The 128658-nt window shown below is 39.4% G+C and overlaps 5 protein-coding genes across 6 annotated transcripts in view; 4 read left to right on the top strand and 1 right to left on the bottom strand.

The window, feature by feature from the left end:
- Positions 1–7975: 7975 nt before the first annotated feature.
- On the bottom strand, positions 7976–22766 carry TMEM169 (transmembrane protein 169). The gene is made up of 3 exons (XM_066323013.1): positions 22709–22766; positions 10529–10967; positions 7976–9060 (listed from the first exon to the last, which is right to left on the bottom strand). Exons 2-3 carry the CDS (start codon positions 10830–10832, stop codon positions 8438–8440), a joined length of 927 nt encoding a protein of 308 aa, XP_066179110.1. The 5' UTR covers positions 10833–10967; positions 22709–22766; the 3' UTR covers positions 7976–8437.
- Positions 22767–22885: 119 nt separating this feature from the next.
- On the top strand, positions 22886–40137 carry PECR (peroxisomal trans-2-enoyl-CoA reductase). Its single transcript, XM_066323014.1, has 8 exons — positions 22886–23009; positions 26057–26190; positions 33579–33744; positions 34419–34500; positions 35687–35783; positions 37957–38067; positions 38648–38759; positions 38882–40137. Exons 1-8 carry the CDS (start codon positions 22892–22894, stop codon positions 38968–38970), a joined length of 909 nt encoding a protein of 302 aa, XP_066179111.1. The 5' UTR covers positions 22886–22891; the 3' UTR covers positions 38971–40137.
- Positions 40138–45955: 5818 nt separating this feature from the next.
- MAP3K2 (mitogen-activated protein kinase kinase kinase 2) lies at positions 45956–96758 on the top strand. 2 transcript variants are annotated; one of them, XM_066323015.1, is made up of 17 exons: positions 45956–46303; positions 62525–62594; positions 65008–65126; positions 66741–66781; positions 69241–69340; positions 71209–71322; positions 71921–72020; positions 72922–73052; positions 75112–75191; positions 77097–77164; positions 80143–80238; positions 82784–82990; positions 83729–83877; positions 85720–85851; positions 87019–87148; positions 88069–88246; positions 89956–96758. In XM_066323015.1, the coding sequence occupies exons 2-17, from the start codon at positions 62591–62593 to the stop codon at positions 90179–90181; spliced, it is 1875 nt and encodes a 624-aa protein (XP_066179112.1). In that variant the 5' UTR covers positions 45956–46303; positions 62525–62590; the 3' UTR covers positions 90182–96758. The 2 variants fall into 2 exon arrangements, with proteins under 2 accessions (XP_066179112.1, XP_066179113.1); XM_066323016.1 differs by having other exon boundaries at positions 80146–80238.
- A 282-nt stretch (positions 96759–97040) lies between these two features.
- On the top strand, positions 97041–116704 carry ERCC3 (ERCC excision repair 3, TFIIH core complex helicase subunit). Its single transcript, XM_066323017.1, has 15 exons — positions 97041–97114; positions 97200–97405; positions 98307–98543; positions 99188–99237; positions 100139–100274; positions 100474–100638; positions 101625–101829; positions 102809–103123; positions 104261–104445; positions 106906–107108; positions 110461–110557; positions 110742–110859; positions 111967–112085; positions 115292–115444; positions 115784–116704. Exons 1-15 carry the CDS (start codon positions 97096–97098, stop codon positions 115916–115918), a joined length of 2343 nt encoding a protein of 780 aa, XP_066179114.1. The 5' UTR covers positions 97041–97095; the 3' UTR covers positions 115919–116704.
- Positions 116705–123642: 6938 nt separating this feature from the next.
- The window catches only part of CYP27C1 (cytochrome P450 family 27 subfamily C member 1), an 18236-nt gene continuing 13220 nt past the window's right edge, over positions 123643–128658 (top strand). The window contains exons 1-2 of the mRNA XM_066323018.1: positions 123643–124064; positions 128450–128640. Coding sequence (XP_066179115.1) covers positions 123738–124064; positions 128450–128640 — 518 coding nt within the window. The 5' untranslated portion in view covers positions 123643–123737. The remainder of the gene's footprint in view (positions 124065–128449; positions 128641–128658) is intronic.

Raw genomic sequence — 128658 nt, forward strand, 5'->3', positions numbered from 1 at the left:
TTTATCAGCATTTATGTCACGTGCTATTGGAAAAAAAACCCTCAAAAGTATTTTTGAGAAGAATGTGTATGTTACAGTGGCATGTATTTTTGAGAGACTGCTTTGCACAATCTGTGAAGATGGGGCTTGACCATACTTTCAAATATAAGGACAAACCGAAGTCTGTATTTGATTCTCATTAAACATTCTCCCACGGCCCACTATATAAGCCTGGGAAGCCAGAGAAGGAGCAGCATGACCTCCTGAGGATGAGGAGTGTTCCAGATTGCATACCTACAAGGAACAGGAAGGGAGGGAAGAATTAGCTTTATCTTCATATATTAAAAAATTAGCATGACATAAATTCTTAGTATTTCCATTCCAATTTCACGGTGTGTAGACCTCTCTGGATGCATTTCTAAAGCAGAGAAAAAACACTGCAGTGGCCTTTTATCCCCGTTTTTCAGTTTAGCCGCTGGAGGGCAACGTGATCCCAGACACCAGGCAGAGGCAGCCCTGCAGCCTGCTGGAGTAGGGAGTATCACCCAGCAAGCACTGCCCAACTGCAGAGGAATTTCTGCACGAGTCCGGCAGAAATTAGGCAATAGCAGCAGCAAAAAAACATATGCTTTTACGTTTTAGGGAGGCAGATTTAAAAATTTCTTCTTATATCTAAAATCTGTGTTTCTGTTAAGGATTGCTTCACGAGTTCTAAATCCGTGGATTAGCCAAAGTATTTCTGCAGGCAGTGATGCAAGGGCCACTCAACCTGGTATCACAAGAGGTGAAATATTTCCTCCTGCTAAGTAACTGAAAAGCCCCAGACGTGTCTGCAGTGGAAACAACTCTGGCAGACTTTTCTGGATTAGTTGGTAAATCTGTTACAACTAATTATTTCTTTATTACATTTTACAGGACTGTCTGCCATGTAGAATCTGATTTTCTTTCAAATAAATAGAAAGAGTTGGGCTCAACTGAGCTCCTGGGTTCTTGCAGAAGACCAGAGAGACCACATCAGGTATATTTACCTTAGGGAAAGCAACAGCTCAGCAAAAGGGTAGCAAATAGTTTTTGGAAAAAAGTTAAAGCCAGTGTTTTATTAAGAGGTAGCAAGTACCTTGTGGTTGCTGCTGTTTGAGATGGGATTGTTGCAGAAGCAGAATCTCATCCATCTTGTTCCCCATGTGCCCTTTGTTTCGCAGCCTTTATCACACTGCTGCCTGTGCCGTGTCTTTGTTGGCAGCCATGAGCAATCCAGCTGTGTTTGCAGGCTCTGGAAAGCGCTTTCATGCAGCAGATTGTTCAGGACAAGCTAGCTGGGATAACTGAATGTGTGAAGGATTTGCTTAGCAGATGCACAAGGATAAGCCTTTAGTATCCTCCCTTTTACTTTCATCCTGCCCTCACGAGCATCGTGCATGTATGCATGCACACATGCACACGTGGGGCTAATAATCTAATTTAATCCTCACAGCACAGGATTTTGTTCCTTATCCATTCAGCTATGGGAAGGGATGAGGAGTCTTCAGCTGCCAAATGAGGCTCTTTCTCAGCTGAGAGGATCTCATTTTAAATTTCTGTTTGCCTGCACCTGGAAGCAGATTGAAATCAGACTGAAAGGATGAAATCTCATATCTTTTGAAAAATATTTGCTTTAATTGCACTTTCAAAATGGAGCATTGCAGCAGTGACGAGGGGATGTCATGTTCTAAATCTTTTAATTCTTATAAGTTTCCAGTTTGTACTGCTTTCAAGGACAAAGCAGCGATGTGAAGGAGGGAGCTTATATTCGAGAGGAAAGAAGGGATTAGGTTTGGTTTCTATTTGTGTAAATTGATGCTAACCCATTACACTAGCAGATATGTGACAGTGCCAGATGTAGAGGCAGGGGAAGAATAATTTCAAGTGTTCCCTATCAGTTATTTTATGCTGAAATTCCTTGGAAGAGAGCTATCAAGATGGACAATGATTTCTTCAGGTTTGTTTTTTTTTTTTTTGTACTAGACATTTAAGACAGACTTTAATTTTTTTATAACTTTCTATTGAAATAAATGGCAAATTTAGCCATCAAAACAGACTTGGTTTTAGGGTGGAACTAGAGCCTGAGAGCAATCCTGCTGTAATCATGGGGCTGGCTGAAGTCATCACCATGACATGAAACTTTTGCCTTGGAGCCTGTTTCAGTATTAGAGTCCATCACTCCAGCAGTATTTAATCGCATTAGAGAGAAGCCAGTGCTATAATCACTGTGAGTCACTGAAGGCAGCTCTACCAACACAGGTTTGGGGAGAATTGAGATACCATTTAGCAATGACACTATGTGTGCCTTGAGATGATACTGCTCATTATAGTAAATATTTCATTTTTTTCTTCGCAACATGTAGATACTACAAATTATTTCGGCTCTTTCTTAGGTCACAGAGGAGCTCATTTTAATAAATTAATGCAGGTTAAAATTGTTTGTGTTTATTAATTCTGCATGCCATTTTTGCATGGATAAAGTGTTAAGGAAAATCGCCATTATCATGGAGGGATATTCTAGTAATTGCCTGTAATTATAAGGACATCTCACTACAAATACATTTAAGTACATCATTAGAAACTGACACTTCCATACTTCAGAACAAGAATGTATTTTAGAAAGAAAGAATGAATAAAAGGCATGCTCTCTTTAAGCTGACTACCCCAGGAGCTGTTGGATTCATGCCCAGCACTGACACTATAAAAGGCATTCAGTTTATTTATGATATTTGGGGTGTTCAGATCACAACTGCAGGTTATTCAGATAATCAGGCTAGAATAAATTAAGCTATATTTGTGTTATATCCTAATGAGCCAGTTTGCTGGCATTTTGTAGTAGAAATAATTGATTCTTTTACCTTATCACTGTAGGAGCAGAAAGAATTTGGCATATATATGAAGATAGTCAAAGGCACCTTCAAATACATTGGTCTTAATATACATTACAGCTGCAGGAACTTGTAATGAGCCATGCTCTGGGGGAACATGTTGCCTGGGAGGTGAGGGGTTCATCCTATTTGGAGGCAGAACATACTATCAAAATCAGTAGTTATCCTTTTTTAACTTGTGAAGCTAAGTCTTCACCTGGAAGAAATGGCTGGGAAAAGGAGACCTAAGACAAGGAGATCACATCTAAGATTTGTGCCTTAAGGGGCTCCAGGCCAAATTCATCCATGGCATATCTAATTTCAACGGATGCAAACCACAATGGATTTTAGCTGCTGCACTCTGGGAGTAAGGTTTTATGTTTTAGCACACTAAAAGCAAGGGCATTTTTTTAACACAGGGAAAAATGCATGCTTGGCCTGACTCAGGCATTCTCTGTATTTTAATGCAGTCTGACAGACTTCAGCTACCGTGTAATGACATGAAATTAGGAGAACTGAAAGTTAATGGAATGGGTGACCGGGGTGGGGAGTACATGAGAGACCCTCAAGCCTTGTTTCTCTGGACTGCTTGTTTGCATGCAATCACACTTCACCTGTTATGTGGAAGGATGCTCTGGGGGCTTTTTGAACCCCCTGGTAATTTATCTGGACCTAACACACAACCACAAGCCCTCCCTCATCATTAAGCAACTGCCTGTTGGAAGAGAAATCATGCTTTAGTAGTTAAGACAAGCAAACACAATGTCTATTCTAATATTCTAATTCACCATATTAATTGAAAAGTTGTTTTCAAGTGGATTATAGCCGTCTGAATTTGATTCAACCTCTCTCACTCTTTTTTTTTTTCCAAAGTTCCCTTTTCCATTCAGGGAATAAATGTGCATGGACTAATATAAGGATGAAAACATATTAATACAACTGCCTCCACATTGCCAAGTGCTTGGAAAGAAGCAGGGAGGGCATTGATCTGAGCCTGAGACAAAAAGAGATTGCATAATTGTTGAGCCAAATTGTTTCCATCAGAGTGCAGAACTGTGGGCTGTGCACCCTTATTTTCTCTCTGTAATTGCTTCAGTGTGCAAGAGCACATTGGAGTAGCTTTCTTAGCTAGTGGTTGCAGCTTCCAAAAGGTACCCATGGGGGGGGTGGTTACAAGGATCCATGGTGCAAACTCTGATGATAACCTTACCAAGAAATTGCAGGATCCTAGCCTTAGGATTCAAAGCACTGGCTGGAGGGCCTAGAAGGGTGAATTTGAGGGACTTACTGTGAATAAAATCACATTCATGCTGTTATTGTTTCAGTCCTCAAAGAAACTGAATGGGGTGGGTAAGTCAGCAGGAAGAATTAGATCTCCTCTTGCCCTGGTGAGATACATGGTGCAGTCACACCGGTGTGCTTTGCCTGATGCAAAGATCCTCAATAGGAGTCTCTCACTGATAACCATTATCTTATAAAATTATTACCTCACACCGCAGGAAGTGAGAACTGCAAAGGCTAATGAGCTGATTGTCTGGGCCCACACCTCCATCTCACTCTGTCACACCAGAAAGCTGAGTGCCCTTCATTATATTCTTCACTGGGGGTGGGAGGTCCTCAATAAACATCTGCCACAAAAGGAATTCTGTTCCCTTGACCGTGTTTGCAGCAGGCATCAAACCAAAAGCATCTTCCTGCTATTTCCAGCTGTTGCACTTCCAGTTTGAGGGAATCACCTGCAGGTAGCTTTTTGGCTCAAAGAGCTGTTTTACTGAAGCCCACCTAGCTAACCCTCAGCTAGGAATTTGAGTTTTCTGAAGATCCATCTCTCCTTCTTAGAACAAAGAAGATTTCAAATAAGTGTTTTCCATGTGCCAGCAGGAGGGTAGGGTTGTAATAAAACTATGTGGAAAGATCCACAGGTGTCATTTAATTCTTAGATACCTTGAAGAACTGTACTGGTAGATTCTCCTTTGACTTACCAGACACATGCCTGAAGTACCCAGGAATTGTAAGAAATCTTCCCAGCACAGCTGTAAATAACAGCTCTAAGTCACAGACACACAAACCATGTTTGTAGAGTTAAAAGTACTTCCTGTTTTGGTATGGAAGTGTGTCCCCCCCGCCATAGATCCTTGTGGCTAAAGCTAAATAGATACCCTATGAGTAAAATTAAATCAAAAGTTTTCATTTGTGAGCTATGAAATAAAAGCAAATAACCCAGGCCCCAGAGATATATGACAATTATGGATAGGCACTGTTTAACAAGGAGTAGAACTTAAGACCCATTTCAGACACACTTTAAAGTGGATCTTCAAATATAATTAATTCTAATCAATTATCAGCATAGAATGACTGTGTCTGTCCCACAGCACTGATTTTAACAAAGTCAAGGAGAAGCATGAGAGCAACACTCCTGTAAAGCCACATATATCTTTATTCTCCACCCAGGCCAGCAAGGAAAAGGGAATGCAATTTAAAACAATCAGCAAACAGTATTTTTACTCAAAAAAATACCCAGACTAGAGCAGCCATAAACACACTCAACAATCAAAATAACTGGAACTCCCTACAGTCTGACAGTGGCACATAAGCAGAAATTACTTGTGAGTTTCTGAAAGCAGGGTAGAACAAGACAAAAACTTGTGCTTTTTTTCTTTTACAACGATTGATAATGATTAGATATTTTGCAACAGGCAAACTGCTACAGAGGATAATAGGCAAGAGGGAAAGCTATCCAGTTGTTTAGAGAAAAGTCTGAATTTAACTTTTACAAATAGCACCAGAACTAGTCCCAAGCACCAGAATTAACCCCAAGCTTAAAATAGCCCCCACCAAAATCAATGACAGAACACCTTGAATTTAGCAGGAGCCAATGCAAGCTTAGTTAAGTGTAAAGAAGTAGAAAACACATGATGGATTGTCCCAGAGTATCTCCCAAAATGTGACCTCCAAACCCAGAAGCACACCTGCCACTGCAGAGGGAGAGTACTATGTCTCCTCTGACACTCCTTTGTGCCTACTAGCAGTAAGAGGCACAGATTTGGTTTTGTCTCCACTCCAGCGGGCAGTTAGCAATCCTGAAAGCAAATCCTGCAGCTCAGCAGACATTTCACATGGATGTATTCTGTAATGAGCTGGTATTTATCATTCAAGCCCTCTGTAAGCTGAAGGCTCTTTGTGCTACTGACCCCAGCCTTTCGTCTAGCCTTGAACAGCTGCTCTTTGGCAGTGACAGATGAATTGGGTTTTCTCCCTCTGCAGCAATGCACACTTGCCAGCCATCCTTTCCCCAAACTTGTCTGCTGCATGTTGGGGCCAAGATACACAATCTACCCCTTTCATGCCTGCAGCGTCCCTTTAGGCAAAGCGTGAGAACACTTGCCAGTGGACCTTTCTTTTCCTTAATGCTTGTTAAGCATCACTTATTCCCACCCTCCAGCCATGTGGTAGCCTGCAATTTCCATGTGGAGCAGTATTAAGCAGAATGGCTGCGCTGGGTCACTACAGACTGCCAGCACTTGCATGGCTTATCCTCAGCATCTCCCATTAATTCAGAGGCTTATCAGCCTGCCTGATTGGAACAGGCCTGTGAAAGGCATTCCACTGCTTGAACCAGCCCTAGGCATATGTCAGCCCTTTGAATCCCACTAAACTACCTGACACTGTCTCGCAGGTTAGGGTCTATTTTTTTTTTTTCTGGAAGCTGCTTTCTCAGTTAAGTGTGGGGCCAAGACTGCTCTTGATACTTGGCTTGTGCATTATTCACTGTTAAGCCTTCAGCCAATGCTAAAAGGTTCCTTTGACTTCCCAGGGACCAAAGATGCAGCAGGAGCTACTTATTTCTCAGTGTCAGGGCTAGAGGATCAGATGGACTTGTTATACTTCACCAGTTCCCAGATGTTCTAACCAGGAAAGTCAGTGTAGTCTTGAGCTCAACCTTAAAATGCAACACAAAGCATTAGTTCCTGTGAAATCCAGCTTCTTAATGCTTCTTTTAACCATCCTAAAACGAGAGCAGTTCTCCCAACAGGGAGACTGAGGAAGTGAGACACCTACAGGAGTGACTGTGCAGCTGACAGACTGCTTGCCATGGCTTACCTACCTACACACACGCAAATGGTGAGCTCCTCTGCCTTGGGGCTCACAGACTTTCCAGCAGCACCAGCTGAACTGGAGAAAATTAACCATGTTTCAGATGTGTTACTCAGCCCGCATTAGAATCTGCTATGCCTCTTATTTTGCTCATCTTCTTAGGCCAAAATCCCAATAGTTGATTGAGAAAAAAGAACTTTTCTGCTAGTAATTTTATAAGGACACAATTAAAATTTCTCCAGCCTATGGCGGCCACCTCAGCCTGGTCAGGAAGCCCACTATGATGCCATGAAAAATCCAAAAAGGAGGGAAACCCATTACGAAAATGAGACACGAGGGGAGGAGGGTGTATGATCCATTGCTCTTCCATATAATTAAACAGGAAAAGGGATGAGGTGGGGAAGGCGACACAGATTTCCAGAGCTGAGACACAGATAGACATGAACTTCTGGACTCCTCCATTCAGAAAGGAGATGTCCAACAGCTCTTCCATAAGAGCAACTTTAAAACCAGAATAACTTGTTTCAGAGCCCTTTGCATCCCAAGCACCTTCAACTCCACCTCCCTAAATTCAGGTGCTGCAAGTCCACACCTGCATTGCAGTGAGATGTAAATAGATTGCCCCTTCCTTAGGGGCAGGCACCTCCTTAGAGCACGTGTTTCCTCCCTATTAATGTTTGCACTGCACACTGTCTATTACTCCTGTAAATGGTTCCTCCCTAGCAGTGCACATATCAAGAGATCCACTGCAGGTATGTTCCAAGCACCTATCTGAGCACCTGCAGCCACTTGAGGGTTCCTGGTGACAGCCTCATCAGGACCCCACACACTGCATTACAAAGCAAGCCCTGCTCTTCCATTTTGGAATGGGTTTTTTTCCAGTCAGTGTAGAACTTACTTGCTTTTGTTGGCAGCTATGCTGTCCTCTCCCATTATTCCAGTGGTCTGTGACACTGGACTCTGACAGTGTCAAAGCAGCCAGCCTGCCTAAGTTAGCTGCTCTTGCTGGAAAACTGCAGGAACATCACACATTTTGCAATTTAGCCTTCACCTCTGAATGGATTCCTATCTCTTGAAGTTTATCTCCTGAGCAGAGACTTCTTTTCACTATCATAGGTCACTACTATGTCCTATTGCTGAAAAGTAAAGTCTATATTGACAGAAATGGACTTTTCATAATGTATCTCTGCTACTACACAGCCAGAGCCCTGCAGATCTGGATTTTCTAATGATTTCTGGAAGCCATAATTAGCTACAACACATGACAAATCCTTGGAAAGCCATGCACCTCCCCACCCAGAGCATGTGAAGCTAGCATTCTTGCATTCTGTGACATTTAAAGAGGACTCTCAGCCCAATATTTTATTCATTAAGTTTGTGTTTAAATATAGATATATTTTTTTAAAAAAATCAGTGTGTTATTTTCTAGGTGAGAACACTCGCATATGACCAAAATAGTCATCCGGGGCAAAGGCTCAGACTGCTGAGGTCTCAACCCCCTGTGCAGAGCTCTTGCCAGAGAGACTACCTGAGATATTGTCAGAATCAAGCAGCTCAACAATGCTGTACGGAGAACAATCTTCCAAGCCCAGCTTGCTGCAGAGCCAGCCACAGAATCCTTTCTCCATATCCCTGACAGCGTGCCACCAGTACCCAAAGGACCATGCTACCTGGGCTACAGCTGAATACAGGCCTAGGGAGAAAGAAACAACCATAATTATAATTGGGTAGAAGATAATCAAAAAGGGACAAAAGGTGATTTTGTGCCAGAAGGTCCTCTCTTCATTGTACACCAAGAAGATGTTGTACCATGTAATGGTTCCATAATAGAATGAAACCACGAAGGACACTACAAAAATGATGGGGAGGCAGATGATGGTCCAGAGGACAATGTGGGGTCCTCTGTCTAACCCAACTTCACATTTCTTCTTCTTCTCAGGTAGATCTTCTTTAGGAGGTTCCTTTGATTTAGCCAGTTCTTGCAGCTCTTTATCTGTTAGTGTGACATGGATGTCCACCATCTGACCCTTCTTCTTTCCCCTGGTGATCGTTCCAGTCAAGGTGACATATCGGCTGTCTAAAGGCATGTTCCAGACACCTACAACACAGATAAACTCATCTACATCAGATTTATTTTCTGTACAAAGTATTTTCTGTAAGTCCTCAAATGCCCCAAAGATAATTAGATAGTGCATATGGAGTTACAGTTAAAACCAAATTTAAAAAGATGGAGGATGAGAAGAAATGCAGTATGAAGAAAATTACCACAGAATAAAATGGAAGAAGAGCTAATGAGGAAAAAGACAGGAATTCCAGATGATAGAAATCACAAGGGAGAAAACTCCAGTATCTCCACTAGGGACCATATGTGAAGGGAAAATGCTGCAAGAGTAGAGAAGTATGAGACAGAGTAACTCAATTGCAAATGGTATGCCTGTTTTCTCTGTTTGCATCATGGATTTATTCCTGAACAGCCTGGACACTTGGGTTTATTTAGTTAAATATCACTGAGACTCTTGCTTTGGAATAAGCACATCCACACATGGAATTATACCTGAATAGCTAATAGTTCACTTTACATTTGCATTGTATCTCAATCCAAATTAATTTTTGAAGTTTAGAAAAACTTAACAAACTGTCATAAAATTATCTTTGCATTTTAAGAGATGAGTAGAGGGACCCAACTGGACAGTGCTGTATATGTGTTAAAGTTACAAATGGACTGCCTTCGCTTTCAAGTGACACTGGTGTCAGATGGGCCATGCAGTGGTACTGGCCATAAACTCCTCTTTGGGGCTACAGTATATTTTATCCTGGTCTTAATTCTGACTAGCTTGGAAGAAGGTCTTCAGAAATTCTTAAAAAGAGGCTGAGCAGCTCAAAGTGCTCCACAAAAGTAGGAAGGTAGCAGGCAAATCATGAGGATACGGTGTGGAATCATGGGGGAATCTGGTGTATTTGGTAGACCAGGAGCATTTAAGCCCCTCTCAGCCTGCACTGCTGAGTCAGAAGAGTATTTAGCCACAGGACCTGCCTTCCACACTTCTTCCTTGCAAGGGTACCCAGGACAGATAGCAGAAGTGAAAGTGACTCAAAGATGCCCCATGATGACCTTGCCAAATAATCACCCTTCAAAGGGAAGCCGTGCTGGGTGCATGCAAACAGAAGGCAACAGCAAATCCTAGATAATGAGTTAAGTTCTCTATCAAAGATAGAACCACTAACTCCATCTGCTTCCATCCTTTCACTTAACAGGTAGGTTTTCAGGCATGGACAGTGGCTTAGAATGACATCGTTAGTTTAAAGCATGCACAGCACTGCAACCAGCACATCAACCCCAACCAGCACATACATTTAAAACTAAGACTGTAGCAACAACCAGACTTTGCAAAGAACTGCAAAATCAGCCTGTAATGCTTTCTGTTTCAGAGCATTTTCATGTATGAACTCAAGCTCTCCTTGCCTGAAGTCTTGGAGGGTTGGTCCCACAGTCACTTCCATTTGACTTTAGAGCATGATGGCATCAAAAAGGCTTATGGGAAGTGAGTGTTCTCAGGACTACGTACCATCTGTCATAGACTGACCCAGGAACTTGGAGCCTTCCTCAGAGCTCCTCTCCCCTCCTTCTTCATCCCCCTGTTCTTCTTCCACTTTATTGTCACTCTCCGACCGATACACTATTATTGACTCGGGGCGTGACTCTTTCTTCTTCTTTTTCCTCCGGTCCATAGTGGCTTCCCCATCAAAGGTGACAGTGGTTCCCACAGCCCTTCTCATTGTGCCACAGCGAGGGCTCTGGCCTCCAGACTTGCTGTCTTTCTGCACAGTGTCCTCCATCCCACTGCTGCTCTCAGTCACCTCACCTGGCATCTTGTTGCACCTGTTTCCAATCCAACAGCACCAATTCTGTACTTAGAAGTCATTGATTAACAATGGTCCCATGGATGCTTTGTTCTGTTAAGATGTCCCACTGCTGGTATCCAAACTACGCACTCCATTCCCAGCCTAAAATGAGAGACAAGGGTGAAAAAGTGTCTTTGTCTTAACAAGCAGAAAAGATTGGCAGAATTTTCCTAAAAAGGGTTACTTCCAACTGGTTTAAATGTCATCTGACGATCTCTATTACTGTCCTGAACATCAGCTCTCTTACATGGATATATGTTTTGTGGTATCTAATCTATCTTGATTCTTAGGGTCCAGTTTTCTGGACTGTAACAAACCAAAGCTACTGGAAAGAGCATTAACATTTATAAGAAGAGATTAAACATAGCCAGCTTACTGGATGAATTTAACATTCCTCTCCAATGCTGGAAACAAACAGAAGACAATAGTTTTGGCCCAAATGCATCAGAATAAAGGATTGAAACCATAGATGAAAAAGAAGTTGACCGATTTAAGGGACTGGCCTACACACGACTGCAACAAGAACACTGTGCTTGCCCAGCATTACAACAGCTATATTGGCGCCAGCCTTTCTTATTTTGAGAGTCTAATGATTTACCCCCCCTTTGCAAGGATATTGCAAAAATTAATCAAATTATGTCAAAACTAGTGTTGTTTCAAACTTTAACAATATGTAGTGTTGCCATACTTTAAAAATACAAAATATACAGTGAATTTAAAGCAAATTATTAAGATGACTTTGCTGGAGAGGGAACTGGGAACCACAGCAAATTCTTCTGACTGCACAGAGAAAACAGCACAAGTCTTCACAAATCTTTTTAACAAAAATAAATTTTTGCTCCTCATTCAAGCAAAGTTAACAGTGATATCAAGTGAAACTCTCATCCATGGGAAAGCTGCCCAAGTAAAAAACACATAATTAAACATGCATCGAGGCAGGCAAATCCTGCTCCATGAATATGGAAAAAGGATTAATGGTTCTCAGATTTCATAACATTTAAGGAAACTGACTGTGCCAAGCATTCATGAAGCATTTAGGTACAAATCTGAATACAATGAATAACATTTTAACAACTCGGAAGAGCTCTGTTGAACATTTACATGAACATTTGTATTTAAAAGAATGCATCTGACCAATAATTAAGCTTCTACCTAGTAACCAAGTCTTTCCTTTAACAGGAAACTAAGAAACACAGGTATCATAGTTTATAGCCTACATAATGCTGGGGAAATTGAATGGATGACAGAAAAAAACCTGAGCATTTTTAAATTCGGCAGTATGGTCCTGGTCTTCCCACAGATTTAAGATTTTGCTGGTATGTTTTGAAATTTTGTGCAGAACTTTAGATCAACTATTTATGCCTCCTACTCTCACACTTACACACACCACACCCACACCAAACTGGTAATTGTATCACTTTAACACCTAAGACTGTGCCTATTTGGCTCTATGGAGGCTTGAAGAATTCAACAACTCAGATTATTTTTGTGCATTAGAGAAAATAAATCTTCCCTAGTGATCAGAAGACACACAAAATGGACTTAAAAACCCCTCAAGATTCAGCATACCCCAGAAGCCAGACTACTTCTAAATCACTGGGCAGATAATATTTTTAGCTCTGCAGCATGGCTGGAAAGAGGCTGTTTTGATTGCCATCACACCTGCCATAAAATATGTATGCCTAACTTAGCAGACATACTGGAAAACAGAAATTCATGTAAGCTTTCATTTGTTGTCGTTGAGGTTTTTTTGGGTGTTTTTGTTTGGGTTGGTTTTGTGGGTTTTGTTGTTTTGGGGGGGGTTTTGTGGGTTTTTTTTGTTTCGAGGTTTTTTGGTGTTTTTTTTTTTGGTTTTGGTTTTTTTTTTTTTTTTTTTTTTTTTTGGTTGGGTTTTTTTAATGCTTTTAGGGTTAAATGGAAAGAATTTATGCTATGGAATAAACTGGCTCTTTGTAGTAAATTTATTCAGGAAGTACAATAGGTTCTAACATTTTTCTCTGAAAATCAGCCTTAAAACCTCATGTCTTGCATTTATAAAACTCCGAAATTACCTGATTTAACCTAATGAGTCAACAGTGAGATTCTGCTTCCAAAAGTGAGGAAAACAGGCCTGGAAACAGAGAAACCAAAAGCATCACTTCTGGAATAATCTACTAAAAGTCTGGAGACACAGAAGCTGATTAGATTCCCAAAGTTCCTGGCTGTAGTTCCATGTTCAGTCCCTACTGACTTGAGAAGGGGATGACTTACAAGTAACATTTAAAAATAACACAAAGCTACAGGCAAATATTTGCAGTTGGGTTTTTTGTTGCTTTTTTTTTTTTTTTTTTCTTAAAGTTGATCCAGCTGTGGCCTTACTTAAACTCACAGTGGATGATAAGCTAATGTTAGTTCTCAGTGTGATGCCAAAGCCCAAAAGACTATGTCAGCCTTGACTGTGCAAGGTGATGTCCCTTTTGAATCTCACAGATAGGCACTGGCAATTTGTGTCCTGCTTTTATGCTCACCAGGCAGGCAGAATGATGATTAATGACCAGAAGATGCCTATGATCCCCAAGTTATTTTGCTATGTCTGATGTTCCCATCCCACTATAGCAGTGTAACAGTGTGTCTTTTCGGAGTGCAGCTACAGCCTTTCTAAATCCCAGTCAGCCTCTCCGTAGAGAAACTGCTTGAGAAGTATTCAGGCAGCAATCAAGCTCACACAACCACATAGGTTACCAGGCTAGCTCAGCAGAGAGGCAGAAGACTCTCAGCCCCTAATCAAGTTCCAGCAAGCGTTTATTCCAGTGTACTGAAGGTGAATCCGGAGCCAAAGAGACAGAGAACGTGTTTTTTCTTATTTATATAAGGTCCCAGGTTCGTGGGTGGTACAAGGGGCAGGGCAGGGTGCAAGTGACCATAGGGAAGAGAGGAACAGGACACCAAGCCCCATAGCCAATGGGGAAAGGGAAAGGGGAAGCCATGGGGTGGGTGATAGACTTGTGAAACCCAGGGAGAAGATTGCACAATGTCTGCAAGAATCCATGGCGGAGAAGCTTTTTTACACCTGGGGTATCTTTAATCTTCACTTTTCCAGGGAAGGGCAGTTGAAAATTCCTTTAATGGCACGAGGGTCTCTGCATACCAGCTACTGCCTCTGTGAATTGCCACCAGGACTAGAAATACCTCCACAGCAGGGTAATCTGAGAGTGGCAGCTCAGTTTCTCCTCTTGCTGATAAAAGGAGAGGGAATGGGCAATGGGGGACAAGCCCCTAAGAAGCACTGTTGCTGTGGCTGAGTCAAAGCCCCTGGGATAAGGAAGTAAAGGAGCCCAGATTATTCTGTTTAAGGCACAAGAAAGTAAAATCTGATGTAGGAGATCCTTGTGACCCAGCAGAGGAGGATGCAGCAAGATAAAAAGCTGAAAGATGCAAATACAGGGCAGACGTTAGGTAGGTGTTTTAACAAAGTGGGTAGGTGTCCCTTGGTATAGATCACTGGGGGATAAAATGTCATGGGAAACTTCCAAATCTGGACTGGCTATCTTGGCAGAATTTTGGTCACCTGTACTTGATCAGAAGAGGGGAAGTCCTGTGGTTTGCAGGGAGCAAACCTGCAGGTTTAGGGAGCAGTGAGATTGAAGATTGCAAAATCCCTCTTGATCTTAAGCCTGTTCTCACAGTACATGTATATTTTTCTCTCATCTGTTTCCCAATGAAGCAGCTAGAATATCCCCTGCCAGCTGGTTCAGAACTTCTGAACACAACACTTCAGAATACCACCATCAGCCCTACATCCCACAGCAGTGCTGCTGAGTTGAACAGGTTCAAGCCTTAGTCCCATTTTTCCCGGGAATCTTTTCTCTGTAGTTGCAAACAAGAAGTGGGCTCTTGCAGAAATCACAGCAGTGTACAAAGAGCTTAATCTTCCTCACTTCCTTTTCTTTACAACTTCTAAGAATAAGACCAGCCCCCAGCACTACACAGCTGTCCACAGCATCAATTTCTTCAGCCACATCCCAAAATCTTCACCCTTTAAAAGCCTTGCTGTGGAGTTGAAACATTAAGAATTGCTGTGCATCTCATAGTAGTGGATGCCTCCCACGTGGGAGCACAGGAATCTAATAACTGTCCATGGGAGGGAAAGAAAAGAAATGGTCATATTTCAGAGCTAGCAAGGAGCAGTTTAGTAGCAAAAAAAAAAAAAAATTGTTATTAATTTCCATTAATAACATTTCCATTTTGTTATTAATTTCCATGAAAACAGATGGAGAACCCTGGGGAGGCTGCTCTGAAAAAACACTTTATAGAGTAATTTTTAGAAGCACAGTCTTCTGTTACTATGCAGGAAATCTATGGCTGCTTATGCTTCCTGTGACAATAATAGTCTTTGACACACAAAACAGGAGCCTAAAAGCTTGGCCTTGCACCATTTAGGTCAAAGGAAGCTTCTTCCATTGGTTTTCAGAGTTTGATCCTCCTGCTAACAGAAGAGAAATTATCTAGTTTGAATGCAGAGGGGAAGGAAGAGCCTTCCTGCAAGCTAATAAAATCCTTGATCTTAAATCCCTGCTACAGCACAAGTAACCTTTTTATGACTGCTCAGAGCAGATATGAGAGGAAAAAATGTAGACGGTAAGCAGCAAGGAGAATAAATTTTTATTTTTATAGTCACATAAAATGTACAACACATAAGAAGAACTGGCACAGCATCTTCACTCACATCATGCAGGGGTTGTCTGCAGAAACAAAAAAACAACCTGTGCTTTAGAAGCACCATGATTTATGCAGGGTGGGGAAGAGATGAAGGGAAATCTACCCCAGAGACACACCTTGAGAGCTTCCCAGCCACAGATCTTCCTTTGCCTGCTGCTTTTACTCCATAACCTCTGCATCCCTGATCCCATCTCCACTCAACCCCCACCTCTGATTTTGTGGATGTGCATCTGTGTGGTTTTGAGCATCCCAAAGGATCTTTTCCAAACCTTAGTATTGTTAAAGGGGTTATCTGCTGGCAAATTGTACACATGAAAAATAGGTGGTATTAGATGCATCCAGCTGTTCAGGACAGATCTGTCTGTCACCAACCAATCATGTTATGATGAAACACATTGGTTTGATGCAGAACATGCAGCCTCCAGGCCCTAGAAAAACACATGACAAGACATATATAAGAAAGCACATTTAATTCACACATTATGTAGGGCCAAATGGTAGGGCTCCCTCCACAGCTTTGGATCTGTTTTAAATACCTAAATGACTCCACGTTATCTTTCACACATGCATCCTCACCTGCTAAAACAGAGGATGCCAGTTATCTCTTCATTTCATGGTGAAATATCTCAAACTAGATTACACAGTTACTTGAAACTAGCAAATACTCAAGGCTGTGATAAATGACATATTAGACAGTGAGGCAAGAACAGCTCCTTCCTATCAGTACCAGGGTCTGTGCAGTTTGTGGTGAGCTTGACAGGGGATTTATCTTACGGAAAATAGTAAGATGTTATTTTTAGCCATACAGATTCTTCACCAAGCAGCTCCTTCTATAGGGAGGAATGTCTAAGGAAGGAGGGAAAAACCTACCTCTCCTGGCAGTGGCTGATTTCAGACTGCATTAAGTGTCTGTATAACAACAGCAAGAAACACAAAGGAAAATATCAACCTCTGCCACCCCAGCAAGGTAAAACAAAAAAAACCACCAAAGTTCAAGGTTCACACTCGTCTTTCCCTCCCTGCTTAATCCACAGGCTTCCAAGCACTTTCATTTCTTGGAAAGATAAAGAAGAAAAATGATCATGCTCTGGGCGTGCTCCCAAGCAGGAGCAGACTTCAAGCTGGACTGCCAAAAGCAGAGGATGACACTAAGCAGCTAAGCAGAGGGGATAACACAGTAAGATGACTCGAGTCACCAAAAACTTTACAGGTGTTTGGTAGTGGAGCTCCCCATGCCTTCCTCTCAGGAGCAGAGGGTGCTAAAAGCTCAAGCTAAAAGCAAAGGGAGGTGTGGGCAAGCAGCATGATTTCTGTGAGCAAGCACTGACAGACCCAAGTTTGCCCAATCTCTGCAGTTTATCACAGGCACACAGTTCCTGCCTGTTGGCAGGTGCCATTAGTGCCAGCTCTGCACCACATCATGAGTCAAACCTGCTGTGGCCAGCTCAGCTGTTGACCATCACTGGAGCTCCAGCAAGACTGGACTTGCTTGGGTGTGCATTAAGGGTTTCCTGGCTCCTGGGGCTATGCTGGGTGGCTCAGGACCCTTGGCTCTCCCTTCCATTCCTCCACAAGATACCAAATGCTTGCTGACAGCATTCTACAGATACAGACAAAACACACACACACACACACAAAAAAAAAAAAAAAAAAAAAAAAAAAAAAAAAAAAAAGTATGGAGAGATGCATTCCACGGTATCACTATATTGTTTGAGTGACATTTTCCAAGGATATTTTTAAAAGTCAAGGACATTTTACAGAGTATCTGTTTTATGAATCAGTTCTTTTTATTTTCCTTTGCTGTTCCATAACTTTTCCAAATGTCACAGAACAATAACTGCTGTGTAGATCACTTATTCCTGAAGACTGGAAGACAGCATACAAGAATAGCTGAGCATTTTTATTTTATAATAAATGGAATGCCCAATCAATTTTCTTGCATCCAAATTTTTTAAGACTCCCCCAACTATACTAGTCTACCTTTTCTGGAGCAAAAGCCTGAAATGCCCTCGTCTTCCCACTTATTTGAACAGACTGCTAGAAGAAAGTGAAATTGAGATAAAAGACACAAAGCTTTTCACTGCCTCCACATGGATGATATCTGTTTCTTTATGTTTATTATATTATGCTAAAAATATCAAGGAATGGCACATTAGCCTTTAAAGAGAACCAAAGCTTTAAAAGGAGCCTGATTTGGAAATGAAAGGTTTGAAATCTTCAGAGCAAACCAAGCATTTAGATATGAGTCTTGAATAAACTCAACCAAAGTCCCTAAATTTTGTAGGAAAAACTAGATTTCAACTGTAGAGGCACGCTTTCTGTTCCCCTGCTCTACCCCTCACCTCCAGATTTGCCAAAACAGGCCATCCTGCACCTCGAAACAGCAAGTGCTCATTGCAATTCCATCCCCCAGGTCACTGCTGGATTACACTGTACCATAGGAACATCTGACATCCCACCAACTTTAGTCAAAAATCCTGCCTCCATAGTGCCTTTGGGTTGGGATCAAGTGTAGCATCTATTTTTGGTTTTTTTTGGTATAAGACCAAATTTGTCCTTGGTTGGGATTGGAAGATGCACTAGAAACCTGCTGCATACACAAACCAGTTGTGTCTCCTCCCCTCCAGGCATCCAAGCAGATGCTTAGAAGACAGTAAAAATAAGTAAGTAGTACATGAATATAGAGCTTTCAGCCCCTCACCTCCCACACCAGTGTGCAGAGAAAACACCTTCTACACAGCATATACACACATGGGGAAGTAAGAAACACTGAGAGCTGCTCCAAAGCCATGAAACACCAGTGGTGGTGGGTGTGCTGACACTGGACTTCTGCTACAGAACTGGCAGGGGATGCCAGCGAAGAGCTCCAAGACCTCCATCACACAGTGCTCTCAAGAGAAGGTTTTAATGCATGCTGGACTCTTTTCTGACTTTTACAATAACTAGAAGCAAGGACCCTAGTTAACACTTCAGGCTCTTTTTCCTTCCTTCCTACTCAGAAGATCCCTGACCCTCTCAGTCTCAGTCCCCTTTCTTGCCCTGCTCTGTGCTGGCAAAATAAAGCACCCTAGTGCTTTACTCTGACAAAATAAGGAGAAACCACACGTTAAAATATCTGCAATTAGAGAGGAAGCAGTTGCAGCCTTACTGCCTAATGGAAAATACAGTCAATTGTAAATCCAGTCTGGAAAGCATTATCTGAAAAATACCAACAGCAAGCTACATACATCGTGTGGTTCTGCTTTAGGTAAGATTTTGGGGGCTTCAAATCAGAGCTTTCTCTGAGTAACACCTGGCTGCAGCCCAGGAATTGCTGGAGAGCACAACTGAACAGAGAGAATATTCCCCTGGGAGTATTTCAGGATTGTTTAATGCATTGCACAGTAAATATAATCTGGGATATTTAGACAGTATCTCCAGCAGAGATACTGAGCCAGGAATGACTTGGCTCAGGGGAGTTATAATTGGATAGAAACCTGTGATGCCAGGATATGAAAAATGCAGCACTTTGAACTGCAGAAAAGTGAATGCTTCAGTATCATGAGTATGATATTAGCAGGTTGTGTGATTGTTTAGAAAATCTATCAACATACCTGTTTCAAACTGTTTGATGCTGATATTCTATATCTTGTACCACTGCAAACACTGCTTTGTGTCTTGGTGTCTCCTCCTTTCTCCTCTCTCTCTCTCTTTTTTTTTTTTTTTTTTTTTTTTTTTTAAATCAGTGGAATGAAATTGCCAGAGATAATGATAAAAGATTGTAAAATCCTGTTTGTCTTCCAATTAGACAGAAATCCTCCAGGACATTGCTGAGACTAAGGTGCCTTTCCAAAGAGGAAGTCCCTAAAAAGATGAATTGACCAGAAAGCCTGAACATCAGCTGGAGCTGACCAGGAGGCTGCTCTGACATGGAAACAAGAAGCCACAAAACAGAAAGGCTCTTGCTGTTGAGAGATGATGAAAGGAAAAGCAGCCTTAGGAGAAAATGTACAGACAGGAGGTGAAAGTAGCAGGGATTTCCAAAGAGGCCTGTTGCATAATCCCATGGAAAGGTCCAGAGAGGTAAGGACACAAACTCATGCCAGCTTTCATTTGGTTTTGGCTCAATCCAAGCATTTCTTGTAATAGGTATGAGGAGGGAAGAAATTATTGTTGTTATACTTTGTGTGGTTTTTTGGTATCCCAGGAGAAGAAAAATATGAACGTGGAGCACCCATAAGAGTGGGGTCTGGGAAAGCAGAGGCTGCTGGAGTGTAAGCTTGCACTTTTCTGAAGGTTAACTAGCAGAAACCCCCTATGAAAAACTGTCTCGAACCTTAAAATTTTATTTCTGGCACTAAGATGCTTTTCATTAAATCTCTTCTGCCCTCACCTCCTTGTGAGGCTGCTGACTCCAGGGATACCTCTCACAGGGTTTGGACCCTGTGGAGGTTTCTATCCTGTTTGGAGCCACCTCTTCTCTCACATCAGGCTGGTACTTAACTACTCTGGAGACCTTCTCCCTTGCCAACGTAGATTCTGAGTTATAAGAGGGCACAGACATCCTGAAGGTAGCATGCCATAAGGAATTCTCAAGGCAGTACATATCAGTACCAGGATTTTTAAAGCAAAACTGGACTAACAGGAGTCATCAGATGAATAGCTGAGCCATAGGCTGGCAAAACACAGCGTCAGCTACAAAAGTAGCCTTTTCTGAAAACGCAGAGTTTTCTATTCATCTCAATAAAGTGAACTACTTCATTCAAAGCCAAGACACAATCTGGGAGCTGTAGAAACAGGAAATCTAGTTTTTCCTCTTCAATATGTAAATAAAAAAGTAGATGTTCAAGAATGACATATGCTAATCCTGCAACTCCAAAGCTGACAACTGGAAAAAACTACTGAGTTATTTTTTTTTGTCATTTTGACTTTTGAATAGTTGATGTTTAAAATGATAGTTATACCAAGGCAAAAAAAGTCACATGGTTAACTTCAAAAAACAAAAATGAAGTCTCCAAGGCTTTAAATGTAGATTTATTCTCTTCCAAATGCAAGCTGACATATGCAGAAAAAATAAATAAAAAATAAGGTGTCTAATCAGACACTATTTTCTAACACATAAAAATTCAGAATCTTAACATTAAGTTTATAGAGTAACATCAATATGCAAAAGCTTTATGCTTACTGAATTTACCACTATCTGTATGGAGTGACAGACCGGTATGTTTTAATGCTATCAATAAAAGACAACATTCCATTGTGATTAAGAAAGTACAAGCATATGAGGAGATTAAAATTGATTTCAGTTAATAAGATTTTCTTACTTTCAGCTTAAATAACTTTGAATTCAATGACTGGGATCAATTTGATTCAGACAAAGTTTGAATCAAAGGCAACACACACAACAGTGAACAGAAGCTGCTGCTTTGCTGAAAACGTCTGTGAGCTCTATTTTTTTTTGGATACATTTTCTTACCAGAAGGGGCAACCCTCCACTGCATGCCAAGGAATGGATGTCTATTTTTCCCTCCTCCTTCCTCTACAGTCTTCACGCCTTTCCCCTTTCTCCTCCCACCCATCACTCACAGAACCTTAACTCATGTGTTCGGCCCCTTATTTATGGCATTTCTGTGGCTATTGGGAAATTCCAGAAACCAAGCAATATATCCTGATAGGGAAGAAAAATTCTTTGGTAGTGCTCTCCAGGAAGAACATTGAAGTCAAGGAGGTCACATGAATAGAAAGGCCCACTGGATTTTCCTTGGAGCCATGCAGCTCAGTTGGGATGGCAGGCAGGCTGGAATATGAAGATCTAATTCACCAGCACAGATGAGTGCTTCTCCCTGGGATTAATGATTGCTCTGATACGGCCTGCCTGAGATATGTAGGGCAGCCAGAGACAGTTAATAGGGATCTGCGAAGTCTCAGATTGGGAAAGATAATTAAAGGGAGGGGAAAAAAATTTTTTTGCAGTGTCACTTAGTGCTTCACGTTTACCCCCCAGAAAGTGGAATGCTTTAAATACTGAAGTATTCGGCAAACACTGACCCACCCAAAAAGGGCAATTTTGGCTAACAGTTGCCTTATTGGCCTAAGTCATCATGCAGAAATCCACCCCGTCTTGAATGAATGAATGGTGAATGAATCTGGACACACTGTTAACTTCTCCATGCCTTCCCTCCCATACACCTAAAAGCAGGGTATACAGCTTCCATCGAAACATACTGAAGTTCCAGACAAAGATGTTGTCCTAAAATTGTCCCCGATTTAACGTATTAAGCCTTAAAACATGCTTTTGGAAAAGTAAATAAATTTGTTTCACAAATGAAAATCCCAAAACAGACTCAGTGATTCTACTACTTTACTTTTATGTCTTTAAGGAAAAAACTGAACCAAACCAACCAACCAACCAAACCCTTACTCTCTTCTCACATTAGCCAACTTTCCTAAGGTAAAAATAACACGACAAAATTGAGACATACTTTCAAACATCTCTTCTATTGAAAAGAACAGAGGAGATGCCTGGAAAGACACTGAATGTGCACACACATGCTGTTGGGCACATCAGCGCTGGTTAAAATCACCTGCAATGGACAAAGATGCTCTGTCACTTCACTGTGAGATAGAAAAGAAAATAATGTTGCCTGCCTTCTGTGTCAACTGAGCTTACTTAGGGCCATTTTAATGGAGCCAGGACGGGGGGACGGACATCACCCCCACAAAGGCAGTTTAGCCCAAAATGACTCTACTGGGGACATGGCAAGCGCTATCACTCCGCCTTCACGGCCTCTTCCCGGCGGAGTCCATGCTCGGAGAGAGGGCTGCCCGCGGGTCCGTGGCGGGCGCACACCAGCACCTTCCTGCTCTCCGTGACACCCGCCGGGCTTTCCACCGGCTGCTCCCGGAGGGGCTCCGCTCCCGCTGCTCCTCAGGGTGCCTGCCCGCCTCCACGGGGAAGGTGACCCGAAGCGGAATGGAAAACAAGGAGACCCGTCCCTTGCAAGCAGACGAGGCTGCGGGCAGGTGGGCGCTCACTGCGGGGCTGCGGCGGCGACCCCGCGGCGCCACCGGAGACACCGACCCCTCCCGGGCGCCGAGCGATCTCTGCCCCGCCGGGTCGGGCCCGGGCGACACCGACAGCGGACGGCCGCCCCCCCGTGCCTTACCTGCCGCCCGCGGTGCCGCGCTGTCCGCGCCACAGGACGCCGGCACCGCCGGCACCGCCAGCACCGCCAGCACCGCTCCGCCGTCCCCGGCGCCGAGCCCCGGGCGGGCGGGGCCGCGCGTCACACGGCGGGGGCGGGCGCGGCTGAGGCGGGCAGGGAGCGAGGGACGGAGGGAGGGGGAAGATGGCGGCGGCGGGGCGCGGGCTGCTGGCGGCGGGGCTGTTCCGCGGGCGGGTCGCCATCGTCACCGGCGGCGGCACCGGCATCGGCAAGGCCATCGCCGCCGACCTGCTGGCGCTAGGTGGGCGCGGGGCGGCCTCCGTAGGAAGCCCCAGTGGGGCAGCGGGGCGAGGCGGGTGTTGGGAGGGCGGACGGGGAGTTCGAGGGGCCGTCAGGGAGCGCCCCCGGGCTGTGCTGCCTTCTGGGGGCTGACGGCGCTCGGGGACGGGCCGCGAGGTGCCCGTGGGTGGGACATTGTGACGGGGTCGGTGAGTAGCAAGGGGCACGAAGTGAGGTTTTGATGTGGGGCTGTGCCTTTTGGCCCGCAAAAAACTCGCTATTTTAAACACAGAGGTCAGTGGGGTTATCTTAAGCCAGGGCCTTTTTTCTCAGATTCTCCCTTCAGTGAGTCCTCATCTTGCTTTAAGCGGAGGATTTACAAAGTTGTTGAACCTTGATCCTGACAGAGCAGTATCCTGGAAGTGCTGCCCACACAGTAACATATTAGGGACGTGGTGCTTCTCCCAGTGTCTGCGATTTCAGGAACGTCCTGAAATTGAAGAATATCTTCATGATGCACGGCGTAGGTTTTCTTTCCACGCTGAATACAGAGAAGTGGTAAAACCTAGAGTGAAAGACAGTCTCCTGACTTTCTGATGTGAGACCAGAAGAGATAGAAATGACTTCTACATCGACCTTGCAGCACCTTTCCTGCAGATTTCAACATCAATGCAAGGGTTTAGATAGTTTATTGTCGTGATTAGATTCCGCGCCTTCAGAATACCAACGCTAGTGTTACATCTCGGTGTCACACTCCTGCGGTTTGCATTGTTGGAATGTGCGCCACTGCACTGCATAGTAAAGAGCTTTCTTTGTTAAGGCAGTGCTGGGAGGCATCTCTGCCTCTCCTGGCCTTTGTGCTGCAGCTTTCCACTTGCTTTGTGGAGCTGAACGTAGCATTAGTTGTGTTACCTTTGTATTACTGAAGAACTAAGTTTTTTGGGTTTTTTTTGGGGGGTGTCCTTAACGTGCAGCTTTAAAGAGGTGCTTTTTAAGCATCATCGCACTGTTGGTTGGTGATGTTACCCAGTTACCTTAAAATTGTGCCTAATTTGATCTTTGCTGTTTTTCTCAAGCAAAATACAGTAACAAAAGCATGTCCATAATGGCCTAAATAGAACGCAATAGAAAACAAATCTGTACAAAGCACATGAGAAAAAATGAAGAAAGAGCTATATAGGGCTTGAGACTGACTGAGTAACCTTCCTTACCTGTAGGCTTGATGGCTAGTCCTGACAAGATGATAATTAGGAACTATTTCCTTGTATACCCTGCATTTCAGGTAAGGGGGGCTGGTTCTTACAGGAGCAGTGACAGATAATGTCAGTCATGATATACATTGTTTATATAACCAGTCTCCTTTGAGGCCTTCTGGGCAAATTTAAACCTTTTGTCTGGAAACATGTGCCCCTTTCCCTGACCCTATCAGGAAATGGTCTGGTCATTCTTTGTGAAGAAGATTAAGTGATGTAGTGTCACCACAGTATTGCACAGTGTTCTTCAGTGATTAGAAGCTCTCCTTCTCCCAATTAGTATTAGCAAAAATTAGCAAAAATACAGTCTTTTACTGGACCTTATTATATATCTGTGTGTGTGTATTAATAAACACTTTAGTTGGTAAATACAACTGGGCCACTGTGATTCAGTGTTTTGTGTTAATTGGTAATTGTGTGTGGCATGTTATGAACTTTGTGTTAGTTAGGTGGTTGTGCAAGTGACTAGAGTTCTTAATTTAAAAAAAAAACCACACAGGAGACCTCAGAGACTACTGCCTTTAGATGTATTGTTTTAATGGCCACTAATTAAAGGTGAAGTTCTTATTCTTAAGGATATGTAGTTGTAACACTACCCTCTGGAAGAATTAAACTCCTCTATTTTTAATATTTTTAAAAATAAATAGTTTCACAAGACAACCTGAGTCAAATGAACAGCTTGCTGCTCTTTCCTCCCACTAGTTATTTTGAGTTGATTCTGGTGTTTGCTTGATCACATGAGAGGCCAAATTCCACTCTGCAACAGAGGGGGAGAAAAAATCCCCACACCCGGCAAGATGTTAACTTTTTCCCTTTTTTTGGCTGGTTGAGGATGGTTCATATTAAAGCAGATGAGCAGCAGACCTGATATGAAGAAGAGATTACTTCTGAAATGCTAAGATTATGGAAGGAGCAAACTGGGAGCAAGACCTCCTTGCCTGCTTGGCTACTAATTTGCTTATCCATTACAATTGCATGCCTGCTGGATTTGCACTAGGAATTAATTTGGTGTCCTTTGGCTTAGTCTGTGTAATAGCAATTGCTGAAGCCTTAAAGCTCTCCTGAGTCCACTAGTGTGACAGAAGAAATTAGACTGGTTGTAGTGTGAGTGCTTGACTTAAATTTGGCACCTGTATTGTTTTTTCTCTGTAAAATGAGTCCTCCTGCCTCCAAATGCTAAAAAAATAAATTAAAAAAGAGTACTTGAGCTCTTGCCATTTTTTTTTCCTCTCTCCTTTCTGCAGCTAGGATTCTGCAGTGCCACAGGGAGGGCTCTGTTTCCACTGTCTGTAGACTGCAGATAGGGATTAATCTTGTGAGGCTATTATCCTTTCCTTCAGTCTCTGTAGAGTTAAAAAGCAGACCATTATATTTACTCACTGCTAGTCAAATTACAGCCAGTTGTATGGAAAGATTATTTTTCTGGTTTTAGGAGCAAGCGTTTTTTGTAATCAAGACCTGCTGAAACATCTTTAAATCACTTAATTGATAGATGAGGCAGCTGTGAGCAGAAGCAGCAGAAGTGATGTCTGAAAGCTGCGTTGCTGACTCTGCAACTCACAGGCTATCTTTCCTTCTGCAGGAAGAAGAGGAAACCTTGTGGACATATTTTTTAAATTGCTCTTTTCCTGGCACAGAGGGATCTTGTTGCTAAGAAGCACCTGACATCAGTCATTTCTCTGTCTTGCAAGAACTTCAACACTGTATTTTCTAGTCAGTGACTAATAAATGCACATCCTACAAGATATCTCCATGATGTTACTCAAAAAATAGCACAATGGTGTTAGCTGAAGGATGTTTCATTTTGTCTCTACAGGTTGCAGTGTTGTTATCGCCTCTCGTAAATTTGACCGATTAAAAGCTGCTGCAGAAGAGCTGAATAAGAGATTTGCTTCCGTGAGTCCTGCCCAAGTGACTCCCATAGAGTGCAATATCCGCAAAGAAGAAGAGGTAAAGATTAGTGATCTTGTTCTGGGGCTTAACATATCAAAAGCATATTGTGTGTATAAATTCTCACATCTCTAAAGATTTCTGGCCTTCTCAAAAGTAGCTCAGATCAGGGGGAAAGGTGGAGCAGATCTCGGTTTAATTGATCCGGATAAATGTGCTTCCCAAAGGAAGACATTTGTTAGCCACCTAAGCAATAAAGCATTTGTAAATATTGGCAAATATTTTTCTGACCATGCTTAATATTTCAGGTATTTTTGGAAGACACAGAAATCTCTCTGTCCTTGGAACTGGCATGCTCTACAGCAAGCCAGAGCCCACTTAGCATGATTCTTTGTCACATTGCTGTGACAGAAGTGAGGGGGTGTAAACTTGTGAAGATGGAGACCTCAGAATAGTTCCTTCAAACAGGAAGGCATGGCATGGCATCTGAATGCTTGTGACTTGACAGAAGTGCCCTGCATTGTCAGTTTGGCTTGTAGTAAAGCAAAAAACTCCACAGATATATAATATTTAGCCATATCAGAAATTTTGGTTACAGTTTGGGGCATGCCTCATTGCAAACTCTGTTACTATTCAAGTTGATTTTTAAATTTTTTTTCTTCCTATTACAAAAAATGGAAGATCAAGAGCAAAAGTATGTAATACAGGTTCTTCAGTAGCCTGCATGCACCTCCTAATTTTTTTATCTCTGTAATTAAATATTTAAAAGTCCAACTTCAGGTTGGATTTTTAATTTTTTGAAAACAGCTAGAAAATCTTCCAGTAACCACTGATTGCTACATTTTTCTAAACCTCTCAAATTCTCTCTTCAGTAGCTATGAAGATTTTGAAAATATCCTAATATATAGCCATAAAAGAAATAAAAATTAAAATTTCTTCCCTTGTGGAACACTTCGTGCCATAAAATATTTATAGTCATCTACTCAGACTTTCTCTCCTGGAGGAGATGAACCCTGGGGCTGTGCAGGATGTCACTTCACCTACCAGTGAATTTAGGTGTGTATTTACTGGCATCAGCAGTGCAACATAATAGGTTATGGCAGATGTCAGAGGGCAACTTGCATGATTAAAGCTACAGGAAGGAAAAGAGGTAAAGAGGAAAAAAGGTTTAAGCTTTTTTTCAGATATTTCTTGCAGAAAGTACTCTGGCATGCTTAATAACCTTCTGCAGGTGAATATTATTTCTGTATCAGCCTGAAATTGATTAGTGGGAACTGCAGCATTCTGTGAGATGGTTTGGGGCTTGCTTGGGTGGTGAAATGAGGTAAACTGCCATTCATTCTTTGTTTCCTTTTTAAGTGGCTACATACCTCTTTGACAAAAAAGGCTTAAGTGGCTTTGGAAATTTTCAAAGGTGCATTTCAAGCTTTCTTTATAATGCTGTGTAAAGTGTTTAGGCATTATTCTGTGTTATGGGTAGCCATACTGATACTTGAAGAAACTTCTGTCATTGCTATTACTTTCCAGTTTTATCATAGAATTGTCCTGTTTCCATTTGAGTTTTAAACTCTACCCATTTACAGACACACCAGAACTTTCCTAGAACTTTTCATATGATATTAATGAAACTTCTACTGGATGTCTCCTGTCAGTGGAAGTTTTCTTCAACAATTGTCCTTTCATGTCTATTTCAATAGAAAAGAGGCTTCAGAGGAAAAAGGCAGATTAAACTCTAGTCTTCAACTTTTCAGTCATTGATTTAGTCCTATAGTGTGAGTCACTTCAGTTCTCCAACTGATCTTATTTCTGTTGAACTCCTATTTAGAAAAAAATTGCTATGAAAATTTCATAAGCCTTTTGCTGACAGTGTGAATAAGGAATGCAATTTCTGTTGCATGTTAACATATGAATTTGTCTACGTGTTAAATATTTCTCTATTCCAGATGCCCATCTCCAAGACAAGATTTTTTTATTGGTTAGAGACATCCTATGATTTTTTTGTTCTTTAGCTTGTACCTTTCTGGGTCTGTTCTGTTAATGCTGAGATTATCAAAGATTGCTAAATCCTGGCCATGTGTTATTTAATTTCTAAATTTACTGTTGGACCAGAAATTTGTGTTTTCAGCTCTTAAATTTGTACTGAGGATAGCACTTCCTTACACTTAGGTACTTTGGTTTGTAAGTTGAAACTAGATAAAGTCAAATTAACAACTGTTAACTTACACTGCTAAAAACCATCAGAACTGAGGTGTATGGCAGGTTTTCCACATCCCACTGCTTACTATTGCTTATTTATTATGTTTCCTAGAGCAGCAATGGTTAAAAGTACTTTTTTTTTGTAATTTGCACTTGCTTGCCTTGTGGAAACTACTGGAAAAAAAACCTTTGGGCTTTTACTCTGATTCAAAGAGTATTATGCATCGACTTTCAAAACCTACTCCATTCTTAACTTAAAATTTAGTGCCTGAGACTTGGAGTCATAGGAATGGGAATCTGTATAAGATGTCACTAAGGACTTTTCTAGCCTAGGAGGCAAATATTGAGTAGAGGTAACGCAGTAATATAACTGACTTCAGTATTTTCACAGATACAGGAAGAGCTTCCTGTTACAGTGGTTGAGGGGATGAGAGGGCACATAAACTTTTGGGTTCCCTCACAAAAGAAATGAGACGGGTTACAGCTGTGTTGGCTCTGTGTACTACTCAGTAGTAACGTTACAACTCATTGTTTGCTTTCAGTTTAGTATGAGTGAAGAGTATTTCCCTCAGAAATCATGGGAGCACATTGGTGGGTAGAGAGGAACAGCCTCTGCAAGAATTCCTTGTGAGTCACTACATCCTCCTTAGCTCTTACACCAGGTACCAAAGAACATGTGCAGGAGAAAAAATTATGAATGTTTCAACAGGAAAAAAACCCAACTTTGGAGTTCAAGCTCCCTTAGATGTCAGAAGTGATCTATCACAAGCTTCAAAGCCCAGGAAGTTTCCTGAAGAATACATAATTCATCTATATGTCATTCTCTCTGACATCTCACTGAAGTCTTTTCTAAGAGTAAATCTTTATTTTAAAGGAAGCCACCCTGATCACCTGTAGAAACAAGCCATTTGTTCTTATTATAGAATGCCATTTTTTTTATCCCTCCTTCTCTATCAGTTGTTCTGTATTTCTCTAAAGGCCTCTATAAATTATGTCCTGGTTTGAATTTTATAAACTGGAGGGAGGGACTTTGAATAGGGAAAAATTTAAGAAAGATGAAGGTGCTTTCAAATCACCATATTATTTTTTGCCTCCTATTGCAAATCTTAAAGTAACTGACCTACTTTGAAGATGACATGGTTCATGCTTCTAGTTTGGATCTGTGAAATTCAGGCATTAGAAGGTTCATCCCTCATCATGTAGTCCAGGATGTTTGTTAGAGCTCTTTCTGGCCTAAGAAGAGGCAAAGAAGATGCAGTGAATTAATTGCTCAGAAGCTTGATGGCAAATATCATGGGAATAGCCTAATGAATTCACATTTTTAAGTCTCTAATCTTCATCCTCAGAAGCCCTTTTGCTTTCTAGCAAAGCTTACTTTTTATTTAATGTGCAAAAAATAATCCTGCTTGATGGAGAATTTTCAACCTCTGTGTAACCTGTCCGGGTTTATTTTGTCATGAGCTTGCTGCTGCTTTTGACTAGTTTTCCATTGAGTGTTCTGTAAAGGATAAACTCCATATTTTATTTTTAAAAATGGCAGAGTAGAGGGTTTTGGGATAAGGACCTGAGGTTTCTTTACTCTGTCATCAGAATATATATATCTGTATTCTGTCATGGGGCTTTGTCCTGGAGCAACCATTGTGCACCTGTTCCCTTTTCCTGTGGTTTGGAGTGTATATAGTGAGAGATGTTGCTTCTTAGTGATTATGAAGCTGAAGTGATTTTTATTGTTTGCATACTTCCTGGCACTGCCCTCATAATGTGTTGAGAGCAGATCAGTTTGCTCTTGCTGAGATGCAAACCAGACAGCTCTGTGTGCATATGTATCTTTCTTTATCCCTTTTTTGTGTCTTAAATTTTGAGCTACAGCAAAATATGTTGACATACAAGACATGAGGAATGAGTGCCTGAATTAAGGGGAGGAAGGGGGAGGGTGAGACAGAGACCAAGCAGATGATAGTCTCGAGCCGTGGATGGAGCGGTGTCCTGTCAGTCTCCTGGGGCATCACCTTCATACAGGGCAAGTTTTGAGTATCCATGGGGTGGTCACAGGTGCCATTCTGTAACCTGGGGTGATGTGTATGAGCAGTTGCTTCCTTTCTCACAGTTTGCCACAGTGGTCACTTTTGTCCAGATGCATTAACCAAGATGTGCTAACTCGATCTTACCTCTGCTAATTAGTGCCTTTCTGTTGCAAATTCCTCCTTCTCTGCTTCTGTCAAGTTCCTGCTTTGGTGGCTTATTATTTTATGGTTAAGTTCCTTCTGTGGTCTTGACAGTGTTTTGAGACAGGCAGCTGTACTCTTTAAATCCTTACACTTGTAAAACCTTTTTGCTGTACTCTGTGGACAAACATTTCTTTAACTGGCACCTAGATAAGTCGAAGCTTATGTGTCCAGGTAAATGGAAGATAAAACCTTGTACTTCTGGTAGGCCACAGCTGTTCTTGAAATCAGCAATTCAGAATTCTGTTCACGATTTCTCCTTTCCATACTTGAACTCCAGCGACAGAACCTGCTGCTGGACCAGACTCCGAGGGTAAAATCTGTTACTTGGACATCAACAAGACAACTTCAGACAGACTCAATACAGTGCTACTTAGCACATACCTTGTGTCTGAGTTCACTAGTAGCTTTTCTTTTCCAATAAACTTTATAGCTTAACATAGGCTCAGTTGGTTTATAAATACTTAATGCCTGTCTGTGTGAAGCCTGTAGTGAAAGACTGTGGCTTGGTGGGGAGTTGGGGATAAGAGATTCCTGTTGTTGTATTTTTAAATAACACAGCAGTAACACAGTAAAAATACCTGTTACCACTGTGCCAGAATGCCTCTTAATTCTAGCCACCAAATCACAAATCTCTAACATTCTGTAGTGGGTTGTTTACCTGTGTATTTCAGTGACTCGGGGTGACCTGTGAATGCATGTGGGCATTTGTCCCTTTTCCCTGAGTCAGTGACTACTGTCATCTCAGTTATCTGTGAATATTATGCTACTGCATAATACATCTAAGTTGCAGTCACACACAAAAGTTCCTTGTTGCAGAGTCCAATCTTCTAGTTATGTGTGAAGTGCCTGATTTTGTTCTTTTCTGTCTTTCTCAGAAGAATGTCCTGAATGAGTAGCTCTACCTTATATAGTTATGCTTTGCTTCCAAAGAGAGTTTTTAATAGCTTTTCTAAGAAGTTCATACCTAGTAGATTTTTTAATTATAGCACTAGGAATCCTCTTTAGTACTAGTCACTGTGATTTAAATGTGTTCTACCAGACCCTCCTTCTCCCTGTGCTGCTGGCAGTTGTCACCATATTTACTGTAACTGGGAGAAGCACTGCAGTAATGCTTTTTCCACAGCATGGAACAGTTGTGAAGATTGCTGCAGTTGAAGCCATCTGAGCTGTCACAGAAGAGCCTTCTGGCCTTCCCTGGCTTTCAGAAAGCAGAACTGAAATGTGTTTGTTGTTGGGTTTTTAATTTTATGAATATGGTGCAACACGTAGTTCTTTAAGAGCAACATATGAACCATTTTGGATTTATATGCTATAGTATATAACATACATTTTGCCCAGCTGTTGAAAACTTGCTTTAATGTCTCTTCTCAGCGAATTTTTTTGTTAATTTGTTTTCTGTCTTTTCTTTTTGTCATTCTTAGCATTTTTCTTTCTCTCTCTCACACACATCTTTCTACAGTCTGAATAGCCTTAGTCTGTTCAAATATTCTTTGTACTGAAACCAACTTTTTTTTTCCATAAATGAGCCCATATTTCAGTTACTTACAGAGAATCATATGCAAAGCAAGATTCTCAGACTGACAGGGAGAAGAGTTTGATATTGCTGAGCAAAGCATAACTTTTGCTGCCTAGCCAGACATGACTTTGCTCACAACAAGACAAAAGTAAAAGCCAGAATGTCCTTGTGGCATGGCTGTTCTTACAAGCTATGAAGTAGCTGTATCAGTAGTGATACTTCAATACTGATACTGAAGTATCAGTACTGCTGTCACTGATGTTTTGGTTTTCTGGGTTTTTTTCTCACATTCCACAACCTGCAGTGACTAAGATGACATTCAGAATTTGAGGATTGGGTTTAGGTATCAAAATTATTTTTTAAGGCATTTTTTCTCAGCAGGCACTAGTTTTTCAATCATTATATGTTTGTTTAGGGTTTTTTTTTTTCTTTCAAGATATGCATCCTTACAGAATCCATACTATCCTGTTAAACCATCCTATGCTGTTAGCAATAAAAGATGTAAGGTAACTATTTATGAGACTGGGTTGGTAACACTGAGTGTGGGATACAAATAATGCATTGCTTACACTTTTTTTTGTTTCTGATATTTTCTACTGCTAACTCAATACAGAGAAAGGCTGACTGATATTCTTCCCCTAGCCCAATCTATTTGAGTGGTGAGCAGCATTGCTCCACTTGTTTGTTTTTTTGGGTATTTTTATTCTCTGTTTTTCTCTGACCACAGATGCTAGATTATCTTTTTATCCATGCTTGAGTAGGAATAACTGATGCATGGTATCTAGTTATGATTGATGATGTAAATAGGAAACAGTCATATTGTCCCATTTCTTGAGATAAATAATAAATTACTAAGTTGTTGCAATGGAGTTCTTAATACTATCTTGCAATAATATTTTTGCTAAAATAGATAACTTGTTTTTCCAGCATTTTTTAGGGTATGTTAGCATGTTTTGGAGGGTAGTAACCTTCTTGCTCTGTGTAAGAAGACTGGCTATTGCCAACTCATATGTCAGAGCTGTAGTGTATGTACTAAACTTGTAGACAAGGATGATAAATCCACAAGATGAGTTGTGTTTTCTATTTAAAATGATCAGGTATATGGTCAAATAAAAATAACAGTAGCTACCTTATATAGAACTCTTAGCATATCTCATGTGAACGTCCCCACTCTTCTGAAGAGCATCAGGAGATTCTTAGTAGGCCGTATGTAGTGGGCTTTAGTGTCTGTTTTATTTTACAGATCTTCAGTAGCTTAAATCCTCTTCTTCTTTGGGTGCTGGTACTTTATGCAGCACCTGCATTATACCAGCAATTTCCTAAGTAAACATGGATAGAGCCCAGTGCTTCTTGGCTGGTTAAACCTGTCATACCAATCTTACAGCCTCTCTGAAGGCTGACCTCCTCTTTTTCTTTGAAAAGGGAAATGAGGGAGAAAATACTATCTGAGAACAAAATTGGGTGTAGACCTTGATCAGCGTACCACACTAACAAATACTCTTTTTCAGGTAGAAGCTTTGGTGAAGTCTACATTGAGACTGCATGGGAAGATTGACTTCCTGGTGAATAATGGAGGGGGCCAGTTTGCAAGTCCTTCTGAAGCCATCCGTGCAAAAGGCTGGCATGCTGTGATAGACACAAATCTGACAGGGACCTTCTATTGTTGCAAAGCAGGTAAGGTCTGAACATTAAGCTTTTTGTGTTTATTTGGTTTTGTTTTTTACAGTAATACCAGAAGATAAAAAATGTGAAGTTTCCTTAGCTTCTTCTTTTCATGCACTTATCTGACAGTGGATATTTGTTTTCTTAAATCTCTTTTGAAGCTTTGCATTAAATGGTATATTATATTTGTTCCTAAACAGAAACATACATTTAGGCAAACATGATCTTCTGGTTAAAGCCAGGTTTGGGAAGTCAGTTGACTTGGATACTCATTTAAAAGACTATAGGAAAACCACTTCACTTTTGTGGCCTGTATTCACTGTGTGTAACATAGGAAAATACTTTCTTCAGGGATATAAATTTAGGCTTGAATTTAAGTGTGGTATGTCATTCTCAGATAGCATTTGGATTGTGGAAATTAAAGTAATTTACATGGAAACATGAAATCTTCTTTTCCAACTAATGCTTCTTCTAGTCATTGAGTCTTTCCTGGACCACCCTTGTTGCCTCATGGCCTTACCTCTGGATTGGCAGGCTGTGGTACAAACAACAGGCTGCTTTTTTAAACCAGTGTGACAAATGCGTAGTGTGATTGCAGTTAAGACTCCAAATTTGTTTTCCAGTTGGCAAGTTCATTTGTATGCATTTCTTCTGATATTTATAGGTTCTCTTCCTCCTTCATACAGTGTACAATGCCTGGATGCAGGAACATGGAGGAGCCATTGTCAACATTACTGCTGCCGTGAGAAATGGCTTTCCTGGAATGTCGTAATATATATTTTCTTTTTACACTTGCCTATATTTTCCCCAGAAGGACTAACTGTTCCTAAACACTTGAGAAAGATATGTACTGGGCAGCAGCAGAGTATAGAAATATAGTAGTTAGGTCAAGAGAGAGCAAGAGTATCACTTGCCTGTATGTGTGGGGATCTCTTATTAATCCAGATGACATCTCTGGTCTCTCTCCACCTGTTTGTGAGAAACTACGAAGCAAGACTTGCCATTGAAGCTTTAATTGGAAATGGCTCCCTTTTCTGCTTGGGGTTTTGTTTGTTTGTTTGTTTTTAAACTTCGAAATTTAGTTTCTGTTGAAGAAATATTAAAATATATTTTGAGCAAGTGTTGCATTATCTCTGTCCTCATTCAGGGTTGAATGGTTTCAAAGACAACAATTTTTAAGGAACAGCAGAATATTTTCTCACTAGCTTGTTCTTCACAGTACGGAATAAATACAGAGATCCACACGGTGGTGCTGAAGCTACAGTTATTTCAGTATTTCCACTGTGGTATTTGGTTCAACTGTCATTGCAAATAGGCTGAAGATGCTTCAATTTGAGTTGAACTAAGAGGAAAAAGAAGCTAGTTCTGAATAACGCTGGAAAAATTTTCCTAAGTAACCACTGTATGTAGATGGATAGACAAAACTACTTCCAAATTAAATTGAGTTGAAACTTCTGGCAGAAATGTACTGTTGAAAAAGATATGCCTTTACAAGTCCGGCAAGGTGTAGGAGTTCATTCTGACTCTCATGTCTCTAACTCCATCCACCTACAGTAATTGTTGAATAGTAACTTATTTTAATTGTATGTGTCAGATTGTTTAAATCTTTCAGGCCACTGTTCTTCCAAGTGTTGCTTTACTTGTGCAGTCTACAGGTAGTTTACACGGTTTGAACTTCAGTTGTTTCTCTTTTTATAAGCCTCCTCCAGCAGTAGAGTTTCCCCATGTTGCACTGGGAAAGAGATTTTAAGTATTTGTAGCAATGACAGGAAATCGCAGCATGGCTTGGTTATACAGTGAAGCTATGGTCAAACTTGGAAACTAGAGAGTCTCTCTCTTCCAGATGCTTGGTGCAGCCACAGAAAACCACTCTGAAGTGAGGCTGCAGTAGAATTAACCCTGGACACTTAGCTAAAGGAACAGATTGCTTCCTTTTGCTTTCTTTTCTCCGTAGGCACTCAGGAGCCGCAAGAGCTGCAGTGGATAATCTAACCAAGACTTTAGCTTTAGAATGGGCACACAGTGGAGTTAGAATCAACAGTGTTGCCCCTGTAAGTAATGGGAAATGATCTGATTAAAATTAGCTATTACACATGTTCATAGGTAGAACTTTTGGAGCAAAATGGATTTTTAAATTTATTACCACACTGTGTGTGGATTATTTATGTATTTGTTTATTTATAATTCTCTTACTGCATTCTTTGGACCACTTGACAGTGTTTTGTACTTTTAGATGATGAGTCAGAGGATGTGGGATAAAATTGCTTCTGCTTTCTGCCTTGACTTGGCACATTTGGTTTTTAGGTTTTTTATAGCTAAATGAAATGATACTGGTAGGAGTTGGTGACCTGTTTTACAAAGCCTTGACATAAAGTTACTGAATGCTCTATGTTTCAGTAATGGATACTTTACTTCTGGGTTCAGGAAACTTTCTCTCTTTGAGGTTCAGGTATGCTAATGGTTTCCACCTATGCTTACAAACTTATTTTGAAAATCTCTGAATGCCTCACATAATGCCTTTTACTTTGTCTCCTACGTGTTAACTTAGTTTAGCTTTAGGCATATAAAGAGACTGTAGTTGGAGTGTACCTTCTCTCAGAGAAATCATATGTAAAAATGTGTGTTTTGATTTTTTTCTTATCAAATTCATGCAGACAGAAAACCACTATACAGGTCAGCTAAAATATGCCTGCCAGATTTCTGAGGAAGTAGACAGCAGGTAGAGTTGTTTTAAATAACTGTATAGAAAGTGCAGATACATTTTGTAGTGCTGCAGATAGAGAAGTTATATCTCTAGCCTTGACATGTGAGAATGTGTGATCTGTTGTCATTCTCTCTTATCCACAATTTATTTTGCACATTTAGTCCCTTGAAATTAAAAGAGAAAACCTAAGCTTTGTCCAGCTACTTCTACAGTCAGAATTTAGCTTATCTCACAGTGAGTGTCATAAGTGAAGCATCATGTTTGTTTAAGTGATCCCTAGGAAGATCTTGCTACAATTTTTGTAGAATGTCTGTATATTCTTTTGTGCCTTTTGTCCTAAAACATCTGGCTTGCTTTGTTTGGCATAGCATAGAATGCTTAATGGCAGATGTGTGTTAATCATTCAGGTAAAGTCTTTTATGTAACCTTTGTGGGACCCAATTAATCTGGAGATGTGTTCAGTATTAAGATCTACTGACTTGTATTTCCTGTTTATCTGTTTTTTTCTGATTTGTCAAGTCTTGGGGAAGTAAGTAATTAAGACAGCATTATTATGTGAATATACTTTTCAGGCATGCTAATTACCTAATGAATCATGCTGATTAGATATTATAGCACATGTCAGAAGAAGTTTTTGACAAGCAAGCACTTCAGGGCTTTGGCTCTTTCTGAAGTATTTGCTAGCTTTGTTACTATGCTGGTAACAAGTCCATGTTGTGGTTACAATAATACTTCTGTCACCTTTCTGGACTCTTCAGGTCTGTGGTACCAAAACAAAATTGTTACTGTTTTATGGGAGGAGAGTAACCTGTAGGGAATGGATACACAGAGAGGGAAGTAAGTGTGCTTTCTGAAAAAAAATAGTTTCACATACATTATACAGGTATCTTAAAATTCTTAGTATATGCTTCATGGGTGAATTCAAATTTTGCTGTTTTACTTAAACTTGAGTCATAAAAGTTCTGTCCTAACTGGTGGATATAACTGTGTTCACATTGCCATCTTCCTTCTCAAAACTAAATTGGACTGTGTTGTCAGCAGAGCAAACACAGTCATCTTTTTTCTACTTCTACAGCAGGTAAAGTAGGAGAGTCAGAATTCTGACTGAAATCTCTCTGCTTCTGAAATTCACAATAAATCAGTCTAGTGCTCCTACAGATGACAAAAAACTTTGGAGAACTGGTTCTTGGGGCCTTGTAGTTTCCTGCTGTAATTTAACATGAAATGCTTGTAATTTCAAAGCAGCCCGAGTTTTTTTATACTCCACTTTTTTGTTATTGAAGTGAGAGCGGAGATTTGGAATAATCAGAATTATTGTGCTTGAACAGAGATGTGGCTAGCAGCCAAATTACCTTCTTGTATAAATTATACTATGCCATTACATTCAAAAACTTGTGTTCAAGTGCTCTTTAGTTAGTGCAGTCTCACAAAAAATCAGTAATGACAACTTCACAATTTTAGAATGATCAGTTCAAATGTATGCAAGAGAACTTAAGTTTCTCTGTGCTGTTTTTAAATAGGGACTGGTATTTTCAGAAACTGCTGTTGCAAACTATGGAGAACAAGGTGTAATGATGTGGTTAAAGAGCATACCAAAGGTTCCTGCCAAGAGGTCGGCTGTTCCCGAGGAGGTAATGTATTTCAGAATGCTTCTGATATGCCTACTTCTGTGTCTCTATTTTGAAGCCACATTATTCTATGGAGAACAAAAAAGATTTCATTTTGCACTGTGATGGAATATTTAAAAAGAAGAAAGCCTGTACCTATGTGTGGTTGTGCCAAGTGAGAGACTTAACCAGTAGTCACTGTTATACAGAAAATTTAATTCAGCTGTCTCTTGCAGCTGAAATGTTTGATACTAGATATTATTTCTTGAAAAATTGACTTCAGCAGGAAGGACTAAAAGAATTAATATTAAGGGGAAAAATGTGTATCTTAAAAGCACTTAGTTCTCTTCCACCAAGAGTGTGCATCTTTGATAAACTGATCAACCTTTTTTTGTTGTTTTTTGGTATCTGATGCTCTGTGACAGCTTACTGGTTTTCCTCTTTTAAATGCTTGATGTTTGTGGCTGGAAGGATGGCTGTTACAGTTTTCATTACTAAATGGAAAATGTTACTATATCTTGCCTGTAAAAGTTTTCACAAGCTTCTTTGACATGAACAATTCCCAGCAGTTTAAGAAAGATTAAAATTGTCATTCTTTTGCTAGATTTCTCCTGCAGTATGTTTCCTGCTGTCTCCAGCTGCATCATTCATAACTGGGATAACCATGGTCGTGGACGGTGGCCAGAGTTTATACAGCCATGCCCTAGAAATACCTGGTAAGAAATGGGCTGCAAAATAATGCCCTTCAGGTGACTGAAATTGTGCAGTGGGAGGAGACAAAAGTAAAATGTTAAGTTTCTCAATCAGCTAAGTAAATTCTTCTACTTGTTTTCCTCAGATCATGACAGATGGCCCTCACCACCAGAAGGAAAAAATTCTGAAATGTTGAAAAAGCTTCTTTCTGGCGAGTTCAAACCGAAGCTGTAAAAGAAAGATTTTTCCACCAATTGCACCCTTGCTGATAATCACCCTTTGTGATTTGGCCTTACTATTCTCAGTAATAATTTTCTTTGCTCATATGTAACTATTAAGCGCCTTGATTTTTGTTGGTTTATATTTAAAACTTTTGAAAGGCTTTACATTTTACATCTCTTCTCTGAAAACATCCTGAAAACATTCAGTCTTTTGGGAAGGGAAAAGATATAAAAGACAAATTATCTATTTGCACAGGCATTAAGTAATGAAGAATCCCAGCCAAAAATAAATAAAAAGAATACTTATTTTGCAGTGTAGGTATCCAAGAAGGAATGTTTAGGAATCCTTCTGTTCTTGATGTATTTATGAGAAGGTAATTTAAATATTTTACTGTTTGTTGCATCAGTAACCCTTGGGTAAGTGTTAGCTCTACACTACTTCTGTTCAGCCACGTACTGAGTGTTCAACAATGGTTTTAAAGACCAAGTAGAGTAAGTATTTCTCTGAAAATAAATAAAAATAAGATAGAATACTCTTATTAATGTTTCAAACTAATATGGCACATCATATTTGGAATGTTTTGAATTGTTTGCAGATATAATGACATAATGGAGTTAAGCTGGCTGCAACTTAAATTTGATAAAAGAGTAAGCAGATAATAAATACAGATGGAAAACACTGTAGATACAGCAATTTAACCTTCAAAATCTGTGGTGTATATTGCAGTGCTCTCTGCAGTATGATACACTAGTAAAGGAGAAATTTGGAATTCTTCATTTGTCAGCTAAAACACGTTTTATCCACACTGTGTTGTCTTACAGTGTTAACAGAATTTTGCTCATGACTGTCTTCAGGTATGGTTTTTGTGAACACTGCAGACATGCCATTTAAAAACCAGAAATCTTGTAATACATCACGTGAAGAGACTATATTTGTGAATTTTTTATTTACTTGAAGGCAAACGTTCCCATGTCTGCTAACTGTAGTGAAAATATAAAAAATAAGTAATGACTGTGTTTGTTTGCTGTAAACACTGAAATTCCTGGAATCAAATTGCTGCTATAGAAGGGAACTTTTAATACTTCATTTTGGACTGAATGTAAGAGTCCTATAATTGTTTGTCCTCTGCAAAGATCTTTGACTTTTGTGTCTTTCAATAAAATATATGTTCTTATATAAGTACATGTAGATTGCTGTTTCATGAAAATTTAATGAATGCCAGTTTGAGGGGGGAAGAGGAGTTTGAGCCATCACGTGTGTTTTTTCTGCTTTATCCTCCTTCTTTAGTAACTGGACAGTCGTTTATGTGACTGTGAGAAATTGGTTCAGAGATAAAGTCAACTTTTATCAAACCTCTTGTGCAAGGTATATTTTGTTTATTGCAAATATTAGTTCAGGGTACTCAGCAAGAGGATTCCTGGAAACAAATGCACCTGTTAGATAACTAATTCTAGAAGTCTAGCCCATTGCAGTCAAGTGAAATTATTTAGCTTATTAACTCATTATTTTGACATTCTTAACATCTTTCTGGAAAAGAAGGTTAAACATGAATAAGCTTGAGTCTTGTGGACCTTGCTTTCTCTTTATGCTTGACAGTGAGTTCCTATGGTACGTGTGCACTCTGGATTTAAAGTGAAATGGAAGTGAATTGATTACTTTTATTATATCCCAGAAATGTTCACTGAAAGATTTTAGTACAGACTTGGAAGTCATCAATTTTTAATCTTGCAAATTTCCTCTTTAGCTGTGCTATAGTTTGAATATTCATAAAGAGGGGAAGTTTATATAAAATGATGGTGACATTCATCATTCACCTTAAGAAATCATGAGAACATTAGAAAGGTGAGCATCCTCCTGTGTGGGAGACAGGTTCAGTCTGCAATTAATCAATTCCTTCACAACTAAAACTATAACAAACCTTTCTGCTCATGCTGAACACAATTTTACCTTGTCTTCTTCAACTTTCAGCATAGCAGTGGATGTTCTAAGAAGATGTAAGTGCTCTTTGGAAGAGGATGTGTGGATGTGTGCCTTTTTTTTTTTTTTTTTTTTTTTTTTTTTTTTTTTTTTAATTGGCAGGAAGTTGAATCAGGCAGCATTTGTGGAGCTGTAATGTACCTAGCACAGTGCAATAGGAGAATATACTCAGAATACTCTTAAAGGTAAATCTGATTTTAAAATATAGAAAATACATCCTCAGAAGGAGAAGTGGACACATCAGTGTTGTCTGCTTTTTTTTGCCTTTTTTTTTTTTTTCTTCAGTGATAATACCAAGATTCCCCCATGAGCCGAGGCTTACTGTGCATAATATTAAAATGTTTATCACTAATTTTTAGATATTAGGATAGTAACTCTCTTGCTGTAATGGTTTTGCAGTAATCGCAGCCTTTTTTTGTGTGTTTGGGGGGTGTCTTTTTTGGTGTTTTGTTTTTGGTTTTTGTTTTGGTTTTTTGTACGTTTGGGGAGGTTTACTTTGTGTGTTTTTCATCTTGCACCATGGATTACATGAAGTGTTTAACTCTTAGAACAGAGGTTTTATTTTGGTCTTGTCTCTTTGGTCCATTTTTATGTAGATTAAAAGTATTTTAAAAGTTCTGCAGCACATTGCAGAAACTCAGTATTGTGTCAGCTGGCAGCAAGAATGTTTCACGTTTCTGCTGTAGTGCTGCAGATAATATCAACTGCAGTGAGGCTCTTCCTACGCCAACAGCCCTTGATCAAAGGGCATAGAGAGGTTAAAAGAAATGGGTGTGGTAGCAAAAACATCCTTGACCTTAAGATTGGGGTATCTGGAGTTCAGAGAACAGGGCTTTATTTTATTTTTTTTATTTTACAAGGAAGGTGAAAGCAACTGTGAGAAAAGGCCTAAGGAATCTCAGGAAGAATCAAGGAGATTTACTGACTAAACATTGAAACTTAAACATTTGCTGCACAGTATAATTGTAAAAAGCAAAGAGAAGAATGTTAGAATGACAGTTACACTTGCCATTCTGTTAGAAATCTCTTTTTAGTTGCTTTACTATTTACCTCTGGCTAAGCCTGTGCCTGTTCTGCCTTTCTCTTATCAGATATTCATCTGATGGATGCATAGGTGCTTACCAACTGCTACTTTACTCCACTATCTGGTGTTATATTTGAATATGTGTCATAGAACTTTACAACTGTGACAGTAGTGTAATTCAATGAAAGAGAACTTCTGTCAATTTCTGTCAACTGCACTTGCCTTGCGTTTTACAGATCGCTTTGTCTTGAGCAGAATATTGCTCATTCAGGGTATTTATTTAACATAAAGTGAAGTGATTATTCGGTGGGTTTACTTAGTGTATAGTGAAGTCCATGTTGTAAAAATCTTCATTCTTTAAAGATTAACGGTTGTCTTGTTTGCTAAAGGAAGAATAGTCTGTGTAGTGTCACTCTGCAGTAAGGTCCCTTGTCTGCTTTAAGATGTAAATGAACAAATAAGAGGCAACCATTGCTTGTTACAAGCATTTATGGCTGTTTAGTCTTCTGAACAGTCACACATCATATCCCCTATAATCTTTAAGAATGATTTAAGAATCTCTTTGCAAGATAGTGTAATTTCATATACTTCTAATTGGCATTTCTCAGTTTCCCCTTGCCATCTCAAATAGCAGCCTTGTGTTAAACGGCTGAATGCTGCAGATGTTAGGGGAATTGTCTTACTAGTAAAGTCAACAGTGTCTGTATTCTGGATTGCTGAACATGGCTGAGTCCTAATGGGTAAATGAGTTGCTTCATAAACTTCAGGTTGGAGCAGACAAACCTATCCGTATTTCTGCCCAGGATCACTTAGTGTATATTACATTTTTATGAATCTTTCAGCAATGGTTTAGGACTGTCCTCCCCAAAATATTTGCTCTTCCTTTCTTTTCACATGAGCCTTATAGAGATGATGCATTTGTATTGGGTGGAAGTACTGAGGTGCGGGCACTTGTTTCCTTCTGTCATGGCAAGGCACAGGAGCATAGCAGACATGACTAGCAAAGGTTTGAAATAATACTGCTGTTTGCTCAATGCATGGGAGCTGGGTTTAAGTTGTTTATAAACAGACTGTTGGCCCTCCTGATGGGGTGGAAAGACTGGATCATGTTGTAATGTCCTGGCATCACAAGCTTTACCCTACTGCAGTAACCAAAAGAAGCCATTTTGACTCAGGTTATTTGCTCTGTCTCCAGCAGCTTGTTCCTTTGTCAGTTAACCCCTCATTTGATTAAATATATATTAAAATAATCACTAATTTACCCTTTTCTGGATGTCATTTAAAATGTGGTAATACGGTGCCATCTATAGGAAGGAGTGGTGGAGAGGCAAAGAAACTTAAGAGAAAAAGGAGAATGATGGCATGGCTCTGAAAAGGGGCTGGTTTGTTCCTTTTTAAAGTGTTTAGATGCTGCGGCTCAAGTGTTAATTAATACAGGCGCTTCATTAGCCTCAAGCAATACATGTGGAAGGTGAGAACCTCTCATTGTAATGAGGTATTGATTCTGGAATTCAGGGAGAGCCATTCTGCCAGATTTCAGTCAATTGCTTGAGTACACTATCCTGAGATGTGCTTACTCTATAATTTTCACCCCCACCCCCCCCCCCCCAAATTCTGTCAGCAGTACAGGGTTTGAATTGAATGAATAAATAACTAATATACTTTATTTCAACTCCTGACAGCTATTTCTGTTATTTTCCATATCAGCAATTACACTGTTCCTGTAAGATTTATTTTGCTCTAGTAGCATGACACATGATCCCAGAACATGCCCCTGGGTTTGGGCTGAGCTCAGTGTGAGTCAGTGTAATAAGTGCTGGCCCTTGGTGTTGATAGGTATATTTTTAATCTCAAAGTCAATATTAGCTGTTTGTCTTGCTCCTGGTACTGAAGATGCTCAGAATTCAGGATTCTGGCATGATGGCATTGCTGCCTGTCAGGATGTACATCACCTCTGCAAGGCATTCTCAGGATGATGCCCTGACTTTGGGCAGGTTTTGTGCAGCAATGCAAAGCATCACATGGGCAGAGGAATGTGGGATGATTCTCCACAATCCTTGCTGGCTTCTTCTCTAGTGTGTCACTGACTTTTTTAGCTTTCTGATGTTTGCCTTTTTGTAGTAGAGGTTTTTACAGATTTTCAGGTAAACAATGTTTACATTTCTCTCTAGAGGAAGAACAATTGATGGACTTCTAGTTTGACCAGTGTAGTTGAAGAAGTGTTAACTTCATTGCCCAATCTGTAATTTTTGTCTAAAAGCTATATAAATAGAGGTTGAAAAATAAACTTCCTTCTTTTGAAAAATAAACTTCTTTTTGTCCTGATGACCTAACAGCGTGTGTGTTGTTCATTTCATGTCCTATAACAACACACCCTATAACAACAAGTAGTGAAAGAACTTTGTCTTAAAAACCTACTATTCCCTAACCCCTCCTCCGTCAGTTAAATCCAGTTACAAGATGCTAAAGCTGACAAATAGCCATGAAATGGAACATTAAAGCAAGGGAAACAGTGGATGTGTTTTCAAAGCTGTGTAAGCAGCTGTGGCTCATTGATTTTGCTTGATGGTGCAGGAGCATCACACGTCAGCATTTTCTTGGCTATCGTTTGGCAGAAAAGGTCACCTTTTAAACTTCCTGACAAGTGTCATGACAAGTGTCTCATCAACACCACTGACAATTTTCCTAAATCTGGAGCAAGGTGTCTTAGCTTTGAGATGACTATGTTTCCTGCATGATGGCTCTGGAATCAGTGATTCAGTGCCTTGTGCCTTTCTTGGATGTGCTTCATAAGTTGCTCTTTAACACTGTCTCCTTCAGTGTCTTTTAAAAAATATGACGGCATTTGCTTTTATCATTCTCTGCAGCCTGTTTTGGTTGATTCTCAAAATAATCAGGTTATGGACCTTGGGCAACTACTTAGTTTCATATGTGGACCCCACTGGAAATTGATATGTATATCTTAAACTTCTGGTCAAGTACTATTTCGCAAGTTTGTTAAGGGTGGCCAAAGTAGCCCCCCAACCTTGTTTTGAATAGATTTTGAGGGGTTGTCCAGGATTTGCAAACCTCTTGATGTCTTACACGTTAAATATCGCTTACCACATGCCCAGAAAGCAGCCTGTGAGCAGCAGCTCAGTGGGGATTACTGGGCTTGCAACCAGGTGCCCCAGCACAGGTCCCTGCTGTCTCTGTACAGCTCTGTGTGAACACACGGGGCCGGGCAGTGCCTCAAACGGTGTCCGCTAAACACGCACAGGTCACTTGTGTCTCTCACACACAATGGTTCATGCCTGTAAGGTTACTGTTAAATCTGTAGAAAACTAATTACGGTGCCATGCTATTATTGTAGTCATCGGCTACCTAGGACTGCAAGGGTAGCTGTAATAGGTGTCCTGCTACGTATGAGGGACTGCTTCCCCGCTGATCAACTGCGGGCAGCATCCTTCTTCCTTGCACGTATTGACTTCCTGAGGGAAGCAGGTGCCTCCCGCAGAGAGCGGGCAGTCTGTGCCGGGAAAAATGGGCGACTTGAAGGCGGCAGAGCGACGTTCTAAATGGTCCTAAAACCGTGTACAGTCCCTGTAAGAGACAACTCAAGCAGCGCTGGGCTGCGGTCGGGGCCTGGCAGAGACGGGGGATTTGTTGAAGCGAGCAATGGCAATGGTTGCACCTTCCCATCCCGGCCTCGCACGGCGCCGATCGCGCCCGCAGCCGCGGAACGGCACTAGGCCAGGCCTCTCTTACGCTCGCTAGTCCGGGACCGGCAGCTGCTCCAGACGGCGCTGCGGCAGCGGCAGGAGCCATCCGGGCCCGGTACCCTCGGCCCGGGGACGCCGCGGAGGGTCCCGGGCGGGACTCGAACCCCGGGCGGGACTCGAACCCCAGGCCGCAGCCCCCGGGCGCGCGCCGCCCCATCGCCGTGACGCCGCCGCGCGGTGACGCCTCGCGCTCCCGCCCCGTCACGGGGCCCGGCGCGCACGGGGCGGAGCTCGCGGGCGGCAGCAGCGGCGGCCGCGGCGCTTCACGCCCGACGCGACCCCCGGCCCGGCCCGGCCCGGCCCCGCCGCGGCCGCAGCGCCCCGAGGCACCTGCCCCGCTCTCCTCCGCCCGCCGAGTCGCGTCGCTCCTTCCGCGCCGGCCTCGGCGCCGCCTGTCACCGTCCCCGCCGTGCCCCGGCGCGGGCAGGCCCCGGGCCCCTTCCCCCCCTCCCCCGGGGGGGTGGGCTCCGCTCCGGAATCCTGGCCGCTCCCTCCGCGCCGCCCGCCCAGCCGGGGCTGCGCCCGCCGCCGCCGGGAAGCGCGGGGTGTCCCCGGCGGCCGCCCGGCCTCCGCCGTGACATAGGTCGGTGCGCGGGGAGAGGGCGGGCGGGGGGCGGCCCGAGTGCGGGGGAACCCCGGGGCGGGTTTGCCCGGGCGCCTCGGGGGGCCCTGGGGCGGCCCCGGCGGTACCCGGGCTGGGGGCAGCGCCGGCCCGGCCCGGTGCAGGTGTGGCTGCGCGGCGATGTAGTTGTTTGCGGTGCCGGCAAATACACGCTAATGTTGCTTACTTACATTACCGCTGCAGCATCTTAAGTGTTCTATGTCACCCTAAACCTTCCCGTGATTGCTCGCTGATGTTCTGGTTTCTTGTCTTTGAATTGCTCTGCAGTGGTGGTGCTGTGAATTGGGTATGTAGGTCAGATTCTGCGAGATGTTTTTGTCAGGGGAAAAAGTGAATGTTGGATTATTTATTCCCGTGTTGCTTTTGAAGTGCATTGCAGCACCCACGAGGTCGGTTTTTTCTTTTTTTTTTTTTTTTTTTTTTTTTTTTTTTTTTTTCTTTTTCTTTTTTTTTTCCTCTTGGTTTCTCTTGCTTCATAAATCTGCTTTTGGTTTTTGGCTGTGGCATTACTGAAGATAAAAGCGCTAAATTGCAATACTAAATTAGCTGAGCACTTCTAAGCTGTATTGTATCATGCAGTGTCCTCTAAGAGGGTGCTAAAAGATGATCGAAGCCTCCTTGGAATAAGGGGAATTTCTAGTCCGCGCAGAAAATCTCTCAACTACAACGTTTCATTTCTTTAAACAATGCAGCACGTTGCAGGGCTTTGGAGGCCTTCGGAATTGTGTTGCTGTGTGTATGGGAGAGACGCATGAGCGGAGTGAATGTCTACAGGCTTGTCTTGTACTACATCTTGGGTTCTCTCGTGGCAAAGCGCTTACTAACGAAATGCCCTAGAAAGTGTTCTTCCCTGTCGAGTTCCCTGTGGATATTTTAAGGGAAGGGATATTGATGAGCTAGTATTTATGCCACACTGAAAAACCTTAGAATATTTCTTTGTCGTTGCTGTTTTTTTCCTACTTTCACCTATACCTTTCCTTACAGTGACTTTGTAATTAACTGATTTTCTCTGAAATCTAGTTAAGAATCAGAACTTGATGTAAGTCGTGTTTCCTTTACACTGTGTGTTCTATGATGACTGCCCCCAATATGTTTTGAACCCAGACTTGATTCAGGTAGCAAAGCTGTATATGATTAATTTAATTTTTCCCGCAAGGTTTTAGTGTATGTTGATAAAGCAGAGTAGGAAGATAACATTTGTTGGATTGGCTCATTGCTTGAACAGAAGAATCTCTGCAGTTTGCCTTGATGAACTCTGTGTTGGTGTTTGAACAGGTGGTTTACCTGGCACTAATAGAAGACTAAGGTGAAGAAAACAGAAGTTTTTGCATTGCTTTTCTTGGCTTGCTGAGATTTCTAATCTGTCAGAGGAACCTTTTTTTTTCCAAGGTAGCTTGGTAATCTTAGGAGTTTTATAGTTAATGTTATTAGGTAAAGAGCAGTGACAGAATTTATTAATGTGGTGAAATGAGCATAATGTTATTGTTTAATATCAGTAGGCAAGCTGTTTTGTTTTTGCTTTATGTTGTTAAAACTAATTTATGGTAGAAATGAATAACCTTTCAATTTTGGTCATAGATGTGTCTGGTTCTTTGCTATAAATGTTGGGAAATCTAGTCAGTGCACAGGTTTGTGGAATTTAAAGCCTAATGATGCTAAATGCAGGAGAGATTGTTACAAAGTTTTCTCTGGAGAAAGCAAGCAAGTTGGTCAAGCTGTAACTTTAGTACACAGTTACATTTTTTTTTTCTGATCATTCCTAGAAAAAGTTGTTCATATTTAGGTAAAAATCAGAATTACTGGTTTTTAAAACTTTAGCATTAATAGTAAGTATTTGTGGAGAACTATGAAGGAAGAAGCTTTGAAATCTTGGCAATCTAAAGTTTTATATTCTTTTTCTGTTGTATTAACTGTAGGCTGACTTTTTACCTCAGCAAACAAAGTCAAAAGTAATGACTAATCTGTTTTTGTGACAGGTTGTTCAGTGGCTCTCTACTTGGGCACCTCTGAACTTAGATGTAATGTTTTCTTATAAAATGCAGCCTGATCATAAATTGATTTCCTTCATTTATTCCCCCTCTTCCACAGCACACAGCCAATGGTGTTCTGATTTATGGAGAGGTACCCATTTAGTTTGAAGTAATGAACATATTTTCTAGTAATATCTTCTTAGATGTTTCATACTACTAACATTATCCTTTGTTTAGCCTTTTTGGAGAAAAATAAATGAATGATAAAAATTTGACTGTTTGATGTAGTTAAGTATCTTAGATACATTTGCAGAAAATGTCATGTGTTTTCGTATACATGACAAGCTAATTTAAATATGTTATATATGTTATATATATATATGTTATGTTTCTGTCCTGAATGTTTAATTTCTAAATGCAAGCTTTTAAATTCTGAAGTAGAACTGACACAGTATTACACACACACACGCACAAAAATTATCTGTGAATTCTGTTAAACACACTGATTTTCCTGCGAGAAGAAAGAAAAATCTCTTTAGAAAGAAATACTTCTTTTGCTATTTTAATATTTTGGTATTTTGCAGTGCTAAGGTCAAAATAGGTCATGCATGCTATAATTGCACACAGCTTCCAGAATAACATGGGAACATGTTCAGAATTCAGCATGTTATTTGTGATTCACTTCTGGATCCTGGCATGATTTAATATGACAAATGAAGTTTATGGATCTATGTAAACCATTTGCAGAGGGTTTACATAGACTGACCATGCTTATTTGCAGGGTTTTCTGGGATGTTTTAATATATTCATCTTAAATGTAATCTTTTAGGAATGGCAGGAAGATTGGCAACAATGAGAAAAGGAGAGATGGAGTTCTGTATTGTGGTATTGCAGGGATTCCCCTGGGAAATGGGAACCACTACTTTACCTGATCCACAAATACACATGTGGCATAGTTTGGGGCCCAGATTGATGAGGGTATTTGAAGTTGGACTTACTTGGGCAAGGCCAAAGCAGAAGTATCTGCATTGTCCTTTAAAAACCAGCAGTTGGGGATTGGCAATGCAGGGAGGCCTGTAGAGACATGTCTTTGTCCCACCTGTTTGTGAAGTCTTACTTATGTGTACTTCTGTATCTGAAATTGTTGCATATTTTTTAAGATACACCAGCAAACTTTATTTTTCTCTCATATGAAAACCTGAGTTAGTTTTCTTTAGGCTAAAATATTTTTTATTTACTGTAACTCTGTTTTCAGCTATTTTTTTCTTTGAATCCTTTACGGTATCTTTCTCACTTGCTTCTCTTCCTGTATTTTCAATCATCACTTGTCCGTTTTTGTGGATTATCTGCAGTAGTAAAAGATGCTGCTTTTTGTTTTCCTGAGATGATTTGTGCCAAGTATACTAAAAATCTGACAACAGCAATGTAATAAAATTCACATGCTTCAGATGTTTGTGTTGGGAAGACTATACTTCTGAAGCTCAGGTATGATAACACTGATGAGCATTTCTCATTTGGATGAAGGAAGAGATGATGGATGTGTAAGAAGGGAGGGGATTTCACGAGGCCAGCCCCCACCAGAGGCAGAAGGAAATATGCTGAAATCATGTGTGACAGGCGTTTGTCTGATCTTCTCTTAAAAGCCTCAGAAGAGGGGAATACCACACCTCTTCACTGGTCTATTTATAGCTGGTACATGACTACTATTGTTGTTAGGAGGCTTTTCTTAACATTCAGCTATGTCTTGGTGTTAGTTAAGCCAGTTAATTTTCATCCAACTCTTATTACTCATGCAGGATAATGGTTTCTGTGTTCTTTTCACCAAATGTTTGCATACATGGAGACTTCCTCTGTCTCCTTTTGTTTTAGACTTCTCTTTACTAAACTGTGCAAACAGGATTTTTGTTGTTCAGTGTCACTGTGCACTGATTTTTCTGTATCTTTTTCAAAGTTCTACAGACAGTTTCTGAGCAACAGCGTAATTAAGTTACTCTGTAAGTAGCAGAAGTAACATGACGGCCTTATTAAAATGTCATTCTAGGGTGTGTGCATGCAGGTATGGCTGGATGTTGTTTTTGTTTTGTTGTTGGGGCTTTTTTCTTTTCTTGCCAACAGCATCAGGTTCCTGGCTCCTGTATTTGCTAACACAGGAGCTCATACTAGTGTTTGTTGTATCAGCTATTTCTTTCTTCATATATGTGAATTGGAGTTATCTTTTCAAGGAATATAACCTTATACTGTATTAAATTCAATCATTATTTTGGGTTAGTTTTCTTCTATTTCTTCTAAGCATTTTTAGACTTAGCAGAATATGCACTTGCTGCTCTTGCCTATCTCTTTCCCAGCACGTGCAATCCCTGTGGCTTTGGAACATAAGCCTGCTCTACAACAGGAAATTTGATTAAGGACAAATTCTAGGGTTGGATGCAGCTTCTGTTGGCAGAAGTGTGTCCTTGCTGCTCTGTCTTTTGAGGTAAATTATATTGCTGAGGTAACATCTGTCAGTGTTACCTGACAACAGTACCTGAACAAGCCTTTTGCCTTTTTGAGATGTCATATGGTCCAGTGACATAGCAGAAGAAATTTTAATCCTATAGGCATGCTTTATTGGAAGAATTGCAGAGTCAGCTATGGAACAGATGTATTCAGCATGTTCCTTGGTCTGACTCCATTTTATCAGACTTCTGTAAATGATTTTATCCATAATTTTAGAGGGTAGATCACAGATGGGACAAATTTTGCAATTTTTTCAGCAATGTGTTCTTCACAAAAATTTAAATGGGCACCGATAATAATTACCAATGAAGACCTTTTTTACTTTCTTGCTGGAAGAAGTATTCAAGCAGTCAGTGTTGATTACATCTCTCTCACCTGTCCTTAAAATTATTTAAAAGTAATTTAGATAAGAAGTCTATAGATGGTAACAGTTTAAATGCCATGTTACCAGAAGTCACTATAGTCTCATCTTTGAACAAGCATTTCAAAACTGGAAAAATCTGGATCAAGCTTTTTGAATTTATAATAATAAAAAAATGAGAACAGAGAGCTAAAATACTGACACAAGCAGAAATTAAACTTCTAAAGAAAATCTAAAAAAGAAATACAACATTCTATTGAAGAGCGTGAGATTTTTCACCTTAAATATTTTATTAATGCAGTGGCTGAGAACAGGTAAAGTTCAATCTATATTTCGTTGTTGTTTTGTCACACTGTCTATGTCTATGACTATGTGTGTTTTTAACAGTGCCACAATTTTTGTAACTCCACCATAAGACTTGGTTTTAAAAAATCAATTTGAATAGCAAACCCCCATGGGAATTGTGGGGTTTTTTTCTATAATAGCTTGATGAAAACTGTCTTGGTGTAAAGTTGGGTTTAGAAAAGCCTTTTTTGCACTGCCAGTAGCAGTAAGCACAGTAACTTCAGGCAGGGATGACGTGGATAATGTAATGACTTCTTAATGACTGACTTAACGGATGCCTTGCTGCAGCAAGTTCCTTCATGGGATATCTGTTATGCTTCTGTGTCTGTCATACTGGCACTGTGATGAATACTGAATGAGACTTCAAAAGAAGATTTATTTATACATTTTTGGTGAACTGTCTGGCAAGTTTTAGGTAAAGCCTTAATCCGTGATGGACTCAAACAAAAGAGAATCCAGTATTTTTCCCTCAATGATGAGCATGAATGAATGTTTATGGAGGAGTGAGAACAATGTAAGCATTCTTAGCTAGAATATTCTTTCAATCCCTGTTTTTCGTAAAGGCTGGTTCTAAATCTGGTATCGTTTTTCTGTAGCCAGTAATGTTTGGATTTTTTTATTAGACTTTTTGCATGCAGCTAAATAAATTTCTGGCATCCAAATATCTTTTTGTAAAAAATTCTTTAGGTATGTAAGTGGTTCTAGTAAAAACTAGTCTTTTTTTTTTTTTTTTTTTGTACTTTCAAACGTTTTTACTGAATTCCTTTGGCGCTACCATTCTTTTGGAGGAGAGCGGACATTCTCTGTGTATTATAATAATACATCTCTCTGTTCCTTGTGCAATTTTGTAGCCCTTTATCACTTTCTCCCCACACCCAAATGTTACTGCAACCAGAGTCCTAACTTGCCTATTTCTTTTCCCCTGTAGAACCAGTTCTATGCCTTTGATTGACTACCACCTCTACTATAGTCAGTCCTTTTCTTGCTCTCCTAAATAACTGGAGTTTCAGAAAGTTCCTGTTTCTTGGATGATTTAGAATACATTGAACAATTGTTGTGGAGGCCCAGTGGTCTCCTCCTTCTTTATGAAAACAACTATGTCTGTCAGGTCTTCTATATTTTTACCAATTTATTCATGTAAGGGTAGATCTTTCTTATGCTGTGATTGCAAGAAGGCCTTTGGTGAGACTTGTCCAGCATCATAAATCCAAGTAGACCATGATACTGAATGAGATGAGTTCTTTATGCATATACACAGAGTGCACCAAGATTTGAAAGTGAAGATCTCTTTTGGGACAGCCATGTCTGCTCTTCCCTGTTCTATTACATATGCCCATTATTTGTAGTTTATTTGTTATGTGTGACACTTATTATTGTGTAATTTCCTGAAATCCCTGCATTATGCATGTCTTCTTTTTAAAAAGATCTAGATCTGTGCAGTGGCCAAGAGGGTTGATCCAGCACGAGTTCTTGCTCCTTTGTTTGTGTTGGCATTGATATTGTAGAAATATGAGACCAGTTAGATAGGCTGATTATTAACTAAAATGTAAAATCTTTTCGGCTGGATCATCTGTTCGCCCCAGGTCTCCTGCTTGTCATGAAGGTTCAGCTGGACAGCAGCAGTTACTGTAGACCAGCAGGACTACTCTCTTGACAGAAGTGCAACCTTAGCATTGGAACAGTTGTCTTGAAGTTGATGGTTAGAAGTGGGCACAGACGTAGTAATCCTTTCTCTGGAACTTTTGAGTCTGTAGTTAGTTTTCCTTATTAGCTGTATTTATGAGTTTTTTTACGTTTTTATCACTTGAGGGAAAAGTATAATAATGAGGCATCATAGATGTCTTCATAATTTGGTCCCCGCTGCTAAAGGCTGTGCAAGTGCAAGAAGGGAACCTTCTTCTGACAGTATGTTGTTTTTATGTCTTTGCATGTAATGCTGGACTGTTTTGACAAACCTCGGTTTCTATTTTGATATTTTGGTTTATTTGTTATGAGGGTTTGGGTTGAATTATGATTTTTTTTTTTTTTTAATTCACAGGGAGCTAAAGATTATTACCAAAGTGTAAAGTGACAGAGTTTGCCACTTGATAGCTTAGCAATGTCTTGGTGTTTTAGCCTCTGTGAGCCATCCAGTTTAAAGCCCAATGCCTACTGCATATGGATAAAAACTTAGCAATTTGTCCATTTAGACCTGTGCATTGAGATGTGCTTGCTACAAAAATGCTGCACAATCGTGTAAAAGAATATTTGGATTTTGCATGCTATGTATTACCTGTGCATGTACACATGATTTTCTCAGTTTCCATTAGTGTATATTAATGACACACTTAACTGTCTTCTTGGTGGTATTATTGATCTCTCTGTACAATTCCAAGTGTGAGAGGTCTGAGTCTGTTCATAGCTGGGGCTCTCTGGTTCAATTCATTGCTATTTGGTGTTGCATGTTTTATTCTTGAATTGGAGATAGATTCGGGGGTATTTTTTCTGTGCTGTGTTGAAAATCTGTATGGCTCATGAATATCTGATCTACTTAAATATTCCATGTTAAAGTATTATGGATTTTTTTCTTGCATTTTATATTTGTTCTGAGGATAGAAAAAATGAAGGAATTGTCTGACTGAATGTGCAAAGCTAATTTGAATTACGATGAGAAGAGCGCCTGGAGTATTTAATGAGGAAGAATTGAGTGTGAGCCAGGAAATGCATTTCAGGCAGAAGCTCCAGGTGCTGGTGCGTCACTGAAGTAGGAAAACATTACAGCAAGGCAGCAGAAGATGAGAAAAATCGTAGTTGTATTACTGTACTCTGGATTTCCTCAATGTATCACTGCCTGAATAGTGTGCAGGAATATCTGTGCTTTGAAAAACAACTGTGGTTTGAGGACTGAGTAGATAGTATATAACAAAGACTGCTCACTGAGGACATTTTCTCCTTTATGTCTTAAAAAATTTGGAAGCTGTAGAGTAATTGAGACTAAGTTGTCTTCATGGTGAAGACACAAAAATGTCCTTGGAAACTTAGATTCTGTTCTTACTGGTGTCACAGCAAAATGCGAGGTGGATCATATTAATCAAAAAGGCTCATATGTATCTTTGTGTTAATTTTTTTTTTGGTACTCGATTTGAAATGGTGATGTGATTTGCAGCCATGATTAAAACTCTCAACTGCTGCAAATCCAGAATAGTTGAGTTTTGCTCTGGATGGAAGATTCTGTCAAATATAACTCTTACACTGAAGAAAAACAAAGCTTTGCAGTTCCAGTACCTGAAGGTAGATATTAAAACTAGGTATAGAAGTGGAGAGTGGGTTTGTTCATCTGGCTTATTTCCCAAAGTGCTTATATTTTAACCCATCACAGTCACAAAACCGGAAGGTTAAATGAAAAGACTGAACTAGTTTCTGGAGTTTAAGGAGGTGCTTTATTCCGTATGTCCTCAAAAGCCATATCTGACTGATGATTTGCATGTAATCACTCTTGTACATTAACTGAAAGGCTATAGTTGTTAGCAATACTCAGTAACTACTGGAAGACTGCATTTTTTTCTAACATACTTTATTTTTGTTCATAGAATATTGTTGATAGAAATTGCTTGTGATAGGTTTACTCTTTTAGTGAGTGTTTACTCTTAAAATCCATTTCTTTGTTGCTGGTTGTAGCATGGTCTCCCATTCTTAGAGTAGTGAAGGTTGCAGGAATCATCAGTACTGGTAGTGCTGATAGGATTATGTTTGTACTGTGTGTACAATTAGTTCTTTGGCTGAACTGGGATCTTGAATGCTGTCACAAGGATGAGAGCTAAACTGTGTTTTAGGGTATATGCTGTGAACTGTCTGTTGGACAAAATCCCCTCCAAACAGTTATCTTCCTGTAGGACCTTGGATAGAGCATGAGCAATTGCATTTGTAGTGAGGAATGGTTTTCATTTTAACACCTTTAGCCCTTCTTCACAAGTATTTTGGCTTGTTAGTCTTTGGTTTGGAGTAAAACTAATATTGGTGCTACTCACAACAGCTTCAGCACAAGGGTTCCAGGTGGCAGCCACAAGTGCTGAGCCAAGAGCACCACTTGAGATTTTTGGGAGGAGACCCTAATCTCATAAGTAGACACTCACTGTAGTGCATGTTTGTTGGGATTCTAGAGTCTAAAATTTCCATATACCTATTTTGTTTAAGACACCTTCTGTGCAGCTACTCAGTTCATATAAGATAGTAAATTAGGATAAAGTTACAAACATCACAGAAGTGTTTTACTGTGCGTGTTTGTCAACACTCCAATGTTGTCCTAATATATTGAGTTAGCCTTAAACATTTTTATGATGTGGATAGCACTAGGCAGTTTGTTTCATACAGCCCAGCTAATGGTAAGGAATGTTCGTGTTGTGGTGCTTTGGGGCTTTTCCACCATGATGGTGGTGATAAAATTTCCAAGCAGCCAGAGTGCCCTGGAGGCAGTGACGCAGTTATGTGTAGCCCAATGAACTGTTACTTTTGGACATACCTTTGTGAGAAAATCTGGTCCTGGATAAGAGACGAGGATGAACAGTCGATTTGCAGCCACTATGTGTTGTAAAATTGACAGCACTAACATATTTTGCAAAGTGTCACTGTGGTGCCTGTCTGCAAGTTTCAGCTGCTGTGACCCTTCCTCGATTTAAAGTTTTTAAGTTTAAAAATTGTGAACAAATCCTAAGAAAGCATCATAACTTTTAAGAAAGATTTGCTTGATCTATCAGCAAAGTAATTTTTTATTTAGGTTGAGAAATGAGTAGCTGAGTGCTTTGGCTGCTGCCGAGGCAATGACAGATACAGGAAATAGAGAAGTTCTGTAAAACTCCAATTAGGTGAGGAAAGAGATCTTGTTAAGGAAAGTAGATGTTTTTCTGTTTGAGGCAAATTACAGCCTTTTCTTTTTGGTGTACTTGAAATGGAGTGGGCCTATGAAGATTTAGCTAATAGAGGGTCTTGATACTGCTTGGAAAGAAGAGGTTCATTCAAAGCAGGAAACTTGCATTTAAGTGTCTTAAAATCTCCAAATATGCTTATCTCTCCCTGTCAACTGTAAAGGAAGTGTAGAGAGATTAGCTTTTGTAGACTATGGTTACTCTTTGTGGATATTGCTGTAAGTGTTAAGATACTTATCTCAGAAGCCTAATTTTGCTATAAACTCATCTTGAACTGCTGCTTTGCATTTTTATGAGAACAGTCTTCAAAAACTATCCTTACATTATCAAGCCTTCCAGCACGTTGTAAGTTTTTCAAGTCAAGATCATGGTTCGTCAAGCTGTTAAATGTTACATGACTCTGTCAAATTACAGTTTATAGAAGAGCAGGACTAAAGATTTAATCTGAATGAAATTCTGCTGTTGTCACTGGGTGCATTGGACCCTTCAGTTAATTCTGAAATCTGGTTCCCAAGGAAATCTGAGTGAGAGCTGCATTTAAGGTGCTAGAACGGACAGCACTCATTTTCAAGGTTTTGTTCTTCCTGGAACTGGGAGGGCACCATCCATTTTTGTTACTTTTTTGTTGGTTTATTAAACTGAACTCTGGAAGGGGTACAGCTAGTAACCAGTCTTTTCATAAAATAAAAATCAATTCATGTCTGTAGCTGTATAAATGACGTAAGTCTGTATGCTCCTGTGGGCTCAATGACATGTAAATTCACTTGTTTTTTGCTTGCCAGGAAGATTTAAGACTATTTTAGATTTAGAAGATTTAAGAATTTTTCAGTGTAAGAAATCACAAGTCTGCTCATTGTAGAGATACCTGATACCCCTGTACCAGCCACAAGGATTCTGATGCTTCAGCCATCCCACACTTGCTGTCTGTACGGAGCACTGTGCCTGTAGGTTGTGTACAGAAGCAAGATGACTTCTGCATACACTGCGTTTTTATACACACAAGGATTTCAGTATGCCTCTTCAATGTGTATTGCACCTCTGTTAGATAATTACACACTGGGAATTAATAATTCTTCTCAATTGTATCTTACTAAGACTGTCCAGTCTTGTGCCTGCAACTTTTTTCCAGTTTCCTAAATGATTGTCTTTATGTCAAAATACATTCAATGCAAAACCATTACTGAGCAAGTATAATAAAACACAATATTTGACTTGCATGAAGTACAGCTTCTAATTGTGGGTGCTGCCCTCCTGGGTTCAGGGAGTATAGAAATTCAGAAAGCATTCCTGTCAGTTTTAGTACCTTAAATGCAGCTAATCTCATTTTTAAAGTGCTTTCTATTATTTTTAATTAGTAATGGATGGAGAGTAACCACAGTAAATTATTATATTTATTTAAAACATTTAATGGTATTTAAATACATTTTGCTGGACAGCAACTGTTTTCACACATGATTCAGGTAATTTCCTTAAGCCATAACTTGTCTGTCTTGTTCTGCCTGCCTGATCATTGTTGGTCTCCAGGGGCCTGCAGTGGAAATCATGTTCATTGGTGTTTTCTGCTGAGTAGGAATGTGGATTTCTTTTATTTTAGTCCATCAGCTGGGTTTCCTGTTAGTTAATTCAGGTTTTAAAGCAAATTACTAGAATATCATGTGATATTTAGCCAAATATGTTCAAAAAACCTAAGTAGGGTGATTGCTGCAGCTAGTTCTGTTAACTAATCTGTAATTATTTCAGGAAAACATATTTTGCTTGGCAGTAATAATAAACCTTGAAATCGAGGCTGAGATTTGCTGTATTTTTAATTTATTACTATGGAAGAAACCAAGCTAAGTATCATAATATTCTATTATTATTTGCTGTAATGAGAGTAATTGGCAACTTTTGGACTCTTTCTTTTCTCTGGGAATGCAGTTATTTATACAATATTTACAATCCAAAATTTACAATCTAGAATCTTCTGTTTTCCAGGTATTTGCAAATATTTATATTACAGCTATTTACAAATATTACAAATATTTGCAAAAATTCATTCCCTTGCAGTATATTTCAATTTTAAAAGATCCCATAGTACCATGATAGGAATAATATTCCTTTTATTAACTCACCCAGTTAAACAAAATTTGTAATGTTCCAAATTTGACCCACTGAGTCCTATTTTTTGTTTTCCCAATGTTGCCTTAATTTAGCAATGTATCATTGGCTTTTGATTAGGATTAGTTTAATCTTTTTCTCCCTTTTCTGCTTTCCCTGTGAATACCTTTTTTATGTATTGTTACAAAATGTTAAAGATCCAAGTTTTTCTAAAGCCAATCTCACATCCAAATGTGTTACTGATCGGCTTTTTCTCGTTACCATTCTTTGGTTCTCTTTTTTTCTGTCATTTGTGATTTTGTGCTACTGCTGCTGCTTTCATATTCTTAAAAAAGGATGGCCTTTTGTCCAGTGTTCATTTGTGTGTACGTCCATATACAATCCTCCTCTTTATGTTTTATCCTATGGAGTTACCTTCTTTTAGGTATCTTCTAATGGCTTGTAACAATACTGACTTCTATGCTTGTCACACAGTGTAGTGTCATTATTGTCATTTAGGCCAACAGTTGCTTTGAGTTATGAAAAATGCCACAGAAGTTCAGATTTAGGTATTAATCTTTGTCTTGTTCATTGTGATACTATGTGTATTTTTTTAAATAAAAACCTTAACAAGCAGTGCTGCACATAATTTTGGTGAAAGGTTAAGTAGGTATATTTGACAAGGTGATCACTTGAGATTCTTTTCAGCCTTGCTTGCTGTGATTTATAGGAGGTTGGTTGTGTGAGACCAAACGTGACTGTTTAAGAATAGCATTTTTAGAGTAAAACCATTTTATCTGGCTCATTCTTCTTGCTATGAAATAAAATTTTGTAGTCTTGCCTTATATTCTGTTGCCTATTCTGCAGTCTGAAAAATCACCTGTGAATGCTCACTCTTCATTTTTACTTGGCTCTTTTTGCTTTATCTATTGTAGACAAGTGTGTCTCTGAGTAGCAATGCAAGCAGATACTGTTTTCGTGTTGTCTTGGTTTAACTTGCTTGTGTCTAACACAGAGTAATTCTGATTTAATCTTTACCTGGGACTGAAATAATTATAATGCATCTTTCTTATTTTGAGTTCACATTAGGTCATTTTGCTTCGGTGTAAGGGTTGGAAACCATTTATCCTTGCACTCATTTATTATTGTGAAATTTTAGTGGAGGGATTGATATCCTTGAGATTCTTGCCCCACTATTGCAACAGGTTTGGACTCTGAAAGTGTAATGGCCCTTTCTGTCTAGGTGAAGTGTTCCTGTGTAAGTCTGAATTCCTTACTAAATCAGGCTAAGCTAGATTGCTTGCTTGACTGGGATTTTTCTGTTCTTGATTTAGCAACTGAGAAGCACCATGTTGTGGCTATTATAGAAGTGTGTGAGAATGGGCAATTAGCTCAGGGTGTCTGAAATAGCTACGTAGTCTGCATGGCTTACTTGTCCTCAGGCTTTGTTTCATTTGCATTGACAAAGCCACCGAGGAAAGAAAATATCCAGGTGATTCCTGGAAATAATTTTTAGGTTTCTCAGATTCTGAAAGACTTCCAGACTCTGGAAGGTGGCTGATGGGAAGTGAATCATGAATATGAATCAGCATCTCTCCACCCTTATATCCAAAATGCTGTTGCTAGGATATTCTTCTTTGATTATGTGATAAGACTGTAGCAAACACCTTTTTGAAATTCTCTCTGTCATCCCTTCTTTAATTACATTCAAATTCAGGCTTCTTATGTCTCTCTGCAAGACCTTGACATAATTTTATTCTACCTTTGCATCTGCTCTTTTTGTTTGCAGCCTTTGCTTCTCCTAAGTCTTTTGTCTGAGTTTCAATATTTCGTTTCACTTCCTTTTTTTTTTTTCTTAGATTTTTTACTTTCTACTGAATTTATATATACTTGTTTAAAAAATGTTGATTTTTGTTATTTTATTTTTGCTCTCTCTCCACAACCACCCTGTTCTTAGAACCCATTGTGCAAACGATCACTTAAAACCAGAAGTAATGTTTCATTTCACAAGGAGGATTCATAAAGTTCTTAATGAAATTGGCTGAGTCATGTTTTAATTAAAATTTTTATCTTTTTAGCTTATTTTTAAGGTAACATTAAATACTAACACAAAGATTGTTAAAGTACCTGATTATACTTCATATTTAAACAGAATTTTGGTTAAAAGGGGTGATAAAATAACATGTGTAACTTATATAGAGACTTTAATATTCTTAGGGTTTTTTTAAGGAGTTGGAAGTGGAGGGGAAAATAAATGAATGTCTTATTAGTTTATGTTCTAGTGAGATGTGTCACAGATTAATACTGAAGAATGAGTTGTTGTAGCTGGAGGAACTTGGAGGAGATGTTTTTTTCTTCAGCCCTATGTGAGCCCTTAAGCTCAAATATCTTCAGCTTCAAAGTTTGAAGGTTTCTTTCAGCTCGGTTTAGGGAAAACATCCGAGGTGTTTTTGTTTGGAGATTTAAGTAGGTTTTGTTTTCTTCAGGAGTGGTAGAAGATTTAAAATGCATCATAGAACTATTGTATTTCTTTGAAATGCTTACAAAGAAATATTACAGAAGTACTTCATCCAAAGTCATGAAATACATTGTTATGTTTAATTTATAAAGTCAGCTAATTAAAACAGACTCTTTTAATGAAAATTACATTAGCTCTCATTTAAAGACAGTTGGATCAAATGCAAAATTGAAAAGATGTTTTATAAGCACATCAGTGAATAATTTTTTTGAAGATTCTCCAAGACAACTGCTGACACAAAAAACGTGGCATAGGAAATCATTTAATATATGTTCTGCTTTTTTGGACTCTCAGGGATGCAAAAGATGCAAAGAATTGCTCATGGGGAAGAAATGTTAGTTCTGATATTTAAGGCCATAAAGGTAATCCCAGTTCCATAAATAAATCAGATCTCCTGGCATGCTGTGTGAGAGCAGGGTTCAAAGATACAGTCCTTATTTTGAGCGATATTGGCCACTATCATTCAGCAAATAAGTGAAAATTCAGACCATTTTCCTCTCTGAGGATTAGTACAAGTCCTGTGCTTTTTTGTCTTCATGGGCTTTCTTTTCTGTTAACAGGGCAGCAGAACCTTTTTAGTTTTGTTTTGGGTGGGTTTTTTTGAAAGATTTTTCTGTCTCCTGCTGTGGTGGCATCAGGAGGCTGATGCCATTAGTAAAAGTTGGGGTTGTGCCTTGAGGCTGTGGGCAGCCCAGGCCAGGTTTACTTTAAATACTCTTATTAGGTTTTAATATTTACAAAGGATTAGATGGGAGTTTCTTTACCCCAACACTTGGAAGCACTTTCAGGTAGTGTTGTGAGGCTGTCTGTAGACTTGGGAGTATGTAACTCAGAATACACATCAATTATATTTTCAGCTTTCTTTTAGTTCTTGTGTGCTTTTTTGTGTGTTCTTTAGCTGAACTGATTTCTGATTACACAGTGGGAGCTCCGAGACTTCCTTAGGAGCTGAAACTCTTCTTGGTTATTACGGGGTTTGTAATAGTAGGTGACTCATCTGATATTCAGGTAAAAGGCAGAAGTTTTCTAGTTTAGGTAATCAGTATATATTGATTACTCCTGATTTGTGCTGTGAGTTTCATATGTATTTATAGTTATGAACTATATGTATATAGTTCTGAACGCAGAACTTTGAACACCAGATACAGGGATCTGTAGAAATAGATTTTTTTTAATAATCTTGAGTTGTGGGTAGCCCATGGTAGCAGAGTGTTATTGTTAAGCTACTAATCATCATTTGGGGGTGTAGATAGAGATGAAAATCAGCTTTAGTCTAGAAGAATATTTAGTTCAGGCTTGATGTCTTCAGAGGTTATGTGTGTTACTCAGAGGCTGGTGAGGCTTTGGGGTAAATATCTGTTTTCTCCATGCATCGTATGTGTGCCTTATGCAAGCTTATTTGTAGTTTATATGTGTGTTTGCTATGTAGAATCTTAGAAAAACTGTGAAGAGTTGACTGTTTTACATGGCTGTGATAACTTTTGTAATTGTGGGGGTTTTGATTTTGCATTTTAGGAAATAAAATAATGCTGATGAAGCAACCATTTCCCTGAAGTTTGAGTTTTCAGACTCACTGCCATAATGGGTAAGTCTTCTGTGTAACTTAACATAAAAACTTACTACAATTCCTGGGAAATGTGCTTTGGCTGTTTGACACAATGTACCATCTATATATGAAAGGCAGTGTTCAGCAGCTTCACTAGTATTGAAAATATTCCTTTTGAGGTTTTGTGGGTTTTTGGTTGCTTTTGGTTTTGTTGTTGTTGGTTGGAATTTTTTTCTTTCCTTATAGCGTAGTACTTTCCCCTCATCACATGATAACTTAGAGATTCAAGTTTAGGAAATTGAGATTCATGGTATTAGTGTACTGAGCAATACTTATTGTCCACTAAGTGGTAATGCTAATGTTAGAAAGAATCAAACTCAAAACACAAAATCTGCATGTAAGAGTTTTATATTATTGCCTTGCGTCATTACAGTGCAAAGCCACTCCTGTGCAGATGGTTGGACTTGTTATGTGGCACATTTGTATTACTTTAAATTGCATGTCAATTTTTCAAGATGTGTGTTTTTAGTGAGTTGACCATGGTGTTACTGTAATAATTTCTTGGTGCTCCCTCTCCAAAAAATCCCGGCAGACCAATCAACCACGCCACAAACATTTTTGTATTGTTTTTGTTTATCTTTTAATGTTTTGCCAATTTTTTCTAACCTTACACTTAATAGTCAAGTTGCTCGGTCTGGGAATACAGCACTCTTCAGATTTCTGATATTCTCTGACATTTTGTGTGAGAGACGTGATTGGTTTTGATTCTTTTACTAAACATTTTTATGATTATTTTACTAAATATTGGATATTTGGTAACTTTAGATGCTTTGCCACAGTACTTTGATTTCTTTTGTATAAAATATGCAATCTAGTAACCACTGAAAATTCCAACCAACTGCTAAAGCATTATTTTATTTTTTGCATTGCTGAGCACTAGAATAGGCCATAAGACAATAAAATAGTTCAACTATTTTAATTGTGGCAAATTTTGAAGCGTGTTTTAGTGTGAGAAATTAATAATGTAGCTGCAAGAACACCTTTAGTTCTGCTGTTAAATATTGCTGGTAAAACTTGCTTTTATAGATTTGCATATCTTATTAGAGTTATGAGTAATGACAGCATGAGTGATGATCAAGTTACTCGTTTTCAGACCAGATTTCTGTTCTATAAGGAATCTATTAAATTAGAATACATAAATCCCACAATTTCATTATATGATAAATATATTTTGTTATATTTTAGTAGAATGCGAAGGAATTCTCATTGTTGCTGAATACATGGGATGCTTGCTTGCTGCTTTAAATGCTGAACTTTTCTCAGGTCCATGTTTGAGAAATATGGTTCTTTGTAAATCACAGCATTTAGCAATGAATTCTTCAGCAAACAAATCCATTGTGAAAGAGCATGAGGGCACACAGTCAACACCTCTGGAAATAAATTTTGTTATCCAGTGTTCTAGATACATGTGAAGTGTAGTACTACTGCTGTGACATGGAATGAATATAAAATATTAGAAATAAATTACTCTTAATGATGGATGTACAGGCTTTTCATCTCCTAAGCACTTTCCGGTCTAAATGAGCATTCCAGTTCTAGGGCAAATAATGTCTATCCTGACATCAGGACATCACAGCTGCAGCAGGTTGCAGGATTTAGGATTTTTTTGTCAGCTTGATACTGGAGTTACGTAGCATTGAACCCCTACATTGTTCCCTGGGTTCAATGCTTCTGATTCCCCTTGCAAATTCTTCCTTTAAATCCCAAAAGTCCTCTGTATTTCCAGTCCTGGAAAAGTTCTGTGGTGGTTTTTTTTTGTTTGTTTGGGGTTTTTTTTGGGTTTTTTTGGTTTTTTTTGGTTTTTTTTTTTTTTTTTTTTTGGTGGTGGGGTTTTTGTTATGGATTTTTATTATGCTGTGTGGGCTATCAGCAGATGCTCAGGCAGTTGAGGTGTGGGAGTTTGTTGCCACTCATGGGCATGACCATACCTGTTCAGGACAGAGGAGAAATTGTTTTTTATTTTATTTATTACAGAAGAAGAACTTGCTTTTTATTCTTTATTTTATGGAAAGGAGTGGGAAATATGATCTCTAGTAAACATCTCAACTATGGATATTGTTTGAATTGAAGTAGACGAGGCTTTCCCCTGCATCCCGTTTCTCTTATTAATACAGCCTACAGTTGAGTAAAGTTCAATCTTTGTTATGACTTCAGTTTTTTTAAACTTGTTATTGAATTTGGGTTACTGATTAAGCTGTTTATTTCCTTAAGCACTGTTAATGATAAATAAAAATGTTTACAATGCAGCAGTGATTTTTTTTTTTTTTGGGAATTATGTATTGAAGTGTAATGCAGACTTCTAGATTTTTGACTAACGCCTGTCTAACTGTGAAATGAGACAGTAAATGCCCTTCAAAAGTAACAGTCTTTTACACTTGTTTTCTCTGAGCAGATGAGCAGCAAGCTTTGAATTCAATCATGCAGGATTTGGCTGTGCTTCATAAGGCCAGTCGTCCTGTATTGCCCCAGCAAGAAGCAGGAAAGCCAAAGTCGTCTTCACCTAAAAAACAGGTAATCTTCAATATCCTCACTAATGTACTGAACATGGAATGTCCTGCTGTGACTTCTGTAATTATTTTTCTTGCCAGACCAGTGAGCATACCAGAATGAGCTATTAGTCTCCCACGTGTGCTGCCATTTTCTTTGTTCATATTCTTGCATTAGCAGCCAAATGAAATGGTGGCATTTCAGAGCAGATCATGAATACATGAATTGAAGATTATAGAGGTATTTACACCATATGTAAAGTGATTTTATATTCGTTGTTATTATTATATCGGAACTACGCTATTTAAAATACCATGGAATAATTTTATAGATTTAGTAGATTACCCAGTTGTCACCTATATGACACCAAAGAACGTCAGTACAGCAGCAGAAGTATGCTTAAATTCTTTTCGCTGCATCTTTGGCCTCAATTTCTTGTTCATGTGCAGGAAATAAAGAGTTCTTTCCAGCTGCGGGTTTTTTCCATAGATACTGAACACAGAGAGAAAAGTAGTAAATACTTAGTTGATAGGTTTGAACTACTATATGGAGAGATTAGGAGAGGATGTAGACTTCTACCCAAATTGAGTTAACTGCGTGTTTATTTGATTTGATCCTTAATTTATGGTTCAATAACTTCAGTTTGTGCTTATTTTAACCTTATAAAAATCAAAATATGCAGATATATTTGGCTCTTAAACTGTCAAAATCAAATGTCAACGTAATTTTCATTCTGTGCTTTAAAAGTTGTGGGAGTTCAGTGTGTAACACCGTGGTGCTTTCCTACTGTCATGAAACTTACATCTAAGCTGTGACTTTAGATGTTGTGGTAACATGCACGTATTGTCTAATCCATGTTTAGAAAGTTATGAAAAATGTTTATCACGGTTTCAATTTGTGGATTTTGAAAATAATAATTTGAAAATCAATTCTTTTGGAAGATGAAACACTGTTACTTAGATAAATTTTGGGGTTGAATGCATTTATGTGGGGATTTTTTGTGTTGAATGTGCATGTGTTTTTTCCTTCAATAGTTTCTCATACCATTTGATTCTTAAAATTATGATCTTGCAAAGCAGTGTTATTTCCATGTAACTGCAAATATATAGAGAGGTGGTTATTGGGACGTGTATTGCATGACTGCTGGCTTAATTACATGCATGGGTTTCTGTGGTAATGCTTATGAAACATGATATGTTTCCTAGGCCTGGAACACTCAGCTGCGAAGTGTACTTACAAACACATTATTGGTAGCTAAATCTATCTGCCTATTCAGGATAGAGAATTCTTGGATAACCAGTTCCACATTAAATTTGAAGTCATAAATATGTTATATATAATATTAACATGTATTGATAGAAAATAATATGGTTATTTACAGAGGCATTCACTGTACTTCAGAATAAGTTTGTATTTTAACAATGCAGATTTTTTTAAATAATTTTTGGTTTTTAACTCTTTAAGCCTCTATCATGTACCTCAGCAGAAATAGCTTGTTAAAATACTTGATATATTGAAAAGGACAGAAAATTACTATGGAATTTAGTTCTAGTGTAGGAGTATTGAATGGGAGTTCATGAGCTTCATCAAAAGAGGTAATAACATGCTTACAGTGGTTCCTTTACTCTTTTCTTACAGAACGATGTTAGAGTCAAATTTGAACATCGAGGTGAAAAAAGGTGAGGAAAAACAGTCTTGTCTGTTTGTTTATAAAATTTTGTTGTGATCCTGTCATAAAGTTTCCAATTAGCAGTTTGAAATGTTTCAGATCGCTAAGGTTTTTTTTTTCTTTGAGGTTAAATTTAATTCTTATATGAACACAATTTAAAGAGAATTAATGGTTTAAAGTGTGGGTTTAAAACACCTAGATATCATCCTGTAACTATGTTCAGTGTACTGTCCTTCATTGGTTACTCTTCAGATAGATGTTTGTAGCCTTGAATATTACTTGAGGTCGTTGAAATAGACTTAAAGTTTGAATAGACCAGAAAATAATTCTTTGTCCTTCAGTGTGTAGGTAATAAATGTGGGATAATTTATTAATACCCAGAGGAAGAGGTTGGATTGTGCTTCGGGGGTGCCAGTCTGTCAAGTGTAAGAGAAAAATTATTAGGCTCAGATTGTTTTCATTTAATCAGTTAAATTTTATTTACATTTTGTTTGTGAGAGGTGGATGATGCACCTGCTGAAAGTATACTAACATCTGTCTCTATATAATCTCTTCTCTGGTGGCTGCTCAAAAGCTTTTACAGAATTTGATGTGTAATTCCATGCAGAACTGGTTTGTTGACAATTCATTTTGCCTGTCACTTCCTGAAGGTGTGAAATTTCATTCTATCTATAGAGGAATTATTATAGAATAAGATCTTTGAAAGTACTTACAGAAAAACAAGTAATATCTTAGGCATGCTGTTTCTCAAGAGAAATAGTAAATTCTTTAAGTAAAATTATCTTCAATAATCTATACTGGTTCTGGGCGGTCTTTAGTGTGATGTGCAACAGTTGAGTGCATCAATGCTGGCTATAGTATGTACCCTCTCTTCACATGTAGCAGTGAAAAAACAGTGTTCCCTAGGTACCAGCATTCTTCAGCTTCTTCCCGTCACCTCTCTGAACATCACATGTAAAAGTGCATCAATAATGGTTGAGTTTTCTAAGTAATTTGGAGGATATAAGTATTTTTGAAAGTTTTGAGAATTGAGGTCTCATCTACCTAATAATTTCTTGTGAAGTAAGAGGAAGTATGCACTTAAAACAGAGGAATGTTTACTTGCTGCCAGTCTGCACAAATGGTGTGTTTTGCAGTTCATCGTATTTCACTTTCACAGAACACTAAGTTAACCCATTCAGTATTAATATAAGCATCAAGTCAGTGCTTGGAAAGATACCTTTCCCAAGTTTTTATGCTCATGGGCCTCACTCTATTATGAAAAGCCTACTTGCCATGGGGTACTGGGCAGCCTAGGCTCATTGCTCACTTCTGTTTGGCTGAGCATGTAGCTCTAGTGAGCGAGTAAAGAAATCATGCAGGAAAGAAAAGTTATGCAATGGCTTTCTCACTAGTTTTTAAAAAAGGGAAGTGAGAAAGAGAAGTGATTCCAGATTTGATTTCAGTGGTGAATATGGCACTTTGTTCCAAGGAGCATGTAGTGAGATGGGTACAGTTGCAGGCTTGCTGCCCAAATTGTTAGTTACAGTGAGAATTGGTGTTAGTTGATTTTTTTGGGCGTTGATTTGTTTGGTTTTTTAGGGTATTTTTAAAAAAGATTTTTTAAAAGTAATTTTTAATTGGAAGCAGCCTGGTTTCTAGCCTCATTTCAGTGAGAAAATTGTCCCCCAAATCACTATACTACTGACTGAACTACTGATGAAAGGAACAGGTAACTTATCTACTTCACAAAATTTGAGTGCTCTTTCTTTTTTACATGTGAATTAAATGTATCTTAATAGCTTAGTCACTATTAAAGGCTCCTTTTTGTTTAATGGCGTTGTATGCTCAAAATGGTTTTCTACAGTAAAAGGTTAGTTATTGGCAGTTTGGATTAATTGGTTTGTTGGGACATTGAGTTAAATCTAAGCTGTTGACCTACAACTGCACCATTCTTACAGGAGCACATTTGAAGCACAGTTAGTGATGGACTGGGCAGTTTGAGTGTGTAGTTCATTGTGGTAAACATGGTGGCATTAGTACCTTCCTCAGGTAAGATAGCCTTTCAGATTTCCAAAAAATCAGACTACAGGAGTAATTCCTTTCTGATGCCTATGTTTGTCATTGTCCTATGGTACTCCATTGTTATAATACTAACTAAACTCCATTTAGTTTTCTAAAGTGGAAAAATGTAGACGTTTCTAAGAACTTCCCTCTGAAATGGAGGCTTGCAAAGCATTAAGCAAGCAAAATACTTGCAGTGAAATCTAATTCTATATCTTATTATCCCTTTTAGATTTTTCACTGCTTTTCTTTCTTCTCAAAAGAAAGTCTCAAAATAGGGAGGACAGAGAATAAAGTGTAGTCTCCTATGGTCTTTTTAGTAATAAATTTAGTTCTGAGATAGTTCTGACATAGTTCTTAAGTAATGAGTTGCCAGATTTTCAGAGGAATGGATGGAAATTCTTTATAACTTAAATTGTGTTTCAGGATCCTGCAATTACCAAGGCCTGTTAAACTTGAAGATCTTGCAGCCAAAGCTAAAGTTGCTTTTGGACAGACTATGGATTTACATTACAGCAATAATGAGGTAATATTCTGTGTCCTCTAATTTCTTACCTTTGACATTGATAATTTTAAGGCTGAAATTTGCTCTTGTAAGGAGTCAGAGCCACTTCTGTCACCAAACTTACTCCTGTGACAAAACCCCAGATTTCTAATGTGTGTATGTGTGTTTCTCAAACATGGAGTCTGTCCAAATTAAGATAGGCAGGAAATGCATGAAATGTTTCATGAGTAGTATAATATTGATGCCTACTATTGATGTAGTATTATAATGATGCCTCCAACTTGTTGAGGAATGGATAAATTGTCTTCCTGATCTGCCACAGTCCTGTTTCGTAACCTTGGGAAATTCTTTACCTCTTTGAACTTTGTCAGTTTGTAAATTTGAAATAGCATTTGTCCTTTTTTGTAGATAATTTTCTTAAGGATTAATCTTGTTTGGTAATTGGTAGAATGCTGCATTTAGATAATACATAGATTGGAGAACTAGGCTTAACTGTTGCTCCTCTAAAGTGTCTGGTTCCTGCAGATTTCTTGGTAACAGGGCCAGCACTGTCAAGCCACTTATGCCTGATCAATATTACTTCTGGCTTTCCTTTAGAGTAGGGATGGAATTATTAATAGCAAACATATTACAGATGCAGGATCCATTCTTAGAGGTTACATCTGGCTTTTGCATTGAGTCAGCAAAGCGAGTGAAGGCTTATTTATCTGCGTGGTTAAGCACAATGTAACTGCTGTATCTACTCTGCATCCTTGCAGAAGAAAATGCCAGTGATTGCTGTTTGTTGGTTACTCAACTACATTACTAGGTACTTCTGTGAAACCAGTCCTCATAATTAAGAATTCCAACAGAAGGTTTTTGGAGGTTAGGAAGGTGAGGTGAAATGGCCCTTCATAATGCTTTAGCCTCAGCTCCTTCCCTAGTAGATATTTTGGCATTTGAGTAGGTTTTTTTGCCTCTTGCCTTCTGCACTAGTTGGCAAATCATCCCATCACCTTTCAGAAATGCAATGGTAATAATGTGTCACTAGTATTAAAAGTGCAATTTAACAAATAAGCATACTCTTCATTTTGTCAAGATCTTCCTCCCCAGTGCCATCTCTTTTTGCATAAAAAGTACTGTATTGTATGAGTGGTGTTGTATTTAAGCATCATTGGCTGAGTAGAATAGATTTAAAATAGTAGAATAGAGTTATTCTACAAGTACAACAGATTTAAAAATCTGTATTCTGTTATTCCTTTGTTACAAGCAGAAGCTATAACTTACACTCCTGAGCCTAATTTTAATTGTTGGAGCCTAATTTTAATTGTTGTAGAATTCAGATCTCAGCTGCACATTAGTGGTATAGTTTTCTGTTCTAAAGATATGTGTATGCCAAGTTAATTCTAGTCAATTAGATCCAAGTAAGATTCTAGTGAGGACTAAAGTTGTTGCACATGAATCACATCTTCCTTAACAAATGCTGTTTTTCAGTGGAGAAATTCAGTTAGTGAGACGAATTTAAACAAGTTTATTTGTAATACTCGAGACAGAAAAATCTACTTTATACTTTATGAAATAGGACTTTTGTTTATCTTACAGACTTGTGTTAATTTAGGCATTGACCCAATTGTACCTATTTTTCTGAAACTTTTGGATATTTAAGTTCTATATATGCAAAATGGTTGCTTCTTGTGAAGATTTGTTCCACTTAGTAGAGGAATCTGAAGGAAGAGTTAAGGTTGAACTCCAGAATTTTTAATACTTACTTATGGGGTCATTTAATAAGGTTTATTTTCAAGTTGTTTGCTATGAAAGGAAAGATTCTTTTTGTTTTTCTGCACTTGAAGGCCTCATTTCTTTCTTGTGCCCTATTCAAAACTTTTTTTCCCCTGCCCCTTCTTTTGTAGCTTGTAATTCCATTAACCACCCAGGATGACCTGGACAAAGCTGTTGAACTACTTGACCGTAGTGTACATATGAAGAGTCTCAAGATACTGCTTGTAATACATGGAAATACACAGGTATGAGTAGACATGCTAAATGTCTTTTTCCTCAGTTTTCGTAATGAAGTATAATTTGTATATTTTCTTAAAGATGGTGTTTTCTCAATTGAATACTGATTGCTCCTTCATTTCACTTTAAGCATCCAGTAGCATTTTCTACTGACTCGGGTTTAGCTCTTTACTAGATACTGTTCCTGTCTTTTTGTTTGCCTACCCTACAGTGGTAGAAAGGTGAGCCTATGTATGAAAAAAGCATCCAGGATTTAAGTAATGGTAGTTATTTGAAACTGTTCTTTAAGTCATGTGTGGGAAGTTCAGTATTTGTTGTAGCAAAGACTAGTGGTCTATAGACTAAATGGTGAGATATTTTGGTATTATCTAGCAAATCTTGGCATTGATATTCATAGGATTTATGTACTGGTACATATTGAAAATGAATTGTAAATACTACGAATGAGCTACTAAAATAGATGAATTGTGATGTAAATTGACAAGCTGCTTGTTTGTCTGCTTAAAAAATGGAATGTACTGCAGGAAGCTGGTAAAGTTTACAAAGTATTTCATTGTCAGGAATGTAAAACAGTAACTGCAGGTTGTACTACTTATGCATTTTCAGTCACCCAGTGTAAATAACGTCGAACCCTTGCCCTCACTGGAAGATTTAGATAATACAGTGTTTGGTGTGACAGACAGGAAAAGGCGACTGTCTGTAATAGGTAAGCTGCACATTTCAACAGCTTTAATTTTAAAAATGTCTTTTGTAGTATTCTCTTCATGAAAACTTTGCTCTTAACATGGACTGTCTCTTCTACTCATCAATGACTACTATAGAATTTTAGCTTGAGGGAGTAGATTTTGAATATTAAGACAATAGTGTTTTAAATATATATAATACAGAAATCGTCAAAAAAAACCCCACAATTAAATAAGTATATGTAGAGTTATTTTAAGGTAACCTAAAAAGTTGATGTTAGTACTCCCCTTCATTTTCTGATATGGGAACAAGCTACTGAAAAATGTGCTTATAGAGCATATGTTTCCTTGCTCAGTTTATGACCTCCATTTTTTTTACCGTGTGAGCATTTGGTTAAGATACTGATTTTGGGATTGATAAAACCTTTTTGCTTATTTATGTTTTAAAGCAGGGTGATGTTAACTTCCAAATTTAATTATGAGACTAGAGAGCTTAATGAATACTTTTCCAGACAATTTAATTAAATTATTATGCATTTATTATGAATATATGTATTTATATTCTTACAGACTTAATATTCAAGGAAGAAAAACTGAAATTCTCAAAGAGTTGGAAAGCTACATGGGTAGAAGCGTTCGGATTTTGATTTTGTTCAAGAGAAGGAATTTGCCTATCTAGATGTGTGGGCAAATTATATTTCTGTTCCTGTATAATGAAAATTCCCTTTAATGTCATTGAGGCAACTCTGCCCCAAATTTTTTGTAACTTCTGGATTGCAGATCTTAAGTCTTTCATTGCACAGGCATTTAGGGGATTCCTAAAGCAAGAAGTGATCCAGGCAGGCTCAGTGCCTGTGAAGCATTTGACTAAAGCTTGAATTCTGGGTTATAAGAGAGACTCTGACCGGCCCTTTCTTTCAAAAGGTTCTAATACTCGTGATAGGAGTTCCCCTCCCCCAGGATACATTCCAGATGAGCTGCATCAGGTGGCTCGAAATGGGTCCTTCACCAGTATCAACAGTGAGGGTGAATTCATTCCAGAAAGTATGGATCAGGTACGTCTGTGATTATTGAAACTGAAGTTTTTCTTAAGTTTATTTATGAAATACTGCTGTTCAAAAAGAATATGGAATTATTAGGAAGAGCAGCAAAAAACTGGTGATAACTCTATTGGTGATGTAAGGTTGAAATAATTGTGCTGCTTAGTCTTGCAGAACCTGGTTGGTTTTATTTCCTCTGTCTCTTCATTTTTTTAAATATGCTGTTACAGGGAGGACGATAATATCCTTAATTGCCACAATATAGTGTGATATAGTGATAAATACAAGTAACAGCAGAGATGCCTACATTAGAAAGCACAAGCCTCTTTATTTTACTGAGAATGATATGTAAGCAAGACCAGTTTTGCAACTTTTCCAGATAATTAAAAGGAGATTTTAAGAAAGAGTTGGATCTGTCAGAATTATTTGGACTCAATTGATACTTGAGAGTTGGACTCAATGATCCTTGTGGATTCTTTCCAGCTCAGAATATTCTGTGATTCTGTGCAGTAGATACTGTGTTGAGGTAGAGGCAAGGGGATGGCAGTAGGCCTGGCATAAATAAGCTCTGAAAGACTTCCCAAATTCACTCTTTGGTGTGTAAAGATCACAAATGTATGTTATTTTTTCTTCTAACTCACCTGCATTAGTGTAAGATATCAGCATACTTAGCAAAAATAAAAACCCTACTTTCTGAGTATAAAAAATTGCCCTTCAAAACAGCAGGAAAGGAAGCAGGAATGTAACTGCTCACAGAATTGGCAATGGAAAAAGAGATGTTTCAAGGAGGAAAGAAAAATAATGCTGCATACACAAATCAGTTCAAGTTGTTGTTGACATTGGCAGTATATTTACAAATGGCAAGAGGCAATGGTTTTTATGAGCTGACTAAATGAGAGACAGATGATAAAATAAAGGCAAAGGGATAGTGCAGTTTATTGCACAATTTTAATGACTGAGCTGAGAATAGAGACTGAATCTCCTACTTTCCAGACCAGGGCTATTCATTATCATAGCCATGTGGTCAGATCCAGCCCGAGTCTGGATTCATTCCCGTGAAATAGTTACTTTTGGTGTGGGCAAAGTAATTTCTGGTCACTGACTGGTCAGACAGACAGATGATCCCTTAAGCCTGGGATGTCCATTCACTCGTAAGTATTCCAGAAATATATAACCTGTCATCTATGCACTGCTGTGTAAGCTGTCAGCAGGTTTAAATTGATGAATTTTACTTTCATAAGAAGCCAGGTTAGTTCTGCCTAAGCAGCCTCAAGAGCCAGTTTGGGGTGGTGGGCTCACAAATTCTGTTTTCTCCTGTCTACGTTGCCACATCACCTTGACAAGTGTTGGCCATGCTGCCTTTATGTGTCACAGCCTGCCCAGCAAAGACAAGAAGGGAATTTGAGAGTGGAGGGTTTTGCTCTGCTCTGCTGTTGATCTGCCTGAGCACAGCTAGTTCCACTCTGATCCCACACTTTTCTTTGAGAGACAAGAGGTGGGATAAAACCCGTGTGCTGCCAGTTGGGCCATAGTGCATTGGGTTAGAGAGATAATCAGTATGGTTCAGCATGAGACAAGATGAATTAAAAATGCTGAACCTGTGGTAAATGTTGTCCTCCCCAATGCAGAGTTCATTTAAGTGTTGGGGTTTGCAGAGTGCAAACTCAGTTTCTGGACACTATTTCTTTAATAAATCCTTGATTCGTGTATGACAAAGTGTTTGCCCAGGACCTTTAAAATTCAGCTCAGACCATAAAAATTGGAGGGATAACTGCTTCATTTACAGCAAACGACTGGTATCCAACTCATAGAAAATAATAGATGTCATACAATATACCAAAACAAACTTCATTTTAGGAAGGAACTCATTTTAATGCAGCTTTCCACTCAGTTTTTACCAGTTCTTATCTGATTTGGATTTGTTTCCTGTTAGCTGTTGTTTGCTGTTTTATAGCAAAACCCTTAGCTATTTAGAAAAAAAACAAAAAACAAAAAACAAAACAAAAAAAACAAACCAAACCAAAAAAAAAACCAACTTGAACTTGTTGATCTTCTTCTGTTTGTTATTTATTAGATGCTGGATCCATTGTCTTTGAGCAGTCCTGAAAACTCTGGCTCAGGAAGCTGTCCCTCGCTTGACAGCCCGTTAGATGGGTAAAAATTATTTACATTAATTAATTATCTTTATTAGATTGCATAATGTCTCAGTTGTAAAATACAGCTCCTCTTGAGTGACAGTACTTCTTCCAGAAATTCCCTTGTAAGATCTGGAATGTTTATAAAAACTTATTGAAACTTAATTGCTTACTAATACATGGAAAATACTGTAGCGCTTTTTTTTTTTTTTTTTTTTTAAGGATTTGTATTTAAACCACAAAAATTTAGATTTAAGATCCTAAAAACATATACTGAAGGTTGTTACTAAGTGTTGCTAGGTCTTTCATATATGTGGTATATATTCCTGGCAGTGAGCCACTCCAATAAATTTCCAGTTCTTAGGCACTGCCATATGAAGTAGGCTTTCCTTTGCCAAAGCAGGGGCTACCCAATTCAGGAAGGAGGGTAGAGTCATTTACAGGCTTCAACAGGCAATCCCATCCTTTCCTTTGCAGTTACTGTCTGTTCCTCTCCCCTTGTTCCTGTTGCAAACTTTCAACCTTTTTTTCTTTGTTAAAGCCTACCAGTCAGCAAGAGACGGTGTGTGCTGTGGGGTGTCTTTTTGGATTGACCTCTGAGGAGACTCTTGTGTTTTGAGGGGGTCACTGTCCACCAGCCAAGTCAAGTAGAACATATTCCTGTTTGGTTTATGGTGGTCAGGCAAATAACCTTGGGTTTAATGTGGAGATTTGCTCTTTGTTTGTTACAAACGGTGAAAGAAATAAAACTGCTAAATAAATATTTTATTTAATTGGCAGAAAGGTGAACAGTTGGAGGTCACTGCCTGTGGCAGTTAATCAGAGCTGTATTATTCAGTAGTACTATTTCATTTCAGAGTATGTGGTTCAAGGACACAAATAGTTTTGATCTAATAAATACGGTTTTGAATTTAGTAAGTCTGCACAAGCAGACACAAGCAAGAAGACAATAGACATGAAAGGTATTTTGTGGGTTGAGTGTGGTAGGTTATACATGCACAGTGTTTAATGTAGCTCCATAGAAAAGAAATTTTACCTAAGTGCCAAATTTAAGATTTTTGTGGGATAGGAGTGAGTGGAAGAAGGGGGAACAAAGCAAACTTAATGTAACTCATATTTCTTTTTCAAAACTTCTTTTGGTTGTTTTTATTTACTTAATTTGTCACCTCTACTTAGTTTGTTTTCCTTTTTTTTTTTTTTTTTTTCTCCCTATTTAAATATTTCCTACAAAGATGTAGCTACGTTTTGTGTCTCCATTTAGCTTCTGTTACCCATTAGAGAAATTGTTCCCAGAAAAAGGAGGACACTGTTTTGGTATGTTTATGGAAATAAACTGTTATCGATTGCTCTGACTGGCAATCCCATCCATTCCTTTTGGTGGCTGGGAGTTACATACCAACTGTAGGTAAGAAACAATGTGATTATGTAAGAACCAAAAAATTCTTCATCATTCTGTAACTCAATAAAATCACTCTCTTAATCCTGTGACTTTCTTGGAGAGAAGAGGAAATGCTTATTAAAAGGTTCTACATTTCTTTGGTTAAATTTCCTCAGGAGTTTTTGTAGTCTGTATAACCAATTTGCCAGTCTGTAAACCTTTGTGTTTAGCCATAAAGGTGCTAAACATAACAGTGTTCCTTTGTGGCTGTACTTGTGAAAATTCATGTTTTTTACTAATATCATCGCTAATTAACAGAGTCTGTTGCTTTCTTACCAACATTAAGCTCAATAAGCAAGCTTTGCCCTTGTTACTGATTCTCAACTGTTACAGTTACCTACTAGTATTGAGTTTCAGAATTGAGTTCCACCTTTGTAAACTGGTGCAGCAGCCTGTATAGCAGTGTCTTCTCATCAGTAAGAGGACAGTAAGCGTAAGTCTAGATTAACAGTAGTTTTTAGATTCTGTGTATTTTTACACTTCCAGGGACAACTATCCCAAGTCTCGGATGCCAAGAGCACAGAGCTATCCAGATAACCATCAGGAATTTTCAGGTAGGCAAAAATCACTGGAGACACACTAGCTTCCCAGAAAACTGCTCCTCTTGCAAATAATAGGACTTAGAAGAGATGTTCACATTGGGGAAGTATTGTATTACACAAACAATAAGGTGAAAGAGAGCAAAACAACACCAAATGTACACAGTGAAAGATAGCACGGAAATGCAAGAAATTTCACATTTCTTCCAGATTATTGTGAGTGACACCACTCCTAGTGGGTGTAGTATAATAAAGTAGTATAATATAGCAGTGTATATCTGCCTCTAAAAAGAACAAATGTTGCAGTGCATAAGGACATACAACACTTAGTTGAATTGGGCTGTCATATCTATCTCTAAGTTGGTGTGTAACTGTGGTTAATTTATTTTATTTGGAGGTGGTGTGGTTTAAACCCAGTAGGCAGCTAAGCCCCACACAGCTGCTCACTCACTCCCCCATGTGAGATCAGGGAGAGAATCCAAGGGGAAAAGTAAGAAAACTCATGAGTTAAAATAAAAGCACTTGAATACTACAGCAAAAGCTACACACACAAGCAAAACAAGACCATGAATTCATTCACCACTTCCCATCAGCAGGCAGGTGTTCAGCCATTTCCAGGAAAGCAGGGCTTCATCACTCCTAGTGGTTACCTGGGAAGACAAACGCCATCACTATGAGTGTCCTTCCATCCTCTATCTTTCTCCCAGCTTTTGTTGCATAGCAAAACCTCAAATAGTATGGGATATCCCTTGAGTCAGCTGGGGCCAGCTGTCCCAGCTGTGTTCCTTCCCAGCTTCTTGTGCTTCCCAGCCCACTTTACCAGCTGGCAGGGCAGTATGTGAAGTAAAACAGCTCCTTGATTCTGTGTAAATGTGCTTCAGAAATAACTAAAATATGTTATGAACAGTGTTTTGGCCACAGATCCAAAATATAGCACCATAAGAGCCACTAGGAAGAAAATTAACTCTATCCCAGCCAAAAACAGTACATGGAGCCTTTGTTTTCTTTTGTGTGAAATAATAATCGCTTTGAAGCGCTCACAACTTTTGTAATTGAAAACACTGCAGAGTTAAAGGATGGAGAGCTGTGTGCTGTGCCTATAAATTAATCTCACCACGAATGCTTTTTTTCATACAATACTCTGGGCTTGAGTCCAAGTTGTTGTGCAAGGTTCAGGCTGTGAAGTGCAGTGGGTAACCTTGAAAGTGCTCTGAAGTGTCTTCTCACAGTCATGTTTCACGACAAAATTATGGTGTTGAACAGTAATTAGTTTCCAGTAAATCAAAGGGGTTTTGTTTTTCTTCAGTCTATTACATACATTGAGGCTTTTGTTTTGATTTTGAAGGTTTATCCAGATAAATGTGTGATGGTGAGTTTTTCTTTTTAAAATTTGAGAATGCTTAACAGATTGCACCACTTTTAAATAAAAACAAAAATAAAACTGTGTAAGAAACATTCATGTGGCAGAGATAAGTACCAAGAGTTGGAAATGTCAGAAACTACTTTGCCTTTTGTATAATCCTAATCTAGTTTATTTGTGTTCATTACAGTTACTTTTCTAATAAGATCATCTTACAGTATTTTTTATGGGAATTTGTTGGGTTTTTCCCCCCATAGCATATTCTGGTATGTTAACAGTGGGATAGACAGTAGTCATTAATTCCATATTCAATATTTATTATCATGATTTGATGTGTAACAGAAGCAGAAAAAATGTCCGTCTGGCCTAGATGCTCCTGCCACAACCAGTACTGGGCTTCTACAGAAAGATGTGTCGTGTTCCTTTCTCAGAATATATTCCTAGTCACATATTGCTCAAGGGTTCTGTAAATGTAAGATGTTCTTCTGTGATTTGATAGATTTGCTTTCCTTCCACAAATTTTTCTTGTCTCTATTTCAGTATGTGTAAGCTTTCTCAGCATCAGCTGTAGGTTGCAATGGAAAGTTGTGCAATTTACTGTGTTTTATGAAGAAGTATGTGCTTTGTGACTTTTTTAAGGCTTGTTTTGTTTTCTGTTACAGTTTTTCCTGTGGATTTTTTTGGATTTTTTTTAATGGACATCTTTGCTCCCTTTGAGCTGTTGCTTTTCTAGTATATAGAGGCCTACATTCCTTATGGAGAAGCAGTTTTGTATCTTTGATCATCTCTGTGCTTTTGAATTTTTTCCAGTTCTACTAAATTCTTTAAAATGGAGTAGACCAAAATTTTGTTCAGTGTATTTTACAGCACTTAGTTTTCTTCTCAGCTAATACAAAGAGTACAGGTGCTGCTTTTTTGGAAGTCTATCACACCTTTACGGAAACCTACACTGAATTTCATCTGCAATGTCCAGTCACATAGACTCTTTAAGGGCCTTCTCTATTTATTCTGCTGGTTTTATTTCTCAAAGTGATTTTGTCAATTCACTGTTTTTTGTTCTGTACAGAGAATTCATGGATAATTAAACTGCATGAGTTTTTAGCCCAGATTCCTGTGGACTGTTGACTATTTCCTCCCTTCTTATGTACTTGTCTTCTAACCAATTATTTATGCTTGAGGGACTTTTTCCCTTATCTTATAGTTTTCCTCCTCAATAAATTTTAAAACAGGATCTATTGAATGTGTTTTAGTAATTCAAGCTGTGTTGACTCATTCAACAGCTTTTTGTATTTATACAACTTTAATTTATATTCTTTGGAATAGATTCTTCTCTAGAAAGTATTTTTAAAACTGGAGTAATAAGGCATGCTTTAGTCCTCTAACATTCTTTAAAGCAAGAGCTTGCAAACCACTTGAGCTGTTGAATTCTTGATCCTTTGGGACTTTTGATTGAGGTCCTTTCAGTTCTTGTGAGTTGTGTGATTTTGCTTTATAAATCTCTTTTTGCTCTGATGCTTCAACCTTTCATATCCTCTGATATGTTCACCCATTTTAAGTTTGTATTACCGAAGTGATTAATTTAACATGCTTTTGTCACATTTTAAATTTTGAAATGAATCCTTTTGTTTTCTAGTAGAGTATGATATCCCAATATTTGAAAAATTTGGAAAGGGGGGGACTTATCCCAGAAGATACCATATTTCATATCATCAACAAGACTATAATGATGGTAAGTATGAACACTGCAACAGTTTTAATTATCTGTTTTTCTCATCTGAAAATGTGAATAAGATTGTAAGATCTTGATGAAGTTAAATGAAAATGTTGAAGAAATTGAAAGCTTAAATTCTTTCCCCAAACTCACTTGCTAAACTTCTAATGATTGATAGAACCTCTGAGCAGTTTTATCTCCAATAAAGTAATGGATTACACAATTCCTGACTCATGCACAACTGTAGAAATGTTTGCTATCTTTGGTCACATACAAGTCATTCAGTAGAGATTTTTGACCTTTATGACCCTTTCCTAGCTGAAGTAGGTACCTTAGTTTGTAATGTCATGTTTTGCTTTAAGAAATCCCAAGTATGGTGGAGCTTCTGTTAACAGTTTCTTAGAGTAAAAGAGTAAATAAAACTTAAGAGCAGTGATGAAAACTGAGAATTAGCTGATGGAATAAATTGTTGGAATGCAAGGCAGCACCTGCTAATGTGTCCACAAAACTGGTTTGGACAGTAATACCATTGATATAAATTTAACATGTGTTAAATTTCTAGAGGAAGTAGAGAGGAGCAGCTGAAGGATTTTCCTACTTCAGGGTGTGTCAAGTGCTAGTTGAGACGTGTTAAGAAGAAATGTCTCCCAAGACCAGATGGCTTCACTTGCAGTGTGGAATGAGCACAGCAATAAATGGAATTACATTGCAGGAGTCACAGAAATATCAAACCGAGGCATTGCAAAGTCCAGTCCCTTGCTCTAAGTCAAGATTTAAAGAGGCAAACATCTGTCACACTGACTTTCAAGTAAACTCTAAATTGAGATCAACAGAAGACATACACTCTTTGTTACCAACTTCCAAGATAGCTTATTTTATAACTCAACTTTCTCTGTCTCCCAAAACATTTTTCCTGCAAATGAAAATAGTAGCTAGTTACTCTATTTTAACACAGTGAAGAATTGGTCATTGCCCTTATATATCACTAGATCACACACATACCTGTTTTCTTACCTTAATTTTCTTCTCCTGCCCAAGCTGAGGCTTTTCTCATAGCCCTTTATTTATAATATAGGATATAAGCAGAACTTGGTATGTAGCAATCACATTAATATATTGCAGAATGACCCTACTTTCTGGTCACCATTCTGACTGCTCTTCAGTCTTTGGTTACATTTCCTATATCATTTTCTTCATGACTTCAGTCCAACCAATTGCTTTACACTTTGTTGTTTCTGCATTAGATTTCTCTTGAAGTATGTATATTGTACTTGCTTACTGAATTTCATTTTGTTGATTTTTGAGTCATCTCTAACTTCCAATACCGCTGTGAATTTTAGTTTTTATCTTTAAATGGACTTTGAGCCACACTTAACATGATGTCATCTGTAATATTTCAGTGTGTTAAGTTCCATCGTATGTACATCATGAGTTAAAATAGTGGATGGAAGTGGACTGAAGATAAACTGCTGGAGATGTCCACTTAAATTATCTTCCCCTTTGATGAGAAATCACTGGTAACTGCTCTGAATCTGTCTTGAATATAATTTGCTGGTCTAATATTAAGCTGGTCTGCAATACTTCACAAGTTGGCTTGTGAGAATGTCCAATTGAAGTGGGAAAATTGGATTAGCTACATAAGACAAACCAATTATGACCAGTTTATCACATTTTTATCTTCTCAATGGGGAATAAAACTGCTTAATAACTTGTTTGCGTACCTTTCTTGGAATTTAAATTGTCCAGACTAGTACATAATCTGAGTCTACTATTTCAAAGATATTTTATCTGCTTTGTTTAGTCCTCTGGGAACACCTCCTCCAGAGTAATACCTAATGAATCAGAGAATCCTTCAGTTATTGCTGAGTTCTGTAGAATGAAACTTAATCAAGAGATGCTATCCTAAACATAGTTGTGTTATCTAACTAGATTAGCATAAATTGTATTACTCGTCTGGTTGTAATTACATTAACATGTTCAGGATGAATGCTCTGGGTTTTTATTCTGATGCCATAGCCATCCTCAAATTTTGCATTGCTTGTGTTTTGGTTTCTAAAATACTTTTGTGATCTTCCTTTTGATTCCATGTGTCAGTCTTTCTCTGCATTCAATTCTTTCTAGTTTACAGAAGGAAGAGGCTGGCTTGGGTGCTACAGGATTGTAAATGTGTATTTTGTTCTCCTAAAAATCAGAAATTTGGTATTTGCACATTAATGGAGCAATAAAAGCAGAAGCAGGGCATTTTCCTTTCTCATCTTACAGGTCTCCATGTTTTTTCAGCATGTTGATTATATTTCAGAAGAGTTCCAGAATTTGGTCCTAATTTTCATCTCTTAAACATAGGTTTTTGATCCTGTCTAATCCTTATATACATCTGTGATGAATGTTTGTTTTCTTCTAGGTGGAAAGTTAAACTAGTAAATTTCATGATGATTATGTCCTGTCCTCCTCTATGGCAGATTTTAAAGAGCTGATGTAGAATTCATCAAGTATTTGCATGAACAGCTCGCATTGCAGTCTCTTTTTGTACTGTAACATTTGTCTTCTGTGTTTATCTTTGAAGGTCGTAAAACTTTTCCAAGAGCCAGGAGGACTCAGGGGAACAGCTTCCGATCACCGGTTAGTTTCAGTCCCACTGATCACTCGCTGAGCACCAGCAGTGGGAGCAGTGTCTTTACGCCAGAGTATGAAGATAACCGAATGAGGAGGAGGGGCAGTGACATAGACAATCCTACCTTGTCAGTCATGGACATCAGCCCACCCAGCCGCTGTAAGTTTGGGCATTTTGTGATCCCTGCTATAAAACTATTGCTTTTCAAGTCTGTCATGTGAAAACCTATCATGTGTCATCCAAACACGTGCCATTAAATAACATGGTTTTATTTCTCTAACAGGCAAAGGTCAAGACTATGCTCGTCAGTATTTTCATTTGCTTACTATTTACATTTGCTTACTTCACTTAGACTTTCAATTGGAATTTACATCTGTGATAAACAAAACATTGGAAATGTGATTTCTTGACTATTTAAGACCTGAGAAGGGTTTTGTAGGTTGCAGAGACTATTTATTTTTGCAGATGTTGGTCATGTTTTCAGTTAAACTGTACCTTTTTAGTGTTACTGCTTCATACTTGTGGTAGAAATTCAGGAGCAAATATCCTTTGTGATGACTTCAGTAGCTCATACCTTGTAATTGTGCCTGTATTTTTTAAAAGGAAGTTGTTTGTTTAACATGGTTTTTCCATTTTCCGGATTAGCTATTGCTAGTTGTTTTAAGTATGTCTAGTTCTACCACAACTTGTTTTGTAAATAAATTTTTAGTAGCTCATGTTTTCCATCTTACAGGGAGTTTCATTGATCATTGTAATTTAAATGGTGAGGTTTAGGACGCACAGTCTCTGTTGTTGAAAAAGTAGTCTTTTAAAAAATTATTTTCTGTGTATTCCAGTTTTTCTCGATCAGCTGAATAACAGGCTCATTTGAAAACCAAAACATACTTATATTTTCAGCACCACGAGCTCCAACTAACTGGAGACTTGGTAAACTGCTGGGTCAAGGTGCGTTTGGCAGAGTATATCTGTGTTACGATGCTGATACTGGAAGAGAACTGGCTGTTAAACAAGTTCAGTTTGATCCTGACAGTCCAGAAACCAGCAAGGTAAGTGATTGCTAAGAGAGACCTTAGAAAAAGCTTCTGCTGAAGTGGTGTGTTCTAGACCAGACTCATACTCCTTTCCTTGAACAAGATGAACATGTTTTGATCATGTTTTAATCCATGTTGTGTTAGGAAAACCATGTCCTTGTTAGGAATTCTGTTTTGTTAGTACCATAGATAATGAATCTGCTTACTTAATTTTAATATTACATCACATTTTTTAATTTTCAGACAGATCTTTATGATGTGAAGATGCATAATTTGATTTGGTGCAGTCTCGGTCTCTAAAATTAAACAATCTATTATGAAGTGTATCTATCTATTAGATAATTAGTTATACTAACAGGAATTGGAAGAAGTTACTTTTATAAGCAGAAAAGGCTGTACTAGTATAAATGTTTCTGAAAACAAATTCCTGAAAACAAATTGGTTTTGGCTATGAAGACAGTTTGAGATTCTTACCTGTTTTTTCATCTTTTTGAGGGGTATTTCTGTGTTTGGGGTTGGGTTTTTTTTGTTTGTTTTGTTTCTTTTAAACTTTGTGCATCAAGACCAGCTGCTGTTGCACACTGTGTTTCTCCCTAAAGAACACAAGTTTCCTTGTTAGTTTATTCTCATTCTAATATTAAACCTGTCCATCTTTAAATGCTCGATGCTGAAGGAGATAAACAATTTTAAAGTAGCACCAATACACTGTTTCTTCTTTTCCCAAACCATACTTACTGCTTTTTACAGGATGGGAAGAGAATTATTACTTTCCCTACATTATGACTGCGTTCTGCACTGTGGGGAGCAGGGCTGTGGAAACAATTGGTGTAAGCATGATTGCAGAACTGAGTGGCTGCCAGTTATAGTTGCTGCTATTAGTGGTGTAGGATCAAAGAAAAAGTCAAGAATCATTGGTGCTGTAGATTCCTAGTGTAGTTGTTGTTGCTATGCTACTTCTTTTAAGAAGTGTAACAGAACAACTTGTTATGTTTTGCAAATGTTAGAATATGCCAGTATCTCTCCTGAAGCAACAGTTTCGTGAGCTCACTTGTCATAGCATTTTGTAGTACTATGTGCCTCTGTGTGTAAAAAAATCTATTTTCTTTCTAGTCTCAGAAGTGTGAGGGTATCCATAATAGGCTATGACAGATAAAAATTCAGGTTTTGATGAAAAACTTGTAGGTGAAATTTGGAATCTAGTCAAGTTTGACTTTGTGGGTTATATTTTTCCAGCATCTAATTTTACAGTCCATTTTAAAATATCTTGCTTCCTGTTTGCAAAATTTGTAGTATTTTGGATGGCTCTGGAGAAAGCACCAGCTGTTAGTGTGTTTTCCTTTGTTGTGTTTCATTATTACATTATCAAGTAGTACTCAAAGGCATTTTTCAAGTATAGTCTATCATCCTGGAAAAGTTAAGAATTAATGCTAATTATTCCACTACAAAGATTAAAATGGGAGGGGCATTTCTGTGTTTTGTTAGTTTTTTTTTTACCCAAGTGGAGGCTTATGACATGTTGCATAATGATCACTGACCTCATGCACATATTGGTATCTGCTGTGCTCTGAAGCAAACGTAACTTCCAAGAGAAGAGAAGCAAGGAAAAACCAGCAAAATCATCTCAAAAATAATGTATAGAAAAGACATAATTTTTGTTGGTTTTAATTACCTCAATTTAACGTTGCTATTTTCTTGTTATAAAATGCAAAAACTTTACATTACATGTAGAAATATTTTGTTACTTAGTTTGCGTAACACTTCAATATGTACATACTCCTCTGCTTGAAAAAATTCAGATCCAAAATCCTTGTTTTACTACATCAAGCATGGTAAATCTGCCTTGTTTTGTCCTTTCAGGAAGTAAATGCACTTGAGTGTGAGATACAGTTGCTGAAAAATCTGCTGCATGAAAGAATTGTTCAGTATTATGGCTTCTTGAGAGATCCACCTGAAAGGACACTCTCAATATTCATGGAGTACATGCCTGGGGTAAGCAAGAGAGAGCTCTTCCTCTTCAGCCATCGATTGTGTGCAGTGTGATGAGCACCCAAGCATTCAGCTTTGCATAAGTGCACACAGAGATTTAGAATTGTCCAAGTTAAAAACACTGAAGATGGGTACTGATGAGTGCTTGCAGCCTGCCATCTTCTCCATTGCTTGCTTGGGTTTTCAGAATTACAACTGGTTCATACAAAAGCTCTTTGTGTTTGGTTTTGGCCTAAGTGGTGCCTGACAATGTCTTTGAAAAGACAATATTATCCTTAGTAAACTCCTAAATCTCCCTGAGTTTTATTGCTTTGTTTTGCCATGCTTCAAGTATTTCTGGAAAACAAAAAGTAGCTGAGATGGGAATGGGAATAAGTGCATACAGAAGGTGATCTTAGTGCTTGCTTCTTGTGTGGCACCTAGTATATGCTGAACTGCTGTTCTTCTGCTTTGTTAGGACATATTATAAGGTCAGAAAACTGTAAATTTTCATTTTTCTCACCAAATAGGGTCAGCAGAGCTAAATAAAATGTGCTTCTATAAAAACAGTATTTCTGAATAGTTACAGCAGTCTACTTGCTATGAGATTCCAGAGGGGGAGAGCAGTGTCTGGGCATTGTTTTCTTGGTTGTGGTAGGTTTTTTGTTTGCTTTTTTTTTTTTTTTTTTTTTTTTTTTTTTTTGAGGTCTGGGCCATGTTTTGTGGGATGACTTGAATTTTTCTGAGATTTGGAGGGCACTGTGACAGAACTAATCTAGCAGTTTGTAACTCGGTGTGGCAAAGACAGGTTATACAGAAATAGTTGGAAAAAAACCAAGAAATTTTGATTTAATCCTATTTTAAGCTAAGATTTGCTTGCCTCATTTTTTTTTACCTAAAGCACCACCATATAGCACATGGTGATTTTTTCTTGACAATGTTTTTTTCTGAGTATAAGCTAACACAAAGGGTATGTGTTATGTCCATCCTGAATATCACCTCTTACCCATCAAAAAGTTTGAGGGTGCTGTTCTCATTCTGTGCATTGGACTGGAACTATGCAGCTGCTTGTGAGTTTTAAGGTTAAATCAAGAAGAATTGTTATTTTAATTGTCCACATTTCAGGCATAAAAATAATTGAATTTCAGTTGAATTCTAGAAGTGTTAGTGCTTTATACTCCTGTGCCATAGGGTTCCATCAAAGACCAATTGAAATCGTATGGAGCACTCACAGAGAATGTGACTCGTAAATACACACGGCAGATTTTGGAAGGAGTTCACTATTTGCACAGTAATATGATTGTCCATCGAGATATCAAAGGTAATGATAATTCCGTGCACACTTCAGTGCTCTTTATTACTGATCCTTTTCCAATCTTATGTGAAGCACTAAAATGCAATTAAGTTTGAAATACCAAAATACTGACTTGAAAATCACTGTGATTCCTTTCCATCTTTCAGTCTGGTCGGTGTTGTAACCTGGGGAGGGAAAAATAAGCAACTTTGGGATGTTCTAGCTGAGTTCTGGCAATATTTTTTTAGTCTCCATCTGGATGAATTCCTCAATAAGGATGAATTTCTTTCTATACAAGGAGTGACCAGCAGAGGTGACTTGCCTGATCAGACTTCTTCCATTTTACTGCTAGGAATCCTGGTGAAGCATTTACTTTTTGCAGATAGGTACAGGTGACTTGCAAGTGTTGCATAAGCAAGGTGTGAATATGTTGGAGGATGGCGATGTGCAGAATAGCTGTGTTGAACACAATGCTGTTGTATTTTTACCGTTTTTCTGTTGCTTTGTATCAACAGTGTTTTGTTCCAAAGCTGGTTAAGATATCACAGTCCATTTGTACATCTTGTGCAGATAATGGTTTTGAATAAATCTGTAACATAGTTTGAGGTTTTGCTTTAAAATAGTACGGAGACATTTTCAGTTGTGTGGAAACCCCTTTCCTGTTTCTTTTAATGTCTCATGTATGACATATTCCTAATTTTGTCAGGAGAGCTTTACAAAGAGACTGCCCCTTCCTGGAAAAGGCCTGGGATGCAAACCAGTGTGTGTAATTCATTGTTTTCTGAGCTCCAGAATAGAGTAGTAGGAATGAGCAGAGTGTCAATTGTCTGGCTAGAAATCCTAGGTTGACATTGAATTGTATCACTGAATCCAAACTTATGTTACTGTTTCCCACACCAAAACCTTGAGTCTTTCATTAAGGTAATGCTGTGTTCCCTTCCTTCCAGGAGCAAATATTCTGCGGGATTCAGCAGGCAATGTGAAGCTCGGTGACTTTGGTGCCAGCAAAAGACTGCAGACTATCTGTCTCTCTGGTACGGGAATGAAGTCTGTCACAGGAACTCCCTACTGGATGAGTCCTGAGGTTATTAGTGGAGAAGGGTACGGCAGAAAAGCGGATATCTGGTATGTTAAAAAAACCCTTCTCTATTGAAAAGTGTCATTTCATTTTCAGCAGAGAGTAGGGGTTTGTTATCTGAAGCTGCACTGTTTCACCCTGGGATTTAAGCTGGAGAAGGTAGCAAATGTGAGCATTGACAGTCATATTTGGAGTCTTAACACTGAAATTTAATTTTTCATGTGGCAATTTCTCAGCACAACACTTTAGAGATTATAAGAGAATCCTTTCAACTGACCTTGCTGAAGTTAGGATTACCAAACTGTTTGTTCTGGAGAGGTACTGACTGAAAACACTACATGAAGCTTTGAAACATCAGTTCAGTCAATGTCTTGTAGTGAAACTTCAACACTGAATTACCTTTGACGCAAAGTAGAAAATAAAATTCTACTCCTCTAAAAGTTGAACACTTAGGAGTGAATTTGCCAGATTTAAAAGGGAATACAAAAAATAATTTGATTGAAGTTGTTATTAAATACTTAAGAACTAAAAGGGAAAGGTAATTTTCAAACATGGTTAGTGAAACATTGTATGTGCCACATTCTAACATGGCTCCAGCCCAGTGGACAGATGACTTTGGCAATGAGACCCGTTTTGCGCTGCAGCTGATCTGTGAATATGCAATAATGGGCAGGCAGCAGCAGACAGGCAGGAGTAGTAACATGATGTTGAAAAAGGAACTACATTATATCCAAGCAATATCAATACTTTTAACTTCAGGGAAATTAATTTCGGCTACTTCAGATTTCTTAGTAGTTACTCTGATGTACATGAATAATAGGTCAACCCTATAGGATCAAGCAGCTGACTTGTTCAAATACGAAGTATTGGTACCAAGGCTATTGTGTGTTTTTTGGTGGAAACTTAAGAAAAAATACTGAAGTTGGACAGCTGTCAGTCAGTACATCCTTATTGTGTAATGCAATGTACCGCTGTTTAAGTACAAAACTTGTTGCAAGCATCTTGAAAACTATTCAAACTTTGTAAGAATTGGGAAATTATTTCAGCCTATCCATTTTGTAGTATCATTCACTTGTTATTGGGAGATACTGATCTTTAAGGACTTCTGGAACAAAGTTTCTCTGGCCATATGTATGCCCTTCTTCCTTCCTAAATTCTTCAAACATTGTTCCTAAAAACAGATTGTTTAGGAACTTAAAATTTTTGTTTGTCAATCCAAGTATATATTTATTATCCTTAACTAAAAGAGAAGATACCATGAAGTAGGGCTTTTGTTCTTCAGCTGCCATATGATGCTTGCACACTATTCACTGGTGATAACTTGTGCATTTGGAATGAACTGGTAACACATGTGGCATGCATGGAGCATTCCTGATGCTTTGCATTTCTGTTTGGCCCCAAGGAGCAGGAAGGCTTCCAAATGCAGTGCCGAGTGTGGCCTTTGTCATCCTGCTGAGCACTGGATGCTGGCAGCACCCTAGCACAGTTGGTATTGCCTGGATAAATATGTAATTATCCCTACACTGAGGTAGTAGCTTTCAGCCCAGGGAAGTAATAAAGTGGAGACATAGGTGGTGATTTGTTAAAGGTATAGAAGTACATGCTGGTTTTTTCCCAATGCCTGTTTCGTGCTGAAACTATTGTTAAGTGGACACTGCTTATTTGTGATATTTTAGTCCCTCTCTGCTATTTCTTGTTTTCCTGGAAAGGCATGACTCAATTGTAACCTGCTGTTTCACTTCTGCCTCTGTTTCAGGAGTGTAGGTTGCACAGTGGTAGAAATGCTCACTGAGAAGCCCCCATGGGCAGAGTTCGAAGCCATGGCTGCCATCTTTAAAATTGCCACTCAGCCAACCAACCCCCAGCTCCCTCCCCACGTCTCCGACCACGCTCGGGATTTCTTGAAACGGATTTTTATCGAGGCCAAGCTGCGACCGTTTGCAGATGAACTGCTGAGACACACGTTTGCACACTATCACTAACACCTGCCTCAACTCAGCTTGCATCTACTGCATTTATTTTCTATTTGACTGCACTTTTATTTTTTATTTTTTACAAAGAAAAAGGAGAAAAAAGACAAGAGAGAGAATATTCTCTTGAATCTTTGTTTCACTTAGATTGTAAACAATCTAAATTTTGTATCTAAAATGAGAATCTTCTCTCCCCTCCTCCCACCAGGACTAGAACTTTTTGTTTCTATAATGTGCTGATGTGGTTGATGTAGATAAAGCACTTTAGTACATATTTGTTCCTTATTTAAAGAGGAAAAAAAATTACAAATGTTTGGACAGTCAGGAACTGTGTGACTTTTTCTGACACCGCTGACTGACTCAGGGTGCAGGGAAAAATAGACATGCAGCTAAAGGACAAGGATGCTTCTATGTGATTCTTATCTATATTGTAGGTACTTGCAGCAGAGAGTTCTAAGTTCTTCTATTTTAGCATTTAATCAGTTTCTGAAATTTACAGCTTAAGCAGGAACATGTGGTTCTGAGAGTTAATTGATGAAGCTGGAAGAACTTAGAACTCTTTGTACAGCAGCATGTCTAGCTGGTACTTCTATGTGACCAAAAGAAAATAATAAAAATGAGCTCAAATCTGATGTACTAGTTAGAGTTTTTGGTGTAAAATTATTGTATTATCTTAACAGGAAAATAATTACAGGTAAACAGATTATGGGCCCAGACTCCTAGAAACTACTATACTGCAAAGGGGAAATTTTCCATGCTAGGCAAGGGTTAGCTATTGGATGTAAATAGTTAGGAGAACACCTCCTGCTCTATCTGCCAAAGAGAACCTCTGTTGCATAAGCTTCAAGGGAGAGTTATCTTAGCTGATAAAAAATACTGATGTTGAGGGTCAGTTCTCCTCCACAGTCCCATGGATGGCTGCAGGGGAAAGGGAGTGACTAATCCTTGTGCAGTATACGAGTTACTGGATTCAGAATGAGCTATAAGAAATGTTTTCAAAGCTGTTGAGAGGCGCTAGGATGGAATGTATGTCAACATCAAGTGCCTGAACAATATAAAATTCTTCCTAGTCTGCACTAAAAAAAATTGGTTTAGTAATGCAGGTCAGTCATCTAGGATGTGTTGAACATTCCTGAAATAAAGTCAAACATCTCTTAACATCAGGAATGAGTCACTGAGAAAGCTAAGACTCCAGTTATACTTTTAGTAAGGTTGCACTGATGAATCCTATGAAGAAGGAGGTACAGCACAGAAAATTGTACAAAGAACAGGCCAAAAGTGCAGAGAGAGCCAGCATTTAAATAACATGAGTGTGATTATTCCAGCCTGATAATCCAGATTGGTGTTTGTCAGATTTCCAACTGTCATAAAGTGTACGTTAATTACTTTTTCTATTTCTGAAAGAGCATATTAAAAGAAGTAAAAATCTGAAATATTGCTTCTCAGTTGAGAAGCCCAGGTGTACTGATCAGGTGTAGTGAATAAGTGACTTTTCACAACAGAAAAGTCAGACTCTCGTATTTTTGTAGAAGAACAGAACATAAATAGTATAATGGGGCATTTGGAAATAAACTATTGGACAACAACTGAAATTATGTTTACTGTTTTGGATGATTCGTTGCTTGCTTTTGTTGTTTTTTAAAGGCAGAGCAGGCTGGTACTGTGACCCTTGTCTAGTCTGACAAGGCTCTACCTGTTCTGCATCTTTAGAGGACTATCAGGTTTACAAAATGCATGCAGACAGAACAATAAGCTTACCCATTCCCACAGTCACTCACATACGAGATTTCTAAATTTATTCTACTATATTTCATATATTTTACCAGAGCATAAGCAGGAGTATGGATCTATCCTAATCACTTTACCTGTAGTGGAGTAAGAATGACTTTTTTGTGGTCATCTCTCCAGAGACTGAGAGTGGTGACTTCTTCAGCTTATGTGAGTATTTTACCCAACTTACATTTTTCTCAGTCAGAGTACACAACTCTGCAAGGTTTCCTGAGCACAGGAGGAACTAGTCACATCAGGAAAAGTGTAAAAGGCTGAAAGGAGAGGCAGCTTGTAGTGACTTGTTTGTTTGTCTGTCACTAGACAAAAGCTATGAAGCAGCCTTTAAGAAGAATGGGCATGTACTCTGATGTAAGGGACCTTTGCTTTATGAGCAAAATGTAGTGACAGTAGGGATGGGAAGTTTAATGTAGAACCTAATAGTTTATGTAGGTAATTTTCAAGGTCATGTAATTGAAATGATTTATTTCAGACTAAGAAGGTACCAAAACCAAGGTGAAAATGTATATAAAAATCAGTAGTGGTCAGTGATATCTGAAAAGGAAATTTTAAGGAAATTTTATATTACCAAAAATATTAAAGGACATTAAAGGGAAAATGTAACCAGGTTTATCTGTAGCATTCATAACATTTAAGTATACTATTCTGAAGAGAAACTGCACTCTCTGAAGCTTGAAAGTTTTCAGAATCTAGTTTTCTTATAATGTGACCTTTCTGTGAGACAGTGCTGGATCATGTATATTGCAATATCACTTCCTTGTGATTTTTAATTACTGAACAATCAAGTTTGCTGCTTTTGTGCCTTTTCTAAAAATGGCATTCAGTCATGACAATGGTCAGTGTTTTGGAGCCAGGAAAAAGCCAACTTTCAGAATACATTTGTCATCATGTCTTTGGCATGTCAGAAAGCTGCCAGTGTAAAGACTGTGCTTCTTAAACAAAGTTGACGTTTTCCAGTTTGAGTGATTCTAGTAAAATTTTACAAATTTAACCAAGGTTAGGCCTGAGCTATTTTTTTTTTACCCTATGGAGAATTTCTCTCCTGACTTAAATAACTTACAGTAAATTAGTTGGTTATTAACACAAGTATTTTGAGCTAGAAATGATTACAAAGCTAAAACAGACTTTTACCAAGAGGTTGGCATTACTTACCCCGAGTGGGGTAATGCAGTATAACGAGCTGTATACAGGGTTTGTTAAATTCTTACAGGGATTCCTTGGGTGATGGTGAATGACCCCTCATTCTAGAATTGTGAGGGTGCATGGAATTTCATGCTTTAAACTCTATTGGAGGAGGATTGCAGAGCCAAGATCCCTGCTCACAACTTCTTCTATCTCACTTAAAAAGCCAGCATTTTAGAATCACGAATTGGTCTTAATTGTTGAATCCAATTATTAAAAAATGCCGGTGAAAGCAATACTGCTGCAGGGTTGGTTTGCTTTTCTGTAAATGCCACAATGAAGCTGTACTCTCAAAAAATAAGGATTGAAATTCACGGTGAGTATGTGTATTTTCAAAAGTCTTACTTACCTAATGATTTTCTGTCTGTTGCACATACTAGGTAACAAAAGCTACTTCTGTGGTATGGTTTTAATGGTGTAACTAACAGTCCTGTTAGAGTATGACTCAAAGTTTCAGTTGTGTTGTGTCAGAGAAAGTTGGGTTGGTTTTTTTTGGGTGATTGAAACATCCATGGAAGAACCGAAAAAGGTATGGATCTAATAACTGTATAGTTAAATCTACAGTCTTTTCTTGACAGTTAAATTGAGGCGTAAAACTTCTAACTTGATTTCCAATTCGATTTGTAGTTGAACAGTCCTTTCAGTAAAATAAAATGAAAAGTTTGGGGTTTTTTAGCTAGTGCCTTTTTCTCTGTATGCCTTAATTTTGTTCATGTTAGAACACCATATTGAAATATGTCAAACAATTCCATGTCACCAAGGCCGTCTTAGAGAATGGGTTTTTTCAAAGTGCCCAGAGCAGAGTTTGCCTAACTGCATTGAAAAGTATGCTTGAGTTATAATCTGCAGCAGACATTCAAATTCAGAACTTTAAAGTGAATTTTGGCTTCCTATGCTAATACACGTTTCCTGTTTGTATTCTGAAGATTGTACACCAGTGCACATGCCAGAAAGAGGATTTGTCTGCATGCACAGAAGTAACAGGATTATCAGGATTTGGCTTCCTGGCTCTGGGTACCAGACTCTGCAGCAGAGTTTCTTACTGAGTTTGAAAGCAAAGTTGGTACGTTTGTAAGCATGGTACTGTATTAAAAGCTGTTTACTTTCAGTGCACAGGAATATGATCTGTCCAAGCAAACCAACAGCTTTCTTTCCTGTGCCTTTTGGATGAGCCTAATCCTGCCGTTGTCTTGACTGAAAGCCTTGTAGCACCCATAGGTACAGTGCAGTACAGCAAGCCATTCTTTTGGACAGCATAGAGTAGTGTCTAACTGCAGCTTCAGAGACTTGAGCAAATTGGTCAGATATACAGTTATTTATAACCAATTTCTTACTTTTTTAATCTTGAAAGACTGTGTCACGCATATAGAAAAGTATAATGTGTGTGCTTGAATGTAAGTCCCTATGATGTTTCTGGAAAAGCAAAAGTATTGCTGCCAGTGTCATTTCTTCTTGCTGGTAACTTGCTGCCTTGTGGCAATGACAAGTCTGCAGTGTAGAATCACGTACAATTACCAAAGCTTTTCTATCCCATATACATATAGCCAAAAGTGATGTTTCCTGTCACTTACAGGTAGTGTATATCCACCAGTAAGCTGTTGCTGATTGAGTGAAGCAGGTACTAGTAAAAAGTGAAAGATACTGCACATATTTCAAACGTGTGGGTGTTTATAGTTGCTGTTCTGATAGCAAAATTCATGCTTGTATTAAAATGAAGAGTGTTCTTTTTAAAAGCTCTTTCTAATTTAATCTTACTATTGTCATTCTAAAATTACTGCATAAGCTTGGTGACTAAAACGTGGTGACTACTGTAGCTGGGTTTGAGCCTTGGGACATTTCAGGAACACCATAAAGACAAAAATTGTGACTTGATCTGTTTTGTGTGCCATAGTGAGAATGCTCCAAAGCTCTCTGAAGCAGCCAGTCCTCTTTATGTGACAGCCAGATGTCACCTACAGTTACCTGGGTGTGGGTCTTGCCTTCAGGAGAAGTCACTAATGTGCGCTGAGGGCGCAGACAGGTTTGCTGTCAACCCAGGGTTTCTGAATCAAAATTTGTGATCAGAAACAAAGGAGCTCCTTTCTCACTTGATATCCCCCATTTGGCCCACACCATTTATTTTTCTTTCTAGCTGGCAAAGCTTAAGTCCTGCATAGGTGGTGGCCTCTGATTGCTCCTGAATACGGTGTGTGTCCAGTTTTCGACCAGGGAGCCCATCACTTGAACCCAGGACACTGCAGCTACCAGTTTGCTGGTGCAATCCTTGGGTTTCCTCTAGCAATATTTATGTGTATGGTGTTGAGGGATAGATGGGGTGGAGGAAATGATATTTCTCATGTTTCAGAACAGTCACACCTTGGCTTAGTTTTCAGAAACTTATTTTGAAGGGAGGGGACCTGGATTAAACAGCATAAAAATTGTATCTCATAGTTCAGCCCTTAAGGTGACTCCACAGATAAGGATTGGGGGTCAGGGTCTTCTGTTGAGAGATAAAGAAAAGGATACTCCACCTCATGCGTGGATAGTCATAGGAAATACATCAGAGCTTTTTTGTGCTTTTTACCCAAAACTAGATGATCCTTTTCCCCCAGAAGTTTATATAATGTGGATATAAAAACAAAGATTGCATTTTCTTTTTTGAACAGCCATTAGATTGTCAGTTCCCTAGTGTTTGTTTCTTGTTAATACCAGTGAAAAAAGGTGGTGTCACCCTAAAATTGGAATGGTTTATTAAAGCATAGTGTCTGTCATCTCAGACCTCGCAGGAGTCGTATAATGGACTGTAAATATGTGGAGGAGACCTAGATTAATTGGAACGTAGGCTTTTAGTTTTCATGAAGCTATGAATAAAAATTTGTAAATTTACTCTTGATCTAATGTACATTTTTATGTAGCCATTAAATTCTCTATTTAATCTATCAGTTTCTCACTGTAAATGTTTTTACTCTCAGTTGAATGCTGGGCACAGTTTGTAATGTATGTACACAAAGGTGTTTTTTTCTATCAACGTTGACTTTTTTGCACATTTTTGGAAATATTTAATTTGTACACTGATTTAATACTCTGACCAATTGTCGATGGGTGTATGAGAATCACGTGCGTGTGCAATGTACTACTGTCTGGATGTATGGGGTTTTTTATTACTTTTGAGATGTTGCTACCAGTAACTGCACTGCTGTTGCTGCTTTACATGGAATATCTTGTGTATAAAAAGAAGATAAAAACAATTTTAAAATTAGCTTATGGTTATCATGGTTGAGGAACTCAGGAGTTGGGCATTGCTTGCTAGTTCCGTTGTCTAACCTTCCAAACTTAAAAACCCCGCCTTGTAATTCTGTGTATGCATTGAATGTGTGTGTGTGTATATCCCAGTAATCTTATTCCACAATTTCATTTCTACATTTTTATGAACTTGTTTTTTAAGGGTACTATGTTTAGTTAGAATAATTAAATATATAAAAGCTTTGAGAGATGATTTACTAGATAAATATATTTTCAGCTGGCTGATGTTCAAAATATTTTTTTAATTTTTGTTTTTAACCATTCGAAATGTATTTGTATTTCCAAAATCAGACACGAATTGTACTTAGAAATATATTAAAACACTCTGTAGGGACAACAGTGTGATTTCTCTTTTAAAAATTCTGTACTTCAGAACACTGCGCAATGTCACTCTCGTATCTCAGTTCTGAGTTGGCTTCTTTATTGTTATTTACGGCGCGTTTTCCGGAAGTTCAATATCATTTATTAATTTTTAATTATTTTTCCTCATTTCCTGGTGGTGCGGGCGTGGCCCGGGGTGCGGCTGCCTCCCGTATCCGAGGCGGCGCCCCGTGCCCGCCCGCGCGTCTCCCCGCGGCGGGGGCGGCCCCGGGAACAGGGAGCCGACGGTGTCTCCTCCCCTGGCTGCCTGCGGAAGTGACGCGCGGGCGGGCGCAGCGCGGCGCGCGGCGGCCATGGGCAGGAAGGAGCGGGGTGAGCGGGGCCGGGGAGCGGCGCGGGCCGGGCCGGGGAGGGCGGACCCTGCGCGGGCTCCTCACACCTCCCGCTCTGCTCCCAGATAAGAAGAAGTCCAAGAAGCGCCATTACGATGACGACGAAGACGATGAGGACGAAGGTGCCGGCAAGGAGCCGCAGGAGGCGGTGCCGTCGGCGGCCGGGAAGCAGGTGGAGGAGAGCGGCACCAAGGTGGACGAGTACGGCGCCAAGGACTACCGGCTGCAGATGCCCCTGAAGGCCGACCACAACTCGCGGCCCCTCTGGGTGGTGCGTGCGCGGGGGGCGGCGCGGGCGCTGTCACCGTGTGCCCGAGAGCGGGACACGGGGGGCCGCGATGGCTGAGGGACTCGGGCTCGCCTGGAGCGGGCTTTGGTGCGGGTCGGGGCGGGTGTGTCCCATGCAGCGCCTGTGCGGGGACAGCCGGGGCGGGAGCCTCGGCAGTGCCCGGGGAATTGCTCCAGCCCCGGCAGCCTCCAGGCGAGGCGTCCCGCTGTCGCCGGTGTGCCGCGGACCGGGCAGGGCACAGCAGCACCTGGGCCGGTCACGTCGGGGAGGGCTGTAGAACAGCGCGTTGGCTGATGACACGAGAGAGACCTGTCACTGCAGTGATACAGCGGCAGGGTTTGTGTGTTGGAGTGAAACAGCTTTAAGACAGGCTGGCCTTGTCTTCTGCAACTGCTGCCGTTTGTTTTCTCTGCCCTTTGAAAGGGACGTCAGTAAACTTGCCCAAGGTCTGGCCAAGCATCTTCCTCAAGCATCTAGGTGGTTTCTCAGCCAGTGTCTGCAGGGTGCCTGTCACCGAGTGCTGTACAGGCACCTAGTGCTGTGACACCCAAGTGATGTCATTCATTCATTCATTCATTCATTCATTCTGTGTAAAACGAGCATGGAGTTTTATTGTTCCAGGGGAATGGGACTGGAGGCTTGCCTCTACTCAAGCAATTTCTTTAGCATTAAAAAAGAAGGAATACTCCAGCATGTCAGTCTGGAAAAGTTTTATTGATGTGGATGTGATTTATTCATAATGCCATAGAAGGAACGTGAGCATATTAACACCTGGACCATTTTCTGAAGACAGAAGTTCCATGTTCTTTTTCTTGTAACTTTATTATGAGATTCAGTTCAACTAATGCTGTTGTGCCTTCAGCAGTTGTTTTGGTTTCTGTAGGCTCCCGATGGCCATATATTTTTGGAAGCCTTTTCTCCAGTTTACAAATATGCACAGGACTTTCTGGTTGCCATTGCTGAGCCTGTGTGCAGACCCACCCATATTCACGAGTACAAGCTGACTGCTTACTCCTTGTACGCTGCTGTGAGTGTGGGCTTACAGACAAGTGACATCACTGAGTATTTGCAGAAGCTCAGCAAGACTGGTGTCCCAGATGGAATAATTCAGTTTATCAAGGTAAGGCTGTTTTACTGGCGTTGGAAATTCATTTGTGTCTACTAAGGAACTCCTTTCCTGCTGCCTCTGCCTAATTGATTTATTACTTTTTAATCATTCATCACTTTTAACTGTCTTATTCTTCAGTCATTTTTTCAAGAGAACATTATTTTTTTCTGTCTTTTTGTATATGATATTGCTGCACACATACTATTTTCATAATATATCCTTTGTGGGATTTACAAAAAGTGCATTTAAGTGTCTGTGTAGATAATTTCAGCCAGTATAACTTGTACATGGGGAAAGATTCCTCAGATTTGCTCTGAAGGAAAATTGACAGTGCAGGAAGCAGTCTGTAATAGTGGAGCACTGTAAGACAGCCTGCCTTATTCTGCAAGTGTGTTCTGACAGTCTTGCAAACAGTTTGAAATAAAGTATAAAAAATGAGTATCTGTGCCTGATCTCCTGTGTGAGACGATGTGAGCATCTTCTGAAAATACCTTTTAAGGTATTTTCTGTTACATTGTCCCATGAGCATAAAAGCAGTGCAAGCAAATGTTTTTTGGTGAGGTGCTTCCCCACTAAAGCCATTGCTGTATTTGGTCCTAAACGTGGAGCATTGGAATCTCTCTTTTGCATGTTCCTAACGACTGCTTTCTTTATAGCTGTGCACCGTCAGCTATGGGAAGGTGAAGCTGGTTCTGAAACATAACAGGTAAGTGACTTCTTCCTTAGCTCTTGTGGCAGGAAGCCCTCCAAATGCACACCTGTGTTTGAGTGAGTGAGTGCTCTCAGCAGCTCTGGAATCTCACAACTGCCAGCTGAGTGCAATAGCTCTCAGGTATCACTTTTACAACTTCTGGAAGTATATAATACATTAGCTGATGAATTGTGTTTGGCTGTCCTAAGCTAGTACTGGTTGTTATATTTTTAAAAGTAGGTTGAAAATTTGATATTGTAGCTTGTGTCTTTATTGCTTGGACTCACAATATGTCTTGGAGGTTTTTCAGGGCATTTGGGAAAGATAAGCAAATCTAGTGGCAAGAGGTGAGTGCTTGTGTCTCTGTGGAATCAGATCTGTTTTAAAGCTAGAGGATAATGCTCCAGGAAGGAGCCCGGAGAAGTCAGCACATATTTTATGTGATCTCCAACCAGTGTCATCACTGAGCAATCTCCAGGATGCATTAGTTTTAAATTTTTAGGTGATTTGTGTTTTGGAAGTTTGGGGTTTTGTCTTTTAGGCTTTTCTGGTGCTGTGGACAAGACTTGAAAACACCATTTTCACAAACTGAGTTCAGTCTCAAAACAATTTACTTCACTTGTGTGTCACAAATAAGATGTGTATGTGAGAGGTCTGTGTGGGCATTTCTGCTGGAGTTTGCCACTCATGTTAGGTTAGAGAACATTCGAGTAAGATGGGGTGGTGGCTGCACAGTACATGATGCATTTGGTGAGAGACATCTTTTAGAAGTTTTATTTTTAAATTAGCACCCCAAGATTGGATGCTTCAGGGTGCATCTGGTACAGCTATGCATTTAATCATCTATGCTGCTCTTCCTGTGAGTTATTCAGTTAATGAGTTCATTAAAATGTTTTCCTTTTTTCTTTCATTTTAGATATTTTGTGGAAAGTACCCACCCTGATGTCATTCAGCAGCTTCTGCAAGACCATGTAATCAAAGAATGTCGCCTGAGAAATGCTGAAGGTGAAGAGACAGAGCTCATTACAGAGACATTCACAAGTAAATCAGCGGTACGTCCAGCCATATTCTAAAATTACTGCACTGACTGGAGGTAAACTCTTGAGTAGTTTGGAGCAGCTATTATTTGTTGATTGTATCAGCTTCATTTTGCCAGCAACAGACTCTGCCTTTTTAATGAGCCCAAATTTGGGGAGCCAGAGTGTGTCTCTAATGAAACTGTCAGTGAAAATTCCTCTTCCTCTATTTCAGATTTCCAAATCCAGTGAAGGTGGCCCTGGTCCATCAACTTCACAGGGAACAGATGTTCAGAATAAGCCAGATGTCCCAGCTGACTTATTTGAGTTTTATGAACAGATGGACAAAGATGAAGAGGAGGAGGAGGAAACACAGACGGTGTCTTTTGAAGTCAAGCAAGTACGAATATTGCACAGAAGCACATAAGCATGAGAACTTACTAGGAAGTACTGTGGCTCTTTGTTTGGTAGAGGAAATCACTGGAAGTCATTAACATTTCTTTCCTTTTATCTTCCAAAGTTTAGAGTTCTTAGAGGGTGGCAGTCTGGGTGTTGTTCCTTCGCAGCCTGCAGAGCACAGAGCTCAGGCCAGAGAGGCTCCAGGGACTCAGGGAAGTTCCTGTCACGTGTGGCTCTGTATCACTTAGTGCAAGATGAGGATTCAGTGGAGGGCTGCTTTCAGAGAGCTTTATTTCTCCTTCTGCTTTTGTTTTGTAATTCATGGTTGCAGAAGGAATTCTTTCTTGGTGGTTCCAGCTTCATGACTTGAGAAGAGGAGCTGGAGGTTGGAGCACAGTCCTTGCTTGACCTTTGGGGAGTTTCTAATAGAACCTCTCAAGTTATTTTTCTACTTGGTGATTCTAATGATGACTTAGTGGGGGAAAAAGGAATCTAGAAAAGGGTAACTTAGTAGCCGTTTCATTTATTTGAAAAAAGCCAACCCAAACCAACAGCCTCTTGGTGACTGATTCAGCCTGTCAGTTTCTTGGAGTAAGTCCCATACAAGGAATGGAGGTTTTCAGAGATACAGATGTGCAGCTTTGTGTAACAGAGAGAACCTTTTTTTTCTGTTACCAAACTCTTCATTGCAGGACTTAAGGGTGTAGTTTAGTCACTGCTGGGTAAGCAGCAATCTGAGCTGAATGTGTCATGCTCTTCCATCTGCCTAAAGAGCCCTTTCTAATATTAACCATCCTTCAAAATGTTCTGGGGGGTGGGGCAATCATAGGAAAAGCTTCTGGAATAAACTTTTGCCCTTGAAGACCTCATAAGCTTAAAAAGTAAATGTAACTTTGCTTGGTACTATGTAGCCTAGTTGTTTTTAGGGAAAAAGAAATTAATTCAGATGCCAAGAATTTATCAACTGAAGCTTTGTTTCCTGTTCAGGAGATGATTGAAGAACTTCAGAAGCGCTGTATCCATTTGGAGTATCCCTTGCTGGCAGAATATGATTTCAGAAATGATTCTGTGAATCCTGATATCAATATAGATCTGAAACCTACTGCAGTCCTCAGGCCGTATCAAGAGAAAAGCTTAAGGAAAATGTTTGGGAATGGACGAGCCAGGTCTGGTGTTATTGTCTTGCCATGTGGTAAGTCTCTGTGTTGGTAGTTAGACAATTTGTTCTTTATTTGCCTGTAGAAAAGAGAATTCCAAAGATGACAGCTGCCTGGATTTCAGACAGCAGCAGGGACTGTTCTGGTCCCAGTGTGCCGAGTCCTGGTGGTTTTTATTGAGCTGGTGGTGAGGCTGTGCTGAGGGAGAGCTGGTCACAGAGCTGCCAGTGTCCTGGCAGGGGCTGTGGAGCAGCTGTGCTACCTTCACACTGCCAGTTGTGCTTCCATTGTGCCCTCTGCCACCTCTGCTCATCTTCTTGTGAAATGTTAAGCTGCTGGCATTGGAATTTGTTCCTTGCTTGAGAATAGGGAAGCTGGGAATACAAAGGTGGCATAAAGGGGCATCCAAGGAAGAAAAAAGCTTGTGCGCACTAGAGCTGGGCAGGGGAGATTGAGGCAGAAATGGGAAACATGCTGAATGAAACAGCCTACAGAAAATGGGAAAAAGGAGCTAACTGACTGTGTGCCAGTATGCTCAGTACTGGGGGAGGAGGAGGCACATGGGACATGATGAGGGCCTTGAGAGTGTGTGAGGGGTGCTGGGAGAAGTGTGAAGGTTGGGAACATTTAAGGACTTGCTTTATAGGGGATGTGATAACTGGCAGAGACAGTGGAATAGAGCACCCCTAGGGAAGATTTCTGTAGCCACCTGTAATTTAACATTCTTTTGAAATTAAAAAGCATTAAAATGATTGCTTGTAATTGTCAGAACCTTTGTTTACAGTTATTCTCTTGAGGAAATACACTTGTGTTGTAGAGACAGTCCAGCTGTATTTTTATGAAGTGAATACTTGATCTCTTTAAGACTATTGTAGCAAAGAAACAATAAAGAAATTTGCCTTTGCACAATTTCATATCTTTTCATGGTTTTCCTGTGCTCTTTTGATTTGTTCTCCTCCTTCTCCAGTGGTGTCTGAGAGATGACTAATGAGTGTCGCTCCTCCTGCCCTGCAGGTGCTGGCAAGTCTCTGGTGGGAGTGACGGCTGCATGCACCGTGCGCAAGCGGTGCCTGGTGCTGGGGAATTCTGCCGTGTCCGTGGAGCAGTGGAAGGCCCAGTTCAAGATGTGGTCCACCATCGACGACAGCCAGATCTGCCGCTTCACCTCTGACGCCAAAGACAAGCCCATTGGCTGTTCTGTTGCCATCAGCACATACTCCATGCTGGGGCACACCACAAAAAGGTCTTGGGAAGCAGAAAGAGTAATGGAGTGGCTTAAAAGTCAAGAGTGGGGCCTTATGATACTGGACGAAGTCCATACCATCCCTGGTAAGGAAAAGGTGTGCAAATCTTCGGTGTTGCACACATTGTTAATGTCCTTTTGTTCCTGTAGAAGTAGTTCTTTTTGCTGTTCTTCTCATGATTAATGTAGTGAGTAAACCCATGACTCAGGGTTTTGAGATAAGTAAACTGCCTCGTTCTATTCTTTTTTTCCTCCTGATACTGCATAGTTTAACTGACCACTAGTTTTCTGAAACCCTTCAAATTAGACACTGTGTTTTCTATTATAGCAGTGCAAAGTACAAGTTCTTCCCTGTAGGTTGATAAAGTACTCTTAAAATACCTGAGTTACAGTTGCATAGTTTTGCTGTAGGCATATTTAAACAGGAAAGGAATTAATCTGCTTTATTCTCTTATATGCAGTGGCACTGCAGGCCAGCTTTTAATATCTATGAGTAACCATAGTGATTAACATCCAGAAATAACTGTTGTCTTTGAAATTTCTATGTAGTTGAGATCTGTACTACTAGAAAGCAATAATGTACTACTAAGGTGTCTGTGGAATAATCTTGACTAAAAAACCACTCAAGATTCTGTTAGCTCTTCTTCCTTATTCTTATTTGAATATATTTTGGTGTCTACTGAAGTAATGGATTTCAGAAGTAGACCTTGGTGATTATTTTCCATTTTATCAAATTGGCATCATGCTGGCACCATTCTGTCACTTTTGTTGTTGCTTGGTTTCATAAAAATGAAGGGAAAGCAACTCCTCTATGATCTCTAGCAACACTAAAGATGAGTAATTCTGCCATATCTTGCAAGTGCTGAATGTGGCAGTGAGCCAAGGGTCCTTGTGTCATAGTTCTTCCTAGGAAATAATAGAGACCCAAACCAAGCCATGTAACCTCTGAATAGATTCATTTTCTCTTGGGAAATGGGAAATAATGAAGATGCCAGAAAGTTTACTGGGATTTTCAGAGTAGACTTGACAATGCTAAGTAAGGCTGCAATCACTGTGAAATTTTGCTGTAACAGATCTGTTAAGAGTGTGTGTGCAACAGGGTACGATTTCCCAATGCTCTGCCTTATGTTCAGCAGTTGATGAAAATGTCTTTCAAAGTTACAGTATTTATCTTCTAAAACTATTCAGGAAAGTTAACAAAAAATTTGTCTTGGATTTCTTAGCGAAAATGTTCAGACGTGTGCTGACTATTGTGCAAGCTCACTGTAAGCTGGGGCTGACTGCTACCCTGGTCAGAGAAGATGATAAAATTGTTGACCTCAACTTCCTGATTGGACCAAAGCTCTATGAAGCCAACTGGATGGAGCTGCAGAACAGTGGCTACATTGCTAAAGTCCAGTGTGCTGAGGTGATGCTCTGCTTTTTGGTACTCTTAGTGTTTATTTAGTGTGCTTATAAAGTTGAAAAAATTCTTACAGCTCTTATAACAAAGAAAGATAGTAGAAATTTTAAAACACATAAGAAAGCATCTGCTTTTTTCAAGCCTGAACATATGAGAGTGAAACTTGAAAACCAAACTCATCATTCTTTCCAGTGTAAAGGTGTGACCTCTGTTCTTTCCAGCATATGGATGAGAGGTAAATATGTTATCAAAAGAACTGAAAATCTTTCACATAGACACATTAGGATGTTAAAGTAATCTTTCTGGATAGCCTAATTCAATGTAATGTCTCTGATAATTGACATGGAATTTACTTAGGGAAGAGTATAACTTTCTCCAAGTTTTCTGCTATTTACAAGATTTCCATGTAAGCATCAGAGAATTGCTTTTTCATGAACTTATCTGGTCTCCCATTGAATCGAAGTAGTTTTAACAGATGCAATGTGTTACGGTAGAGTTCTACAAAGGTTTCTTGTCTATTTTGTTTTCTTCTTTTTTTCTCTGTTGTTTGTTGGGGTTTTCTGTCTTTGTTTGCTGAGGGTAGGGTTTGATCGGATTGTTTTTTTGGGGGGTGGGGGTTTGTTGTTGTTTGTTTGGGGGGTTTTTGGCTTTTTGTTGTTGTTATTGTTGTGGTTTATTTTAAGTCTGTCTTGCTAATTTCATGCAATTCCCCCTAGCTCTGGTACTGGATTAAGAGATGCGGACACAGGTCAGCTGATCTCCTTTTGAACACTGTGCAAACTGGAGGTTGTAGAAGGGAAAAAAAAACTGCTGTTTTGAACTCATAGAATGCAGGTGAAAGGCAATTGGAAAATAACTCTTGAAGGGAGAGTAACCAGTCCTCAAATTCAGATTTGCATTAGGCACTTTGGTTAGTTCTGCTGTGCAAGCAAAATTCTCAGTCCCTGAACTGCCCTTTAGTCATTGAAAAGTGAAGCATGGGCTACCTTTGGTTCTGAGTGATGGGAAAATTCTGCAAGTTTATATTCCTTAGTTAGTGTTTTGAACTAACATTCAATGACTACCAAAAGCAAAGTGCTGTTGAGTCCAATACATGCACAACTGCTTTGCATATTTGTTTGTATTTCCTTGAGGAATAGCATCATTAATCAACTTGGTTTATTCCTCTCAGCCAGGAAGGGTGTCTGGCTCACTATTTAAGTGCAGTTCTTCCCAGGTGGCCGGAGAGGGCAGTGCAGATGTCTCATAGGACAGGTCATGGTTGTTGCAGGTATTGCTCTTTCACTGCTCTAAAAGAAAATGAGCAGCTAAGTTTAAAAAGTTACACAAAGTTTAAAAAAAGACAACAAATCTGTTCTTTGCCTGTTCTTTCAGAGTTTTGTAATTTACAAATAATCTCTTTCTGAGCAGCCGTACTAAGACTTTGGATTGGAGTGCCTGTCTTGCAAAATGTAAAAATGAAAATATCATTGGAGTGAGAAGTAGATCTTACCCATTTCCTAATCCAGAAGAGAGTGCAAAGTACATGTGTTTGCCATGCAGTCAGGCATTGAGCAATAGATGAATTTTTTTTTTACTGCAGTCAAATATTCAGTATTTGTATCTCATTGTCACTTTGATGTAATTGTCTTCTGGTTCAAGAGTTTTGAGTCTTTCATGTAGACAGCACACAACAACAGAGCCTATTCACTCCATGAATTTAATGTAGTCAGAGGATAATGAAAACATCATCTGGCATTTAACTCACTTGAAAAAATATTTTGAAACAAAAAATTTAGGTCTTATGGGTACAGAACAATTCCTGGTGTTTAAATAAACTCCTGTAAATTGTCATTAACTTCCTTAGCTGGATGGTGGTTATGAAAGAGGCTTTTCTCTGTGGTACTTGTGGTACCTGGGGTGACGTTATTGTCTATTGAAAACGTCTAATCAATCCTAGTGTTTTGGATGTTCTAGACTCCATAGGTGTTAAAATAAAGGTCACTCCTTTGTGGATATATGAGGAAAGATGGGTGAATTTGTTTTGTAATGAAGACAAAATCTGTCTCAGCTTTCAGAATATGGATGAAAATTAGTCTTTATGGGAAAAAGCTTTAACTGTTGTGAAAGGGTGATTACACAGACAGTTTATTCCCTTAATTACTACTTTGTAAGAAGTAGTAGCATTCAGTAAATTATTTAATCGTGATCATTAAGTAACTATCTTTCAGTCTTGTTCCAGTCCTATTGCCTATTTCTGTCATGGATCTCAATGCCAAAGCATCTTGGAAAAGCAGATTTTAGCAGTGCAGGAGACTTCACTGACTGGTAGCTTTCATTTTGACACAGAAATGACTGTTAAAATCTCTGACCTGTACTATACAGAAAGTCCTAATGCATTAGCATCCCCCCAATACCTTTTCAATTCCCACAGGGATTAAATAAGTAAATAACAGTGCTACTTTGTTTGTGTGTTTCTAATTGTAGGTCTGGTGCCCGATGTCACCTGAATTTTACAGAGAATATGTAGCTATTAAAACAAAGAAAAGGATACTGCTCTACACCATGAACCCAAATAAATTCAGAGCCTGTCAGTTCCTGATTAAGTTTCACGAGCGACGGAATGATAAAATCATCGTCTTTGCTGACAATGTGTTTGCACTGAAGGAATATGCAGTCAGGCTTGGGAAGTAAGTGTTCACAACCAATGATAGCACTGTTGTTTTCCTCCTTCCATGACAATTTCCTTGCAGTCTCACAGCTTTCAGTCTTTAATATTTTTTGTAATGCTGTAACTCCAGTTCTCCTGCATAAAAAGCTCAGGAGGTTATTTTTGGATGGACCTTATTGGCACTGCAACAGAATTTTGGTGTTTGAAAAGAGTCTCTGTTAAGCATTTGTTTCAGAAAAGCTTACATCCAGGATTTTGTGGAAGATTTAGTATTTTTATTTTGTTTTAATCAGTAAAAGCCAGTGGAAAAATGAGGGGCTTCTAGAAATATTACTAGAACGGTTTCTTTAACAGATGGTAGCTTCCCATGTCTCCCTGAGACAAAGGTTTTCAGATATATACTCTCGGGATCTTTAAAGATGTTCTGAGACACAGGACCTTCCTCTTCGGGTTCTGGAAAGGTCTTACCCCTGTCTAAAAAAACTAAGACAAGATTTTTTGGCATCTGTGCTGTACTAGTTCTCTACCTAGAACTGCAGTAATTGTTTAATAAACTAATGGGCATTTCTTCCTAGAGCTCCTTGGTTACCTTAAATGACTGCAACATGAGTGTAGTTACAGGAGGTTGTGCAAAAAGTGTTTAATGAGGGATCAGCATCAGTCTGTTGGTAGGATTTGGGGAGGGACAGTCAGGGAGAGTTTGTCAGGATCGGGCATAGAGCGATTATTGGGAAACATATAAGCTGGCCTCATCCTTTCTTTGACAAGCCCAAATAATGCCTTGCTTGCTGGAAGTTGGGGGGCATTTTGATGTTTGATTTCATGTCTAGAAATTTCAGCAGTACTCGTTAGCAAAACCACAAACAAGCCTTACACTTTCCAAAATTCATGATCAGTTTTGACTGCAGTTTAAGGGGCTGTGTTGTGCTGGCATGCTGTGACATCAAATAGCAAGCAGAGCTAATGGTGCTGGATGAATTCCAACACCCGTGGTCTCTTTCATCATTTTTTTAATCTGTCTGGACAGAGATTAGCTGTAATGATGCCTCTGGAATGTCTCTAGCAGTGTTCAGTGTACCACAGACAAAGGCTTTAGCACAGGCACTGCTGGGAGGGAGGGATGCTATGGAGCACAGCAGTTTTAAGTGGGGTATATGCTGTGGAAGTGTGGCAGAAAAACCAGTTGAAGAAGTAGTAGGTGGCCCCTTTTTATATTGTGGAGTGAATTCTTGTTTCTCACATCATTTCTGGAGCTCCGGGTTATCTAGCTGTCACTCTTAGAGAAGAGGCTTGCAGTGCTGGACAAAGGTGAGGGAGCCTTTGTTTTAACCAGAGAGTTTTGTATCAGTTTGCTGTGAGCAGGCTGAACCACAGGGAGCAGTTAGTCTGTGCAGGGCAGGAATTCCATGCATGGAGGAGAGAGCAGCCCCATGGGTGCAGCAGGGGTGCTGTGGTTGTGTGCCCAGCAGGAGCACAGCTCCCACTGCCCTCCCATGGAGGGAAAGGTGGCCACAGTCTGGCTGCCTCTGCTGGCTCCTCCCTTCACCCCCTTGCCCTTGGTAGTGGAGAACCATCATGGAAAGACCATGCACATGACAGGAATTACTTTGACTCCAGTTTTTGGGCCAGAGAATCCAAAGTTGCTTGGCCAGCTTTCCCTCTGTCATGAGTCTGTCATCCAGTATAGCATAGCTCATGTACTGACTAGCTTTATTTGTGTTAGGAATATGTTTAAATCAGGGTTTCTGAGGGACTGTGCCTCTGGTTTTGTCAATTCTGTCAGTTAATGGGAGAGGAATCTATCTTTGCAAATCCCTCAAATGTCTTTTTGCAGTGAGGAAAATGAGTCATTAAAAAAAGAATCCATTTAGCACTTAATGTTCTAGATTCAGAAAAGTACTCAGGAATGCCAGTGAATCACTGTCCAGTAGGATCTGGGCAAGTGAATGAAGGATTGATAGCCAGGAGTTCAGGATTATTTTGTTTTTAATACAAAATGTATCTGAATGCCTTCTTGGTGGTCTTAAAAGGAAGGCTCAGATCTTCAGTTTAGATCTGCCATTTAACTTCACAATTTAAATACTGCATGAAATTTAAAATAAGACTTAAAATATTACTGAATGCTAACTGAATAGTGAATGTTTTGTTTCAGAGTTGACTCATTTGTCACTTTCATTTTTTAGCTTTTTTTTTTTTTAGTCTGCTAAAATACACTAAATAGTGTAAAATCTATTTAAATACACTAAATAGAACAATTAGATGAGGGGTGACTAGGATTGTTTGGTAAAAAACCCTAGAATGAAGTTTGTAGTAAAGAGAGCAAGAGGAGCCAGTGCACAGGGATTAGTTTGATAAGAACAGAAAACCTTAGTCCTGTGCACTACCATGTTTGTGTTCAGCTACCACTCGTGTGTGCAATACCAAGTGGAAAATATGAGTTTGGTTCCTAGTGTTAGAAATAATTTATGGAAATGTGAACAAAACAGTAATTGGAAAACTTAACTCCTATTGTTTGGAGATGCTTGGTAACCAGCATTTGGAAAAGTAGTGCAACAGATGACAAAGCAGTGGCAGTGCTATCCTGCGTGCAGCTCACTGTTTTTGTGTGGGCTTTGCTCTTTTTAGCTTTTTGTTTTTTTAACTTTGCTTAGGCAGAAATAAAACAGCCAGCCACTGGAAAATTCATAGCAGTCCAAGTTACTCGTGAAGTCTGTAGATGACAGAGTTTGTGTGAGCCTTCAGGACTGAGACATTAAATGTTCCATTGTCAGACATTAGAAACCATAGGTGAAGTGTCGCAGTGAGCTGCTCATGAAATATTTGAGGCCTTTTTCTCGTTTCAGTAGGCCTAGAAAGTATTAAAAGGGGCGAGAGGTTAGCTTTAAAAGCAAAAATAATTTTCCTGGAACAACACCCAGCAGCCTGTTTGTGACACCCAGCATATCCTTGATAGAGAAGCCTGTATTTTCAAGAGTTTAAATAAGAAGCAAAATTGCAGCTGTAAATGTGCTAACTCAGTACATTTGAGGACAAAAAAATCTCTTTAACAGCTGCCTTCAGTCTTTCATGTAGGCTTAGCATATGTATTCAGTCTGTTGATATACAGCTTCATTGGTGCATGTAATTGCAAAACATTTGTAACTGTCAGAATTTCTTTCTGGCTGACTGGGTTGCTGCAGAGGTTTCCACAAACCCCTGGGCAGCTGCCATGAAGAGCCAAACAAGCTAAAAGTAAACTGAAATCTGTACCAAAATCTGGTTTGTTTTCATATCTGCTCAAATGTGTCCTGCACTCCCTGCCATGGAACCTCATAAGAAACGAGTGAGAAATCTTGAATTTATTTCATTTGTATATGTCGTGTTCTTTTCAGACCCTATATCTATGGTCCTACTGCACAAGGGGAAAGAATGCAAATTCTACAAAACTTCAAGCACAACCCAAAAATCAACACTATTTTCATTTCCAAGGTGAGGGAGTACATTCGCTGTGTCCTTGTGCCTATCTTTGGAGTGAACTTTTTAAGAGTCAGTTGCACATGCATGGTTTGCATTTGCCATCTTCACATCACAGCTCACAAAGAAAGCTGTGCCTAGTGTTGGCTGGGGAAATGTGGAAGTAAGAGACTGCTCAGAGGTTGCTGCTCTGTTGCAGGTAGGAGACACATCCTTCGATCTGCCAGAAGCCAATGTGCTCATTCAGATTTCATCCCATGGTGGGTCACGAAGGCAGGAGGCTCAAAGACTGGGCCGAGTGCTGAGAGCCAAAAAAGGTAAAGGAGGTGGTGGTTGGGCTCTGGGCCTTGGATCTTAGAGCAGGAGAAACTGGGTGTTCAGGAGGTTTCTTTATACTGTCCTTGCATTATGTTTTAGTCAAAGAGAATACACCAGTGAATGGAAATGAAAAAAAAAAGCTGAAAGAAAACTGAGTTTCTATTCTTTGGCAGTTCTCTCACTCTTTCATTCCTTGTTATTTTGTTCAACATGAAGCTGTTTGTGAAAAATCAAGTATTCTAATGAAGCAAGCCTCTAGAAGTCACGTTTTTGATACTGTAGATTACTTGCTTTTAAAAATTTGATTTGGTTTTTGACTAGTGTGTTTTTGTAAAACATGGCCAAAGGAATTTTTTTTGTTTAGAACAATCACTCTTAAAATACATTCTACTCAGACTTAAGCTCTGCACACGCTTACTTTATGTGCAGTTTGTGCTTGTTACAGGTAAGGCTTGGTTTGAAAAGGTAAACAAAACCCATGTTACTGAATTGACAAAGTCTTAGTGAAACCCTACCCTGGGTTTTAAAGAGAACCCTTCTGCCAGGGTAACAGACCTTAAGGGCTGAAAGTGTTAAAAAAAAAAATTATACACAGCCTGGTGTATGCGGGTCATCAGATAGTGCTATGAATCCTTAGCTGAGTATATTTGTTTCACTTTTGAAATTCAAAAACACTGCAAACTCTAGTTCACATGGATAAAACTTTTCCTTTGTCTTTTTCTGTTGAACTTTTTTGACATGCACTGTGGTCCTTTCTCTTGACTTTTCACTTCTTCTTGACATAATACACAAAAACAATTTTATCTTTCGCCTTGCCTACCAGAATAAAGCAGCAGATTCTTTGTAGAGCACCTGTGTGATTGTGTTAGTCTACATTTCCTTTTCTGTTTTTGTCTTTTCACCTATCCTCAAGTTATTAAGAACAAAAATAGAAGTTTTCCATGCTGTGTCAATCAGTTTATGCAAGGTCTGAGTGCAGGTAAACAATGGAAATAGTTTTTGTGGGGACAAGTTACTTAAGTTCCTGTTTTCAGTATTTATTCCTTGGTTGTTCTTCGCTGCAGTGTTCCAAATGAAACTCCTCACTGAGTGCTTTTGTCTCCTAGGCATGGTTGCAGAGGAATACAATGCCTTTTTTTATTCCCTTGTATCCCAAGACACTCAGGAAATGGCATATTCAACAAAACGGCAACGGTTTCTTGTAGATCAAGGTTATAGCTTCAAGGTAACTCATCCCTTCTCTTTATTATGCTTGAGGACTAAGAATGTAATTTTCATATTGTTTAATGTTAGTGTTGAGAATTCAGGTTGTGGAATGCATTAATGAAGGTTTTTCTTGCAAGCGAGAACTGCTGCGGTATTGTTTTATCATCTGTATTATTGTGAGGGCAGATCCAAGTAGCTTTGTACAGCTTCAGGAAAGGTAAGTACTGTAACTTCAGAGCAGGCACCCTGCAGAGTGCAGTGCATGTTCCTTTGTGGTTGGTTTATGTTCGTGTGGTTCAGTTGTCCATCTGTGCAGGCCTCCCATTGTACAGTATCACACTGGGGCTGCCTAAAGCAGTGTTGGGTGTTGTCAGAGTGGGCAGCAGCAATTTAGACAACTTGCAAAACTTAAGAAGTGACAATTTTCAAAGAACTCCAGTCTCAGACCAGTATTTCACTAAAGCTCCTCTGTATTATAGATTTCATGGTGTATCTCATTTATTTTTATTTTGATGCATGGATTGCCCTGTATGCTCATCTCTTAGGCTGTAAAGGCAGCAGAGTATAATGATAGCTCTCGGGTTTAGGTAAATTACTCCTTTGAAAAACTGGAGTTTATTGCTCTGATAAGAAGCAGTGCTGAGGAGAATGAAAAATAAGGCTCCCACATCTGGCTGTTCAAGAGCTTATCTGCATCAGGCACCAGTACAGGACATCATCCTGAGCTGCTGGGCTGGAGCAAATCACTGCTCTGCAAAGACCAGCCCATTAAAGAGCTCTTTAGAAACAGACCTGTCATGGTCTTCATAGGTGAAAACTTTGTTTCCCTTTGTAGTGAATGTGTTTCAACAAAGTTGTACATCAGTACTAAGCTGTAACTAATTACAGCAAATGCATTTGTGTGGCTATAGCCAGGAGGATTAGAGCAATTCTTTACTTATATTTGAATGCCCTGGATTCTAGAACTAAGAAAGAGGTTAAAATAGAGGGATTTAATTTTGCAAGGAAGGAGCTCTTAGTCCTAGGAACTTTGGTGTAATGTGGAACAAAAGCAGTGCAAGTGGCCAGCTGAGTATCTGGAACAACATTTTTGCTGACCAGTACTGGAATGTTCCTTATTTGCAGATTAGAAACAAAACATTAGAGTATCTATTTTCTTATGTTTGCCAAACTTAGTCATAGCTGGCATCAAAGAATAATAGGGCTGAAAGAAACTTCCAAAAAAAAATCTATTGTGTTTCTTCATTCCAAGCAAGGATGAACTGTGTGTGCCATTCCCAGTAGATGTCTGCCTTCTTAGTATTCCAAATATGGAGACTCTACTTCTTCTTTAGGTAATTATTTCAGTGCTAATGTCCTATCCTTCAGAATTTGTGCTCCTAAATAACTGAAAATTCATTACTAGTTTAAAGGGGTAACAATTTTCACTTTTTGTATAGGACTTACTTTCTTCTTGCCATCTCTCAACAGCTTCATTCTCTGCCTTTCCACAGAAAGAGAACTGGAGTAATGTTTTTGCTGAATCCACCTATCTTGTCTTTGCTTCTTAAATATCAGCCTTATTACAACTTACTGATTGGAGTGTACTGCTACCTGGTTGGTTTGGGGGGTTTTTTTGGTTAGCTAACCAGTTGCCTTTCCTACTGTATTGTATTTTTATTTAGAGATCAAATGTAGGATATAGTAAATTTTAAACCAGTAGCAGAAGAACTCTGTATATTAAACTGTAATATTGGGGGTAACTTTTAAGCAGAGCATCGGCTGGACATCTTAAAAGATGATGCAGTGGGAATTCTTTTCCATTCTGTGAATCATGCTAGCAGTGTTTTGCAACCAGAGCTAGAAACAGGCAAATGCAACTTAAAATGGATTTTTGTGACTCTTTTTTCCTTATTTTTGAGATGACTATAGCTTATATCCTCCTAAATACAGAAGGAGTACCTTAGTGTTCCTTTAGCCATGTAGGACTGATTCCTTCCATGAATGAATTCTTCAGGCTTTGACATTTTCTCAGAAAACATCCTTTTTCAGACTAGAAATTCCCACAAATAACAGCTCACTGCACTGATTATTCATTCCAGTGTTTCCCTAACCCATTTTTTAAAAATGGTACTTGGCAGCTAATATGGATTTCTTATACCTTAAGCTTTGTTTACAGTGTTTTTATGATCTGCTCCAACCCAGACTGCTGAGGTAATTAGTTTCTAATTGTATTGACTCAAGAGGTAAGCAGAAGAGATGAGGATGGAAAACACTGCATAATCAATGGCCGAATTAGAATGTCTTTCTCAAAACCTTGTCAAGTTGGGAACAGTGGGAAAACTGAATGTTATGTGTAAACATATGCTTACAAAAGGCATTTAGCTACAGGGAAAGTTCTTGTGAAATTTTCACAATACCTCTGGTTAAGAAAGTAAGCTGCCTGTTGTAAAGCTTTATTACAGAAGCTTGAGATCTTTTCAGTTCTTCAGAAGAGGAGGTTTGTCAGCTGACAAAGCCCATGGCACTTCATTGCCCATAGGTCACATGTGCCCTGCACCCACAGTTACCAGATGAGTTACTGAGAATTCCAAGGAGAACAAACCTCACTGAAGTTACCCAGTGTTTAAGTACTCAAAGGCTGGAAGAGTCCTTTTGCTCTGTGGCTGATGGTCTGTTGTAGGTTGCTGCATTGTCTCACAACAGCTGTACATCTCAATTTGTTAGGGTTTTTTCCCCGTTGTCTTGAATGCTTCTTGCTAAAATTCTAAGTCTCCGCAGGGCTAGTGGATTATTTCTGTTAAATGTAAAAGACTGGTTCTTAAATGAGACAAATCTAGAGCTTACAAGCATGACACTAACCTTGCAGTAAGTTGAGTATATATCTAAGTTATCTGTGCTTTGGTCAGGTTCTTGGTGAAGCTGGTAGATACAGTGTTTAGCTCACATGCTCTGCCCAGAGCTTTTCTTTTTTCTTTTCCTTCCTCCCGCTTCCCACCTTGCCAAAGATTTGTCTTTTGCATTTCCAGCTAGAATATATCAAGAGATGTCTGTGTATGCATATGTACATCACTTAGCAAGATTTTATTTGTATCTGTGCCATCTGTAGTGTGAGGTTGTTGCAACCATTAATAAAAGTTGAAGGCAGTTCCAAAAGGATATAGGATCAGAAATACTTGTCCTGGTTTTGAATAGCTGGCCATGAGGAGGAAGAGCCCTCACCTTGTAGTGTGCTCTGCTTCTTAGGTAATCACAAAGCTGGCAGGCATGGAAGAAGAAGAACTTTCATTTTCAACCAAAGAAGAGCAGCAGCAGCTTCTCCAGAAAGTCCTGCAAGCATCTGACCTGGATGCTGAGGAGGAAGTAGTTGCTGGAGAATATGGTTCAAAGTCAGCTCAGGTAATGAAGAATTCTTTGAAAATGATGATCACAGCTGGGATGGAACCAAGCCATTTTATTTCCATCCAATTCTAAATGTGGTGTTCTCATTGGTGGCCTGGTATCTTTGTGAAGCATTAGAGAACATATTTACTTTTTTAATCTTCAGTAGCCTTTAGCTATTGGAATAATTCACTTGTTGGGCATTCAGAAGAAATTAGACATGGAATTGATGTCCTTCTCCATCATATTTGAAGGAGAAGGTAGCAGATCTATTGTTAGAGATTTTGAAGTAAATCTTCTACGTTACATGCAATGAGAATATTTCAAAACCTCTGCCTGTGCTCCTTGTACTTGCAGGTGTCGCGGCGTGCAGGCACCATGAGCTCCATGTCAGGAGCAGATGACACGGTTTACATGGAGTACCACTCCTCACGGAGCAAGGCGGCTGCCAACAAACACATCCACCCCCTGTTCAAACGCTTCCGCAAGTGACGCCCTTCACGTGGGCGTCCTGTGCAAACTGTGGATCCACGTGCTTGTTCCTGTTACTAAAAAGATGGAGTGAAATTCATAACAGGTCCTTTAAAAGACTTTTATATGCATCTGTATAGCCACATATTTACTTAGCAATGTATGTGCTCTTATAGGTGAATGGGAAAGCAAAGAAGGAACTAAATCTTGCCACGAAAATATTTTTAGAAACTTGTTACAAGAAGTTACAAATATGTCACAGCACATAGGTTTTTGTGTGGCACTGTGCTCCTTGTCTTATGACCTCATTTCCTCATGGCCAGATGGCAGAAGTATATGGACCACTTCATTCAAGAGAAGTACTTGTCTGGTTTTCAGGGTAATTAATAGATTTTATTTTTATCAGCTGAAGATCCTTTTTCAGAAGAGTCCTGAAAAGGTTTTGTAAATGAAGTTTGTACTGATGTAATATTATTTATCTGATCCTTGTGTCTGCTCAACAAGATACTGTTTTTCAAAATGCTTAAATAAAATCATTCAGTGAGCTAAACAAATCCTGAGAGGAGCACTTTACATTATATTTTTAAACTGAGAACTGATTTATACTTGTGAGTTTACCTGTATTAAAATCCTAACAAATTGGTCAGAAATACTTTAGTTTGAAGACGAGAAGAAAGAGGGGCTCTGTCTCCAAAGGAAACTCAAGGAAAGCATTAGTAGTAAACACAAATGACTTCTGAGTTAATTTTCCTTGTTTTTCTTGCTACTGTTGAGAAGTTGCTCAAATAAAAGCTGTTTCTCTTGTTATTTGTATTCTATTTATTAACCATGCAATAAAACCTTGATAACTGCTGAACAGTGCACTGTCACCACAGAAGTTATTACTGAATCAAAAGGCATTTTGTCTTCTCACAAGGTGAGTTGGAAGAATGCGTGAAAGAAAGATGCCTGACTTGGTTTTTTTAAATGAAGACTTATAATAATTCTAAAAAACAATAAAAGAAATGGTGGTGGTTTGTGGCAGAAAAATGCTTTTTAAGTAACATCTGCTTGATAATGTTACACCCTACTTGGTTTGGTATTAAGAGGTGTTATTTTGCTTTTTGTTTGTAGAGCTTTAGGAACAGCCTCTGTTGGTTAAAAATAGGTTGGTATAAAGGTTGCCCATACTGAAAGGAGCATGCATGGTACAGGTATTCTGCTTATATGGCAAATGTGCTTCAGAAGAATACTGAATTCTGTTTCTTATTAGCATGAATTCGCAATTTGAGAATGGAGAAATATTGGGAGCATTTAATAACTGAGAACAGATGGTGCTTAGTTTTGGTCTCTGTACCAGAATCAGGTAATTTTTAAAAAGGGAACTGATCTGCTTCAGTTTAAATTTTGTTTAGGCTCCGAGCCCTGCCCTATAACACTTGATCCTTTCTCTTGTGGTGCCTCACAACCTGGACCCAGCCATGGCAGTGCTCAAGTGGCTTATACAGAAGAGCTAATTGTGCAGTATTCTGGTGCTGATTTCCTCTCCCCAGTTTAACGCACTATTTACTTCTGATAGTAGTTTGGACCAGCTCTAATGGCAACAGTTAGTAGCAAAATGGTAATTTAGAGTAACAGGAGGGGCCTGTGACAGAGGTGTAGCTAACCAAGTCAGGCAGTGTCCCTCTGCGTAATTCTCTCCTAAAAAGCTTTATGAATTGCTTTGAAACTACTCCCTAGCCTTCATAAACTTGAAAAAACCCACAACCACCTAGTAAATGCAAATGGCTTAATACTGATTCCTTTTTTTGAAATTGTGGGATCATTAGTAGTAGCTGGATTTAGGACCACGGTACTTCATGTGCAGTAAATCGTGACTAATGATCTCACTCCTCTAATGTCTGTGTGGGATGCAGTACATTCAGCATCAAGTAAAGCATAGTAATTTTACGAGGTATGAATGACTCCATGCATTAGTGATAGCATCTTGGTGTTCAAACTTTAGAATTCATTACGTGGATAAGATTAAGTATGGTAATTACTTCCTGCTGTTACTCCAGGCTGTAGCAGCAAGGTGCATTTACTCACCACAGCTGAGCTGCTGCTGCCTGTGGCAGCGCCTGTACCATAACAGGGTCGGGCAGGTCAGTCACTGAGGAACTGCTGGCTCCTCACTACCCCTGCACTCTGGCAATGCACCCAAGGGTCACAGTAGACAGCTCCAGATCTGTAATCCCAGTCCTCTAGGAAACGAAACTAATAGATAATGTGGCAGAACTGTGATTCAGATTATAAGTGATGCCAGAGGCAGGTGAACTCGGGTAAGTAAATTATTTCTTGGAAGTCTGTGGATAAAGGAGGTGTGATTTTCTTGGATGTAATTCAGGGTTTCTTGCTGGAAGAAAAGCTTTTTCTCTGTTCCCTGGCCCGCTCCTTAGCCTGAATTCCACACTAAGGAGACTTAATCTTCTTCAGGAATTGTCTTTTTTTAATACTTGCTGTTTGTGTTTCTGATAGGCTACAATACTGAGGCTTGCGTTTAAGTGCCCTTCTTGTGATAAACCAGCAAGTGTCCATATGAAGATGTTAACACTTGAAGGGTGCTGCTGTTAGTCATTAAAATAGCATTCTTGACTAAAAGGGCAGTGATGATGGGTTGGCAAATTCACAGCATTACAGCTGACCAAAGCACCCAGCTACAGCCAGCTTCTGTTTCTGTCTCCTTATCAGAATCATTAGGTTGGAAGAGACCTCTGAGATTATCAAGTCCAACCTTATACCCTCCTGATGGTTATATTTCATAATGCCATACTTTATGTGTTTAAAACTCTGGACTTCAAGGCAAGTGGTTCTCAGTATGACTTAGTGTCATAAGCCCTGGGAGGCACAGGGTGAGGATCTAAATCTGTAAGAAGTCTGCAATTAGAACTGAATTCTTTACAGTTGATTCATGGGGGTTTTATTAAAGGCTGAATAGTAAGTTACAGCAGCATTGGCTTATTTGTTTTGATTTAAATACCTTCTTTTTGTACACCATTCAATTAGTATTTACCCTTTGAAGTTCAAATTTGTCCGTTTTTTGGGGGGAGAAAAGGGAATTTAGAAAGCATTTAAAATTCCAAAGAAGTAACTTAAAGGATCTTTCAGAAGATGGGTTTCAGGAGAGTCAGAAAAGGCAAAAATTGACTAACTGTATGGCTTTTTTTTAAACTACAGTGAAAACTTTTGCTTACATTTCTGACACTGCAGGCCTTTTCCAGCTTTTCTTTGCAAATGTTCTGAAGAGCGTGTCTGTGTAGTCTTAGCTGAAGGTTTTACTTGGGCAAAGCTAAATGCCTCCAATCAAATCTCTTTTATGTCCATAAATTATAAATGATTTATACTTGTAACTATTTCAACAGTTATGTAAAACATACAGTATTTATTATACTGGATATCATAAAATTATGTTCAAAAAAATTTCAAACCAGATCTATCCAAGACTGTTAAAAGGTGAGAATAATTCTAAGAAAACAGAATTCCTGGTAAGATGATAATGTAACCATTGACTCTGAATACCAACGTTATTGACACAAAGAGCTTCGACTGAACTTTGTCAGGGTTCATGCAAAGAGGAGGGCAAGTTTAAATTGGATTTAGAAATAACTAAATGAAGGTAACAATGTACAATTAATCAGACCATTAGGGGGTCTAGACTGAGAGAACAGCAGGACTGTGGGTTTGAAGACAATTTATCCAAAAATAATACATAATCTAAAGTATCAATAAGCCAAGTTCAGTTTATACTGTGATCCCGTTACATAGCAAAAGTTAACTAAAACTGAAACATGTCTGCTGTGAAGGGACATGTGTTCCAACTTGTTTGAAATAACAAAAGTCCCAACTGATTTGTTACATAAAACATATTTTCAGTCTCCAAGGACTAACAGGCTAGGACAAACATTGTTTAAATTTAAAGAAATCTGAGTGTGTTTCCGAGTCAGTGTTAAGATGTCTGATAAATATAGTGGTAGATTGTACAAGTAGGAGAAAATATTTATCTCTTAAGTCACATAAATGTGTTTTGGTTGGCTTGTGCTGATGGCATAACTCCTCCCTTCTTTGTGGTTTGGTGGCTTTCTGTGGATTGGAAGGCTGTTTTGTATAATGGCTACGGTACTCACCATTATTCCTTTGAATTCTGTGGCACTACTACTGGACTGTATTCTATTACCTGAAACAAGTCTGTGTTCATATTTGGGAGGAAAATGTGGCCAGACAATGTCAACCCTTCCACCACTTTAGGTTGCCCTCTAAACCTTTCACTCTCTGCTGCTCTTTCAAATGTTTGTTGGCTCCTTTCCTTCATTCTTCCTTTCTCTTTTTCAAGTCTATTCTAGGAAACTTATTTCGGTTTCATGCATCTCTTGTCACGTAAGTTTTGGTGTTTACTCATAATGTTGGCTACTGAACATTCTGCAGTTTGTAAGTTTGACCTCCAACTTTATCACATCCTTACAATCTGCAGCAGTAAGGATGTGAAGTGTGTCAGTGAAGCAGGAACATTAGTGGCACATATGTACACTAAAACTCTAATTTGAAAGTCAAACAGAACCACACAATTATGATCTGGCACAGCAAAGAGAAGTGAATGGTTTAATTACACATTCCATGTTGTGGTAGCCCACATGTATTCACTCACATTCATAAATATTCCCTTCCTGTACTCAGCTATTGAACCACCTTACCATTTGGCTCTTGCTGTCTGGAGTACTCTTTTTGTACAGTTTACTTAGAAAAAGAAAATTGTGTCTGCCCTGATGGGTTGCTGTGGTATTACTGATAATTATTGTAGAGCAATGTTTTAATCGTGTGCCAGAGCTACATCTATTGGTGGCTTTAATTTTCTACTCCCTCTGGCAAACTGCCTAGAAATATCTCTTATTTATAAATATTTTTGGCCCACTGGTCATCAGACCTACCTCTGGGCCACCACCTGCACTATAAAATAATTGGTTCTGTGAGTGTCAATCCATTCATCTCCTTTTGTGCAAGGAAGGTGCTCTGTACAGATTTGCATAATGGTATCTTTACATCTTTGCCAAATTTCTTTGATATAATAGGATTTAAAATCTTCATCATTAATGCATTGCCACTTTGTGCTTTCTTAATTTCTTTGTTACACTCTGCTATTCCCTATAATGTACTCTGAAAATTCCTCTGGATGATGCAGTTTTGGCTTTGCATATCAAATGCTGATGTCTGCTTGTAGTAAAATTACAAGATGGTAAGCAGTAATGGAGGTGTCTCACAGACACTCCTGGGTCAGGACTCTTCTTAAATGGCACATTCCACTCTTTCTTTAAACTAGACCAAGTGTAAAAGCCTAGTCAAAACTAATTTTATATGTTGGGACTGCGTTTTTTTGGTGGGTGGGTGTTTGGACTTTTTCTTTTAGGTTTTCTGTAATTTTTGGTGATTTTTTTTTACAGTAATAAATAAACATCTGCATGTGACTAATGAAATGTTTCAGATCTTACAATGCTGAGTGTCATATTAAAACCCAACAACATTCTATACAGACAGCAAAGAATGAATCAAATTCCTCAGGAGATGTAGCACAATGGCTTGCTGGACTCTTTTCATTAATTTGGCTCTACTGTAGTTGTATAAGCTGCACATATAAACTTGATAGTGGGTAATCACGGAATATTTGACTGGTATTAAAAATTTGCTGAGGTTTGCCAGTAATGGGACTTGAATGTGCAGCTGCTTTATAGGCTGCACCAGGTGAGCTCCCTATTTCACTGAAATCACACATTCTCTGAGTGTTTACATGTTGGTTTATTTAAATGGGGTCTGTGTTTGAGACCATTTAATTGCAAACAAATAGAAATCTTACAATAAGTAAACAGAGAAGAAACTGAGTGCAGGTGGGGTTATAAAGCACAAGTTCCTATAGTGGGACTACTGCCACCTCCAGAAATTTGTCAGAAGGAAAGCAAATTGTTCCAGTGAAGTATTTCAAGGATAAAGCTTCTGAAGCTTTTTCAAGTATCCTGGTTAGAAACAATATGTCCTACAATGATTTTCATGAAAAAGGGGTAATGTGGAGAATTCCAAATATGGAAAAACTGGAGAAAGGTACAGAGAAAGCTACCAGTTGCAAAACTGAAACCTTTACAGCATAATGTATCTAAGTTTATCTCTGTGGCATATTAATAGCAGCGGATGCTTTACCTTAACCATGTATGACTTCAAACTGAGAAAACCCACAACCATACTGATAGCTGTGGGCAGCAGTTTCTAGGAAGGGTACACATATTCCCTCCAGCAATCTAGAAATTACTTAATATAATTTAAAAATCTGTTTAAGTGTTTCTCTCTCTCCAAGCATCCTTAGATAAATATCAAAGAAATACTGTAGCAACACTGCATAGAAAAGTAACAAAGAGAACTTCAGAGGTTCCCAGATGATGTTCTCAAAGGTGTTCTTGCAAAGCTCAGTGACAGCAAGTAAGTAACATCCCGCAGTGTCTTGGCTACCTGAAATGTGAGGTACCAAGGCTGCCTGAAAGAGTCATCAAGAAATCTGGAGCTGCAAACTAAGCCCACTATTTTCTTTCTTTTCTCTCTGACATGCACCTTTTTTGAACAAAAGATGTACACATCTGTAGGCTGTTGTCATGGATGTGCTAGTCATTTTTCTCAGATGAAATAAGTCTCTCAACCTCCTTCTGTGGTTTTTAAAAACCTTCTCATTTATTTTTCCTGTTGGTCTTCTCTGGACCCTTCAAGTATGATGAAGTCCATTTCAAAGACATGATTTTAGCTTAAACCAGCACATACTTTAAGAGGTTTTTTTCCTGTAATATTTACTGCTGTATCCATAAAGACTGATACACCTAACTTAAGAGTTATTTGTTTCAGCAGTTATCAGTGGTCAAAGTAAGCATGTACACAGAGCTTAATCAGAATACAGCCTCAAAAATCTAAGTGATTTTTGGATGATAAGGAAAACAAAAGCTAATAATTTTAATGCTTACTAGATTTACTTTTCCAGCAGTTTATTTGTAATTCTGTTCTGGAAGTGTGGATCTTCCTTGAGACTTTCCTTTGTCCTCAAATTTTATCAGAGTGTCTGATTCACTTAAACACCAAGATACTCTTCCATATCATCTCTGAAACTAATCAACATTTTACAGATAATCACTAACACCTTTGGAATTATACAGAAATACATATGAAAATAACACAAATACTCTTTAAACTGTGCAGATTTCTACAAAAGTTGACACAAGCTGCTTATGGAGTATATCCTGTCCAAAAGATAAATCATTCTGCAATACAAATAACACCTCCGAATATTGTAATTTACAGGATTTTTTTGTAAGACCAGTGCTACTTACTTGTGGATGCACAAATGTTTTTCATGTATGCTACAGGATAATTAACGGTTCTAAGAGAGTTTCTTGCAGAAAATACCCTATTTTCTAACACAGGTGAATGAATTAATGCCACTGAAAAAAATAGGCTGAATCCTGCCTTTTTAAAACAGGAGAAAGATGGGGTGAGCTTTTCACCAAACTAATGGATGAAAGAGGCAAAAACTGAACTTTGGCTGCGTGTATAATGGGTAAATTTATCTGATTTGAATTATACAAAATAATAGGTTCGTTCTATTCAAGTCTCATCCCAGACCCACCCCCCTTTTCCAGCCCTAGGGGAGGGAGCGTTAAATAATGGTCTGTGTAAACTGATGCTCATGCAGTAAGAGTTTGGAGAAGTGCTGCTTGTACAAGTTAAAGCAGGCACTGAAGAAAGAGCAACCAAATAAAAAGCAGCTGCAGGAGCAAAGTGGACCCTTCTGAAATTGAAAGACATGTCTTTCTTCACCCGAGTTTTGACGATGAAATGCAAGCAGACACTTGAATGCGAGAGGACTTACTTTTTTTACCAGGCGCTTTTTGCCAGCAGCAGGTTTCCCGGGCAGCCCCGGCTGTGCAGCAGCCAGTCGCTGGAGGTGCGGAGCAGCCCGCGGGCGGCGGCGGGGAACAAAGGCTCGGGGCGCGGAGCGGAGCTGCTGGAGCCCCCCCCGCGCCGCCTGGGCAGGGTGAAGAGCCTGCACGAAATGCCCGGACCCAACACCCTCTACAACCTCTACGAGTTCTTCTGGAAGGACGGCTTCGGCCGCATTCACGAAATCCAGGTACGGCTCCCCTCGGCTATCATCACGCCAGGATTACTTAAAACTTTTCCTTTCCTCCCCTCGTAAAGCGCTCGTGAATCGCCGGGTTAGCAGCACCGCAGCTGGACATCGCCGCGCCGCCTTCCCGCTGGGGAGAGCCGGGTTTCAGGGGATCCCCCGCTCCGCTCCCCGCAGCACCGGGGGGCTCCGGCACTTTTGTGTGGCAGGGGATCCCACGATCCCGGTTCCCCGTGCCCTGGCGCCCGCCAGCGCTCCCAGCGCATCTTTGTGCGCGTTCTGAGCCTCTGGGAAGAGCTTCGAGCTGAAAGACGAAGAAGGGGGGGGGAAAAAAAAGTGCCTTTTTTAAAAGATTTTTTTTTTTTTAAACTGGGCTGTTTCACAAGCTTGCAGAGGGCTTATTTTTGGCGGCAGGGCTGGGAAGCGTGGGCTCCCCCGCACTCAGACCGCAGCGCCCAGCCGTGTGGTGAAGCTGTGGGGCACCCGGGGCCGCCCCAGCCCTGTCGCGCCTGAGGCGCCTCCGCCGCTGCCCTTCCCTCAGCCCGGCCCGGCGCTGCTCCGCCGTGTCCAGAGACCATTTTGTCTCTCCTACCCCGGCCTCCCCTTACATAAATACACTTTGCCTATAGCGGTGCCCTGAGGGGGCGGTAGGCGCGCCTGGCCCCGCTGCCGTCAGCGCTGGCCGGCCCCCGTCCCTTCGGCGGGAGGCGGGCGGTTTGAACCTCGCCGGGGGGGCGAGGGCAGGCCCGGGAGTGGCGGCGACTGGCACCGCCGGCCCTGCCGCCCCGGCCGCGGCCGCCACATTGGCGCGGGGGAGGGGAGCGGTGGCGGGAAGCGGGGCCGGATGGCGGCGTGAGGGGAGGGAACGGGGAGGCCGGAGCGGCCCCTGTCACCTGGCGTGTGGCGGGGCTGGAGCGGCGGAGCCGGCCGAGCGAACCAGGGCCCGGGTGGGGCATGAGAAGTGTCCTGCGGCCTGGGCACCTCCCCTGCCGTGTGTCCCGCGGGCCGCCGCCCGTCCCCTCCGCGGGTCGCACCTGGTGAGGCTGGGCGAGGCGCGTTATCCCTGCGGGAGCTGGGCGGACAAGGATCCTCCTCAGCGCAGCGCCTCGGTGATGCTGGCATGGGCAGCACTCTTACCATAAGGCTATCGCTATCCAGAGATGAATTCTTTTGGTCGCTTGGCTAAACATGTGGGTTTCATTCCTAAAAAGTCACAGTGCGTCTCCTGGGGCCCTTTCCCTGTGCAGTCCAAGCGATTCTAAAGGAAGCACTTTGTGTATAAGGGAGTAAAGCCGTGTGTTTCACTCTTTTGCAGCTGTGGATCCGTAGGCTTTCCACTGGCAGTACAGATCTCGTTGGGAATACCTCAAACGGGGCATTTCGTATTTTGCTTTTCTTAGTGACCTTTCCCAAGTCGCTAGGAAGAAATTCACAGTCAGCCCCAAGACGTTTGCTGCCTGAAAATTACTGAAATTTCAGGAAGAAAGGAGAGAAAGGAAAATAAAAATACAAAAGGGAGATTAAAGAAAACAGAACTTGGTTTGAGAATCAAAACTTGAAAGTTAAGATTTACAAAGGGCCTAAAAACACCAGAAAGAGGCAGGAGATGGAAAAAAAGAATCACATAAGTTAGTTTTGTCCAGCTTTCTTATATTTACCATCTGGATTTTTAAGAAGAACTGTTAGGATGTATGCTGGATTTTATGGCAGCCAAACTAGATTGCTAATGATGAATTGCTCAGCTAGATTGTTTGCTAACTAAGACATGCAGATAAAACTTGAAGACAACTAAAGCTCTTTGTTTCATTCTCTTTCTTTTTTTCCTCTAACTCTGTGGTATTGTACAGAATTTGAGAGGTAATCATCATAGTTTCATAACACTATAAAAGATGCTACAATTGGTTTTAAGTTCTTTCACAGTCAAAACAGTGAAAATTATTCAAAATGTGAAAAAGAATATAAGACATCCTAGATAGTATATGCTTTTCACTACTACTAGCTGACCTGGGTATATTCTTCTTTAGTGAATACTGTTCCTAGAAAGGAAAGTGTGAGGAAGGATGAGGAGAAGTTGCAATGTAACACTAATTTTTATTCTGCTTAGAGTCTCAAGAATCACAGGATGCCCTGTTTGCTTACATGTAGAGTGCAAGTAGGCATTACATTTAACAGTCTGTTAAATTTAACAATACACTGAACATCAGGAATGAATTAATCCCAAACCCTTTGGTAACCAGCACAGCTACTTAAAACGATGTCCTTTGGTGCACACAAATATTTGCACTCTATATGCAGAAGGGGTGGGGAAGCCGAGCACTCTTTCACAAAGGAGGTTCTGTTCTCAGTAACATGATTCCAGTTAGTCCTGGCCAAAGTAAGAATGCCTACAGCAATTATGACAAAGGGAAAGTATTTTTAATTTGATGGGGTTACCTCTCATTTGTCTCATCAGTGCTATGTAAGGATAAAGAAAAGAAAGGTGAGGAGGGAAGGATTTGGATGCTGGCAGTTTGAATTTATGGTGTGTGAAAGAATGACTGGTGTGAGAGCTGTATGTGAGGCACTAGAGTGGAACATTTTCAAGGTTTGGAAGACGGGAAAGAAAAACCCATGTTGTGATAGAAAATATGGCAATAGAAGTCCTGGGCATTTTTTTATATCTGAAGTTGACAGAATGGTGTTCAGTCTATTAAAAGAAAGGGATGTTCAAATACTTTGTCCATGTCCATATCTGGTGTAAAACTAGTATTTAATTTATTTGTTTGGCTAGCTTGTCACTTGATTTATTTTCTGTTGAAGTTTCTTGTCCCATGTAAACCTCACCATCCATGAAAAAAATAAACTGCTCCATAAATAATAAAATTTGCTGAATCTGTTTTTCTGTGACTGGTGACCCTCACTCCACTGAGTTTTCCTTGCTGCACTCCTTTCCCAACTTAAGCTTTCCTTTAAAGACACGTTCTCTCGAAGTTATTATCTCCAAGTTCAGTATTCTTAAAGTATTTCTAAGGCAAGAGATACTTTGGGTTTTGGTAGTGCTTGTTCATACATTGTTCTGTCTGTGGTGTTGGTTAGGAGCAGACCAAGCAGAAATGACAACTGAGTTCCTGCTGTAGCATTTCCCTCATCAGGATGACTAATACATGGGTCTCATATGGTCCAGATGCTGATTTTTGAAAATGGTAAGAATGTTGTTCTGGGAGACCTTTAGAACTTAGATTGAAGTTGGCCATTGTGTTCCAAAAGTAGTTAAGAGGTGACTGGCAGAGACCACAATTACACAACTCATGTTTTATTTGGAAACTAGACAAAAAGAATTACATTTTTTTATGTCCACTTGGTATCGCATTCTGAAGAGTGATTCATGTGTCTTAAGCTTATTGTTGGCAATTAAACAATTCATCTCTGGAACTAAGATTGAATAAAATAAATTTCACGTAAGTTAATCTTGGGCAGTTATACACTTTCACAAGTGTTGTTGGTGTCAACTATCTTGGGTTTATAATCAGCATAACTCTGTATGCAGATGTCTTTGGATTAGAATGTAGGTAATGTGTCAAAGTAACTGCTTTGCAGTTTTGATGGGTTTTTTCCCCCTCTGAAATGAGGATGTACCTCAACTCCAAGTGACTTTGCAAGGGTTGAGAGTTACACTCCACGACCATGTCAGAATGAAATTTATTTGAAATAATCAGTAGATATATAATCAAAAGATTTCATGGGGCAGCGATCGTGCAATCTTACTGGTAAACTTTTTGGTCTGGCTTTGTTTCTTTTAATATATATACACAGTTTAATGTTTTCCAGTCCTCTTTATTAATTGCCAGTTGTCTTGTTTGCCTCCAGCTTGAATCACCTGATTTGTGGATCGATCACTCAATAAACCCCTGTTGTGCTGTTATTATTCATGGTTAGGTGTGAGAAACTTGTACTTAGCTTTTATAAGCCATTAAATGATAGAGTAAGCAGTTATTTACAAAAGCTATTACATTATGTCTTTGTATTTTATTGGTAATTTAACCCAATATGCTTCCACGTTTGTCATTTTTGCAGACATTCTTTCTAACCTGTTTGATCTGAAGGGATTTGTTTTAAAGTGCACCAGGTCCTTTCATCTTCTCAGTGTTTGGTTTCACTCACACTCTGTGCCTTAGAGCTTTGGGTCTTTTCAGTCAGGGTCCTGAACTGTGTGACCTCTCTGCTTTCCTTGTGAATATTTCACAGAAATGCTTAGATGCTTCTGACATTTCAAACTGTTCCTTGACTGGAAGGCTGGGGATCAAATTCTAGATGTGAGAGATTGTGTATGACAAATTGTCAGTTTCCTTTGTGATAGTTTTCCTTAGTAATACTTGACTTCTGTTTCTCTTTGTTGGTTTTTGCTGTAGCAAAAACACACTCAGGAATATGGAAAGATCTTCAAGTCTCACTTTGGTCCCCAGTTTGTTGTATCCATTGCAGATCGAGACATGGTTGCTCAAGTCCTCCGAGCAGAAGGCAGAGCACCACAAAGAGCCAACATGGAATCCTGGCAGGAGTACAGAGATTTACGGGGGAGAGCCACGGGGCTCATTTCTGCGTAAGTGCTGTTAGTCCG

Source organism: Sylvia atricapilla, chromosome 7, assembly GCF_009819655.1.
Source record: "Sylvia atricapilla isolate bSylAtr1 chromosome 7, bSylAtr1.pri, whole genome shotgun sequence".
Taxonomy (NCBI): Eukaryota; Metazoa; Chordata; class Aves; order Passeriformes; family Sylviidae; genus Sylvia; species Sylvia atricapilla.

Coding starts and splice junctions, on each gene's coding strand:
- TMEM169 (XM_066323013.1), bottom strand. CDS start 10,832: ATGCCAGGTGAGGTGACTGAGAGCAGCAGTGGGATGGAGGACACTGTG. Junction 9,061..10,528: donor GGGTCAGTCTATGACAGATG/GTACGTAGTCCT, acceptor TCTGTGTTGTAG/GTGTCTGGAACATGCCTTTA.
- PECR (XM_066323014.1), top strand. CDS start 22,892: ATGGCGGCGGCGGGGCGCGGGCTGCTGGCGGCGGGGCTGTTCCGCGGG. Junction 35,784..37,956: donor GAATCAACAGTGTTGCCCCT/GTAAGTAATGGG, acceptor GTTTTTAAATAG/GGACTGGTATTTTCAGAAAC. Junction 38,068..38,647: donor GGTCGGCTGTTCCCGAGGAG/GTAATGTATTTC, acceptor TTCTTTTGCTAG/ATTTCTCCTGCAGTATGTTT.
- MAP3K2 (XM_066323015.1), top strand. Junction 73,053..75,111: donor TTCCAGAAAGTATGGATCAG/GTACGTCTGTGA, acceptor GTTATTTATTAG/ATGCTGGATCCATTGTCTTT. Junction 83,878..85,719: donor ACAGTCCAGAAACCAGCAAG/GTAAGTGATTGC, acceptor TTGTCCTTTCAG/GAAGTAAATGCACTTGAGTG.
- ERCC3 (XM_066323017.1), top strand. Junction 104,446..106,905: donor CTAAAGTCCAGTGTGCTGAG/GTGATGCTCTGC, acceptor TTCTAATTGTAG/GTCTGGTGCCCGATGTCACC. Junction 110,558..110,741: donor ACACTATTTTCATTTCCAAG/GTGAGGGAGTAC, acceptor GCTCTGTTGCAG/GTAGGAGACACATCCTTCGA.